This window comes from Ricinus communis, chromosome 8, assembly GCF_019578655.1.
Source record: "Ricinus communis isolate WT05 ecotype wild-type chromosome 8, ASM1957865v1, whole genome shotgun sequence".
NCBI lineage: Eukaryota > Viridiplantae > Streptophyta > Magnoliopsida > Malpighiales > Euphorbiaceae > Ricinus > Ricinus communis.
Window position 1 is genome coordinate 15,178,094 of NC_063263.1, and position 115,259 is coordinate 15,293,352.

At 30.9% G+C, this 115,259-nt stretch overlaps 17 protein-coding genes and 1 non-coding gene across 25 annotated transcripts; 10 read left to right on the plus strand and 8 right to left on the minus strand.

Annotated features, from left to right (window-relative positions):
* The first annotated feature begins 210 nt into the window (after positions 1-210).
* Positions 211-15,895, plus strand: LOC8275266 (syndetin). Of its 2 annotated transcripts, XM_015722098.3 has the most exons (25): positions 211-892; positions 2,127-2,294; positions 3,617-3,691; positions 4,156-4,234; positions 4,985-5,049; positions 5,250-5,339; positions 5,528-5,617; positions 5,758-5,844; positions 6,093-6,176; positions 7,981-8,100; positions 8,357-8,385; positions 8,478-8,610; positions 9,160-9,726; positions 10,068-10,600; positions 10,708-10,771; positions 10,891-10,987; positions 11,081-11,250; positions 12,537-12,662; positions 12,972-13,042; positions 13,506-13,568; positions 14,090-14,162; positions 14,785-14,904; positions 15,013-15,090; positions 15,283-15,333; positions 15,428-15,895. In XM_015722098.3, the coding sequence occupies exons 1-25, from the start codon at positions 662-664 to the stop codon at positions 15,527-15,529; spliced, it is 3,366 nt and encodes a 1,121-aa protein (XP_015577584.1). In that variant the 5' UTR covers positions 211-661; the 3' UTR covers positions 15,530-15,895. The 2 variants fall into 2 exon arrangements, with proteins under 2 accessions (XP_015577584.1, XP_015577585.1); XM_015722099.3 differs by lacking the exons at positions 211-892; positions 2,127-2,294 and having other exon boundaries at positions 3,629-3,691; positions 4,990-5,049.
* A 1,417-nt stretch (positions 15,896-17,312) lies between these two features.
* LOC8275265 (serine carboxypeptidase-like 51) lies at positions 17,313-21,887 on the minus strand. Its single transcript, XM_002523700.4, has 13 exons — positions 21,176-21,887; positions 20,966-21,060; positions 20,647-20,754; positions 20,303-20,531; positions 20,177-20,220; positions 20,009-20,076; positions 19,808-19,913; positions 19,262-19,479; positions 19,085-19,154; positions 18,942-18,992; positions 18,722-18,774; positions 18,494-18,626; positions 17,313-17,596 (listed from the first exon to the last, which is right to left on the minus strand). The coding sequence occupies exons 1-13, from the start codon at positions 21,306-21,308 to the stop codon at positions 17,525-17,527; spliced, it is 1,380 nt and encodes a 459-aa protein (XP_002523746.2). The 5' UTR covers positions 21,309-21,887; the 3' UTR covers positions 17,313-17,524.
* Positions 21,888-23,110: 1,223 nt separating this feature from the next.
* LOC8275264 (serine carboxypeptidase-like 51) lies at positions 23,111-30,524 on the minus strand. The gene is made up of 13 exons (XM_048378487.1): positions 29,931-30,524; positions 29,678-29,772; positions 29,489-29,596; positions 29,144-29,384; positions 29,011-29,054; positions 28,837-28,904; positions 28,641-28,746; positions 28,342-28,544; positions 28,181-28,250; positions 27,149-27,199; positions 26,850-26,902; positions 25,287-25,419; positions 23,111-23,505 (listed from the first exon to the last, which is right to left on the minus strand). The coding sequence occupies exons 1-13, from the start codon at positions 30,058-30,060 to the stop codon at positions 23,419-23,421; spliced, it is 1,389 nt and encodes a 462-aa protein (XP_048234444.1). The 5' UTR covers positions 30,061-30,524; the 3' UTR covers positions 23,111-23,418.
* Positions 30,525-34,722: 4,198 nt separating this feature from the next.
* LOC8275263 (protein RGF1 INDUCIBLE TRANSCRIPTION FACTOR 1) lies at positions 34,723-36,941 on the plus strand. Of its 2 annotated transcripts, XM_002523698.4 has the most exons (4): positions 34,723-35,113; positions 35,193-35,372; positions 35,481-35,705; positions 36,162-36,941. In XM_002523698.4, exons 1-4 carry the CDS (start codon positions 35,111-35,113, stop codon positions 36,405-36,407), a joined length of 654 nt encoding a protein of 217 aa, XP_002523744.2. In that variant the 5' UTR covers positions 34,723-35,110; the 3' UTR covers positions 36,408-36,941. The 2 variants fall into 2 exon arrangements, with proteins under 2 accessions (XP_002523744.2, XP_048234445.1); XM_048378488.1 differs by having other exon boundaries at positions 34,723-35,372.
* Positions 36,942-42,928: 5,987 nt separating this feature from the next.
* Positions 42,929-43,589, plus strand: LOC8275262 (cyclin-dependent protein kinase inhibitor SMR2). The gene has a single exon (XM_002523697.3). It carries the CDS (start codon positions 43,089-43,091, stop codon positions 43,497-43,499), a length of 411 nt encoding a protein of 136 aa, XP_002523743.2. The 5' UTR covers positions 42,929-43,088; the 3' UTR covers positions 43,500-43,589.
* Positions 43,590-50,803: 7,214 nt separating this feature from the next.
* On the plus strand, positions 50,804-51,772 carry LOC125370842 (histone H2B 7). Its single transcript, XM_048377714.1, has one exon. It carries the CDS (start codon positions 50,853-50,855, stop codon positions 51,585-51,587), a length of 735 nt encoding a protein of 244 aa, XP_048233671.1. The 5' UTR covers positions 50,804-50,852; the 3' UTR covers positions 51,588-51,772.
* A 923-nt stretch (positions 51,773-52,695) lies between these two features.
* Positions 52,696-61,468, minus strand: LOC8261552. 3 transcript variants are annotated; one of them, XR_007216933.1, is made up of 9 exons: positions 61,315-61,465; positions 59,563-60,605; positions 59,051-59,169; positions 57,744-58,604; positions 57,350-57,659; positions 56,802-56,967; positions 56,222-56,327; positions 55,867-56,088; positions 52,696-52,955 (listed from the first exon to the last, which is right to left on the minus strand). XR_007216933.1 is itself a non-coding variant. In XM_048377713.1 (9 exons), exons 3-9 carry the CDS (start codon positions 60,355-60,357, stop codon positions 55,971-55,973), a joined length of 2,475 nt encoding a protein of 824 aa, XP_048233670.1. In that variant the 5' UTR covers positions 60,358-60,605; positions 60,836-60,955; positions 61,315-61,468; the 3' UTR covers positions 55,550-55,970. The 3 variants fall into 3 exon arrangements, 2 of the variants coding, with proteins under 2 accessions (XP_048233670.1, XP_048233669.1); XM_048377713.1 differs by lacking the exon at positions 52,696-52,955 and adding an exon at positions 60,836-60,955 and having other exon boundaries at positions 55,550-56,088; positions 61,315-61,468; XM_048377712.1 differs by lacking the exon at positions 52,696-52,955 and having other exon boundaries at positions 55,550-56,088.
* LOC8275260 (RING-H2 finger protein ATL57) lies at positions 53,139-54,418 on the plus strand. The gene has a single exon (XM_002523695.4). It carries the CDS (start codon positions 53,594-53,596, stop codon positions 54,356-54,358), a length of 765 nt encoding a protein of 254 aa, XP_002523741.3. The 5' UTR covers positions 53,139-53,593; the 3' UTR covers positions 54,359-54,418.
* A 6,531-nt stretch (positions 61,469-67,999) lies between the features above and the next one.
* Positions 68,000-68,892, minus strand: LOC8275258 (uncharacterized protein At1g08160). The gene has a single exon (XM_002523693.4). It carries the CDS (start codon positions 68,872-68,874, stop codon positions 68,263-68,265), a length of 612 nt encoding a protein of 203 aa, XP_002523739.1. The 5' UTR covers positions 68,875-68,892; the 3' UTR covers positions 68,000-68,262.
* A 6,203-nt stretch (positions 68,893-75,095) lies between these two features.
* Positions 75,096-82,702, plus strand: LOC8275257. Its single transcript, XM_015722110.3, has 18 exons — positions 75,096-76,641; positions 76,771-76,857; positions 76,961-77,165; positions 77,262-77,370; positions 78,101-78,193; positions 78,353-78,434; positions 78,517-78,576; positions 78,655-78,707; positions 78,959-79,125; positions 79,842-80,052; positions 80,427-80,481; positions 80,579-80,635; positions 80,727-80,978; positions 81,256-81,332; positions 81,484-81,540; positions 81,619-81,712; positions 81,818-81,958; positions 82,189-82,702. Exons 1-18 carry the CDS (start codon positions 75,460-75,462, stop codon positions 82,294-82,296), a joined length of 3,090 nt encoding a protein of 1,029 aa, XP_015577596.2. The 5' UTR covers positions 75,096-75,459; the 3' UTR covers positions 82,297-82,702.
* A 579-nt stretch (positions 82,703-83,281) lies between these two features.
* On the plus strand, positions 83,282-84,886 carry LOC8275256 (cyclin-dependent kinases regulatory subunit 1). Its single transcript, XM_002523691.4, has 4 exons — positions 83,282-83,418; positions 83,549-83,679; positions 83,801-83,861; positions 84,289-84,886. The coding sequence occupies exons 2-4, from the start codon at positions 83,627-83,629 to the stop codon at positions 84,439-84,441; spliced, it is 267 nt and encodes an 88-aa protein (XP_002523737.1). The 5' UTR covers positions 83,282-83,418; positions 83,549-83,626; the 3' UTR covers positions 84,442-84,886.
* A 963-nt stretch (positions 84,887-85,849) lies between these two features.
* LOC8275255 lies at positions 85,850-88,358 on the plus strand. Of its 3 annotated transcripts, none has more exons than XM_015722087.3 (4): positions 85,850-86,063; positions 86,149-86,231; positions 86,323-86,483; positions 87,639-88,358. In XM_015722087.3, the coding sequence occupies exons 2-3, from the start codon at positions 86,149-86,151 to the stop codon at positions 86,450-86,452; spliced, it is 213 nt and encodes a 70-aa protein (XP_015577573.1). In that variant the 5' UTR covers positions 85,850-86,063; the 3' UTR covers positions 86,453-86,483; positions 87,639-88,358. The 3 variants fall into 3 exon arrangements, with proteins under 3 accessions (XP_015577573.1, XP_015577574.1, XP_002523736.1); XM_015722088.3 differs by having other exon boundaries at positions 87,960-88,358; XM_002523690.4 differs by having other exon boundaries at positions 85,855-86,063; positions 87,624-88,358.
* Positions 88,359-89,180: 822 nt separating this feature from the next.
* On the plus strand, positions 89,181-94,119 carry LOC8275254 (pheophorbide a oxygenase, chloroplastic). The gene is made up of 7 exons (XM_002523689.4): positions 89,181-89,749; positions 90,115-90,350; positions 90,455-90,581; positions 91,497-91,633; positions 92,090-92,249; positions 93,362-93,637; positions 93,745-94,119. The coding sequence occupies exons 1-7, from the start codon at positions 89,345-89,347 to the stop codon at positions 93,997-93,999; spliced, it is 1,596 nt and encodes a 531-aa protein (XP_002523735.2). The 5' UTR covers positions 89,181-89,344; the 3' UTR covers positions 94,000-94,119.
* Positions 94,120-94,375: 256 nt separating this feature from the next.
* Positions 94,376-95,082, minus strand: LOC8275253 (histone H2B). The gene has a single exon (XM_002523688.3). The coding sequence runs from the start codon at positions 94,991-94,993 to the stop codon at positions 94,568-94,570; it is 426 nt and encodes a 141-aa protein (XP_002523734.1). The 5' UTR covers positions 94,994-95,082; the 3' UTR covers positions 94,376-94,567.
* A 3,933-nt stretch (positions 95,083-99,015) lies between these two features.
* LOC8275251 (protein SENSITIVE TO PROTON RHIZOTOXICITY 2) lies at positions 99,016-101,000 on the minus strand. Its single transcript, XM_002523686.4, has 2 exons — positions 99,642-101,000; positions 99,016-99,312 (listed from the first exon to the last, which is right to left on the minus strand). The coding sequence occupies exons 1-2, from the start codon at positions 100,889-100,891 to the stop codon at positions 99,306-99,308; spliced, it is 1,257 nt and encodes a 418-aa protein (XP_002523732.3). The 5' UTR covers positions 100,892-101,000; the 3' UTR covers positions 99,016-99,305.
* A 2,896-nt stretch (positions 101,001-103,896) lies between these two features.
* Positions 103,897-106,443, minus strand: LOC8275250 (transcription factor GTE10). Its single transcript, XM_002523685.3, has one exon. It carries the CDS (start codon positions 105,774-105,776, stop codon positions 104,175-104,177), a length of 1,602 nt encoding a protein of 533 aa, XP_002523731.3. The 5' UTR covers positions 105,777-106,443; the 3' UTR covers positions 103,897-104,174.
* Positions 106,444-108,050: 1,607 nt separating this feature from the next.
* On the plus strand, positions 108,051-111,362 carry LOC8270347 (50S ribosomal protein L9, chloroplastic). Of its 2 annotated transcripts, none has more exons than XM_048378654.1 (7): positions 108,051-108,275; positions 108,449-108,576; positions 109,459-109,504; positions 109,606-109,703; positions 109,790-109,837; positions 110,700-110,882; positions 111,142-111,362. In XM_048378654.1, exons 1-6 carry the CDS (start codon positions 108,123-108,125, stop codon positions 110,818-110,820), a joined length of 594 nt encoding a protein of 197 aa, XP_048234611.1. In that variant the 5' UTR covers positions 108,051-108,122; the 3' UTR covers positions 110,821-110,882; positions 111,142-111,362. The 2 variants fall into 2 exon arrangements, with proteins under 2 accessions (XP_048234611.1, XP_048234612.1); XM_048378655.1 differs by having other exon boundaries at positions 110,739-110,882.
* A 284-nt stretch (positions 111,363-111,646) lies between these two features.
* On the minus strand, positions 111,647-111,719 carry TRNAV-UAC. The gene has a single exon. It is a non-coding gene; the product is annotated as a tRNA-Val (tRNA).
* Positions 111,720-115,259: the final 3,540 nt, after the last annotated feature.

A 115,259-nucleotide genomic window follows, 5' to 3' on the forward strand; every position in this document is an offset into this window, starting at 1 on the left:
TAAATAATAATATAATCATATTCGGGTAAATGGTGCTTGTATATTTAATTATGAATAATAAAATGATTTGATTTGACTTTTAAGCAAAAGGAATGTGGGTTAACTGAACTAACTAAATTGTTTTATTTACTAGTAAGAAATGTTTAAGAAATATTACATTGATTTAATTTTGTTCAATATTCTATTTGCTCCGGTTTGATTTAGCCAAAATGTCTTCATTTTCTTTAAATTTGTCAAAATTAGCTTATTACAAATTAGCATATGGGCCAGGCTAAGCTAAAGCATAAGAAAAAGAATAAAAAAAAGAAACACAAAATCAAGTTACACAAATTAAAGAAAAGCCCTGTAATCTAAGAACTTTTACGCTTACAAGTCTCCCCATACAAATTTCTGCTAACAAAATTCATTATTTAATCTCTCTCTTTTATTTTTATTTTTAATCTTTTTGGAAAAATACAGTCAAGTCAGTGACAGCTCCAAGTAAATTATTCCACCAAACGCGTCTCTATCACCAAAACAGTTTTGTTTCACTCTCCGATCTCACACACGCCGAAAAAAAGAAAGAAAAGAATACACTTATCATCATCATCAAATCAGATCTCAAAAAAATCGCAAATGGAGGTGTTAATCGCGGTACTTGATCTCATAAGCTTAAGTTGAAATGCAGCAGCCTAATAATCTATTCCCATCCGGCACCCTTTTTGGAAATCCTTTTCTGTTAAATGGTGAATTAAGTGGTGGATTTGAAAGCTCTAGGGTTTTCTTCTTGGTACCTTTTTTATTATTCCAAGGAGGTGATATGGATTTATCAAAAGTTGGTGAAAAGATTTTGAACTCTGTTCGTTCCGCTAAATCGATTGGTCTCTTGCCTTCTGCTTCTGATCGTCCCGAGGTAAAAAAGAAAAAGAAAAAAAAAGTTTAGCTACTTTACTTTAAATGGGGTTAAATTTTTCAGTTATTAGCTCTATATGTTTTAAAAACACTTATTGATCCATGTTTAGTACTTCATTAAGTAAAGAATGTGTTATAGTTGGTTTTATTTTTATTTTAAAATATTTTGGAAATGGCGTGGTGTAGTAGGTTAGTGCTCTTGTATTTAATAGAAGTCTCAATAGAGGTAAAATTTAAATGGAAATAATTAATTAATTAGGAATGTATGCAAGGCATCGTTTGGGACAATTAAGTGGAGAGTTCAATTGAATTGAGTTCTCACGAAATGATTTCACTTTTGGCATGAATTTGATTTTCCCTTGTTTGGAAAGTCTAAAAATACAGATTTGAATTGAATAATCAATTCTCATGTACAGAAAGTTTATAGTTACTGGAATCCGAATCTCTCAACTTCAAAAGGGCAAGGCAGTTTGAAAGAAGTCAAGTGATTTTGCAATAATTCAATTGAAAATGATTTATTTCAAACAAGGTCTTCAATTCTCTTAAAATGTTTTTTTTTTTTTTTTTTTTTATAAAGTTGAAAGAATTGAACTTCAGCAACTATTTGGCTTCTGAACATGAAAATTGATTAAAAGGATTCAACTGAATTGAATTCATGCGTTTTTAGAGTTTCCGAACAAATGTGTTAAAAGGGTAATTTATTTGGTAGAATATAGGAAATTAACTGTTAACAGTATAAAAATAAGAGATGAGTGGAGACATTTTTCTTTTCTTTTAAATTTGGAGTATGCTCAAGGAAGGAAGTTAGGGTTTTGTTTTGAAACTAGCAAGTTCTGCACTTTGTCTGGTGAAGTTGGTATCAGTTTAATGTATATGATGTTTTATTATCAAACCATTTCAAGTCAAAAACTCTTTTTTGCTGGGACTATTTTATACATGTAAAATTCATAAAATTTGTGAGTATTCATTTCTCATGCTTTCTGTGCAACTTTTGCTAACTAGGTTGTGAGTTTAGTTTTCTTCCTCTTCCATTAGTTGGAGGTTGGAGATGCTAAACAATAGCATTTAATTTGTTAATTTGAAGAAATAGATTCAGAAAAAAATGCTGCTGTGGTTGGTTTTAATAAATGAAATGGTGACATTTTAATTGTGGCTGCTTGTCGTATACTACTAATTAGCAGAAAGATGGTGGCTCTCAGCATTATAGTATTGATTTTCTTTTTTACCTTTTGTAGGTTCCAGCTCGAGCTGCAGCAGCTGCTGCTGTTGCGCGTGTTATTGCTGGACTGCCTCCGCATCAGCAATTTAGTCTACCATCAAGTTCTGAAGAATTACGCTCAATATATGGAAGCACACCACAAGGTCGAGTGGCGGAGGAACTAGAAGAGGGTTACTATGAAGAGGTTTTTACTTGATTTATCAATTTATATATTCCTGATATTTTTCCTTGTATCATTTTCTTTTTGACTTTTTAGAAGTTGAATTATCTAGTTTGCTAATCTCATTGACAAGGTTATTAGTAGAAAAGTTATTGTAGGTTTTATCTATTATAAGAATCATTGAAGGTATCTTTATTTTTCTTTGTCTCTATGTAATACAAAAGAGTAAGTTTCTTGCAAGGTCTCGGTCTTCTGAATCTTTAAGAAGAGGAGATTATTTATGACATCATAACTTTACAGTTCTATGTTGTAAGTCCTGGTGACCGAAAGAAAATAAAGAACTTGATGAATTTCGTTGACATATAGATAGTCCATAATCATAAACTTAATGAACTAGAATAAAGTTGGATGAAGTTGAAGTTTAAAGGAAAAACTTTCTAAATATGAATACAAAAACCATTTTAGAAAGAAAGTAAGAACATATTAAAGATGCCCATATCATTATGGAATCTAAAACGTAAAAATTCAACTCAAATTGATATCTCAACTGCAATATCAGTATCGCAGTAGAGATAGATAATTGGCCCTTCAAAAACTACAATGACTTTGCTCGTGATACTGCTGGATCAAGTTTTAAGGCTATGAATATATCTGTGGCACATGTGGACTATTGCTTAGAATATCCAAGTCTTATCGTAAATCCAACCATGTTAGTGCATAAAGTTTACTAGGCCTAATGAATTATTAGGCCTTTACAGTAGGCCTAATGGTCAAGTAGATTCAATCCATGCGATTTTTGATAAATTTGGCAAACCTTTTAGTTTTGGAAAAAATGGATGAATTGCAAAATTATTTGCAATTTTGGGCAATTCCGAATTTTTGTTAAAATCGGGCAAGTTCATCGGTGAGGTGGCCTATTTATGTCATGCCACATCACCCTAGTTTGACCAAAATTAAGGATTGGCTAAAATTGTTGATAATTTTGCAATTATGTCCATTTTTGCCAAGATTAAAAGGAATGTCAAAATCGCCAATAATCATTGAGGTCTGGATTTTTGTTAACTATTAGGCCTTTATAATAATAATAATAAAGATAATAATAATAATAATAATAATAATAATAATAGTAATAGTTTTCTCTTAATTATATTAACACATTCAGACACACACAAATTCTACCCTTTCTGTTTCACTGCCTTTCTTTTCCCACGGTTGTTAAATAGGTGGCTATATAACTGTTGCACATTAGTTTTGTGTCTGCTTCAATTAGAATATTGGTAGCTGCCTCTGCCATGAGGATTCTGTGGTGTTTGATTACTAAAATAATTTCCTATGTCTTTTTGCAGGATTTTGATCCAATTAGACACATATTAGAGCATATTCCATCTGAAGAAAATGAGTTGGAATATTTTGAGAAACAGGTTCTCCTTGCTTCTGATGAGCACAGTTCGTAGTTTTACATATTTTTGGCATGCATTTGTTTTGATTATCAGGTGGATATTTGAATTTTTCATTGATATCTGCTGTGTGTTTTACATTAATTAGAAAAGTATTCTCTGGCTGTGCATGTGTGTGTGTGGGTGCATGCAAGGGAGATTATGGGCACATCCAGTTGGCATGAAATACTGTTACCATCTCATGCTTATTCTTCATTGTTGGTTTTTGAAGTCCTGTCTTCAGAATATAATGTGTTTAGTTTAAACCCTAAATCAAAAGTCATAAATTCTTTCTTTATTCCCCTTTTTCTTAATGATAAGAAAAGAAGTTTTTTTGAGAAATAAAGGAGAGAGATTGTAATGTGGAGAATAAAGAACAGTTAACCATTCCTGCCTTTAAGAGTGTTGCAATTATTGACTTCAGTGGACATGGATTCTTCTATTTGTAGGCTGCTCTTAGGTTGGCACAGTTGGATAGAGTAGCAGAACGTTTATCTCACCAAGTCATGGAGCATCATGAAGTGATGGGTAGGCTTGGCTAATCTGAAATTATGTGATTTTTAATTAACTAATTTCTTTTTACATTGATTGAGTTTTTACACATGATATCATCTATGATTATGACAAATCATTCTGTTAACTAATGCCCTTGTGGATTAGTTACATTCATTTCCCACTCTATAGACTTGTGAATCATTAAGAACTTGTCCATGGTTATATAGATCACTTGTGCATTGGTTTTTTGGTGGTTAACTCCTTTTCCCACGGTGGATTGTACCTATATGAATTTGTTGATATGATGTTACTGTATGTTTTTATTGTGCCTTTTTTATATTACTTATCATTACATTTGCTTAGGAATAACTTCATTTGCCTATTAAAGTGATGTTAGATAAGTAGGTGATATGTGATTGTATACATAAGATATATTGACATTTTCACTCTCTTACGGGCATATTTCATGTGGAAATACTTAGGGCAGCAGTTGCTCCACCTTTGTATTTGAGTGGTGTCGCTTTGCAATTCTTAACATCCTTTTTCCAGGCTTTTAGAATATCTTACTTGTAACTAAAAGTCTACTTCTCATCTCTCTCTCTCTCTCTCTCTCTCTCTCTCTCTCTCTCTTTTATGTTGTTGGCAAGAAGTGCGGTTTCAAGTCTTAAACTGATGCTAGACTTTTATGGTTTTGAATAAGATGTTTTTCCAGTATTCAATAAGTTCAGAGTATTATATGTAGCCTTACTTTTCAACGTGATGTTTATACTTCCTTTTCGCCAGTGAAGGGGATGAATTTGGTCAGGGAATTAGAGAAAGACTTAAAGATTGCAAATGTCATCTGCATGGTAAGCTTTTGAATGTTGTCTCTATTAAATGTTAAAGATTTTGTTGTAAAGAGAATATTTGTAAGAAAATCATCTCTTTTGCATTTCCTTTTATAGTTTTTGCCTCTTCAATTTTTTATAATGCCTTTGTTAATATCATCTTCACCGTGATTTCTACTTTCTTTGCTGGATCTAGTTGTCATTGTTACTGTGGTTTGCAGAACGGAAGAAGGCACTTGACCTCATCTAGGAACGAGGTTTCAAGGGATCTCATTGTAAATTCTCATTCCAAAAAGAAACAAGCTCTCCTGGTATGTTCTTTTTTGTAGGACAATGTGTGAACACAAATGTAAAACTTGGCATTTCTTTCACTTTTTGGGGAAAACTAGTGGAGGCTTTTGTTGAATATTGTAATCTTTAGAAAGAAGAAACTTTCCTCATCTCTTTTCCGGACCATATTCTCAATTTAATAGACTTGAGTCATCATTTCTGATTGCAGGACATGCTTCCAATATTATCTGATCTTCATCATGCATGGGAGATGCAAACCGCACTTGAATCCTTGGTTGAAGATGGAAATTACTGCAAGGTGGCTAATGTGTTTGTCCTTTTTATATATGATGGTCTCTAACCATGCTCGTTCTTTGATTGTAGAGTTCCTTCTCCCCTGATAAGTCGTTCTTTGTTTCCTTCCTGAAGAATTCTATTAAAATTCTTGTTTCTCTTCAGGCATTCCAAGTCCTATCCGAGTATTTGCAGTTATTAGATAGTTTTTCGGATCTTTCGGCCATTCAAGAGATGAGTCGAGGAGTTGAGGTGAATATTCCACTGATATTATTATTCCAGTCACATTAATCACTTTTGCTTTCTAGTTTTGATTGTAATGAAGCTTTTACCAGTAAATATAAACTTAATTTCTGCATACTTATTTTCCGTTATGCTTCATTCTTCGATGATATATGTTTTCTGCTTTTGTTGCTTACTCATTGTTTATATGGGTCACGGAAAGTTTCAGTTGGAACTGTTTTCTTTCTTTTCTTTTATTTCCTGCAATATTATTACAGGTTTGGTTGGGAAGCACCCTTCAAAAACTGGATTCACTGCTGTTAGGAGTGTGCCAGGAGTTCAAGGAGGAAAATTATATAACTGTCAGTATATCAGTTCCTTCTTGTGAAATTAATGAATTTTTTTTTCTTGCTTTCCATGTTTAAGTAGACATTATGTTCTCAAAATTACTGTGCTCAAAACTTTTTCTTTTCTTTTTTATTACATTAAGTTGTTATGTTTTGCGGGATGCTGTATGTCTCTTCTTGGTCTTTATTGCACTTTAATATGCGGATGATGTGATTATTCTTACAAGGATCTCTCAGTAACCTTATTAATTGTAGGTGAATTTAGTGGCACAATTAATAATTCCTAAAGTCTCTTTGCAATCTAGCAGAGACCTGGGATTAGATCCTGCTGCTGCCAGGACAGGTTTTCCAAGAGTAGAATAGGTTGGTAACTCGGTACCCTCTGGGCCCAGAAAATAAATAATTATATTGCATCAGACACTTAGCATACAAATCACTTCTAGAGAGTTCTAAAGCATATTCATTCTTCCTCTTTTGGCGGCTCACCATTGGACTCCACCAGTCAGATCATTTTAATTCTTGTCATTATCTCTGTTCTCTCTTCATTTCTCTTTTTGTTTTCCTCTCCTCTCTTATTGAACCTAAAGCTCATCATTCAATTGTGATGGGTGCTTCTTTTGATGCAATGACTCTCCTCACTCTCACGAAGTAAATTCTATCATAAAGAAATTGCCTAACAAATCCCCTCTTGTTTTTTTACCTGAAATCTCCGGAACTCATCTCCATCTGTATATGATTCCTTTGATTTGATGGCCCGTTTGGAAAGTAATTTGCTTTATATTTTGATCTGGTTGACACTAACTGTTTATGTAAATCATTATAGATCTAATAGTCACATGCTTTCTATGTTTGATGACCAATACTGGATCTCCATCTGCATTCTGTTTTGTTGTGCCCTGTGGTTTTTATAACTTTCGTTCAGTTAGCCTTGGAGGAATTGAATTTGGGGCTGTACAAATGGCGTTTTTGTTGTCAAATGAAACTTGGCCAGTGTGTGTCTACTGGTTGGTTTGGTGAGTAGTGGTTTATTGGGGAGACTGGTTGTAATGTTCATTTTAGCAGCATGGTTTCTTTGTACTGTCAAGGTTGGGTCTTGCTAATTTCTTGTCATTTCATTGAATCTCTTTCACTTTTCCATGAAACCACTGAAGAAGAAAGTATGCTAAGATGCTATGCCTTTCATTTTATGCTTGTGCAATTGGTGTTAATCTATGATATGCGAGTCTCAGAAAATGTATTGTTAAGAGGAATTATTTAGCTTGAATTTGGATGTTGTAGGAGAATTAAAGAGTTTATTGATTAGGGATTGATTTCAGCAAAAAAAAAAAGAAAAAGGAAAATCAAACAAAGAATAACCAGGGGCTGGGGCAGGTTGGGAGTTCTAATTTCCTTGGTCATGGAATGGAGAGGAGAATTTTGTGTTCTGGCAGATTTTTACTATCAGTGACGGTAAGAATTGGCTAGCCACCATACAACCCTCCTCCCACTCTGACCTATCCCTTTCTTGGTACAATTCTTGCTACTTCCTGCTGCATCCATGGAATTTTATGTATCACTTTGATTAATACTTGCATTAGAAAAAAGCAAAACTTGCATCAGTATCTTGGACTGATTAGTAAAGTTTGATGAACTTCTGATTCTTTTTTTTTTTGAGATTAGGATTATGTTTAACCGTCTTTTCTTCAGATTCACTGCATTTTCTATCAATTGTCACATTATTGTCTTGGTTAATTGATTTAACGAGTTAAATAATATTATCTTCTTTTAGTGGCTGTGCAAATTCTTGACTAAAATGATAGATTGCTGTGATGCTTGACAGGTGGTTGATGCTTATGCATTAATTGGAGATATCTCAGGTCTTGCTGAAAAGATACAAAGCTTCTTCATGCAGGAAGTTCTGTCAGAAACGCACTCTGTATTGAAGAATATTGTGCAAGAGGTATGTTGGTATAATTTAGATTTACAAGTATGCGAACTTAACTCTGGAGAAACAGAATATTAGTAGTTTCAAATTCAAAATCTCTTCCTTTCTTTCCATTTTCCTCTTTCTGATCATGACATCCATGCATTGAGGTTATTTGAAGTTATCTCTTGTTCATGGGCCATTTCCCTTCAATGCTTTAAAATTCTGTGAAATTCATTCTATTCTCTTGTTGAAGAACATGTTTAAGTAGATTATTAGTTGACTTTTGCAGGACCAGGAAACACAAATGCAGAATAGCAGGTATTTTCTTCTCAATCTACTATTCCTTCTGTAGAATATCTAGCAGACTCTCGACCTTTGATGTGTTCATGACATGTTTCTATTCATTTCAGACTTACCTACAGTGATTTGTGTCTTCAGATCCCTGAATCTAAGTTCAGGCAGTGTTTGTTGAGAACACTAGCTGTCTTATTCAGGTTGATGTGTTCCTATCATGAAATCATGATATTTCATATTGAGAACAAGGTAAGCTTCTATTCTTCTAATGCTCTGTTTTGCTGCATGTTATTGTTGCATCTATTCTTAAGTCTTACATTACTATCTCAAGGTGCTGCCTCTAACATGTAAACTATTTTTATTAAATTATTTTCATTCTTTTGCATTTTGACTAGCTATATATTTTAAGCCTATTGTTTGTTGTCTATTAAATTATTTATTAAAGCATAGATATCTTGGACAACCTAAAGTTAACATCAAATTAATTTGAGCAACCTGACCAAGTTTACCTGAAATCTATCCATCCAGAGCCTCTTAGAGCCAGAAGTTGAAGTCCTTTTGGTCAATTGAGTTGGCGGATAGTAGTAGAATGTAAATTTAGAACTCAAACTTTAACATAAATAGATGGTTCCTGTGTTAAATCTATTTTCTATAAGAAGATAATTACATGTATGCCTGTTATAGCTGTAGTATTTATCATGGGTTTAATAATGTTGTGGATTGATGGGTGTACTATTGAGTATTGCATGCATTTGTTTCTCAATTTTCATACATGAACTTGTTTCTTATCTGCTGCAGGATTGGCCGTCCCAAACATTGAATATGAAGCTAAGGGACAGTGACAACTCTTCAGATTCTGGAGAGAACCAGCAAAGTGATCCAGTCACAAGAATTTCTTCTGATCCCGAAAGAAATAATGGCTCTCTGTCTCAATCCATGGGCAAAATGCCTACTCAAGAAGCTATCACCAGTATGTCTTCGACGGACCATATGGGAGCTACAGATTCGAATTATTCAGATTCTCATTATCAAGTTGATGAGGATAGGAATGATGGTACTGGAGCATCAAGCAGTGGATCGCCTTGGTATCAGCTGCGGAAAGATGCTACAGTATTTGTGGCGCAGACCCTTCAAAGGGGAAGGAAGAATCTTTGGCAGCTTACGACAAGTCGAGTATCAGTATTACTTTCTTCTTCTGCAATTGGTTCAATGAGCATTCATCAATTTTTAAAAAATTATGAAGATCTGAATGTATTCATCTTGGCTGGTGAAGCCTTCTGTGGTGTTGAAGCAGTTGAGTTCAGGCAGAAGTTGAAGGCTGTCTCTGAGAATTATTTTGCAGCATTTCATCGGCAAAATGTTTATGTAAGTCATTACCAGGGTTAACATATTTTTAAGTTTTTATCATGCAGATGAAATTTCACACCTCTTTTTTGGCACATTCATTGTTGGTTTCTCATTGATTAATTGTTAGAAGTGTGCCCTAGTTGAAGGTTTTCTGACTGCTCTCTCTTTCTTTCACTGCAATTTTTATTTTATTGTTTTTTGGATGTACAGTTTTTTGTACAATATACTGGTCGACATGTTTTTTTGCACTAAATTAATCTTTTTTTCTTTTTACTTTTTTTTAATTCTGTATTTAAGTTATTATACGTACTTGAGTTGTTCAAGAACTATGAAAGGATAATAGTTCTTTTCTTTTTCAGGCACTTAAAATGGTTTTGGAAAAGGAAAATTGGCTGAAATTGCCACCAGATACAGTACAAGTAATTAGCTTTGCAGGGCTTGTTGGGGATGGGGCACCCTTGATTGTTCCTTCTGATGGTAACTCTAAAAATGTCAGATTGCATCATTCTGATAAGTCATTGAACTCAGTTGATGCTACTTTGAAGAAGAATGGTTTTACAAGTTGGCTCCAAAATGGAAACCCATTTTCACTAAAGGTAGTGCACACTTCCAAAGAAGGCCATAGTTCCCCACATAATGGGGGTCCTTCAGGTGACTATGATGGACAAATGAATGATGGCAATCTGGTCTCTCCTCAAAGTACTGATGTCAGTCATATGAACGGAACCCCTGTTTCGGAAGATGAAAATGAAGATCTACTTGCAGACTTCATCGATGAGGATAGTCAACTCCCAAGTAGAATTTCAAAGCCAAATCATTCAAGAATTAACTCTGCACATTGGAAAAATGATGAGATTACTGCTCAAACAGGATCATCTGTTTGTCTTTTGAGGTGAATGTTCTTCAGCTTTAAGTGATCATTATTTATGTTTAGACTTTTTAACCTCGGTTGTTTGTGAATAAATATTTTATGTGACCTTATTTACCTATGCATATTAGATCGATGGATAAATATGCAAGACTCATGCAGAAACTAGAAATAGTAAATGTTGAGTTTTTTAAGGTATGCTCATATTTGTTGGCTAAATTTCTAGCTTCTCTTTATTTATTGAGTTTCAATGTCTCAGTGATACTTTTATTTTTTCTCTAAATTGTTTTCCCTGATTCAGTATTCTATTGCAGGGGATATGCCAGTTGTTTGAGATTTTTTTCTACTTTGTATTTGAAACATTTGGTCAGCAAAACCCGAATTCAAAAGGTTTATCTGACTCTGTCAATTGTAAGTGTTTGTTATCATCTTAATCCACAGGAGAAAGTGCTCCAAGTTTGATGCAATATGGACTCATAATGCATGTTTTATAATGTTCTTCAGATCGACTGAAGACAGCCTTGTCCAGAATATCACAGGATTGTGACCAGTGGATAAAATCCCATTCAACATCGTTTTTGCCTTCACCCGCATCTTTGACTACATATATGCATGCAGATTTAACACCTACTAGTCCTCAGAATCACTTATCAGCTACATCTTTTGGTCTTAAGGTATTTGTGGAAAATTTTGATTGTTAGTTATTTTCATCTGATTATACTACTAGATCAATTATTTATATTCCAGTCCTGTTTTTTGTATGCAAGAGTTCCTGGATTAAGTAATCTTTTCCCATTGTTCTAATTAAGTATTGTCTTCAAACAAGTAGTCAGATAACCCACATCCATCCACCCCTTCCTTTTGTTCTACAATGCAACTGTTTGTACTGGCATGTATTAGGCACGCAGGATATGTTATTCTCTTTTTTCCATTCGTTTATACTTACATGAAAAGGGCCATTAGTTGTTTTACCAAAATGGTGTCTGCGATAAATGATTTCCAGTGGGTAGCAGATAGGCGTGGAGGTTTCCCAGTTTTGTGCTAGTGATAATCCACATCTTGCCTTCTCTGTGATATAATTACGTAGAAATATTACTTTTTCTCTGTGCTTTGAATTCCCAATGCCCATCCCAAGAAAAGTTGAGCCTATCTATGTCCTTTAAGAGGTTAGCTCTTTATTGTTATGTTGTAGTTTACTACTTAATTGGATTTTGGTATCAACTGGTCATGCCCATGAGTTTTATTGACATTATAGTCAGGGGTTGTATTTATCTTCTCATTAATCATGGGAGCCTTGCATAACAGTTGTGCCTAAACATTACATTTCTCCAACAAGAAAGACATCAAAATACAGATGCTATCCTGCATGCAGTTTCACGAGTCATGCATGATACTGTCATCTGATGCTTCACCCAGTTTTTGTTAAGCTAAATATGAGAATGGGTCAATGAGTTTCTTATAATGCTCAAAATCTTTCTTGTTTTCTTATTCTTTTTCTTGCTATTCTTGTTTAAAACTTTTAAGTCTTGAACATAGTTTGCACCATTCTCATGATGACTGAAAACTGGGTATGTTGTATTTGGGTGTTTTGGGAGAAAACAAAAGGGAGTAGGAGTAGTCCAAGTGGTCAAGTAGTGGGAAGAGTGTGTTCACACCCACAAAATGAGCATTTTCTCATGTTCATGCATTCATTATGGCATTACTGTAATTACACATGTCAGATCAGAATACTCGGAGATAGATGCAACACTTTGATGCTTAGTGCATAAGTATACAAAATTTATAGAAAATAGGCAAGTCTATATCCATGACCAGAACTAGAATTCAAGTAAACTAGAGTGTAACAAGTGTATGATGCTTTCTTGATTTGGCAAACTATCAGTTGCTATTTATGATTTTGGCTGTTTGAATAAGGATAAAGCTAGTAATGCCAATTACTAATATGACCAATACGTTGCAGGAACGATGCACAGCTGCAGATAATATATCTCTTGTTGCTCAAATAATGCACAGATCCAAAGCCCATCTTCAGTCAATGCTTCTCCAAAATAATCCAACTATAGTGGAGGATTTTTATGCGCACCTGGTACATTCTAAATACTGTCTCTTGGGGTTTTAAGTATCAGCTGTAGTAGTTAGTTGGGATGTTGCAAAAATTGGTGTGGAGACTTATTGTAGAACAGGGAATTCAATGAGAATTTCACAGGTCAGTTCAGCAGATTAATAGTTGATAGATACTGCTAAGAATTACATCGTGAATGGGATGGATTAATTATGACATCTTAGAAACATAATGCTCTAGTTTTTCTCCTTAAGAACCAGAAGAAAAGAATCCAATAACAGATGTTTGGGTAATGCTTTTCTTTTTGTGGTTAACAGTTTTATGTTTTAACAGGTAAATTCTGTGCCAGATCTTAAAGAGCACATACATAGGACAACTGCAAGATTACTTTTACATATTAACGGGTAAGACCACAAATAGTTTGTTTCGTTTAGTCTTAGGCCAACTAAAGGCTCTATTTGGCCGGTTTCATACAGTTCTCAAAACTTTATTTATTTTTTCTTTTTTCATGTTTATTTGTAAATATACCGGTGGTAGGAGATGAATTATTTTTATTTCTTTTCACCACTTCTGCTTATGAAACAAACTGATTTTTAAAGCAAGTCAAGTCAGATCTGCACTTTCAAGTCCAAGTGCAGCTCACACTGCACTGACAAAAATACTCTTTTATGTGGAGGCTGAGCATAAACTGAATAATGGAAATCAAGCCCCTCGATAGGGGCTTTTCTACGACGACCTTTCTCATCTAGTGCACTGTGTTTGTATGATGAAAGTGCAATTGCATTGTGTATGTGCAGAGATATTTTTTGGTTATATTGTTATCGAGGTTATTTTTAACTGACCTTGACACGGAGGCTTATTTTGCAGATATGTTGACCGGATTGCTAATGCTAAATGGGAAGTAAGAGAGCTTGGACTGGAGCATAATGGGTTTGTTTTAGAATTACATTGATTTTATCTTAGAAGTTGTGATTTTTATTTTAACATTGATCTTGTTAAGACTCGAATGTTTGCTGATAGATGATTTCATATATTTGCTTGCTTTTACATTTATGTTTAATGAGCAACAGGATCCAGCTATTAGATGAAATGTTGAACCACATATATTTGCTTCAATCTGTGCCCCACAAGTTCAGGATTTGATGTTTGGTTTTGTTTGTTTATTTTGCTTTACCTGGGGCCAACCTTTTTACGTGATTGTTGATGAGACCTTTACATAATCCTCTGCAACAAAAAACCTGCTTGCACTACATCTACTGAGTGCTGTTATGGTTTATATTATTATGTTAATGATCTTTCCATGCTAGACAGCATTTGATATTTGATATATGTGGACTATTTTTCTTTATTAAATTTCCCAAGTTTCTTCAAGCTGCAAGCAAGTTAGCAAATCAGTACTACGGATATAAATCTACTACTACCATTTGACAAAATTCTGATTATATTGGCAGGTATGTTGATTTGTTGTTGGGAGAATTTAAGCACTATAAAACCAGGCTTGCTCATGGGGGAATTCAAAAGGAGGTAATGGTTTGGTCCTGCAACTTATCAGGCACTATCCTTGAAAATTTTGAATACAGAATTCATCGTCATTTTCGTTATATTAACATCCATTGGATTATGCATTCCTCTCTTCATTAGATGGAGGAATGGGGCAGTGGATATATGGATGCACTTGCACATAAATATGATAAATAGATGGGCGACTCATGAGCTGGCTGATTTGCTAGCTGGAATTGCATTAGTTTCAATCTCCATGATAGTTATCTGTGAGACTTTTCTTGATCCATTGGCATGCTTATGCTGTTCTGTCATTCTGGTCTATGGGAAGCCGATATTGCCAATTGCCCTAAGAAAATGATATTTATAATTTTGCATGATATGTTGATTAGCTTCAGGGATAAAGAACACCGAAATATTTGATTTATGCATGCAAGGGGATCTGTTCTTCAAAATGCCTGTTCAGCTATTCCTGTTCATGGGTTAAGAAAACATCGGAGAATAATATCCTAATAACTCATTTAACTTGAGATCTGCCTTAGTGTTAATATTCATTTTCAAGTTGTGGACACAAGGAAGAAAACCTTTTTCACTTTATTAATATGCAAATGACTAAACTCTTTGAGCTATGTTACTCTCTTCCTAGGTTCAAGACCTCCTTTTAGAGTATGGCATTGAAATTGTGGTTGAAACTCTCACTGAAGGTCTATCACGGGTCAAGAGGTGTACTGATGAAGGCCGAGCTCTCATGTCATTGGATCTTCAGGTTTTCATTTATTCATTTTTCCCTCCTGAGTGACGGGTGTCTCATGATTTCTATATTTTTTTCCATTTGGTCACTTTTCAGCTTGTGAAAATTCTCTTTTTGTTTCAGGTGTTAATCAATGGCCTACAACATTTTGTCCCTGTAAATGTGAAGCCAAAGTTACAAATAGTTGAAACTTTCATTAAGGTAAACATTGAGCATAATTAAGCTTAAATGACCTTGAAAAGTATTTCATGTTATTCTCACACATATAAAATATATAGATGAGATGTGTATATACATGAAATGATGATGGAATTGAATTAAGAGATCTAATTAAAATTTGATGTACTATCGTGGTTATTGATTAGAGTTTTCGTTCTTCCTCCACTCAAACAGGCTTACTACCTTCCAGAAACTGAGTATGTGCATTGGGCCCGTGCTCATCCGGTAAGACAGCTTTGCGCTGTATAAATTGCATGCGTAATATAATATGATCAGTAAGCTTGTATTTCTGAATTTGACAATTCCATTTTCCTTGCAGGAATACACTAAAAATCAAATTGTTGGATTGATCAACCTTGTTGCTACAATGAAAGGTTGGAAGAGGAAAACCAGGTTGGAAGTATTAGAAAAGATTGAATGAGCTGATATATGTAGCTTCGGACAGCGGGATTAGGTTTCAGGTATATAAATCCTGCACTTAATTGTTTTTTTATTTTCTTTTTGAGATTTTTGGTTGATTGAATGAGTTTGTGGAGATTGGATAGAATGTTCATCTCCCTTAATTATGTAGGGTGTATAGTTTGTAATATATATATATATACAGGGGGTTTTCCCTGCGTGGGGAAATATCAAATGTAATTTTGGATCACATCTTATTATGTGAAATAATGAGTTCATAGGAAAATCAACTCTCAATTACTACGGCTTCAATTGTATGATTAAAGTGCAGTCTTCTTCTGTAACTGGAATAATAAGTATACAAATCAAAACTTTTGTTGGTTTCTTATTTATTTGTTTTGTGATGAATATTTCATGATCTTGATTGTTAATTACACTCGAGATTCTCCGAAATTGTCCCATTAAGAACGGAGTTTAAGAGCTTGTTTGATTAAGCTAAGCTAGTAGCCTAATTGCAGATTTAATGTATTTAAATTTTTTAATTTTTATAAATCGTTCTTCTCATATCTATCTTTTAAAAAAGCATTGTAAAAGAAATATTCAAAATTTTAAAATAATATAAAATAAAAATTGAAAATATAAAGTATGCTATTATTATTAGTTGCTGATTTAAACCAAAATTTTATTTAATGTATATAATATGATATTATAATTTTAATGAGACATTAATTATATATTAGATATAATCAATTTTTATTTATTTATACTATAAATGGTTTTTGTATTAATAAAAGATATTTTATTTTGATTGGTTAAAAGTCTTAAATTAGCATTTTAAAGTAATATAATAAATAAAATTAAAAATATTAATTTAAGCATAGAGTTGTTATGGGCTCATAACAGCGACTAACCCTTAATATTAAAAGATAATTACACTTTTGGTAACTAACTATTAAGTTTGTCAACTGTAAGAATTACAAAGGAATGTTCTTAGTACGGATTTTTAAAAAAAAATTCTTGCAAGTAAATATATTTATTAATAAATTTTATTTTACATATAATTTTGAAATCTCTTTTCTTCAACTCTTTTTATTTGACCTTTATTTTCTTCATTTCTCATTTCGTTTTCTCTATTTCTCTAGAAAAAAAAATTATGAGAGTGACGGTGATTTTTGCTTGTGTTATAAGGATTATATAGAAAAAACGTCAAATAGAAATTCAGTAATCCTAATTCTTAATTTCTAATCATGAATTTTAATATCTTATTGCACTATAAGATTCTAATAACTTGATAAAAATATATTTATATTTAATGGTCATTTCGTTATTTTTGCAGGCACATTATTATCAAGTTTCTTATTATTCATCTCATTTGGCTTAAAAATTTTATGGGTATTTATAAAGCTAAAAATATTATTTTATTATTTTTTGACAGATTGCTACATTTAATTATTAATTTTAAAAGTTCAAGTTGAATTATTATTTTTTGATAAATTTAATCTCAAAAAACATAATTATTCCGTTAATTAAACATCCTCTAATAAATTTTAGTCTGTTATCCATTTTATTAATCATGATACTTAGATGGTTCAAGCAATAAATTTAAACTCTTGGAATGTAAATGAAATTGAGGTGAGTAATTGAGTTTAGCATCGTCCACTTTATTATTAACATATGAAAGAGTTGGCGCATGTGTTTGTTACTGGTAAACACTTTGCCTTTACTCTCAAATTATATATCTATTTAAATACTATTCTGATCCGATAGAAGACATAAATTTATTATTAAAAATATTACTTTTATCATCACTAGAAATATGTATTATTTATTTATCTATTTATTGAATGTATATACTTGGAATTTGGAGAAAATTGAGATCATGAACTGAATATTAACAAAGACAATTTTCAAAGAACCTAAAGATGAGTAATTGAAGAAGGAGGGCATTTTATATATTTTCTTTGAAACAGGATATATTCCCTTCTGCATTTGTGGATACTGTGGTCATCATTTCTAGCTAAGTGCTTGCTGGTGATTGTGTTATGGCACCCACCATCTTTAATGAAATACAGGGCTGATCTACTGGTACCTGCAATCAAACACCAACAATGAGTCTTCCTTTGGAAATACACGATCCATCAGAATCTGCAAATCCCAGTTGAAGAAAAATCTCAACAACAGTCCTTTTTCTTTCTACTGATACTCTGACACACAATGACTGGTATTTTCACCATTAACTGATATATCAACTGTTCTAACTTTTATTCCCTTACGTAATTGCTTATACACAGTTTGCATGAACATCTAGCGTGTACATCAGAATCGAAAATGCCATTGACAATATCCTACTGTTTTTCCTTGCTGATTTTCCTGCCTTTCCCTTTTCAATGCGCACACTCAATTATGGTGGTGCTATTCAGACATCGCCATCAGTGTATATGATCAGGATGCTATTCCTAATAGCAAGCAAAAGGGTACTCGCCCAATGCATACCATGCCCATGATAATGCACATCCAGTGAATTCTACACGTTGATTTTATCCATCTATTTTCTTTTTCTTTTTTACTAATAATAGTAACTCTAATCGGGGATGACCTATACGGACTCTTCCGCACTACAAAATAGTTGTAGAGACGTATGTAGCTTGAGACCGAAGTCAAGTCATCATCCTGGAGTCAAGCGGAGGAGACCCATCCAAAATGTAACATTTTGTGATCATATAAATATGAAAAGAAATAATGTATATAAAGACAGATAAATCTCCTGTCTCCCATATAGAAATTCTAAATTTTGGTGGTTGGATTGGACAGCTGTTTAATTTGCATGTTAAAGATGGAGATGTTTAGGCTGTCGCATTTAAATTTGTGATTATAATAATAATATTTTGGGGGGTGGAAATATGGGTGGCCTTCCACATGTATATTATAGATTATGGAGGTTGGTAATATGATAAGACTAAAGTTTTGTTTCTTTTCTGTAACTTACAAAGTGGCCAGCCCCAAGAATCCAATAGAAGTGCAGATTCTGATATGACTTGGTAAACCCTTTTGTATGTTTATCTTGACTACAATACAATGGAGTTCTGTCTTTGCTCAAAAAATTAGATACCCCTTTCCACCTGAAATAATTGAGTCATAATAAACATAAGAGAGTATTAAATTACATTCACATAATTTTGAAAAAAACCAATATTTATTGTGTATGTATTCTTACTTGAGTTTCTCAACCCATGCTTCTGCCCCCTTCGTTGAACAAATAAGATCAAGCTACAATAACCCAAAAGAAAAAAGAATGTGATTAGTAATAATTGCAATAATCATTTGATCAAATATTAATTACATAATAAACTGTCCAATAATATCTTAGTAAGAGAATTCAACATCATTCACCAATTTTGGATTCTGAAAAGGCTGAGAAATGTTTCATTTCTTACCTGCCCATTATATACAGTCACATTCACCCCTTTAGAAAGAAGTTCATCAACCTGGGAAAGGTTCAAATATACATAGAAAAATTTCAGTGCATGAGACTTTCTATTGTACTAATGTTTTAAGTAATCTTTCAGGCAAAAATTACCTCATTAATCCTTGGTTTCATAAAATCACCTGACATTGCTTCAAAAACTTTATCTGCCTGCGCTCCCCATCTGGAAACCAACAGAATTGTACTTCAAGGCACTTTTTTCTTTTAATGATATGCAACACTAAGATCTAGATGAAAATTAAATTAATTACTTGAGGAAGAAGAAATTACAAGATACTATTAGGGATAATCTTGAGCTTCTTTCTAATTATAACATCCATGAAATTATCCTTCTCACCATCACCACCAGGAATAGACCTCAAAGAATTTAGATAACTAGAATATCTTTTCATTGCAGTTCTGTTTTTAGTTATAAATGTTGCTGTTTTTGAATTTGTCAAGGAGGACGCAGAATCCATTCCTGAGTCCAAAAGAAAATTATAGAAATCCTGCAACCAAGGAAACAAAATCTCTCAAAATATGAACTTTTTCTGGGAAACTTAGATTAAAGCAATAGAGAGAGAATTGTTAAGGGATATATACATTAGACTAAAAGCTCTTAATATCCTTTCAGTATGAGAATTGAGAGATCTCGAATTCGAGTTTCTTCGTTCACTATTCACTAATTAGTAAGACTTATCCTATTAATGAAACTAAATATGATATATTTGTAAGAGAATGACTATCGTCTATTTTATAGCCGGTTTTTCATTAGCATCTAATCAATAGAAAAAGATATTTAAAAAGAGAAGGAAAAATGCAAAAAAAATAAAATACCACATTGCTGCTTCTAATGGAAATAACATCTTCAAGTACACTCCAAGAAGTTGTTGCATTGATATAGAGACCAGCTCTACTTTGCTGCTTAATCTTCTGAGCTATACTGTTAATTGATGTAGATTTATTAGATGCCAAAAACATATAAACCCTAATTACTCTCAACAATTTTTATGAAGAAAAGTTAAGAGAAATGTGGACCTGTTTGCAATTTTTAGACCATTAGTATCAAGCCGTGACACATCCTTCAGAAGAGGACCCCATGACAGCTAAACAAGATTGAGGTTTAACATATAGTGGTTTATTTAATTAAACTATTCCTGAAACATAAAACAATTCAAAGAAAGCAATTTAAATAAGATTACTTGCCACAAAATCTTCAGGGGAGATCCAACTATCACCCAATGCCACTCCTGAATGTCCAGAAATTCATTATGAAATTAAGTTAAGGTCACAACAATAATTCTTGAACAAAGACTGTTTACAGGAAATTACCTCCAAGTTTAAGCTTCAATTTTCCTGCTTCAATAGCTTTTAGAATTGATAATGCAAGAGTGACAGCAAATTTCCCTCCATAAGACTCTGCTACTATGTACAAAGGGCTCTTATTTCCATTAAAAATCTTCTGCAACAATGTAGTTAAATCAGTAGCTGCCTCCTCATCAGTTTTCACCAACAGATTTATGTCCTCCACAAAACTGTATCCTGTTCCAACTGGATTGTCCTACAATTTTTATGAAAAAGAAGATTGAAATAAAATCCCAATTGTTCTTAATGTTAAGTAACTCATCAATGCTACAAATAAAATCAAGATATTAATTAATAACAGAGTTACTTACCACAAACAAAAGATCAGCTACTTGAAGCCATGTTGAATTTCTTGGCTCCAAATCACTATCCAGTGGACCAATCTCCTCAAAATTTCCTATCCCAACACCTGATCCACCCTACATTGCAAAACCAAATTGTTTATTTCTTTTAAGGAAAAAAAAAAAAAAAAAGAATCCAATTCAGTTCACATGATGAATTATAAAGAAAACTAATATCTGAGTTTTCATCAAAGAAGCAATTCAATTCATGTTAGAAACTATATAGTAACATTTTCTTTGTTTATCACATCTAATCTGCCACTGCATATCAAATGAAATTAATACTTACAGGTCCTCCTTGTAGCCAAAGAATGGTAGGCCATGGTTTGGAGTGATTCTCTACTCTGTTAGGACTTCTATAAAGCCACCAGAACATATGTGCTTCTGTTTTTAACAAAATCAAGAAAGAAAGAAACAATCCAAGATTACTACATCTCCATAACAATTGAGTATCAAAAGAATAGAAAATTTCCACAAAGTCGGAAATTATTTTGCTTACTGGGTCTGACTGGAACATATCCCCATTCCTCTAATCCATCCTTTGATTTTGTTGCTACAGCTGTTCCTCCATGAAATAAAGGAAGAGCCAAGAAAAGAAGAGAGAGAACAAAGAGAAGGACAAACTTTTCCATTCAAACAGAGGAGAGAAGTTCTGATAATACTCACTCCACAAGCTTGAAGAGAATCATGCAAACTAAAGTAGAAAAATGTGTCACACAAATACACACAAAATGATATGATTAAAGAAACTTTCTTTTTTTCTTTTAAAGTATCTATATCTGACAGAATTTAACAAAAGAAGAGTCAAATGTCTGCTGATAAACTTGAAGGTAATGATCTAATATATGCATAGAAAGGTCCAGAATCCAAAAAAAAAGGGCATTGCAGGAAAAGAAAGAAAGGTAAAGAAAAGAGAGGGAATGAATCTTGGTTGTAAATTTTCCTAAAGTTGACAGAGTGCATATGTAACAGCCACCAAAACAGAAGGCTAACTTAACCTATAAAGATATGTGTTTTTAAAACTCCCAAAGAATCTTTGGCATTTACTATATGATTAGCATCAACAACTCAGAACATTAGAATCGGTTTTGCAATCTTCTTTTAGTTACTTGTGTGTACAGATTTTCTTCTTTTTAAGCGCAAAATCGGAGTGAGTTAGTTTTACTTATATCTGTTGAACAGATTTTCTTCTTGTAAACGCATAATCAGTATTAGTTATTTTTACGCCTATCCTTCTTTTTACTCTTGACAGGAGCATATTTAATAGATAAATGAGAATTTAAATTTGCAAACACATGATGTGAAATGAACATGACAAACCATCAAATGTACAAAAGTTTTGGTTGCACATGGCGGGTCTTTTCTGCTGCAGAAGGATAAGGGTATGCTTTCATACAAATGAGAAGGAAAAATTAAATGAAAAATATATAGCCTTTGTATACAGCAAAGCAAAAGACATTTGGTTAGGTGGAGATATTTTTTATGTCAATGAAATGGGATTTGCCAATCTAATCGAAGATTTAATTGATAAAACTTAATAAAATATTTTTATTAAATTAAATTAAATTAATTAATTTTTTTTAAAATTTAGCTTAATTTGATCCTAATATCTATCAAATATATTTATATCAAAATAATCTTTATTTTGTCTCTTTAGAATAAAAATTTAGATATTTCTTATTAATTTCATACTAGTTTTTTCTTATTTTAAAATATTTAATATATTTTATCTATTATGATTAAAAATATGAGAAATAATAATTATGAATTTAAAGTCCTTGTTCATTTCTATTAATTGTTATATATTTTGATTCTTTTAGCAAGAAAAATTATTTAAAATGGTCAAAATATTTGGATTTATTTGAAATTAAACTAATATTGATATCAAATTATTTAATGACTAATATTCTTAAACAGTCTTATTAAACGTTACTAAAATAAAAAAAATTATAATATGTTAAAAATAGTAATTAATACTTTTTGTTAATCAAACTAAAAATTACATTGTACTAATTCTAGTTTAATGAAAAAGTTAGCTTTTCTTGAGTTTAAGAAGAAGATTAAGAAATATAATATATAAATATGGTGGAATGTTAGAAAAGAACTGCATGAAAAAATTTAAGAAAAGATAAAAGAAAAAAAAGAGACATTTATTTTATTTTATTTTTTAAGTGCAGATTTTATTTGTAAAAATAGAAACTCTATCAAAGACTTCTATCATTAGCTGATGCCTTTCCATTTAAGTGTCTAATTTGGTGGTCGGTGTATATTTCAATTCGAGCAAATTTATAAATATAAGTGGTTTTTCTCCTATTTGTAATTTAAAAAGAAAACAGTATTTATTAAATAAATCCCAGAATTTCTTATACAAAGCAGTGGGATGAGTAAAAAAAAGAAAAAAGCATTGGAGTATTTGGAAGGATAAAATTAAAAATGGTTAAATCACTTCTAAATAAATCAAATAAAAATAGTCTTTCATAAAATTCTTTTTGTAAAATATATATATATATATATATATATATACTAATTGAAAGAAAATTTAATTTCCTGTATCACAATAAATTAAGTGCCAAGCTCTTGAGGCAGCAGCAGTACTCTTATCCTTTGGCTTCTCTATTTCTCCATCTCTACTAATTTTGCTTCTTGATTCAGCTTAGCTTTGTGTCTCCCACCGACCCTTTTCTTTGTTTCATGTTTTGCTTATTATTTTGTAAAATCAACTCTCCCCTCTAACCCTTTTTCCTATGCAGGAGAAGCTGCTGCTGCTGCTGGTGACTGTGTGATTGCCCCCACCATGTTTAATGCTATGCAGGGTTGGTCTACTGGTACCTGCACCAAAAGAAAAAAAAAAGTTGAAAGCAGAAAAATAGGCAAACATAATTTCAATCACTGTCCACTCCTTGTTAAATGATCACATAGATTTTCCATGTCAGGATTTTTCAGAAAATGTTCATTAGTTACTTGGCTTTGCACTGGATTGGTAAAATGGCAAACTCTCCATCTATCCTTCTATCTGTGTATACCTCACTCCTTCACTACTGTTAGCACTTTCACTATTAATGCATAGTTATATATATATGTATATTTATCAAAGTGTATATATAGTCAATATCATTAATAACTCTCCAAGCAAGTGGGGTATGTGTTTGAATTTTTATTTTTTCACACATATCATACCATATGAAATTATTATTAATCTTGATTTCACATCTTTTTCCCAGCTACAAAGGGCCCTATTTCATGAACTAATTTTCATGCCTGGTCTGTTACTTTTGACTTTCTGATATTAGTTTCCTTTTCTTTATACATCATGATGATGATGATGTTGTTAAATTTTATATTTAAAACCCACACAATCCTTCCTCTTTTAATAGATTTTAAAAGGAGAGTTGAATTTTCATGTGTTTGAGTGCTAATGTCACATGCTGTTCTCACACATGGGAATAGAGACACTGTTTTTCAAAGTTTTCTATTCTTCAAGTGGAGTGGTATTATATTATTAGGCAACTTTGCATTCAGAGTTTATGGGATACTATAAGTTATTGTATCTATGCATATATTCAGTTTAGTCATTGTTCATTGAGCTTTTTAACAGTGTTTCCATTACTATTAATTAGAGTATAAGTACTAAACAACTACTTCCCAGATCACTAAAAGTTTTACCAGATTTCCATAGATAATGTTACTTGCATGCAATGGGATTAGAATATAAAGTAAAGTTTACTGGGCCATTTTACCACTAACACCATGGCTCTAGCAAGTATTACTGCAACATCACATCATTGTGTTGTACCTTTATTCTATGTAAAAGGTATTCAAATATCTTGGATAATCATGATACCAAATAATTGCAGTTCTTTTCTGTTTATAATATGAGATAATAGTGTGGAAGAGAAGCAATGAATTGCTATAAAATTGGATGGTTGATTATTAATTAATATTTTTAGATCATGCCTAATAGAAATTTCATGTGACCATATGCCTCTCCCAATATGTCTTGATTAAAGAGATAATGATTCTTGATTGTTGTGGATTAGCCCTACCTAATAATTAACATAAACCTTATGATAAAATAAATAATATTCAGCACAAGTTGTAGGCTTTCTTACTCTATGTTTGGATTAAAAAGAAATAAAGGAGGATGAGAATTAAGAGGAAAAGAATTGCCTTGTTTGGAAATAATATAATAATAATTACTGTATTACCATTTTTAGTATCAAGATATTATTTTGTATTTCTTGTAATAAATGAAGGATAAATAATAAATATGTAAATTTATAATTTTTGTATTTTAGAATTTTCAAAAATAAATGTTTTTATTTTCTAATTTTTTCTTTCATCCAAATATGAGAAAAAAAAAATAAAGAAAAGGGTTAGTGCAGAATTTGACAGCCACGTTGAATAGTTTTTTTTTTTTTTTTCTTACTAACATTTAAAGTTTGTGTAATAATAATGTAATCATGATAATAATGATGGTAATTAGTGACTAATGAAGACACCTCATATGACAGCAAAACTATGACTGAAATTGAAAGGTGCAAACATAATTTTCTTTTATTCATAAAAAATGAAACATTTTCATGATGTGAAGTTAGAATTTTCTGACTTACAAAATGGCCAGCTTTAAGTATCCAATAAAAATGTAGGTTTTTGTATGACTTGGTGAATCCTCTTGTCAGACTATCAGCACCACAGTACAGAGGTGTTCTCTCCAGGTTCAAGAAATTAGGAAGCCCTTCCCACCTGAACATAAAGCCATTAAAGACAAATTTAGCACCTTCAAGATTATTAGGGTTAATTATTATGAAGTCACTAAAATTAAGGTTTAATTCTGATTCTTTTGATAAAAACTTTAAGAGTAATTACCTAATTCTAATTATAAAAAAAAACTGTAATTATATATATATATATTTCTAACACTTTGATATATATGTTTAATTCTTAACACATGATATTTTTATTTTGACATCTATATTTACTTTTGACACATAGAATTTAAATTTACGTGTAATTTTATAGTTTTATTATTAATTTATTAATTCATAAATTATATTTCTAATTAAACACTGACTCTAATTCTAAAAAATAGCATGTTAATTATATTTTAATATTATATTAATTAATAAATAACTTTTAAATCAAATAATGATACTAATCTATATATATATTAATTTCTGAAATTTAAATTTTTTTAACATTTGTCCCCTTTCTTATATATAAAATTTTTATTTTGATATTTATATTTATTTTTGACACATGAGATTTAAGCTTATTTGTAATCTTATAAAATATTTTCTATTAATTTATTGATTAATAAATTAAATGCTAATTCTAATCTTAAAAGAATACTATATTAATAATAATTTAGTTTTCTAATTAGATAACGATTATCTTATAAAATAATATATATATTTTATTTTATTATTATATTAAATAGATAATAATTATAATTCTAGACAATAATATTTTAAATATTATATTTACTAATAAATTAAATTTTTAATTATATAAAAATTTATGATTCTAAAAATAGTAATAATTATATTGATAGTATTAATTTATATAATATCATAATCAATTAATAAATAATTTTATATTAGTACATTAATAAAATTTTAAAATTTTAAAAAATTAAGAAGAACAATTAAAAATATTTAATTTGTTATTATTTTTAAAATATGATGAATAAATATATTTAATATTAAAAATTAAAATTTTATTTATAAACTTGATTTTATAATCATATAATAATAAAGATCATGCAATGCACGATAAACGAGTAGTTATAATTTGGTTTATGAGACTTCATAATATTTAATATAATAAGTTATTATATATTGAATTAATATTATTGGAGGTGAATTTTAAGAAAAGAAAAAGAAAAAAAGTCAAATTAGCCTAGTAATATATTAAGTTTACTCAAGGACGAATCCCACGGAAAAGAAATTATAATTGATTAATCTGAAATCTTGAATTGGAATAAATGTTGCTCCAAGTTTAAAAAGATTATAAATTGAATTATAAATTTAATGCCTAAAAATTCCCTGATTTTTTGCTTGATTTAAATATTCTAAAGATTTATTTCATAAATAAGAAATTGTTACCAAAATAGATTAAAAAGGGAGAGAAATGAAAATAAGGAATGGGAAATAAAAATGCAAAGAGACTCTTACTTTAGTTTTCCAACCCATGCTTCAGTCCCCTTGGTTGCACAAATGACATCAAGCTACAATAATTTTCATAAATTTAAAAGAAAAAAATTAGTGATTAACAATTATAATTATTTATCATATTAATCTACTAATTGAAAACTATAAAATCATAAAATAAAAAATAAAAATAAAAATCAAAGAGACAAATTGTTGTTGCACATGGGTGGTCCTGAAGAACTCCAACCCACCCTTAAAGGCTTATATTTAGGTAGCTTAAAGAAACATATTGAAAAGGGACTGATAGAGAAAAGAAACCATACTTGCCCATTGTATACAGTCACATTGACTCCTTTAGCTAGAAGCTCATCCACCTAACAAAGGATACGTTTGTGACTTGATCAATTAAATGAAATCTGATCTTAATTTCAATATAATAGGAACCTGATGTATTAGAATCTGATGAAAAAAAAAAAATGATTCAATCTTATTGTAATCCTACTATGCATTATCCATTAGTATGTAAAATTTAAAAATGGTGCAACCTAGCCAATATACTATAAGAAATAGAAAAATGACAGGTGTTTGATATTTTAGTATTAGATGATTGATATATATTCTATTATTTGAAATTAATAAATATGTACCAATCATTTACTATTTTATGTATAGATAGAGATATACATTAAACCGAGACAAAAATTCTCCGTGCAACAAAATGAATATATATGGCTTGGATAGTATGCATGAGATATGCATGGTTGTTAAATTAATAGACCTTATATTAAAAATGAGCTGGCAATATCCTCCATCCATTTAAATAAGGAAAAGCAACCTATTCTTATCCGATAATTTTTTTTTAAATATTTTAAAATAAATAAAAATATCACTTTTACTATGTAAATTCTTCCTTTTTTTAAAAGTATTTTTTTTTCTAATTTTTTTACGGTGTAGTTTGTTTTTCGGTTGCTTTCGGTTATTTTTTAATTATTTTATTCAAAAACAACAAAAGCTGTAATTTAAAAAAATTAAAAAACTGTATTTTTGATATTTTAACATAATAAAAATAATAAAAAAAATAACTTAAATTTGATAAAAAGTAAAAAAAGAAGAAGGTATTTTTGATATTTTTTCTTCTTATCTCAATAAGCAGCAAAAAAACCCTATTGTATTTTTCTATGTTGTTTTTTCCAATTTGTGAAAGAAAAAAAAAGTGGAAATAAATTGCATTTTTCTAACTCATAAAAGGATAAGGGTCTGTTTTTCTAGTCCTTCACCTACCCAATTATTTGTAATATATTCAACCAAAAAAGAAAAAAGAAGAAAGAAAAATTGTAATGTAGTAAACTAAATACCTCATTAATCCTTGGTCTCATGAAATCACCTTCAAGACTGCTGAAGACAGAATCTGACTGTCCTCCCCATCTGTCATTAAACACCAAAATTATTCCCTTAAATGATGGATTAGAGTACGTATAATTAAGCAAACAGTTACTTGAAGGAGAAGAAATCATACGAGACATTAGCAGGGATTATCTTGAGCTTTTCTTTAATGGCACCATTCATTAAACTATCAATATCTCCATCATTAGCACCTGGAGATGACTTCAAGGAACTGAGGTATCTCATGTATCTCTTCATTGCTATTCCTTGTGACAATTCTGCTGCTGTTAAAGATACTGGGTCCATTCCAGAATCTAAAAGAAAATTATAAAAATCCTGACAATGCAACCATAGTTCCATTATTTGAACACTAAGTTAGACTAAAAGAATTGCTTTGTTTTTATCTGATGAGGAAAATAAGTTAAGAAGTACCACTGAGTTGCTGCTAGTGCTTATTACTCCCTCAAGATCAGCCCATGAATTTGTTGCATCAACATACTGGCCGTCGCTGATTTGCTGCTTAATCTTCTCTGCTAGACTGCTCACATGTGTTCTTAGATTGATTAATTATCATACCCTCCAGAACCGAGTTTGAATCCCAGAAAAGAGAAAAGGACTAAAGATTTACCTGTTTGCTTTTTCTAGACCATTTTTGTCTATTCTTGAGACATCTTTGAGAAGAGGACCCCAAGAAAGCTGGAAAGTTCAGATTGAAATCTCAGCAAAAGAAAAATTCAGAATTTTTAAGCATATACATTCAATAATTGAAAATGACTGAAAATAAGAATGTACACATACTTACCACAAAATCTTCTGGGGAGATCCAAGTATCACCCAATACAACTCCTAGACATAGAAGAGTAATGATTTAGCAACATCAAATCATAATTCTTGATAGAAATAAATGATTAATTCAAGAAGCATGCTGTTTATACCTCCAAGTTTAAGCTTCAACTTCCCTGCTCCAATAGCTTTAAGAGCTGATAATCCAAGAGTTACTGCAAATTTGCCACCATAAGACTCTGCTACTATATACAAAGGACTTTTTTGCAGGCTTGAATTTCTGTTAAATATTTCTTCTAACAATGTAGTTAAATCAGTTGCTGCCTCTTCATCAGTTTTCACAAATAAATTTGGATCATCTACATAACTGAATCCTGTACCAACTGGATTATCCTGCATCATTTATATCCAAAAACCAAAATAAAACATAAATTAAATACTATGACTGTCAGTCAAAGAAAATAAAAGCCTAAGAAATGACAGAATAAATTAATTACCACAAATAAGAGATCAGCCATTCTTAGCCATGTTGAGTTTCTTGGCTTCAGATTAACATCAAGTGGCCCAATCTCTTCAAAATTTCCTAAACCAACACCTGATGCTCCCTATATTTTTATCAAGAAAGTAAATATATTTTATTTTGGATAGAATACAAGCAAAGACCAAAAGAAAAATTCGATACTTACAGGTCCACCCTGCAACCAAAGAATGATCGGCCATGGCTTTGAGGGATTTTCAACTCTATAAGGACTTCTATACAGCCACCAAAACATATGTGCTTCTGTTTTAACAGAGTCCAATAATACCAACATTCTTCATTAAAATACAAATATACATTCATATAATCCTGTTTGAAAGCATGAAACAAGAAAAGAAAAGTAGAGTAAAGATGAACAACAGAAATTAAGTATAGAATCGTGAACCCGTTATATTGCTTACTGGGTCTGACTTCAACATAACCCCAATCCTCTGATCCGCCCTGGATTCTTGAAGCTACAGCTATCTGTCCATGAACAAGCAGAGAGACCAACAACAGAACAGACACAACAAGAACATACAAGTTTCTCATTGAAAAAAAGGAAAGACTAGACAATACCAGCTTCAAAGATTCAACAGAAACATGTAGAAAGGGAATAATATATATATATACAAAAAAGATGGTTCGAAGAAGCTTTCTTTGTTTCTATATGTAACAGCAATAACCAATAAAATGGAAACTTCTAACAGACAATAAGAAACGGCCTTATACTGTGGCTATATACAGAGTACAAATGAACCACAATTAGAAAGAAATGTAAAAAAAAGTCTTTAAAAAATGAACATGTTTCTGTGAAGGCAAGTTGTTTAAAGATTGTACGTTACAATCTGAAACAAGAAAAATAAAAGGGTCTCTTTTGTTTATTGTTCTGAATTTATAATCTTGATTATATATAATGTATATGAAGAGAAAAGAGTGTAATTTAAAAAGAAAGAGAGAAAAGGATAGGGCTCTTTTTTCCTTTCCTTTTCTTTTTCTTTCAAGTGGTGTATGTATGGTGTGAGGTGGGAGAGATTGCGTGCAGTATGGAATTTGTTTTTGTTTTTGTCAGTGGAGAAGGGGACTCCAACAGGAGAACATATTTTTGGGCAAGTGATCACAGTTCGGTTAATTGAATTGTGGGTCAAAAAAAAATATCAATTGAATTAATTAAAAATATTAATTATTTTTTATTAATTTAAAATTTATAAAAATAATAGAATTTAATTAGACTGTTAACTAATATTTGAAAACCGATTAATTGGTTAAAGAAAAATTAAAATCTAAACTCAAGCTATTAGTTGGATTAATTGTAAAATTCTACTAAATATGACCGATTTTATTTTACGTATCAATTTAGTTTTTTTTAATTGTAATAAGTTGATATGTAATTTAAATATCGAAATATTATCTATTAATTTAATATATAAATAAAAATATATTTTTAAAATATGTAAATATATTTTTATTTTATTTTATTGTTATAACTATTATTATCGAATCTGTCCAGTAGACTTTTTTGAGTTTCTTATTCAAGATCCAATAAAAAAGGAATTTATATACATTTTCTTATTACCTCTCCAGAAGGGAAAAAGAAAATAAATCTGAGATATGGATGCTAATAAGGTCGAAAAACTATTCTACCCAACTTTATGGTCTTCATAATTAGCTGTAAGTTCTATTCAGGTTATTAACAAATAATTATGTTTAGATAATTTTAATTATTAAATTCATAGTTAATAATTTATCATTTTATATATAAAAATAATTAATTTTAAAATTTAAATTTAAATTTTTAATAAAATTTTAACCATTCAATTTTAAATGTCATTAATGCTAATAATAAAAATGTCAATGCTTCTATTAGAGTCATGGCATGTGAAGAAGATTAAAGAGTTGATTGATGGAAAAGTGAGTGATGCAGATAGCCACTTACTAATAACTATTTTGAATTCTTTTCAATATTATATTTTTTATTCTAAATCAGGTTTTTTTTTTTATATAATTAATCTTTATAGTTTGTTATAAAGAAATATCATTTAGAATTATAATTAATATTTGATCAGTTGTAATATTGCATTTTTAATATTAAGAAAGAAAAAATATAATTACTAATATTTAGTTAAGTTTACAATAAAATTAATTATAATATCCTTAAATAGTTTATTCATATAATTTATTTTGGTAAGATTTGAAGGCTGCAGGGTCACAATATATATAGCTGTAACATGTGGGGATGATTTGACAGCAAATCATATTATGTTTTTTCTTTTCCTTTCTTTTTTTTTTAGATCTCCAAACAACAAATTGTGGGTTGTTGTCATTTGTTACACATCCAAAAGATGCCAAAACACACACATAGAAACCACATTGTTGGTTGAGGGAAAAAAAGGAAAAATAATAAGAATATCCATATTTTTTTTATATTAAAAATAATGTGTTTTCATTTTTATTATGCAAAAATAAAAAATATAGTTTTTTAATTTTTTTAATAAAACAATAAAAAGAATCATAAAATTTAACCGAAAAACAATTCCACTGTATATTTTAAAAAATTAAAAGATAATATTTTTTAAAAATTACACAGTAAATATGATTTTTTTTAAAATTTTAAAGTATTTCTGAAAGATTCTTAAAAAAATTCTAGTTTTAGTATGGATTGAAAAAATTTATAGTTCTTTAATTAGTTTGAGAAAATAAAATATCATTCCAATGTACTATTATTGTGATATAATATCATATATGACAATTAAGGGGGTGAAAGGTGGAGCCTTGGCCCTCCCAAACCTTCCAACATGTTTTTCATATTTATTAGTCTCTCTAGTATCAGTACATCTCTTAGCTTTCTAATTCTTGCTAAATTTTATGTACCAAGGCTGCTAGTATACTATTAAAAACTATCATATCTTGGCTATATATTACCTTTTAAAACTATTTAAAAAAAAAAAAGGAAGTGTTCAATTTTAATTTCTCATCAATAATTTCTTGTTTATTTGTTACCCCATCAAACAACGGAAGGATTGTTCAAAAGAAAAAGGAAAAACAATGGAAGGATATGCAGTAGAATTGTCTGTTGATAAATGGGTTTGCCCTAAAGCTAAGCCCAAACCTTCCATAAGAATGCTGTGCCAATCCCATGAGCTTCCACCGAATGAACCCAACATCTCAATCTGGGCTGCATTACCTGTTTTCTCCATTTGCAATTAGGCCCTTGAATCTCTCCCCTCTCTCTGCTGGCCACCCATTTTAACCTATAAAACATGTTTAATTTGATTTTTATCAAATAATCTTCTTGAATATATAAACACAACATAAATGTATTTTTAAATTCGTAAAGGAAAAAAAGCCTAGAGTTGCCATTTAAATTAAAATTACAAATATACATATGTAATTAATTAAAGAATAGAAAATTAAGCTTTTTTATTTTCTCTCTATCTGGACTTGGCTGTCTCGCATAGAGAGTTTGTCAGCATTAGCTGGCCAGGGAAAAGCAAATACATGCATGCTTATAACTTCACTTTCCAAATATAATTTGTTAAAATTGTTAGGTCCATCTGGGTTTTTCCCTTTCAATTGTTTTTCCTTCTCTGTCAATTCTTTGAAGAATGTATACAGAATGAATTATAATGTAACGTTCTGCTGAATATATATAGGCTTTGATGTTTGTATGCGGCCGACTGAAATGGAATTTGCACTAACTATGGCAAAATCAAATTGACAGTTAATGGGGTTTATAGCAACGCCAGTTATAACAATTGGTGACGAATGTAATCGCGGCTAGAAACTTTATGATCGTCGATGCAATATGGTGTATAATTTCTTTACAGTCGCATGTTCGTCGTTATTTATGTGACCAAACACTGACGCTGTATGACTTGCGTTGCTAAATTTATAAACTAGAAGATGACTAATAGAATGAGTCCTTTTATGAATAATGTTATAATGACTAATTAAATATTAATAAAATAAAAATAAAAATGAGTGATATCATGAATCACAGAATAATAATTACTTAATTAATCACTATATAAATATTCATATAATGCAATTACATTTGTCGTTGTATAAATAAATTTTTCAAATAATGATCCGTTAAATCATTTAATAACTAAAAAACGCTTGCGTTTAGTCTTATAAAAGTGGTAACATTTATAGAGAAGAAACTTACATGTGAAAATATCTTCTTCTTTATTTATGCTCTTTTTCAGCAGCCATAATTTTCTTTACTAATTTGTATGCTGTGTTGAGTTGGCATTGTTAGTTATGTCTTTTTTTTTAATATCTATAGGCATTCTTTCCTTTTGAATTATTTTTATTAAATTTTTCTATTTAAAATAGTTCAATCATTCTCTAGACGGCAACAAATTTATTCGAATAAATTATTATAACTAATTTATTAGATGAATAGAGTCAAAATTTCATTCTATATGTCGATATCCAGAAAATAGATTTATAGCAAATCACGAATTTCAAAAATTACGATAATTTAAATTTTTTTATTTATGAAATAATTTCGTTCGATTATCTAAAATTTTATATTTTATCTGTCTTTTCGTTGACCGCTTAGTTATCAGTAAATACTAAATCATATATATACTAAAACTAATTTTGTGAAATTCAATAATTGTTTAGCTCTTTCCATCTTTTGTTTCTTTTATCTTATTTTTTATGTTTCGAATTTCTTGCTCAAAAGGGGAGAAGTAGGCTTGCAGTCTGCAGTGTAAACCATAATCTTGCTCATGAAATAAATAGCAAGATCACTCCAATCTTTTTAATCATTGAACCTTTTTCAGAGGAATTATAATCTCTTTTTCTTTCATTTTTCTATATGGATAGAACTACACCATACAAGTGATCATGGAAATTATTACAAATTATATTAAATAAATTATCAGATTAATTATAATTAGTTAAACTATTTTTTTATTAATCGACATTGACATAGATGAAGTTTTAGTCCTCACAGTACTAAAAACGACTCTAATATTAAAGATTTAAATTCTTTTTTGCTCATTTTATATATTATACATCATTATATTCACTTAAATAATATTTTAAAAAATAAACTATTTATGTCTAAATTATATAAATATTAATTCTAATCCTGAGAATTGTAGCTATATAATATATAAATTTCATCCAAAAAAAAAAAAAAGGATTTCAGATTAATTCTTTTTTTGCCCGAAAAGATTTATGATTTCTGATTAACCCGCCCATAAAGTAATCTGACATTTAAATATTCCGATCTTTTTGTACCTTACAGAATAAACAAAAAAAGAAGAACCCAAACTTTTGCGTAAGTTCCAAACACTCCTTCACTTTTTATTTTTCCTTTTCTTTCCCTTTAATAATCCAACGATTCAAAACCCACTTTAACCTACCATCCCTTGATCTGAACCGTTATAAACATAATGTTTTTTATTTTTATTTTTATTTTATTTATCACATTTCTTTTATATGCCTTCTTGTCTTCTTTATGCTCATTCTTTTTCTTGATTGATGTATCTTACGTTTTCACATTCCACAACCTCCCTCCCTCCCTCCCTCCTCTTCTCTTCCACCCTATCCTCTCTCGAGCCGCCATTGTTGCTCTTTCTTGCTAATGGTAATGTGATATCAATTTCTACTGTTAGTGTTATAATTTTATGTAAAATTACTAGATAATGTTATTGAATGCCACACAGGAAGAAATGTTGATACCACCATGGCTAGAATCATTACTCTCGACTTCATTCTTCACCATTTGCCCTAGACATCAGGATTCAGCACGTAGCGAATGTAATATGTTTTGCCTTGATTGCAAGAACGGTGCCTTTTGCTTCTGTTGTCGATCATCCAAACATAAAGAACATTCAGTTCTTCAAGTATATGCGCTAATTATTCTTTGATATATTTACATAGTTCCTTTCTTGTTCTTCTTGATCAATATTATCTGTTCATTTCTTGTACTGTTTTATGGGTTTGTTGTGCAGATCAGGAGATCATCATACCATGATGTTGTTAGGGTTGCTGAGATTCAGAATGTTTTGGATATAAGCGGAGTTCAGACTTACGTTATAAACAGTGCCAGAATTCTTTTTCTAAATGAAAGACCACAGCCTAAGACTAGTACAAGCAAAGGAGTTTCTTCTCATTTATGTGAAATTTGTGGAAGAAGTCTTTTAGATCCATTTCGTTTCTGTTCTCTTGGTTGTAAGGTCAGTTTTTTTTTTTTTCCTTTAAATTATGTTTCTTCTCTCTCATTTTCTCTACTGTATAGTAATTAATTTTCAACTCTTTACAATCAATCTAAACCACATATTCACATTGTATCACATTGTTAGCTTTCTCAAAGCCGATGCTCGCTATTTTTAATCTTATTGTATACAATATGCGTTATGTTTTACATTCTAAAAGTATTGCCTTATTTTATTTAATTTTCTTAGAATCAAGACTGTCGTATTTATTTTATATGATATATTTTAGTGCTTTTTCCAGTATATATATAGGAATATATCTTATTATTGTAATATCATAAATGAAGTTACCTAATTAAAGTGATTGTGGGCATAATTCATATTGATGTTATACTTGGTATGTACATTATTCATTTCTTGCTGTTTTGCTTGGACAATGGTGGAACCTAACTAAAGTTATCTTGGTATGTAATTCAGATAGTAGGAATAAAGAAAAATAGGGATGCCCACTTTAACTTGAGCACAAAGAAGGAAGAAATAGAGCAAAGAAGGGAAGGAATTATGGGAAGAAGATTGGCATCAAAGGAAGAAGAAGAAGAAGAAGAATTGCGTGTAGGAAGCCAACAAGAAATGTATAGAAGCACTCCTCTTCCTCCACCACCTCATAATTCCAATTCAAGAAGAAGAAAAGGCATCCCTCATAGAGCACCCTTAGGGTCCTAATTATTAGTTAATTAAATACTAATTCAATGATTAAGCTCCCCCCCTTTAAAACTTTGTATATCCAGCTCATTCCTCACAAGCTATCACATGGGGAGCGAGAGGGGATGATGTGCTAAACAAAGAGTGTAATTAAGGCTGTGTGTTAAAAGGGTTTTAAACAAAATTAAGAAGGAAATATAGGAGTAGGTTACATTAATTTATTTAATTTGTATAATACAATTCAGGGATCGGGGAGATTAAAAATTAATAATGATAGCATTTATGTTTGGAGACATATGGAAAGGTGAAATTGTTATCTATATATACATATGAACGGTTCCTATATAAAGAAAGCAACAGCTCAGCTTTTTTAATTGCTTAGGTTTCATGAAATGTGCAATTACAGATTATATTAGATGCAATTATGTAGATGCCACATGGAAAGAAAATTGTTTTCCTTAACAATTATGTCATGATTTCCTACAAAAAAGTAATCTTTGTTTTGGCCTTTGGTTGCTCCTCTCTGCCACAGAGAATGATGGGTCTTTGTTTTACGATAATGTTTGTATTATCCGATTATGTAAAAGCTTAAATTGTATTCGGACAAACATGGTTGGTTGATACAAATTAGGAAGGAATCAGATTTGTACTCTCAACTTTAAGTATTTCAGATATTTGGACTGGTAAAATGCTAAACGTTTCATCTATTTTATTTCAATTTTTGCCCACTTGATATAACATATCATCTTTGTTTTTTTTTTTTAAATTGCTCCTTAATATTTTGAAGTTAAGATATATTTTATATCATATATCAGATGGGTAAGAATTGGGACAAACATAGATGAGTGTCGTAGCATTATTTTTTCAAGTAGGAATAAATATATTTAAATTTTTATGTTATTTCAGATCTAATTGATTATAACTAAATAATTGATTTATTGTAATTGGGTTTAGATTTCATTTAAAATTATTTTCAGATATTTAACTATAATCATTTTATGTTGCTCCTATAAAAAGAACAAAAGAAGACATTTCTGTTAGAATTAGAAACGTATGATTTGATACTCATAATGTGAATATGAATAGAGATATTTTTTTTATTAATAATAACCACTTTTAGCTGATTCTGAATTATTTTGATGTGAGAGATATAATAAATTCCAGAGACGAATAACATTATTATTTCCTTTAATTTTGTGAAGTCATTGTAGAACTCCCCTTTCTCTCTCTATATGTTTGTTCATATGACACATTCCAACAAAAGTTAGTGCATTTTCTTGTTCCTGTCTGAGGAGTATTATGCAACCCTTGGCCCCTTGGAGAGAAAATGAAATGCTAGGACTTAACTAGAGAAAAATAGCTCTTCGAAACGCTATTCTTTTGTATTTTAACTTGAAGGAAAAAGGAATCTACTTTTCATAAATTCCTTGAGTATATAAAACTAAAGAGAAAAGCTATTTAATACATGAACTGAAAGTCGAATGGCGTACAACTTAGGTATTTTATGAATGGATTGAAAAATATAAATATGGTAATAATTATTTTTTTGATATATTCCTTGAAAATAATTTAACTGCTCAGAGTTGCACTTAATTATTAAATAAATAATGTAAATTTTATAATAAATATGAGAAATTCTAAGTACCATATATAAATATATAAAGTGCGATAAATATTGAATAATCACTTTTTTTTTTTTTTATGGAATTGCAAATGCACTAAAGGCCCAAAGGCACGTTTGGATAAATATTGGTTGCAAGCCTGCGTAGCTCAGTAAAATGGGTTGAATTGTAATTAAAATTTGAGCTCAACTCGGCCCATATATTTCCTAAGTTACTTTCACCACGTGTCTATATATACGAGTCCTAGTTCTTTGATGTTTCGCTCTCAGAAAAAGAACAAAAGCAACTAGACTGCAATATTCCAAAATTAAGCACAAAGAAAGAAAAGAAAGGTTTTCCATCTTGGATTTATTTTGATAAAAAAGAAAAAAAAAAAAACAGTCTTGGTTATTAGCCTTATCATTATTAAAATATTTTAAATAATCAATCACGGAAGTCTTATTTATTAATAAATAAAAGTACATTCCGACTGATTATTAAAATAAAAATAAGCACAATAAAGATTTTAATAAAAAAAAGAAAATATCATTTAGTAGTGGCAACTGTGTTCATTTTCTTTAATTACATATCCAAGAGTTCTTCTCTTTTATAGTTTATCAAGTTTTATTTATTAGAGGTCTTAAGGCCTTTTAATAAGCTATTGGATATGAAAACTTTCTGTTTTGCTTATTAAGTAATGAATCGTTTACACATTATGTTGGTGATTGATTGGTTTGTCCTTTGGGCAGAAGGTATTTGACACCATCATTTCTCCTCCCAAAAGAATTCCTGATTCCATTCATAATTTCTACTCAAACCAAACTTCATGATTCTGCAAATTCTGGGCTTCGATTGCCTCTTTCATCGACTGTCTATACCTTCCATTTATGTATCTTTATAAATACTAATGCATAATTATAATCTAATGTTGTTTGTTTTGAGTTATGCTTATTTGTATTTCGGATTTAAGTTTATTTGAAGTAATATGCTTGCGGTTCAAAAATTAAAAAGAAAAAATTATATCTATTTCTCGAGAGTAAAATTATGAAATTTACCACTCGAAAATAATTTTTTTTATTAGAAAAAAAAAAGAAATTTCTATTCTAGTTGTTATAGTCTTAATATAAATTAATAAGAATCCTTAGATTAGTTAGAGTTTTGAAAATGAGACTCACTAAATCTTCATGTTAATCCGTGTAAGATTTAGTAATTAATAGGAGTAATAATAGAGTATATTGACTAATTATCAATAGATAAATAGCTAAATATTCATTTAATATATGTCTCATAATTTAAGACATGACTCTTAACATTTCTGTACCTTTCCTTCCTAACAAAAAATAAGAGTGCTAAGAACAAATATGTAGCAAATTATCATTGATGGAACAACATACTAAATATTTAACCTACTAATGATGTCGAAGTTAGAGCAAGTCAACAATTAACAGAAACAATTAATTAATAAAGACTTTAGTTAAATTTTGTTGACATGTATATTAAATTTTTGACATATAAAATTTTTGTTTTGATATGTGTACTATTTTTAACACATGATATTTAAGTTTATATGTATTATAGTTTTTTTTTATTAATTTATTGATTAATAGATTATATTCCTAATTAAACACTAACTCTAATTCTAAAAAATAAGATATTAAATATATTTTTAATATTATATTAACTAATAAATAATTTTTTAATTAGATAATGATATTGGTTCTATCCTAATAAATAACATATTAATTATATCAATAATATTATATTAATTAATATCTTAGCTTTTTACTATTATATTCAATAATAAATTTATTTTTTAATTATATAATAAATTTTTAATTTTAAGAAATAGTAATATCAATTATATTAACAGTATTAATATATATAGTACTAAAATTAATTAATAAATATTTCTAAAATAATTTCTATATTATTTTACTAATAAAATTTTAGAATATTAGGAGGGATATTTAAATATAGTTAGTTTATTATTATTATCTTTTAAAATATTATAAATTAATATTAAATATTAAAAATTTATTAAATTATATTTATCAATTTAATTTTATAATTAAAATAATAATAATAGTCGTACAATACATTATTACATGATTAGTTTATATTAATTATGATTGAAAGTCAACAATTAACAAAAATAATTAATTAGTAAAGACTTTAGTTATAGTTAGCTCCTAACTAGAGTACAAAACTGATTACACATGTATAGTTCCGAGATTAGATGGTATTTATTGCAGCTGGAAACTTAATCTAATAGGAGATGGATATCTCAATTCGAGCTAAATCTCAATTTCGATTCTAATCTCTTCACTTGTAATTTAAAAATAAATAAAAAAATAAATGATATTGTTAATGCATTGGAATAGTACTTCCATTTCATCAAGTACTCCATAAATATTAAATTATATAAACTCAGACTTGTAATCTTTTTGTTCTGAGTTAAATCAATTAGAATATAATACATCATTAATAAGAGTATTATGTGCACTTTTCATGTCTAAACTCTAATCAAAATCTAATAAAGATTTATTTTATTTACACATTAAACTAGCAATATAATTGTATTATTCCATGATTATTTTATTTTTTTTGAAAGAGTAATTCTTTTACATTTATATCTTATCTTAATTTATAATTATATTAATTTATCACTAATTTATTATTTTTATTTACATTTATATTAGCCTTCTTAAAATTATATAATGCATTTTTATAAATTTTTAATAGTATTATATGCTAATGTAAATAAATATAAAAAGTATATATATCTTTCATAATTTTTAATTTTTTAAAATAAACTTAGAGGAAATATCGCCTAATTATTAATTATTATTATATTTAGTGATTTTTACACACACATATATATAGAAAAATATTTAGTTTTTTTATTTATTCTATTAGACTAATAAGTTCTCCAACCTATCAGAAATTTTTTCTTTAACTATCTCTATGATCTAAATTATTAACATTCTTATTCTTTTATCATCATTTTTATTTTTGCATATATATACAAACATATATTTTATTGAAATGGTAATAAGATTTATTATTGTTGTATAGTAACTACAAGTTATAATAATCTGTTTTTCTTTTTAAGAAACTAACAATCATGTTTTCAAAGAAATTATAATTTTTACCATATTCATTATTAACATTTAAAATCATATTTTGATTCTTCTATAAGCATTTATAATTAAATCATATGAGCATGCACATCAAAACTACATGTTATCTTTTTCATTGCAAAACTCTATAACATGGTTTTGTAAAACACCATTAGGTGGAATTTCATGTATAGATTATAGATTTCAGGGCATTTGTTCCATAACTAAATTGTTACGAGAACTGCAAGTCCTGAATTCTTGTATTACAAACTAGACATTCAATAACTGAACCACTGACTGAATAGAATAATGTGGTGACCAGCACTACTTATTTCTCTGGAGTGTTCATGCAAAGGTATTAAAATGCTAAAACGTAGCAGGACAGCCCAAATTCCAGGGGGCAAAACCCTGAAATACAGCAGTACTGAAGGTACCCTATTTTTGGTTAACTGTAGACGTGAACAAACTGTAAAATAGACACAAAAAGAAGGCAACTGCTAGATGCCTCTGCCCTCTGCCTCTCTCCATTGCATCTTTGATCTTAGTGCAAAAGATACAGGCACCGCCCTTATTCATTTTGGTTCACATTTTAACAAAACTTCAAAGCAATATATACATATGTTATACCCCATAAGTTTCAGACTCTAAGAATACCAAAATACCCATAGCACAACTGAGCTGGCAACATGCAAATGGAGATTACAAGGGAAATAAGAATGGTGCCATGTGCAGCTGATTTGCACAATGGGAATTCTAGGTCACCTTCAAATGTCAAATAATAATGCAAGTCCAAAAGGGTATCCAATGCCAGTAGTATAAATACAGACAAGCGAGGAAGAGGGTCTGATATGACAGGTGAAGAGAGAGTGTGAAAGAGAAGATAAGGAGAGAAGAGGCACTTCACACTTCACTACAGTTTCATGGGATACTCAAGAGGCAGGATTCAGCCCCCAAAATTTTTTAAAAAATAATAATTAATTTGGGTTATATGGACTTTATGGTTATCTATCAAAAGACATGAGCACATGGTTTGAATAACATAACAAATTATACATGAGCATTTTTTTTTCTTTGAATTTGTTCCTGAATTTAGGATGCTTTAACATCATTGTCTTTTTCATATCATTTTTGAAAAAAATTAAAATCTATCAGTCTTTCTTTTTATTCATTTAAGACCCAACGAGGGCGAACCATACAACACGAATAATTATCTAAATAAAAATTAATTTCACTGTTCGGATCTTTACAATCAGTATTTCAAAAAAAAAAAAATCATCAAAAGTTTTTGTGTGTACATTTTTGGTTATAACCAATTTTGTCTTTGTACGATCCATAGGTAAATGCCCTGATGGCTTGATGTATAGCTCCTGTATATATTTGGGTGAAAGTTAAATGGCCTTTCGTTCTCAAGACAACGTAGCCTACAGGAGAGGGAAAACTAGGGTGAAAATTAAAGTGACAGCATCTGTTTTTTTTACATATCACCATCAACGCTAATTCATAGCCATATAAATATAAATATAGTCTGATTAATTAAAAATAAATACTTCTTACTAATATTATAGGAATGGTTTAATAATTGTTATGTTGCAAATAAAAATAAAAATAGAAATCAAGATTTGTACAATACAAAATATAAACGAATAAAAAGTTTGAAAATTTGAATTCTTCTTGGATTAAAAAAATAAATAAAGTCTTTCATATTCTCTCCCCGAAAATGAGATATATTTACTAGAGTAACAGGACTGTCATTGATATGCTTTTTTAGAACTATATGACAAAGAATTGATATACATAAAGAATATATAAAAAAGATTACAATGTGTAAACTGTGAGAGATATATTTTTCAAAAAGATGAGAAAGAAAGAAATCCTTAGTAGCAGAGAATACAAAATTGTCAAAACTCTCTCTCTCTCTCTCTCTCTCACTGACCAAACTTCTCCCATATTTGCAAGTTTTCATATACCTATAAACCTATTCCATGTCTGAGGATCGGCAACAAAACCAACAGATTCTACCAAAACTTCAAGAATTAGCATCACGACAAGAACAAGAAAAAGAACAGGAACAGGAAGATGGGGATGATGATCATGAGCTTCAAGTTCATGAAGTACCATCAGAAGATCATCATCAACATCAACATCATCATCAAGAAGAAGAAGAAGAGTGCAAGACACCGACTTCAAGTGATCACAAGATACCAAGTATTCAGACCTGCCCACCAACACCAAGAAAGAAAGCCCACAAATCATTCTTGCATAAGAGAAAATTGCCTGAGTTAGAGTTCTTTGAAGCTAGTAATAAAGATGAGGTAGACTCTTTCTTTCGATCAAACTTTGAGATGTCTAGGGTTGAATCTCGTTCTATTAAGAGGAGATGTAAAAGTTATTAACATTATTTAATAATTAATTACAATTCATGATCTCTCCATATGTGTAAATATGTAATATTTACATATTTATTATTATTTTTCTTCTTTTTACTTTTTCATGTTTGAAAATATCATCATAAGTCCAGCTTAGCTAACACTACCTGCTATCTATTCTTTCGATGATCTTTCTTGAGTTATAAATTAACTGTTCATGGTATTAGCTAGGTCTATTGTGAAGAATCAAAATATGGAATTATGATTATCATCCTTGTTCAAAAGAGTATATAATTAATAATTCAAGATTCTTAACTAGTTTTTATATTCTTTTCTTCTCAACAAATTAAAGTCCTTTACAAAAATATATGCTATAGTGATAGTACAGTATTCTTTTCTGTTTCTTGCCCTTTTCTATTTATATGAACTTATTTGTTTTGTTCCTTCTTTTACATGTATGGAGAGAGAGAGAGCCAAAAAAAGAAAAATGGTTTGGGTAATCTTATGAAAGATTTGGTTGCTGTTGGTCCAATTCATAAAGATCAACAGTTCCCTAGTTTGTTAAAGTAAACTGGGCAAATGGAAGTGAAGTGAGTGAGTGCTATACCATAATCCCTAATTTGAAAATTCTAATTAAGTCATCAAATGTAAGAGTTTTTGGGCATATAAAATCTTCTCAATGTACCAAATTTTGGAGTTTGTATATATTTCTGCGGTATCTGCATTGGCTACTTGGCCGACCTTCAGGTAAAAGACCCACCAGTGCTACTAGCCCCTCTATGTACTTTTTCTTTAGAGATTCAACGCTTGACAGGAAATCTTTGTCCTGACAAGCTTTGCGAGTTTGTTAGGTGGAATATTTAGACCATTACACGCCAATTTCATCCCAATTTTGAGAAATATTTTTTTATGTTATAATTTAATATATACTATATGATAAAACTTGTTTTATTTTTAATATGTAGTTATTGATTTATTCTTTAATTTATATCAACATTATGCTTAATGATGCATAAATACTCCTTTACCTGGTGATTAACTGATAACTTATGTTTATTCATTTTTATAAGTTCTAATTCATAGAAAATTTTCGATTAACTGATAACTTACCTTTATTATAGAAAATTCTTTTATAAGCTTAGTGTATGTTTCTATCTATACACTAAGCCGATAGATGATTGATATATATTCATTAATTTTAAAAAACATGGTATGTGTCAATCATCTAATATCAAAATATAAAATATTCATAATACGTGTCATTCTCTTATTTATTACAATGTACAAATCAATGCTAGATAAATATTTTTCCAATTTATATGCTAATAAGTTGAATAGCAATAAACTAAGATCCCACTACCCATTAATCCAATTCGAATAATTTAAGTTATATAGCATTAAATAAAACTAACATTAAATGAGAATCTCTACAATCAATTAGAAAGCATGATATGAGGTAAAAGTAATTTCGGACTAGTTTTTGAAGTCTTAAAATCAGCCGAAACCAAATTTGTTTTGGATGAATGGCACTATTTATTTGGATATCAAAGTGGACATAACATATCGAGTTGGATTAAGGTTAGAAAAAAGGACATCCCAATTCCCATGGGACTATTATTTGGAACCAAACTAGGAGATGGAGGCGTCCCCACGGTGTCAGGGAAGTATCCTAAATTCCTAACCACACTTGTGGGGATCCAACTTCTTTAGGTCTTGGTTTTTAAATCTATGCAGACCGGTAAGAGGTGGTTTCTACTGTTTGACATATATTATGAGTAGTGATGTAATCTACTCCAACCAATTCATTGATTCCTTGGAATTAATTTATCTTCATTCGAAGAGTTTGAGTAGGATTTTAAGCTTTAAATTTTTGAATCGAGTAAAAATTGAGATTAATAATATTGTGACTCGATTCAGCTTGATTACATCTTTAAATGAAGCATAAATATATCAGAGTGCTTCTGTTCTTATTTTGCATCATATAATTAAATCAAAATAAAATAAATTTAAATTGATTACTTATTTAAATAGTGAATAATTTTATTCAGATCGAGAAGAGACGTAAGAGATTGAATGTTAAGAGATGAATCAATCCATTTTATTTAATTGAGTTTATCTCGTTATGGGTTAAACAATGTAAAATATATGGCAAAATCTCTTGTCAATAATCTTATATATTATATTGAAACTTGCTTATCATATTTCTGTTAAAATATTTGGTTAGTTTTGTACAAACGTACTACAAAATACGACCGATTTGTATTTAAACTCGTAATACCAATGAAGTGAGTTTCCTTTAAGTAACCAAGATATCTCTCTTCTGTATATTTGTTTTACACTTTGTCTGATATCCAATTAGCAACAAAATACAATACAAAAATAAATAAATTGGCAGGATTCTTTTTTTCTTTTCTCACATGTTTAGCTTCACTTAGTTACTATATATATATATATATATATATATATATACTATACATATATAATTATGATATCAAGTAGTACAATTGTTCTTACCATTAATCTTTATTATTAAATGAACTGCCAACTGAGTTTTAAACTCTGAAAATAGGAAAATCAAAACAAAACGATACAAAATATTTAGAAAACGTGCGTTTTCTTTTTTTAATTATAACATCATATGATTTAAAAGACATGAGAGAGCATACATCATATGACTTTACTTTTACATAAGACTCAGGCAGCAGTTAGCTAGAAGTATAATATAATACCCTAACATGTAAAATACATTAAAAAAAAAACATTATCTAAGAGTGTATAAATGAAATGAGAAAAGTATTTTCTAGCTTAACTAATGTTTCACATTCGAGTTTTGGTATGCGGCTACGTTAGAACTCTTGAGGTAAGAGTTTTGTTCAATATGTTCTAGATTAATCAGACTTATTCTAAATATTAGATTATTAAAGGGAAAATTTTAAAAAAAAAAGACAGAAAGAGTTAAAAGTAGGAGTTTGTTTTCAACCCTTAGCAGCACTGTTATTATCGGACAAGGTAGGAACTGGAAATGTGAAGAAATGTCTGTAAGCTTAAAGGAAAAGGAGGGGAAGGAACATAGGTTTGTTTGAATTCGAAAATGGAGCTTTGGATACCATATAAAAATGTGCAATTAAATGGCAAAAAGATATAGTTGAATATTTGGACAGGGAGAGAGAGAGAACGGGACATGTACAGTATACATTTACTCAGTTTCTTGATTTGGATTTTTTATATTATGAAAAGATTTTCTTATTTTGTCCCCTCCCTATACAATGCACTTAGACATCGTACAGAATTTTCTACAGTCTCACTGTCATCTATATATAATATTACTGTAAAAATTCATTACAGCATGTCACCAAGCTACAGAGTTACTGTGCACACAAACACCATTATTACTGGATTATTTTTGTTTTTTTTTGTCTTTTATGTTACAAATTTTAGGAGGCCTTCTCTTGTCATATTAGGGCTTTTTGAGCAAAATACTATATTAAATTAAAAATTATCATATGATTTAACAGTCGGAGGGACGTAAATGTTAGACCAGTTCAGTTAATGGTTCATAAACCTGTAGTTTCCCAAATTGATAAGGGAAAACCATGTTCAGGTTCCTAAACTTTTCGGTTTTGGACATTGGATTCTTAAAGTACGTCCCGTGGCAAGTGCTTGTGCTATTATTTCCCTCAACACATTAAGGACATTTGCCTAATATTAAACATGCTGCCTGCAATATATATATATATATATATATATATATATATATATATATATGCTAAAAAATCCGAGGGAGGAAACAAGAAGTATTGTTTTCCCAATGCCAACCACTATTAAAGAAAAGATCATTGTTTTCTACTAAAAAAATATTGAGGAAAATGTTTTGCCTCCAAGAATTTTGGACTCAGTGAATCAAAAATTTAAAGAAAAAAAGGAAAAAGGAATTTGAAACTCAAATATCTTAAGATTATTTGAAATAACGATTTAAGAGAAAGTTTTGTGATCTATAATAAAAACAATATACAGCTATTATGAGAAAATGAAATCGAAATAGGATCGTTATTGCTGATTATAGAGATTAAACTCGTAAAATTTCTTTTTAAAAAAAAGGAGTATTGTATTTGTTTTTCTATTGGGTCAAATTCTGTGGAAGGTGTACGAAAATGTATCAAGTTTGCTTGAATAATAAATGTCTAATGCTATACTTAGGTGAAATCCATAAAAGAATTTATTTTATTTGAGAAAAAGACATGAAAATGAAAGTAAAATTAAAATAATAAAATTAAAATAGATATTTTGATGATATGGAATACATTGACTTGCTAACTCATTTAGAAATTCTATTTATTTTACTAGAATTGAATTTAGCTATATTTATACACAAATTTAATTACGTAAAATTTTAAATTAATTTTTACTTCATTCAAAGTATATAAATTTTAAATTTATAAATAAATTCTATAAATTTCAACCAAATATAATATAAATCTAATCTAGCTTGCTTGAATATGTTCAGTTCTATAATTCAACCGTTCATTGACTTTTTCTGGATCAATCTTGGTAATATATAATTTTATTTTGAGATAGAGTTCGATCAATATTTATGTTTTTTAAATGATATCTTAAATTATCTCTATTTGAAAAAATAATTTAAAAAATAATTTTAATTTTAATATTTTATATTATAAAGAAGACACTATTCTAATTTAAGATACAATTCAAATAGCCACCTTTATATTACGGAAGATTTTATTTTTATAATGAATATAAAAAATGACCTATTAAATTTTTCATGAGTTAAAATATATATATATATATATATATATATATATATATATATATTCTACTAACTGATTAGCTTAGAATAGCTATCATGTTAGAATTCTGATAATTTTCTTTATTTATATTGAATCAAGAAAGGGGTAAATAAAAAAAAAAAAAAAAAGATTAATTGATGAATAGATATAATCTTATAGCCTCAGACATTCTTGGAAAGAGGCCTTCGTAGGTGGGCCTGCATTGATATTGCTAAATTCCTAAGTGCTTTAACAAAAATCAATTAATACACAAGTATACTGCTCTGCTCTCACAAGATATTGGAGTTCTACATTAAAGCTTCAAACTTTTCTATCCAATAGGATCATTTGTAAACAAACAAAAAAACCCACTAATTTCACATATCTGTTAAAACTAGTGACATTTTTTTTTTTTTGTATTAATAATTTCTCATTGTTTGCATTTCTTCTTTCTTTCTTTTTCCCAAGAAAATAGCATTCATTGAGATCGAAACATATTACACAAGCAAAGCCATGCACGTTGGCTATCTGAATGCAAGGAAAAAAGTAGCACAGTATAGGGCTTTTATGGGCAGTACGTCAGCCGTTCAGTTACCCGATCTAAGGATAAACAAAGAAATCACAAGAAAAGAAACAACCCTGGAAGACAAACAATCACCGACGACAGTGTCTAGTTCCTGAGATATTGTAGAATCATTAGATTACATGGAAACGGAAAAGAAATATCCGATACGACAGACACTGTTTCTATTCGAAGTTTCTAAAAGACTAGAAAACTATATATATATTTATATTTTAAGAATATTAATATTAATAAATTTAATATCAAATTTTTATTAAAACAAAATACGATATCTAATAGATTAAATATTTATTAGTTATGCCAACATTCTTATATAAAATCTAACAAGCAATAGTTATTCACAAAAAATTAATTGTATATATCCAGTATTTAGAGTTAAAGATTTTATATTAATTTTAAATCAAACTCTTTTTCATTTAGCTAACAAAGAGCTTAAAATTGGAGAGTTGGGTACGTGATTTGATTGTCTAATAAACTTTAATTGATATTTTGCAAGTAAAAGTTCCTTAAAACTTTTCTTCTTGTGAAATGTTTAAAATATATCCGAATATTTTCGATGAATTTCAATCTGACAGGAAAATGTAAGCTTATTTTGAAGTTTGCTTGCATCCTGGAGCACCACGTCCAGTACTTATTTTGAGTCACTTTCAAACAAGACAGGGGCGAAGCCCTTCTATCATTAGCAAGCTGAATAGCTCCTCTTGAACTCGAGGATTCGAACGTCTTCACAATTATGAACCAAACTGGAACAACACCAGCAAACTGAGCTATTGCCATGGCCTTTCCCATCGAAGTCCAGTATTAAGAACCTTCCACATAAAGATTTGATAATTTATAAATCAGTGAGTTCCAAGGCTCCGTGGATTGAACCTTAACATTTGAATTAGAGAATGCCAAGCAAGATTAACCCTCGGCTCCAGTGATGCTAATCGGAATATATGCTTAGAAGAATATGGTTGGCATCCTATGGTGATTTTATGTAAAACAATTTTTTTTTTTTTTTTAAATCAGTCTTATTTAAAATATAAATTGCTTTTTCGGGTTAGTTTGGTATTTTTTTGTTTTTGATTTATAAAAACTAAGTAAAAATTGCTTTTTAGTTATAACTTTTAGACATTATGTAAAAAATTTAAGAGAGAATAAAACAATTTTGATAAAATATTATTTTATTTTCTATTTAAGAAATAAATAAATAACATGAAAAAGAAAACACCCTTTAATGTTTTAGTTTCAATAATTCAGATTTTATATTTTTCTGTTATTATTTTAATTTCATATTTGATGTTTCTGTATTGAAATCCTTTCTTTTCCAAGTGTTTTTTTTTCTTGGAAAGACTTTAACGATGAATACTTCAATTATCTTTGATTGGACCGACTAAAGAGACCAAAAAAAGTATGACGAGATGGCATAATCACATATAATATTATTCTTCTTTGTCCATCTTCATTAGTGCAAAGACATACCTCAATTTTATCCAGTCATGTCCCCGTTTTATGAGGCAGAAAATATATGATTTACACACTTTCCTTCTTAAAGAGATTCATATTATAGTTTATTTTTAATACCAATTAATTCAATAAATTGTTCCCAATTCTTCTATCGATTAATACAGATAATTATAATACAAAAAATAATATTACATATATAAATTCTTTGTATCTAAAATAAATAATTAATAATAATATTTAATTATTTATAATTAATAAATATATCCCATATCGTTAGTAAAACTAGTGGGAGAAATGCTTCTTTGTGGAGGAATGCACAATTCGAATCTCTTGCCAGTAATTTAACACTTGAAATTGCTTTATAATCCCTTTGGATTGGAACATTAGAAGAGTGAGCATGCCCTACTTTTACCACACGTAGCCATATATTTCTCAACTGTATTTGACACCTGTCGTACCACTCGTCCACCTCTGGTAACTTCCTCCATTGTTATATATATCCTCCAACTTCTTCTGTCAATTCTTAGTTCATTTCAAATCATTGTAGTTGCACAAAAGAGAAGAATGGCTCCAAAGCGTGCAGGGAAGAAGAAGGGGAAGATTATAGGGTCAGTTGTGAGGTCGACAAAGAGAGTTGTTAAAGAGACTGTGAAAGTTGCTCTTATTGAAGGAGACACTCAGGAATCAACACAAGACGATCAAAATGCAGAAACTGAAGAGATTCCTCAGAATGTTCCTGTTAAAGAAACTGTCACTAAGACCATTCCTGTTCAAGAAGTTGTACAAGAAGAAGTAACAACAGAAGAAGAAGAAGAAGAAGAAGAAGAAATTCCTGTCCAAGATCCTGATCAAGAAAAGCAAGTACCATCAAAGCCAAAGGAAGATGTTCGAGAAGAAGAAAAGCAAGTACCAAAAGAAGAAAAGACTGGAATAAAAGAGAAAACCCAAGAAGGGAAAGGGCAAGAAAAGAAGAGGAAGAGGAGAAGGGGAATAGATAAAAAAGGTGAAAGTTATAAAAGGTATGTGTTTAGGGTACTGAAGCAAGTTCATCCAGACCTAAGGATATCAGCCATGGCAATGAGTATTATTAACAGTTTGATGAATGATATATTTGAGAGAATTGCTGATGAGGCAGCAAAACTTTCACAGTATACTCATAGAAGTACACTCTCTTCTAGGGAGATTCAAGATGCTGTGAAGCTGACTTTGCCTGGTGACCTTGGAAGACACGCCATTGCTGAAGGGTCTAAAGCTATTAGTAATTTTATGTCTTTTGATGGAAAAAAGTCCAAGGTTTAGTTAATTGTTTATCCTTAGTCACTTATGTTAGGATTTTTCTTTTGTAGTGTTAGATCAATGCAAATATTGTTGTAGGTTAGCAATATTTCTGTGTTGATTTTGGTTTTAGGTTGGTAAGATTCTGAATGTGACATGTGTTGGTTAATCAATTCCCTTCTCTAATCAGTAATCTTAATTTTTTTCAATGGCTTGTCATTGTTTTTACTTTAATTAGCGAGTGTTTGTATGCCAATATGGGTTTATAAAATAGACATACAAATATTTTTAATAAGAAATAGTATATATATATATATAATATATAAATACTTATTAAGAATTTTATATATGCATGGGATGTGACAAAAAGACAGAAACCTCGACCTCCATTTTGAGCAAATATGATATACAAGAATTATGGAGGCCAAAATTTCTCTTGGCATGGCCATGGTTTTGTGTGCTTCGAACAAACATATACAGAAAATAGCTCAAAAGAAAGGATACTATATAAACTAAAGCCTGTGCCTCTCCTAGATTATGATGTAGAGTGAATGACAAGATAGTGGAAATTTAAGCTATCAATTCAAAATGACAGCCTGACAGAGTTTGAAATTAAGATTACTGTAAGATCAAATACCCATAATCAGAAATTGCTGCTTACCTAAAAACTGGTTTTATTTATGATTTTCGATGAAAAGGAAAAACAGACGCAAGTCTATCATCAGCAATCTAAGTTAGACAGGTAAGTCATGCATAGATTTTGATGAAGCCTGATTGAATTGGGTGGGGCTGTCCAGGAATTAATTTACGAGCTAATAAATTGGGTTGGTTTTTGGTTTTTAAGATATTGAAATAAACAAATTTTTTATAAAGTTAGGTTACACTGATTGATTAGACTGAATATATATTTTGAACTTGCAAGTAATAACCTAATTTCCATATTTTTCTTACTTCATTGACTAAAAGCATATCACATGCATCACCCTTGTCAGGGATTCACAGATGTTATGTTTGATCCTTGAAATTTAGATCTGCAACAGAACCCTTGTCTGAAAATCAGAAGACCTTATTTTAATGATAAACTTGAAACTAATTAAAATTGAGACCAATTAATGACAAATTTAAATCAAAATTTGATATTACAAAATCTAAAGATTTTAAAACTGAATATTAGCTATGTCTCTTGTGAATCTAACAATAGCAGTCTCATTCACTACAAAGCAAGGAATTACTTTAATGAACCAACTGTTTAAATTAAGAATAATATTGTATGCGTGGCGTAATCTATAGAGTTCTCTAGATGTCTCTTAACAGACACGAGTTTGTCCTCTGCAGAGCCCAGTTTGTCCTTTTATTGAATTCCATGGGCGAGCAGCCACCACCACCCTAACCCTAATCATTATTAAGATGTTCCAATTAGTCTAATGAAACATAATACTGGTATCATATAATTATAATATATAAAAAGATTCCAAGTATTCCATTAAATCATAATTATGCTAAACAACTTTCATGAAATAGAACTATATATTATATATGTATACACGCACACAGAGAGAGAGCATCAATCCTTATCAGCTCTGCTCTGAGCCAGTGAAACCTCAAAAACCGAGGCCAATTTTGGATCCTAAGACACTGCAGGTAAAATTTATCCAAATCAACAAGAAATACCATTTGTAAGTTTCTCTAATTTAACAAAAAACAAAATAAAAAGCCTGCACGTTTTAGCCATATATATTACTTCTGCATCATTTTTTTTTTTTGTATTTTTATACATGCATTGGACCTTATCTCTGGTGGCGCATCCCCCTCACCACCTCCTTTGCCAGACACCACCCACCCCCCTTATCCCCTATTTCCTCCACCTTCAGAGACCCCCCACTCCTAATATTATAATTCTGTCGTTCCAAAAATTTAATTTACTTCTTTTCATTACTTCCAAGTTTCAATAGATACATATTATATATATGAAGAACGTTCTTGTTTCTCTTTCCCCGTAACCTATCAGATATCCATACTGTCTTTCTTCAATGAAGAAGTGCGGCCGCAAACTTCAAGTACAACCACCATACACCGATGTGTCGTTCCAACCCATTAACACCCTTCACAACATGTCGTCACCACCACCACAATCAGTCTTAAAACCGCCATACCCTAACCCTCCTTTTGACTCTTCTATGGCCTTAACTGTTCTTGTTCTTTTATCAGCTCTTTTCTTTATGGGATTCTTCTCTATCTACATCCGTAGGTTCTCTACTGAACCAGCATCTGAGTTCACTTCTCATCACCCTGGTCCAGGGACACCGTCTAATCAACGTCCGTCGAGGGTAGTCGGTGGTTCACGTAAAGGGCTAGACCCAGAAGTTATCAAATCGTTGCCGGTGTATTCTTATTACCATGGGGAAGCAAAGTACCAGATTGAGTGTGCAGTTTGCTTAGGTGAGTTTGAAGAGAAAGAGACAGTTAAGAGTATACCATACTGTAAGCACATGTTCCATTTGGAGTGTATCGAGACGTGGCTTAAATTGCATGTGACTTGTCCTGTCTGTAGAGGGACCCAGTTTTTGGAGGTCAAGAGCAGGGACGGTGATGGTGGTGATGGTGGTGGTGGTTCGGATAAGGTGGTGAGAATTAGAGTTGATGACGGCGGTAATAGTAGCCAACAAGATCAGGGAAGATCAATGGTGGGGGATGCCGATACAGGTATTGAGTTGGGGACATTGGGCACAGGGAGAACTGGTAATTGTTCAAGTTTGGGAGAGAGGATCCTCCTGTCAGAAACATCTAGTTTGTGATGCAAGTTTATTTGTAGATATGTTACATAAATAATAGACCTTTTCTATATTTCTAATCAATGTACAACGGACAGTTATACATTCGCCTGCAGATTAAACCCGTCATTCTTGACCAATTTTCATTAGGAGCGGCTGATGATATCCAGGTGCTTGCAGATGAATCCTGAACCACTTTAATGTTTTTCTATTAAATGAAAAAACTTAATTGTTATTGGGTTTAATTTGGCAAATATACCCCTCCTCTGTCTTTTAGATTGTAGTTCTGGGTGCCATTTGATGACATTTCAATCTTTTTAAGGTCGAAATTGGATGGATGTATAAGTAAGCTCCAAAACTCCAACATCACTTTTCCACTCATAAAATTTGGATGCTATGAAAAGGACAGCTCAACTGCAAAACAGGTGTTGTCCAATGTTTACACTTACACCCATGGTTCTATAATCCCTTACTAGTTTTCTGCAGCTTGATGGTTGTTAGAAGCACCTACTAGAGGGGCAGATTTAAAACTAAACTCTTTATTATGGGCACTAGCTTACCTCATCAACCTGATCCACTCAGCAGGGTTTATGGTGATCTGTAACACCATTACCAGCTACAGTGTAGACTATAAAAGGCCTGTACTGAATAGAAATTGTCATTTAATGGAGTATATTTTGTGGCACAAAATGGCGTATGAAGAAGAGGACTAAGGAGGAAACAAGCAGCATCCAAAATCGAGTTAATTGTTGAAATAGCTTTCTGAGTTCAAGTTCCCAATTAAAGCCTAGATAAAGGGATATTGTTAGAGAATCCCTACCCATTTGGAACTACATTTGCCAAATCTGCCTTTCCAAAAACAAATATCTTTTGAGTTCTAAGAACTGCTTTTTGAAAGAGACAGATAAGTTGATGCTATTTTCGAAAAACTTGATAAAAATAATTTAAAAAAGAATCAATGAGCTAAATTGAAAAAAAAAAATTCCATATTTACTCTTTTAACATCCAATGGCAATTCTAACAGGACCTTAGTAATAGCCCCACCAACCAATCTTGCGTTTCCATCGCACTATCTGTCAATGTAACATGTTCTCTGATGGTGAAACAAAGATATAAAAGTTTTCCATCTCAATCAAAAGTATAAAAGTTTTCCATCTCAATCTCGTTTCCAATTATTGAGATATCAAGAGGGGGGAAAAAGGTACACTTTCGAAGGATACAAGACATTATAAGAATCAACAAATGTAGCAATTTGTACAAAAGATCCTCCTTTACAGGGGCGTTCAAAAGTGCATGATATATGCCCCACTTGAATTAAGGGGTTTTTTGGAATCAGAAATGAGTTAAGTCATATACTTTGTACAGCATCTAAGAGAAAAGTTGCCTTCAAAAACTTTCTCACACTAATACTAATAATATGATTTTTCCACTCGATATCTTTTATTCACATCAAGATGATGAATCTAAGAAGCCAAATGTTTAGTCCATCATACAATCAATATCATCAAATCATGGCATGAAGAAATAAATACCTGGCAGGATCCAGGGGCAAGAACTGACAATCCTGATATTGTTAATCCAAATTGCTTTTGTATCGTTTTGGTGTTCCTCCATCTATTTCTTAATAAACATCATATTATAAGATGGAGTAAGCACGGATCACCTCAATTACAGGTGCCTTGCACATTGGACACTTTTCTCCTTTTTGGACCAACTCATTTGCACATTTTGAACATGTGCACATGTGCCCACATCTGTAATGAGAAATATCAAAAGAAAAAGGAATTAATGCAACATTAGATGAATAAGCAAGAAAGCATTCTTGTCTGGCTCATGAATGCTTGAAATCAAATATTAGATCAAATACATAAGTCTGTTCAGATTTACCTGTACAGCAAAGAATCTATATTGCTATCAGAACATATACAGCAAATCCCTTTTCTCACATGATCCCATTTGGATGTATCCTCTGGCAAACCGTTTTCAGAAATCTCTGCCATAAAACAATTTACCAGATAAATTGACAAACGGAGGCATCAAATGTTGCAACAAAGTGTAGGGAAGGAAATATCATCACCACAGAACTTAATAGTCCATTGCTATGACTTGCAATAACAAATATCCAATGATAAAATGTTTTTGGATGCAGCATGCAAGTATGCATATTCTAAAAGATGAAAATCAAGATCTAGAAGCAAAGCATGTCCAAGTAAGCTTTTCCTGCGGGAAAAAGTAACAACATGAAGAGCACTCCCAGCGCTAGCTCAAACAAAGGATATAATGATCAATGTGGTCCTATCTTCAAGAAAAAATACACACTGATGCAAAGAAAAATATCCATTGAGATGGAAAAATATCAAAGAAACTATTTGCCCAGACAATCTATCTCAAAACATATAAAATTTTAACCAAAAGAAAAAAGGATTTTTAAAAAATTGAGAAATTGCACCAAAATTATACTACACACCTGCTGAACCGGATGACCTAATAAGGGCAGCCGAAACCTCTTGTCTTATTGACCTTTGCAACTCAAGTTGCATATCCATACAGGCTTCCAGCATCCTCTGCATGTTAGTCATCCTTTGCTGTAGTCTAGCCATGTCAATTCTCAGATCATTAATGATGTCCCAGTCCTGCAAAACACAAAGACATGTTTCAATTGAAAACCTTAACATAAATTTCAACTGCAAGTTACAACACTTGGGAGAAAAGAAGAAAAGGAAAAATAATCTATTTTGCTATGAGACAAAGAATCAATTAAGAGCCGGCAACTAATTGCAAATTTTCTGCCAAAATGCATGACTATTGATATATCTATGAAAGCATAAAACTTCAAGCAGAGCCTCTCAAGTCTTTTCATCATTTTGGCAGTATCTACAAGCTAAACATGGAAAGTTTAGTAAATATCCAATTTCATACATCGAGAGTACCATTTTAAGAAGAGCATCTAGCATCCAAGATTATAGTAAGAAAAGAGTGTAACTTCCAACAATTGCTGAGGAAAAATGAACTCACGATTCCAAAGCGCTGATGCATGTCATGCTGTGGCCAAATAAAATGCTGCGACTCCTGATCCCACAGCTGCTGAACTGGGGGAATTGGGGGGGAAGGTAGAGCCAATGGAGTACTCTGAACAGAATCTTCCTGGCCTTCATTCTGATCCCTACTCTGCTGCTCCGGTTCTTGTTCTGCCGACACAGGAGTGGCAGATGTTCCTTCCAGCTCCCAATCAAGAGGAGCATGACCTTGCCTTTCCACATATGATCGTATCAATTGGTCAAGGCTCTCACGAAAACCACTACGAAGAAGAGTAGAAACACTCCTCCTACATCAGAAACAAAAGTTCAATTACATATCTCAGTAACTTAAACTAGCTAATCAGTATGCCCTTTAATTATGAAATTCTCACCTACTTAGGAGCTCCCTGAGTTCCGTACTGTACACATTATCATCATCAGGAAAATAAAAGGGATCCATCCTTCCAACAGGAACAGCTTCTCCTTCAGAAGGCTCTTCTAACCAACCATCTTCATGCCACACTTCAGACACTTCTTCTCTGTCATCATGTTCCAACCATCCATTGGCATTGGTTTCATGATGATGTCCATCTATGTTGTCTTGATCGCTTTCTCTCCATTCATCAGATCCAAGATTATCTCCAAACAAGCCTCTACCTTCATTTCTCAAAACTTGACTCTGCCACTGTTCTACTTGCGCAGCAGAATCATGCTGATTTAAATCTTCAACCACATTGCTTTCCAAATCATCCATTTGATTGGATAAGGTATGTGCGGAACTTTCTTCCCCATCAGCCTCAAACTGTTGAGACAATGCTTCACTGGTTGACAGCAGAAAGATATGCTCTTCAGCTTCAATTACATTGGTATCTTCTCCCCGGTTTTCATTCACCTCTTCTCCAGTTCCATCTCCCCTTTCAAAAAATTCTGAATTCATGGACTGTAGCCGGCCTCTTATTCCATTCTCTGATACTTGTCTTGACCCCTCTTCAGAATAAGAAGTAGGATCCTGCGAACTTCTATCTTCAATAATGCTACTTCCTATATCAGTTCTATCACCTGATAACTCATAGTTATCACTTTCATCAATATTTGACTCAGTTTCTTCATGAAAATCATCTACATCCTGTTTTGAATTATTTGCTTGGGTCTGTTCACTTCCGTTACCATTAATGTCAGTGTTGGATGAGGTATCAGAGGTGCTGCTGCTTGCTTGACCAACAGAGTGGTCCAATCTGGAGAAAAACCCTTCCCTTCATGGAAGAAACAATTTGCATAATATCATTAAAAGATGAAGAAAATTACAACATTAAATACGAAAAAAATGAAGATCCAATAATTTATTAGGGCAGTCGGTCTAATAACTAATTCAGTCTAGTATGGGGCCATATCTCCTAATTTTAGCAAAAAAGCGATAACATACTAAAACAGATTCACAAAAATAGATACCTTAAAGAAAGAAGAAGAAGAAGAAGAAAAATTGAAAAGCATTCCCAGTTTATGGCAGTTTCTGTAATTTCCCAAACACCCCTACTGGGAGCAACATTCTTCAACGAAACAAAACAAATATAGATTTCCCCAGAAAATATAAAGAGTAAACAGATGTTATGGATCTAGAAATGCAATAGCGGAAAGGAAAGAGGCATGGAAACATATATAAGGATAATATCAATCAGATGTATACGTAAAACCCAAATACCTCAAATCTGATACTGTATGTCTTTGTCTCAGTAAACCCAATTCACTTGCAGCTGTGGATGCAGGTCTCTGAACTTCAACTATTCTGTCATTTCGCAAGAACCTACCTCTAAGTAATGCCTGCAGACCAATAAGAAAGTATCAGTGACCATATTAAGAGAAGTGCAAGAAATGTAAAGAAACATGAGCGAAAAATTTCAACAGCAAAATGCCAGAATATATACCTGAAAAGTAATAGAGCACCTAAATATGCAAATAATAAAACAATGCAACAGGATGCAAACTTAACTTTATCGAGAAACTAGATCATATTTGCAATACTATGGAATTACTGGACCATGCTAGTGCCTCAAAAGTTTATACCTTGAGTCTAACCGCCCAAAAATAATACTCATACCATTAAAAAAACTTGGGTATTTTACTTTGAAAAACATAAAAGTATTAAAAGCATACACATTAAGAGAAGCAAGCTAAGTGAGCCAAGCAAGAAAAGCAACCAAGAAAGAAGCTAACCTGAATGCGGTTGCGATGAGCAAATAGTGATACAGCCCGATGCTCCAACAGACCTTGCAGCTCTTGCCGCCTCTCTATCTCAGCCTTCTTAAGCATATCAACCAGAGCCTGTCTGCCACATAACCGACGAATGCCTCTCCTAGTAAGCTCATTTTGGCCTTCGTTATGGTTAACAACTGATCCATCAAGGACCTGCTCAATTTGACCCACGACTTCAGCACCATGATCTTCTCTACGATGAACACAAGAGCCTCTTTGCCGACTGTTCATTTGTACCCACTCCCTTATAATTCTTACCCTCTCCTGCTCAGTTTCACCAAGCCATTCTGCTCTAGAAGTATTGATCCTCCGGGAATTATTAGATGTGCGTTCTCTTGCAGCACAATTCATCCAGTCCCGAAAAATCTGCCTGACCCTTTCCCTTTCAATCTCCCCAAGATCAGAAGAATCTTCTGATCCAATTGGACCTGGGGACCATTGTCCATAGTCATTTTCACTCATACTCGCATCCTCCGAAGTGCCACTATGCTCACTACCATGGCTGTCAGACAAGTCCACCCTTGAAAGGTCAGAACTCAATCCATCACTTCTAAGTTGGAGCACTCTTCCACCAATCCTCCCTCGGGGATGACTCACCACATGCTCATCCTCAAGCTCCCGCCACATTCGCAGGATTGATGACGGCCGGGTGCTAGCCCTCCCATCATCACCCCGTCTTGTAGCAGCTTCTGACTGAGATTCCCTAAGAAATGAAGAATCAAGTACAGAAACATTGTGTAGACCAGCGATAGCCATTTGTCCAAAAATTTCAAACTACCAACCATTAACCCATCTGCTTAAAATGCATATAAATTCGCATTTATTTAAAAAAAAAAAAAGTTAATTCGCAGATGACTCTTCACAAGTTAGATTGCCACATAAATTAGATTATTATCACGCGAGATCAACAGCCTTCAAAATCATCCTCATCATCACTGTCACCTTCAGTATCAATCTTCAGTCACAGTGTGAAGCGTAACATGTATATCAAAGGAAATCACTACCTGCATCAAATACAAAGCGTATGTATAAAAATTCCACTCTGTTCTCAACAGGAACATCAAGTAATATCAAATACAACTTCTCCAATTTCAATGGTCAGTACCTCAATATTTTTTTTAATAAAACAGCTAGCTAAACCCAATCCCTCAATAACAATAAGCAACAAACTCTTTTATTTCCTAAATACTCTGTTTGGTTTCCAAGAAACAGTAAGAATATAAAAGAAATTGACCTCAAATCAGAGTCTCTCCATCACATGGTATGAAGATAAAGTTGCTTCCTCCACTCAGCTAAGTCCAAACTCCAAAAACAAAAATAATTGAATCTATTGAATTCCCCAAATCTCTTGTCTCTGTTTTGTCACCGAGAAAATGCAGGAAACATAAGACATTTTTATATAATACCTCACGTTTTCCATTATTCTCAAACCAACACATAACAACATATAATTCACTTCACTTCCAAAAATCCAGCATAATTTATTACTATTCTCCATTATTTCCCTCACCTTTCTCAGCAACCAAACAAACCGTAAGCAATAGCAGAGAACAATAACAACCATTGCTCAAACAACAACATTACCAAATGCTAAACCTAAAGACACCAAATCAAATCATCACAAAAACCAATATGAACACAAATCACCTAAAAACAACCGGAGTAAGATTAGAAAATGCACCGGTTAAATACACCTAAAAAGGAGAAACTTACCAGTGAAGGTCGCTCTTGAAGATTTCAAGTAAAGAAAAAGAAACCCTAGCGATTTAGAGAGAGAATTTGTGAAGAGAGAGAAACAGAGTCTTCTTGAGAGAGAGAGAGAGAGGGAAGAGATTTTATTTTAGAGCATTAAATTTGGAAGGTAGACACGTCAACGTTTTTGTGTATACAGGCTTAATAGCATTTTCCTTTTTTTTCAATAATGTCTTAAAACTTAAATTAAGTCAAAAAGAAAATGGGACGTAAGGATCTGACACGTGGCGAATGTCTCTTTCTTTGTGGAAATTTCTTAAAATCTTAAACGCAACGGGAAGTGAACAAGAAGCTGAAAGTAAGAGTACTAACTAAACGACACCGGATTAGCTGTCTCTCTTTTCACCTACCCTACTATACGGCGCCGTTGGGTCCGTGCTTCTCGCATCTTGACGGAGGGGATAGTAATGGAAGTTTCATGATTTGAGTTTGACGTCGAGGGTGGCTGGGGTAACGGCGATTTTAACCGTTAAGAGTGGGAAATAACGGCAATTTAAAAAGAGTGGCCCCCTTTGTTTCTATCTGTAATAATAATATAATATAATTAATAAGGATAGATTAGAGCTTCTTCCAGGAAAGTTGAAGATGAGGCTTACTATTTTGTCTTGATTTGGACAATTTTAGTTAACATTATGAAAAAGATTTTCAAAAGCAATAATTATTGTTGGCTCAAAAATGAGGTAATTAACTTACTAACATTGTATGATTAGGCCATGTGTTTTTGTGCAATTATCATGAGTTTTAAGTATTGCGATTAGCAAATCATACTAGTACCTCATAAAAATTCATGAACCCAAAATAAAAAATTATTTTAATTCAGATATAATTATTAGAATGATTTAAATTAATTTTTTACATTTTATAACAACAGTGATTATTAATAATTAAAAAAAATATTTTATAAATACACGTAATAATCAATAGATTATCCAACTCTAGTTTTTTTTTTCTGAAAGGCGAATCCTAATTTTTTATGTTCAGACTTTATCGATTTTTAATTAAATAGTTTATATTTTTCTATAATACCTTATTTAGCCGATCTTATACAAAATCAGAAAATAATTAGGTGGAATTGAAAAACTATATCATTGAGAATTTCTTAATCACTATTGGAGTTAAAAATGAGAAGTAATTTATTTATTCTTTTCATGCATTGATGCATGCTGGAGTTACTTCTTGATTCAATAATGAACATTGAATTCACAAGGGCAAATGTAGAATATGTTTAAAAAGTAGATTTACAATTTTTTTTAAATAAATATAAAAAAATAAATTAAAATTTGGCCTCTGCTTTATTTAAAATTCTAAAATAATAAATATATATATGTATATATATATATATATGCTAAACATAAAGCTGCAAAGAAAGGTAACCCCAAAAATTTCCATACCCTCCTCCCCCATCATTTCTGGGGCTATTAATAACAAGAAAAAGCTGCATGCCTCATATCATCACAAGTACACTTAAGCCTTTTGGGGACCAAAAATGGCTTTTGCTATTTTATATATTTGTATATATAGTTATATACTTGGAGTCTTCTTAATCCCACAGCAACCCACCAACAATTGTTGTTGGTTTAAAGATTGCAACTCATAACTACCCAGCTTGAATTGCCAGTATAAAGTTCTTCTTTTTTCTTTTTATTTGTTCTTTTTTACTTTCTACTTATGAGAGAATTATTTTATTTTTATGCATAAGTACATAAAATACTAATCATATATTATTTACTCAGACCTAACTTTTGTATATCTCAACTACACCTTATTGTTTATTTTTGCTAATTATGTTCATGGCATTAGATAAAAACAATATTTTGAGAACTTTTTAAAAATAATATATATAAATCTGTTAAAGCTGTAATTAAAAGTTATCACCTAACAGTTTTATATTTATGGTCTAACTTTTAAAATCTACTTTTATGAAGTGCAAATTTACTATAAAGAAAAAAGAAAAAGAAGGGAAGAAATAAAGCCCCATAAGTGTGAGATTGAAGCATGAGAAAAACAGGGGAGAACACAATTTTTTTCATTGTGGAATTTTGGTTGTGATATCTTCATCCAAATCTACCATCCAAGATGCAAATCTAAGGATAATGATTAATTACCAATTATGATTAAGCAAAGCCCACCTACATTTTCCTTAACACTGCTAGTGACTGAGCAATTACACAATTAATTATAAAGGGTAAAATCTTTCCTTTACTCCAAAACCTTTTATATATATATATGATATAATTCTGAGTGCAAGCAAAGTAAATATTTCATATAATAAAGACTAAAACATAATTATTGATTAGACCACCTTCATTTTTGTAATTATTAAAGAAATTAAAGGCATGTTTGGTTCAGAGTTTTGATACAGTTGATAGTTATTTCTCACTAAACAACTATATTAAAGTGCTTAATGAAGATTTAAAAAATAGCAGCTAATATTCGGTTTAGTCTCAATCAGTTGTTAATTGTATCGGCTCTATTTTAGAATTTTTTCTTATGAGCTGATAGTTGATTTTTATTTATTTATTTATTTATACATTATTATTTTTATTAAAAATTATTAATAATATCTTATTTTAAGTTGATTACATATAATTAAATTCTAATATTTTACAATAAATAATTATAATCTTAAAATTATTTTTAATAATTAAATAATTGTAATATTTATAATTACGATATTTGAAATTAGAAATTTTTATTAGTAAAGTTTATATTTAAATTTTTATTTTTAAAATAATTTTAATAATAAATACAATTGAATTAGAAAAATTAATTATAATATTTTTAATTATTATAAGTTACTTTTTTATTAGTTTGTATCATTGAATATAATATAATAAAATAAAATATATTTAACGATAAATTATATCATCAATGATTATTTAACAGATTAAAATTAATTACTAATAATATTTTTTAAAATAATTTAATTTATCAGCCGTCAGATATTAAGCATAATCATAATCAGGCCTAAATGCAAATTATGTCAAATAAATCCTGTCATGCTGCCGGTCATCAAGCAGACGTACAAGGATTTTAATTTTACATGCAAATTAAGATTTGGATACATGCATTGACTTAATGTCTGTCGGTGGTAGTGCCTCCTTAATTGTTTGTTATTGTTAACAAAGAAAAAAAAAATGTTAATTAAGATTCAATTCTTTCAACTAGATGATAATTGCATTATTGAAAGACTATAACAATGGAACACCACTTCATGGGTAACATGAATCTGTCTTTGCTGTACGGACCATTATAATAATAGAATGAGAGAAAAAAGAAAGGGACAATAAATAAACCAACATGCCTACATGCAAGGGTAATATTTTTATTTTTATTTTCTTTAATAATTGTTCAAATGAATATTCATGGATAGCTATTTGAAATTTAAAAGTGAAATTACATGTAAGAATATAATTGATATTTACCCAAATTAATGTTATAAATATATAAATCAAATGTGAGAATGTTCTAAGCTATTGAAATTAGAAAGTAAAAAAAATAAAAATAAAAAGTCAAATGAAGGTCAATTGGACACACTGGTCCGATTTAATTTAAAACAAAAAGGACCACAAAGTTTAATTATGGCCAGGAATGAAAGGAAAATACATGTTGTAGAAAATGCATACGTATGTATGGAGTAGTATAAATTGGGTCCCTTGAGCATTTTCGTATGGCTAAACTTCATATCCCTATCAATTTTATTCGATTCTTACCCATTTAATATTAAATATTATTATACTTTTATAAAAACTGTCTTTTTAATTTAAGACATTAAAAGCAGTTTAGTAAATATATTACATTGCAAAAATTAGAATAGATAAAGGTGACCTTTTGCCCTTTATTTTTCTTAATCTTTCTCTTTATCCTTTTTGGTGGGTGTTTTAATGAATTTATACTTGTATTAATGGGGCAAATGCATGTTACAAAATACAATTTGGAAGCATGGGATCTCTGGGTCCCTATGATTTGAAAGTTGATCATCATGGTTTTGATCATCTCACAAAAACTTATTTGGCAGTTCATGAATTCAGTCCTGTGATCAGTAGTCACATGTAAAATAGTTAAGGGTTTATATTTATTGACTTGTTTGGCAGTTTAATTTTATTTTCATCATCGGATACCAACTTTTTGCACACTTGATCAATGGGCCTCTTGGCAGAATCTCATTGATTATAAATTCTACAAAATTATGTTTAGTGCAAAGTAATCACTTGCAGGGAGAGACAAGAGCTGAGTTTCATCTTAAACAGAAAAAATAAAAAAAGTAAAAATAATTCCTAACTTAATTTCAAATTTCAAATTTAAATATTAGAGATATAATTACGTCCGCAAAAATTATATCCAATACACTCTAAATTATTCTCTACAGATTCATACTAAAAGAAAATGCTACAAACAAAGAACTAGTTACCAAAACATATAAACATTATGCAATACTAGGTATTCTGTTTTCATGTAAAAACAAAACAGAACACATCAAATGGATATGAAAGCAAGAGGCAGCCAGAAGCTCAAGCATAGGCACAAATATTATTACATTATTGAAGGTATTGATGGGGCTTAATTGAAAAAGGTCATGTCCATTAGCAAAGAGACATTTAGCAAAGGGATAGAAAGGAAGGTGTTGAATGAGTTAGGTTACATGTCTTTCATTTCATGCCTCTGTCCATGAACATTGCCTTATTACTCTCCTTCACACCATTCTAGATTATCTCACATCTTCCTTTTCCTTTTGTTTTTTGTTTTTTCTTTCCTTTTTTGCTGGTTTGGAATAAACTTTGAATGATATATGTGATTGAGTTGTTAAAAAACAAGTAGTGATTACTTGGGTGATATTTAAACACTTTAAATAATAACAATAGAAACTTCAACTTATAATTTTCATGTGATTTTATTTAATATATCAACATATATTAAGTATTAGGTGTTCAAATATTATAAAAGAATAAAAAGTTCGAATGTCTTTAAAACTAAATTGAAATTTTTTAAAACTTATAAATACAGAATTTAAGTATTTATTAGATTGCAATAACTAAAAATTTAGGCATCTAAGCCATTAATTAGTATTCATTATATAAACCAATGGGACTGAGATATAAGCTCAATTATTATTGGAGTGAGACTAAAGGCTTCCATGATCTTCTCTATGGCCAGCAAGTGGCAATACTCTTATGTACAGTGATGAGACTGGACTAGGGAGGGGTCTAAAACAGTAGAATTTGCTATCCTGAAATAATGGCTTTTGAGGGGCACAATTGTATATCTTTTTTGTACATAATTTTATAGTGGGGGATTGGACCCATAATATTTAGGGCCACAGAGACATGGGTTATAGGCTTAGATCGATCATGTTAAACTTATGCCTAAAGAAATATCTTGCATCTCCTTTTAGGGATGGATCAAGCATACCTTGTTTCTTGCAGAAAAGGGTTTTCTCAAAAGAGGGGCATACTATGATTATTATTATCTGGCGTTGATATTTTTAACATTCAGCTACTGTTTACACTGGAAATATCTCTCTGGATATCAACTGGGAACCATGACATGGTACTACGTAAGAGGAACAAGTAGGAATTTTCAGGAGTTAGATCAATTCGAACTCCTCCATCCGCTTGAAGTCAAATCTAAACCAATCCAATTTTATAAATAAATAATGACCTGACACTTCTAAAAAGTAAAAGTGTCTATCTTATATTTTTTTTTAATACATATGTATACGTTGATATGTCTTTGACTAAATAATAGCTAATACAAATGTTACACACCTAATAAATATCATACATATCAATGTATAATTAATTTTGTCTACGGAAACAGGCTTTTTATAACATATTTCTCTACTATTTATAACCACAACATCTCCACCAAAGTGCTGTGATTCCCCCAACATCGCCATTTGCTTATTCTTCCATCTTTAGAGCTTAAGAGAGCTGTAATTGCACCTATTTCTCCTTTTTTCCTAACAAAGTCTTTGTGTTCCTCATTGATTGTATTAGGTGCAAGTGTATATCAATTACAATGTATAAGCGACACACTAAATGTAGAAATTAGATAATGATGTCTTCATGAATACCCAATTTTTAAAACTATTTGGTGTGTCATGATCAGTTTCAGTCTTGCTAGCCGGATGCAAAAAATATTGTTTCACTTGGCGTAGAAGTTAAACAACCTTCAGGATAACTTACATTCTCTATATGGTTTCAGGATAACTTACAGTTTTTTATAATATGGTCAGTCAATGTCATCTGACCTTTGCTTTAATAAGTATTTCTCTCTCTCTCTTTTCTTTAAAAAAAAAAAAAAAAGAAAGAAAGAAAGAAGAAAATTAATTTAACAATTTTTCAATTAACTTTCTGGTCTGCAACTGCAAGTAACCTAAACAAAACCATAGCCCATCTAAGCTTTTCTCAAGATAGGCCTTATGAATTTGTTACTGCACTCACATAGCAGAAAACAATCTGCAATTTTCACAGTAGCTGGCCCCTTGGGCCTATTAAGAATTTGTGTTCAATAATCTGTGAGAAAAAACCCATTGGAACAGTAATCTGACAACAGTGGAGTTTCTGTTTCCTAGTCTAGAATTTTGGACAACTCCATTTCCAAGTTCCTAGTATAATTTATCAGGAATAGTCGACAATTCCAAAAGAAACAGCAAGAAGATTGTAAATTTAAAAAGAATAGAAATCATGATACACACGTTCAAATACATTTTGAATACGTAATAAACACCCCTTACAGTACAAAAACAATAATTAGAAAAAGAAAGATATGGCGTCAACGATTCTTAACTACAGAATCAATTTCGTCAGTGAAAAAAAAAAAACAAATCAAGCAGAAAAATAAAACCCACAATTAGAAAAAGAAATTTGTAAAAGAAAAAAAATACTTATGTTCTGTAGAGTATCTGAGCTAGTATTCTATGTCGCAGTAACTCCTCTGTGCAATCTTGGAAGAAGAGAAGTGCACCATCACAGCAGGACATATAACACTTAAATGTCGATGCTTAAACTTCATTACACCAACCTTGAACCTGATTCTTGCCTTAAGCCTGAGGTCTAACTGGAGCTGTCCTGATGCTTTTTCAATCCTCATATCTTTAGACAGTGCCTGTGACAGTGCTGCATCTCTAGCCTCGATCTTCGCTTCTAGCCGAGTCACATTTCGACGAGGTTGATGGAATGGCTCAAGGGTGTTGAAGGCAAGGGTCTGATCATCATAAGATAATGAAACATCAATGTAATCATAGTATATAGATATTCTGGTATTAGGATTATATGCCCTGATAACAAAATCGAACGAGGCGTTGAGGTGGTTGTTGTTGCTGTTGAGGTTAAGGTTATGCACAGAACCATTCTCAATAGAATACTCCATTGATTTTGGTCTGATTATCAGCCAGGTGATTAGCACAACTAGACCCACAATGACTATTAGGGTTAGTATGAGTACAGCAATAACTCGAAATAGCTTCGAGTGGGCTGGCCGAGGAGGCTGCTGAGTGGTGGTGGCGGTGCTATTGGCCATCGTGTGAAGGATTGTGCGTGCTGAGATCAAATGATCTGGTCATAGTTCTTATACAGGAGATGTTAAAAGTTGAAACTAAAATCAAAATGTTCCGTTTGCTTTTTAGCTTTAACATTTCTTGCAAGAAACTCAAGAAATCTTAGGATTCAGGTTCTGTTGTTCTTTACTTCAGACTGAATGTTTCAAGATTCATTACTGCAACTATTATAATTAATTCAAAATTCTATTTAGTCGGCTACATGTACATATTCATATAATTACATAGTCTAGTTAGTCAGGATATGCTATATTAATATAATTTCTGATCAAAATGCATGAAAGAAGAATATCCTACCAGACAGAAACTTTATACCTTGTGTGAGTCTTAATCAACTCAAAACACTTCCATTATTACTGACAGGAAAGGTTTTTATTGTTAAGTAGACTGCTGAAGATGCTGGTTTCTTATTCGGAGAATTTGCATGCAAGAGAGTTCCTTTCTCTTGAAATGAAATCTTGGAAAAATAGACAAAAACAATGTGACAATTCAAGATCTTTGTGAAAAAAAAGTTCTGTGGTGTAGATTTACAGAGTTCGGACAGGAATTAAGGCTTTATATACACAAATTTATAACTATTGAATTACTATTTGGCTCTAAAGAAGGATTAAACAGAACAAAGCCAAATAGTATTCTTCTTGTTCTGTGAAATGGAAAATGCTAAAGAAATCTAAGGATTCTTCAACCCATAAACTTCATCCATCTTCACTATTCAATTCCCCTTTCATATAATTAGAATAGAACTGACTCAAGTATGACGATATTGATGGAAATAAAGAGCAACCCGCCATAATTAGTCCATTTATTTCCATATTCCTTCTTCACGGCCACAGATTACCTACAAGCCAAGTAAATAGATAAGGGAAGCTAAGGCAGGGGAAAAGAGTGTGGAATCTTAGGATAAATCAAGCTATTAAAACTTCTACCAGCACAAGAACAGTTCTAAAGTAACAAAAAACAAAAAGAATATATAAATAATAACCAGTGGTTTAATCACAGAATTAGTGGAGACAAAGAGGAAAGCAATTGCAGGAACTTGAAGCTGCAAAGTGAAGCATTAGACCAATCTCACATCACCATCACGCGCTAGACTTGCTTCACATTTTGCGCTCTCTAGAACCCGAGTCTTGTGTGTTGTCTTGTTGTGCTTGCCATGTTAGGCCAACCGAAAGGAGCGTGTGGCGCGTGAAGTTTATAAAACAAACAATATTAGAGTATTATACCTTAGTAAGGTATGGAGAGAAAAAAATTATAATAAAAATAGTGAACGAAAGGTGCATGTGGTCATCAAATGTGAAGCAATGAAGGTGGTCGCCGCATATCCCTTGGAAGATGCGGCCAATGCTAACCCTTTTGGAGAAGAAACCGACATTTTTAAATCACTTTGCTTTCTTCTTTATAAACCTATTATATCATCGCCTCTCTCCATCTCTGCCTTAGTTCTTATCTGTAGCTATATAACAAGGTAATGATGATGATGAGTAGTCTTTTCTCTTAGCATTAGTGCCACCTCCACCATGCTAAACTCGTATCAGATAACACCACCCACCGTGGCTGTAATGCCTTAGCGGTGGGTTGGTTAATTGGTGGCGGTGCAGCGGGTGACTGGTGGGAGGTGGCTGAGATTATTAAGTGCAAGGCTATGATTTATCAGAAATTTTGGGAGAGAAAGGTCTCCCACAGGGCAACCTTAATCCTTTGGCATGGTCACCTTCTTAGGTGATATTTTTGGCAACCTAATAACGCAAAATTCAAATGGTTCTTTAGGGTATCTTCTTCCTTGCTTCAAGGCATGATTTGGTAGCTCAAGATTTGATGAAGCTATATTAATGATCAGATCATCATGACATGCAGCAAGATATAGCTAGTTTGTTTCTTCAGATTTCTTCTGCTTGTTTCTGTTGCTCTAAATGTGTAATGGATAAAGGCTTCATCTCTTTCCTGGTTGTTATGCAAATCTTGATACTGAGTGTAGATTTTCTTCTTTTCTTTTCCATGCTTTTATTTGGGTAATACTATTGCAAAATAATCAAAACCCAGATTAGTTTTTGTGGTGGTTTTGACTGGTGTGAAAATTTCTATATTTCTCCTCTCATGGAGGCCTGATTGTGAGTAATATATGCAACAGATTAATTAATTATCACAAAGTTGGAGGGCTACTTGAGGATGAAATACTTGAAGATCTCGCAACAACGTACTGAATTGCTCAATAGATATAGTTTTTAAATAAAAATTTCTTCAATAAAAACATAATTCTTGATAATTTTCACCAATCAAATCGTATAAAGTAATAATAACTTCATAATTTCATAATTCTTGAATAGAAAAAAGAGACAAGATATTAGATTTTCTTATTATTCTCAATTTTTTCTATGATATATGAAGTATAATTATGAAAATATTTTCGACTTCTTGTGCTTCGTTATTATTATAATTTTTTTATATTATGTTAACATATTGATTTGGATTATAAACAACAAAATAAAAATAAATTTCTTTTTTTAAGAATTATATAGATAAATTTTATATTATGAACACATTAATTAACATACCAACATAATAAAATTAAATAATTTTACCCTTTTAATTTTAGTTTCTAGTTTTCATACCTTCTGTTGTTTTTAGCTTTTGGAATAATTTTTTTTATTATTATTTTGACTTTTACATATATGTAAATAGAGCAATTATTTATAGAATTAGGAATGTGTTACATTAAGTTAATTATTTATGAAATTAAAATTAAAATTACAACTAGAATTATTTATATTATTTTTTATTTTAAGTTTCACTATTGAAGATCATAAATTCTCCGCGATTAATTACTGATATTTAAAATATTATAATAAATTTAAATATTTTTAGATTCTATTTTTTATTGATACACATTGTGGGGTAGATTTTAAATCGAAAAATAGAAGTAAAAATTGGGAATTTTATTATATAAAGCCAAATAAAAATCCTTGAATTTACCAGAATAAATATTAGATTAATTCAACGGCTATACAAATCAAAATCCACGTGGCACTCCATTAAAATTTCCCGCTACCACCAAAATTTTCAACTTTATAATGAACCTAATTATAATTCGCACACAACACAAACAACCGAAAACTAATGGACAAAGTGCCAATTTTGCCCCTCTAACTTTGTATCAAGAAACCAAATAGCCTCCAAATTAACTTTTCTTGTCACATTTACACTGAATTTCTATTTTTTAGTCCAATTGAACCAAATCTTGATGAGTCTTGTCTTTACCGATCCTCCTCCTTCAAATTGATTAAATAAGATATAATTTAAATATATTAATTTTATTAATAGAAAAGGCATTTGGCTTTTCCTATCATTTTGTTTCTTTGAAATTATGCAGTTATTATGTTTTTTTTTCTTTTATCTATCACTTAACTCAGAATTATTTCTAAAATTAAAATTTATTGTTAAAAATAATAATTATTTTTTTCTTCTTCCATAGAATTGCTGTTAAAGAATAATAATAGTAATAGAAAAGTATTGGAATTAATAAAAATTCTTTTTGCAACTAATACAAATCCATTAAAAATTATTTTATTTTATAAAAAGTTATAGAACATTTCGTTTGTTTGTGTTTTATAGATGAAATTTTCATCCAAATCTAGAGGAGATGTTTGGCTATAATCTCCTGCAAAGCTTCAAATCAAAACCAACCGCAATTATATTAATAATTAAACTCATTAATTTAAATAAATCTAATTCAACCATTTTAAAATTAATAATCTTAATTGTTTCTTTCTTACTCTTGTCTTCCATAAATTAAGATGAGAAAAAATAATATTGTAGTAAAGATCAAAAAAGAAAAATAAGACGAGAGAGAAAAGAATAAAAAAGGAAATGATAGAATAAGGTAAAAAATAAGATAAAAAGAAAAAAAAATAATAGTTTAATTTAACTTAATGTTAAATATCTTTTTTTTTATCATAATTTTTGCTCTCCTAATGGTTTATTTAATATTTATATAAAATTATTATTTGAATTTAAAAATATTAAAGAATAATTTATAAAATTATTAGATGCTATACTGGTTAGATAAAAAGTGAAATAAAAAATATAGCATTACATTTAATTAATTAAATTTTTTTTTTAAATATCATAACAAGAGAGAAAATCTGAATAGATAAAACAAATTTACTATTTTTTTTAATATAATATCTTTCTCGAGGTTGCAAAGACTTTATCAAAATATGTATTTAATTGGAGTAAGAACAAAGTCCTCAATGCCGATCTCCCAAAAAAAATTTATTTTGGGCTTATTTGCTCTCCTAAAACAAGTATGAGGGGCCAATTGACCATTTGTCCAATAGTAAATTTAGTAGCCTTCGAGGGTTGGGTAATGGCTTGCTGCGGTAATTAATTGGCATTATTAATAATAAGAAAATGTAAAGAAAATAAATTATGGTAGAGGTATACTTGTGCACATTTTGGTAGACAATTGTACCCCTAAGAATTAAAATTTTGCCCCCTATTTCCTACCTTACCTACTCTTGACTTTATGGTGTTTATATTTTCTCGGTCTTGCCTTTTAGATTCATATACTTTTTATGAGTTTGCATTCATGCCCATATGCTCTCGTTTGTCAAAAGAAAATTTATTATTTATTTTGTTTTATGTCATTTTTCTTTTAATTTTACATTAAGTTGTCTTGTTTTTTCTTCTTGCCTTTTCTGTTTTTGATTCTTGGTATTTTTTTCAAACAGATAATAATGAAAATATAATTACTAATTAAGAATTAAATACATCTAATAGCACAAATTCTTTTTAATATGAAAAACAACAGAAGCCCAACTAAAATTACATAAAAAATAATTAATTTTAGAAAGCCAATCAATAACTCTAATACAACGTCTTAAAATTATATAAAATATATTTAAAATATAAAAAAAACCTCTAGTTAGAATAATGATTAGATGTAGATTGATTCACTTTGCATTATTTGTTTGTGAAAAAAATTATTGAAACATTATCATGGGTTGTACATTTGTGCCAATATAAAAATAATAGTTAAATTATGTAGTTTACTATAGATGGTATTTAATAGTTTTTACGTAACTAATAAAAATGTAGATAAAAATCTTTTCAATGTCTCATTTGCATTATAAGCATATTTCATTCCTGATGTCAATAATATTTTTTTATATCATTAGTAATTTTAATATATTATTTCAATATATAAGATAATAACATTATATATTACTACATTTAAAATTGAAATATATTTTCGTTGTCCATTTTAAATGAATGAATTATTTAAATAGATATATTTACTTAAAATTGTTCATTTATTTACCCTCTTGATTAACGTATAATATTGATAATATTTTGGAAAACAATCCTAATTATTTAATTTAAAATTTAAAATATCTTAAATAATCGTATTTAGAATATAAATTATTTTTAAATGTATATTAAATAATTTTAAAAACTTTTATTAAAACTATTTTTAACATGTCAATCATTTTCAAGAAAAGTATCTTTCCATGGTTAAATGCATGTCAAGACAATTTAATTGAGATGTAAAACATGGTGATTTTTATTTGATTAGAGTGGGCATTGACTTTCTAACACATAACATAATTAAAAAATTAAAGTTAAAAATTCTAAATATGTCAATTTTTAAAAATGAATATCAAGTTTTTAAAATATATATAGAAAATTTGAACTGAAAATATAAACTTTTTTTAGACATGTCAATTAATGCGTATTTACTTTTTGAGGCATACAAAAAATTTCAAATATTTTATTTTTAAAATATCTATCAACTTTCTCACATTTTATTTACAATTTTAAATTAAGTCTATAAATTATATTTATATGATTATTTCTTTAGAATTATAACTATTCTAAATGTGTTATGTTTTTCAAGAGTATATAAATCTATTGACATATATATTCATAAAAAATAAAACCATTGTTTTAACATCCTTAAAATAAGTCCATCACTTCGTACAAAATCTGTAAATTCTTATTTCAGAAAGAAAAAAAGAGTTTTGAGAATATTTTGTAATTTATTTGACTAAAAACCCAAATAATCCAAAAACCAAAGCACAAGGACTTCTTCAGCAAAAATCCACAATTTCATGGAGGAGGGGTAGTTTTGTAATTTGAATAGCCCAGCTAAGGTGGCATCCTCTTCCCTTTCTCTCTCTATTAACCCTACCTTCTGGTCTCCTCCTCACTCTCTCTCTCTCTCTCTACAATCCCCTGTTTTTCCTTTCTTCAAAGAACGAAACTCACCAATACCCTTCTCATCTCTATCCCCTCTCTTTTTCTCTTAACTTAGCCCTAACCTTTTTCTTTTTTCTTTATCGCTTTTTTGGTTTTCCAGTTAGTAAACAATCAATTCCAGATTCTTTTCTATTCAATTCGTACCCATCTAAAGAAACCACGCAGAGACACAACAATAAATATATAACAATATGCAATATGATTCAAATCCCCAATCAAAGACTTATCCATTAGTCTAAAACAAGAGAAGAACAAAACTCAGAAAGCTTTCCTTCAATCTGATCCCTATATATATGGCAAACGGAAAAGATAACAACAAGGATATGCTTGTGGCGGAAGTCCGGCCAGGTCTAAAACGGGAGTTTGCTTTTGCGTTTAAGGCCCTCTCCGAAATTTCCCGGTCATTGGGTCGGACCCGAGCTAGCCGAACTCGGAGTGGTGGGGGCTGCGTCTCTCCTGCCAGTAATAATAAGAAGAAGAGATTGAAGGGTAAGAAAGACCAAAAGGCGAGGGATTTGGAGGAGAAAGAGGAAGAGAATGTTAGCGATGTGGTGGAATTGGGGAGTGGAGATGAGGAGGCAACGATTGGTGGTTTGATTGAATCAGTTTCTGTTTCGGATACAGAAATCAATGGTGGAAATAATGGAGAGATTGTGGAAGTGAAGGAGAATGGAGCGGGTTCAATGTGTTTAGAGGAGACAGAAAAGAGAAATGAACATGAGGAGGTATTAAAGAATGATCAATGTGAAGAAAGGAGAAGTAGGTCGTTGCCTTATTCTATGAAAGTTGAGGATGAGAGCAAGAATGAGAGTGATAGGACATGTGAGGAAATAGTTAGTGGCTCGGTACCAATTTTAATGGAGGAGGATTCAAGGAAATTGGAAGACGTGACAATCAAAGAGGAGATACCTAAGAGAAATGAACCTGAAGAGGTTTTAGGGAATGATGATTTGAAGAGATATGCTGATGGAAATGATCAATGTGAAGAAAGGATTAGTGGATCATCGCCTAATTCTATGAATATTGATAATTTTGAAAACCAGAATGGTGAGCATTCAAAGAATGAAATGGAGAAAGTTACAGCAATGAATGAGCTTTTAGAAAGCAAGAGTGATATGAATAATGTAAACGAAGAGGGTACTAGCATGTCTTCTGTAATACTTATGAATAGTGAAGGAGGTGCGATTGATTCGTTGCCAATCAATGACAGTACTAAGGTGGAGAAGGAGAAGCCTATGAGGAGGTTTACTAGGTCATTGTTGAAGCCAAAGATGGAGATAGGGCAAGAATATGCTGTTAAAGATAGTTCAAGTGCTGCTGATGATGCAGGTAGTCCATCTGCTGCTTCTAATTCCGGTACAATGTTGAAAGTATGGAAGAATGATACATTAAAGAAGTTCCCAACAAAGCTGAAGGATCTTCTTGATTCGGGTATACTAGAGGGACAACAAGTGAAATATATGCGAGGCTCCAAGGTATGACTTAAGGTTGCTGTAATCATTAACATTAATTACACGTAGCTATGTATTAATATTGGACATCAATTACACGTAGCTATGTATTAATATTGGCCCAACACTTAGCTAGGATTGTTTCAATTGTAGGCAAGAGGGGCTGGAGAGACAGTATTGCAGGGGGTTATCAGTGGATCAGCGATTCTGTGTTTTTGTCGCAGTTGCAGAGGAAATGAAGTGAGTAATCTGTTTAATTGTGAACTGGTATCTTCTTTCTCTAATTGATCAAGTATTTTTGTTTGAATGACTAAGTGCATTTTTTCCTTGATTACAAATACAGGTTGTTACACCTAGTATATTTGAGGTGCATGCTGGCAGTGCAAATAAACGTCCACCAGAGTATATTTACCTAGAGAATGGGAATACACTTCGTGATGTGATGAATGCTTGCAAGAATGCATCATTGGAGACTTTGGATGAAGCTTTGTGGCTTTCTACTGGTTGTTCATCATTGAAGAATTCTACATTCTGTCTGAAATGCAGAGGTTTCATTACATAATGTTTGAGGCTTATTCTTTTTCAAATAAATGGGTAAGTTTGCAGAGAATAAATTTTTTGGGCATATTTATGATGGTTTATAGGGAAACTTGCTGAGGCCAGCACTGGAAGATCAATGACATTATGCAGTCAATGCATGGAGCTAAAAGATTCTCAAGCTAGCATACCAGCAACAACAGATACGGACAAAGGGTATGCTGAGTCAGATGTTTGTGCTTACAGAATTGTCCTGTATAGAAAATTTAGAATAACTATTTCTTTAGAAAAAATGATATGCTTATTACGCTATAATCATGTAATGGATGTTAAGTGATTGTCTATGTTGCTCACACATGGAATGGGAATGGGACCATGGGTACTTGACATTCATATAATCAACTCTTTTCACATTATTTTCTTCTCTTATATGATTGATTATATATAAATGTCTTAGTTATTTCTATTATAATTTGTAATCTTTGATGGTTGTTTAAGCTGATTAGAGATGAAAACAAAGTCCCTGTTTCTGCTATATATATACCATATGCTGCTGTGGCTTCAAAACTTCCAGCTCATTAATCCTCCCCCTCCCACCCTCTCCGTAACTCTCTCTCTCTCTCTCTCTCTCTATATATATATATATATATATATAGATATACCATTTTGTTTTCTTGTTATTTGCTGACGATAAATGGTGTAAAATTTGTTCATCTTCTGTTTGGACATGTCTTCTGCTGAAATTTTTGTGAAATTAGATTTGGGTAGGATTTGTTTTGTAGCTATACAAACAATTATGCATATGCAAGCAAAACTAGCTAGTAGCTAGATAATATACAAGCAGATTTTTTTGGTGCAAGATAAATTTACACTGGAGCTTCTTTTCTAGTTTATATCTTGTGTAATGCTAATAGACATTGATGTTCTTTTTCTTCTCTTGTTTCAGGACACCAAAATCACATCCTGTTTCAAAGTCATCTGATAGTGTGTTAAAGTGTAGCACTTCACGGAGCAAGAGTCAGGGGAGACTTACAGTAAAGTTAGTATTCTTCTTTTTCTTCTCTCTTTTCCGTGATTTAGATTTATTTTTTATTCTTATATCAACTACTTTTGTTTTAATGTTTATGTAGCCTGTTCTGAAATTTTCTGTTTTCTAATTTTTCTGCTCAAAGGCCTTACATTGTTGGTAATTCTATAGGGATTTGCGGATGCATAAGTTGGTTTTTGAAGAGGATGTCTTGCCGGATGGAACTGAAGTTGCTTATTATTCTCGAGGACAGGTTGTTACTGCAATGATTGTAGATCCTTTTTTAACATTTGATTCGAAATTGTTGTTTCTGAGTTGTAGTGTGTTGTTGGCAGAAATTGTTGGTTGGATACAAAAAGGGCTTTGGCATATTTTGCTCATGCTGCAATACTGAGGTAATCTTTCTTCTATTAAATTTGTTACCCTTTTCGGTACTGTGTTAAAGATATGAAAATTTTGACATTTATGAGCAGGTCAGCCCCTCACAGTTTGAAGCTCATGCTGGCTGGGCATCCCGTCGAAAACCGTAAGTATAAATGTTCAGAATCTTTAGGTGATCTTGGGTCCAAAGTGCTGGTGTGTTGATTCCTTGGTTATACTAATCAGTGACTCAAAGTTAGTAATTTTCTTCTGCATGGCATGATATAAATTGCAAGACCTATGTTCTCTGCATGCTCCAAGACTGCCTACTTTTTTGCTGGAAGATGTGTTTTTTCATTTATATTACCTTTTAATTTTTCTTTAAGTTGTTTCTGACTTGTGATTTTGTTTGAGCAGCTATCTGCACATTTACACATCTAATGGGGTGTCTCTTCATGAGTTGGCAATATCACTATCCAAAAGTCGGAAGTTCTCTACGCATCAAAATGACGACCTCTGCCAGATTTGTAGAGATGGTGGGGATCTGTTGTGTTGTGATGTGTGCCCAAGGGCTTATCACAAAGGTGAATATGCATATCTTTGATGATGTGTGTTATTTGTAACTGGTTTCTATTCATTTGGATATGACAATATGGGTTTGCCCTGGAAAACATGATCAGCTGTTGACAGTTCATGGTAAACAGAAAATATAGTATGAAAATGAAACTGTATCTGTCTGTTGATACTATCAACAAAGCGCTTTTGAATAAAGTAAACAAGCATATTCAAAAGCCATTTGATATTTTTAGCTTTTCTGTTGCATTTTATGTATACATCTCCAATCTCTAATATACTATTTATGTTTATTGTTCTTTTTATTTTTCTTCCCGTCTTTCTTTGGTTTTTTCCTAAGTCCATAGAGGGGAGCAATTAGATGAACTTAGGTCCAATTAGTTGTGTTTTGTACAACCAGATATCATGTAAGCACCACTAAACACCATGGTTCTTATGGTACATAATAGGTTCCAAATATTAGTTGCCATTGACGTAATTGTCACTTATGATTAACGATATATGGTGACTTAATGAGGTTCTGAGTCACAGTTTATTTCAAACCTGTGGTCCAATTTCAATGCATTACATTTTAGGCCTATATAGGTAATTAGTTTTTTTTTTTTCATAAGGCTAGGTTTACATTGCAGTTTCTTTACGTGTCTATTATCCTGCTATTTTTGGAAAGTTCTGGTTATTACCATCATCTGATTTTCTTACTTTGATTTTCAATATATTTCAATTGCAGACTGTCTTGCTCTCCCAGAAATTCCAACTGGTAGATGGTATTGCAAATTTTGCCTGAATAACTTTCAGAAAGAAAAGTTTGTGGAACATAATGCCAATGCAATAGCAGCAGGCAGAGTTGCCGGGGTTGATCCTATAGACCAGATAACAAGGAGATGCATTCGTATTGTCAAAACGATGGATGCTGACTTTGGTGGATGTGTTTTTTGCAGGTAGAGTCTTGCTATATTAAATACGATGTGGTCCTTTTTTCTTCTGCTTTTGGTGTGCTCTTTCTGTGAACATAAAAAATCTCAGTTTCCTACAGATAAGGTCATATTGCACTTGCACCTGGTGTTACAGTGCAATGTTAAAGGCGTAGGTAGATTTAGTTAGTACTTTGAGATGTAACTTCTTTAATGTTGGATATGAACTTGGTGCTATGAGTTGCTGCTATTATGTTCTCTTATGTTAGTTCTGGTGATGTTTGAATGCTATGTTTAGGCTTGAGATTTGATTTCTTGCACTCTTTTTGATACTTTCTGTCTTCTATTCTTACTTGTCAGTTTTTTATTTTTCTTAATAAACATTTTCTTGAATTTTGCAGAGGCCATGATTTTGACAAGATATTTGGTCCTCGTACTGTTTTACTCTGCGATCAGGTACTCTTTGTTAAGATCATTATATGCTAGTGAAAATTTATTTATTAATTGTACTTTTATCCATGTTTTTCCTCTAATTTGCATTGAATTTTCCTAGTGTGAGAAGGAGTTCCATGTCGGCTGTTTAAAGGATCACAACATGGAGGATCTAAAGGTACTATGTTGTTGTGTTCTTACCATATAAAAGGTTTTCTTTTGTCGAGTTATTATTTTATCTAGAAATGTTCACTCAATTTGTGCTGCAGGAGTTGCCCAAAGGGAATTGGTTCTGTTGCTCAGACTGCTGTAGAATTCATTCTGCTTTGGAGAAATTGGTTCTTCGTGGAGAAGAGCGGCTTCTAGATTCTTCTCTAAATCTTATAAACAAGAAAGTTCAGGAAAAATGTGCAGGGATTGATTGTAGCAATATTGATGTGAGATGGAGGCTTCTGAATGATAAAATAAACCCTGCTGGTGACACTGCAGCATTACTATCTGAAGCCCTTGCTATTTTACATGTGAGTAACTGCTCTTATTATGTTAAAAATATTTTTGTTTGTCCATAATAGAAAGTAAAAACTGTGGAGTTGGTTTTTGATAAAAATGTTATTATTGCTGAAGTTTTGTGTGTACTACTGCTTGAGGAAGTTTTTCATATGTACTTGCTGTTTGGTTCTGTGCACTCTTTTATATTTTCCTTTCAGTAGGTTATGGTCCATTTTTTCTGCCACGTATTACTATTACTTTATTTATTTATTTAATTTCTAATTATATTTCTTCCCTTTATGGGCTTAGGAACAATTCAATCCTATACTTGTAGCTGGAACTTCTAGCAAAGCTGACCGTGATCTCATCACATCAATGGTTTTTGGGTAAGCAATGAGATGTACTTGCATTTGCAAATAGTATCTTAGACTACTTGTGATTGTTTTAAACATTGTACTATTTCTTTTTCTCCTTGTGATTAATATTGTTCTCCATATAACATTGGCTGGTGATTGATCACACTCATTGTTTCTGTAGAGATAACCTCAAAGGACAGGAGTTTGGCGGCATGTATTGTGCTGTATTAATGATCAAGTAAGAATTATTAATGAATTTATTCGTTCATTATCATATTTCACGACAGGTGCTTTATACTAATTACTTGTTATGCAGCCAAGCGGTAGTGTCGTGTGCAATCATTCGTTTTTTTGGGCTGGAGTTGGCAGAACTTCCTCTAGTTGCAACCAGTAGTAAAGCACAGGGAAAGGTGATTTAATTATGCTGCAGTTGTGACACTTTATTTTGCTTTGCCACTGTTTCTGTTTCAGAGGATATATCATTGCTGACTAAAGTAGTTATATTACATATATAGGGTTACTTCCAGGCCTTGTTTACTTGTATCGAGAAGCTACTTGGGTTTCTCAATATAAAGAATCTTGTACTTCCAGCAGCTGAAGAAGCTGAATCCATCTGGATAAACAAATTTGGCTTCAGAAAATTAACCCATGAAGAGGTGCGTGCTTTTGTTCGATGGAGACTGTTGAGTCTTGCTTTGCACTTTTAAATGCCTTACTTCCGCGAGTCTTTTAAGTTAAACACTAGAGTGATATATTTTTCAATTCTAAAGGTTTTAAAACATCAGATATTAGACTTATTTAGTAAACACTCTTTACTAGTGTTTAATACATCAGATCGCTTCATTCTCACATTGTGTTTTAACATATGCATTCTGTTGCATTGCAGTTTTTGAAATTTAGGAAGGCTTATCAAATGATGGTCTTTCAAGGAACATCAATGCTTCATAAGCCAGTCCCCAAGATTCGGATTGTTGGTCGATCAGAAGGCGGATGAAATATTGGATGGATGGATGCTAACATTTATTTTTTCTTTTGTTTTTTCTTTTTCTCTTTCTGGATTTTGTGGAAGTGGGGAAAGCAAATTTTTGGGAGGTGTTTTCCTTCATGTACAGCAGCATCTGCTTTCTTTGGTTGGAATTTAGTGTACAGGATATTTGTAGATGATGTTAATAGTTGAAGGTCATAGGCAAAACTTGAAATTCTTTTTGTAGAAGGAAATCAGAGAAGGATCATAGACAGTTGATAGGTATATATGCAAGAGTAGTAACTTGCAAAGTTTTGAAATAGCTGAAAACTAGTATATGGAAAATGCCATTTGTGAGTGGAATTGCTTAAAGAAATATCAATGTTACTTGAACAATTGAGACACAGTTTCTGAATGAATCAATGGGAATTGTATATCTCCTGGTTTTGTTATGAAATTACATTAGTATTATTCTGTAATATTATTATTATTATTAGTTTTACAATAATAATATTTTCCGTAAATATTCCATTTCTTTTAAGTATGGATTATACTTTATTAAAATAATGCCACTCCCTCTATTCTCATTGGTCAGAGACATCTATTAGTATTATTTCAACCTTATCAGATTGGAAAATTACTAATACTATAGGAAATTTATTATTTATATAATGAAATATATATCTATTAATATTAGTGGAAAATTATTAATACTGGAAATTGATTATTTATATGATCAAATGTATTAAAATAATGTATATTCCAGTATCATGCTTCTATGTATTACTTAATTCCTTGGGATAATTATAATATTTTTTATTAATTAATTTATTAATAGAGAAAGATAATTATTTAAAAAGGAAGGGAGAAAGAAAAAGAAAGTTCTAGTCATCTAAAAATTAAGACGTTGAGATTATTAAAAATTATGATTAGGCTGTTAAAAAAGCGGGAGGATTTCAAAATTCAAAATTCAAAATCAAATAAAATAAAATAAACAAACTCCCATATTTAGATCTTGATTTACTATTCACTGCCTTTAAATATCATCTATTTACATTTTTATCCCTTTCTTTTATATCAAAAGCTCGTTATATTCTTCTTCTCCACAGTTTTCATCACAGTCTCGCTCTCTTCATTTCCTCTTCAATTAAGGTACACCAGTGTTTTTTTTTTTTTTTTCTTTTTAAATTCCTTCTTCTTTGAATTCTTTGTTCTCTATAATCAATCCATCTTCACTGTATTCTACTGATTTTCTTTTCTAATTTGTTTCACTTGTCCACAGAAATAATTCAAACTTTGAAAAGAAAAATTTGGGATTTTTTTCAAACACTAAAAAGCCAAACTAACACAGCTATAGCAAATGGGTCAGATCCAATACTCTGAGAAATACTACGATGACACTTATGAGTACAGGTCTTAATTTTACTAATTAATCAGTTAATTATCTCTTTCTTACGAATTCTGCTCTCTGATCTTCTTTATCTAATTATTTATTTGTGCGATTGAATTATTTATTTGAATGGTGTCCGTATAGGCATGTAGTGCTTCCTCCTGAAGTAGCCAAACTGCTCCCTAAGAATCGCCTTCTCTCTGAAGTGAGTTTTACTTCTTTTAATTCATAATTATTTTTGTTGCATGTGTATTTTTTTTATTCGACCAGGAAATTTCTTTTTTTTTTTGTTGTATTATTAGAGATTTTCTTATTAATAATCTGACTCACTTAGGGTTGTTTTTCTTCCATTTTGTAATAATGTTATTAGACAAATTATCCAATTTAGGGTTTTACATGGCTTTGGTGTTCATTTATTTATCATAATCCTTGTTAAGTTTTGTTTTTTAGGTACATAAAAACTTTAGTGGGTGAATTCAAGATGATTGATTCATTTAGTTTTGTATGATTTTATTTTTTTGGGTTACAGTTCAGTTTTGGTATGATACTAGTTATATAAGGTGTTTATAAGTGGTTTAATTAATCTGTCTTGACGTGATACCGATTCTGGTTTGTGATTTGGGTATTGTTAGAATGAATGGCGTGCCATCGGAGTTCAGCAGAGCCGCGGTTGGGTTCACTATGCGATTCATCGCCCTGAGCCCCATATCATGCTCTTCAGGAGGCCACTGAACTATCAGCAGCAGCAGGAGAATCAAGCTCAGCAGAATATCCTTGCTAAGTGATCTTTTTTTAACCACCCGATATCCTGAAAATGTTGAATACAGAACAAGAAAACAATACTACTTTGGTTTATGCTCTGCGTAAACACGCTTCTGCTTAGTTTCGGATTTCCTAGCTGTTTGTTATGTTGTAATTCTCTTCTCTAGAGAATTTCTTGTCAGTCGATTCGCATCTTCTGCTTATCAACCATGGCTTTCTAATGATACTTGGTTACTGGGTATTACTTGATTAGGATGTATGATGACGGTTTTACTTTCTAGTGTACTTTTGGTTGGATGGTATTGATCCAAAAGTAATGGTGGATTTTGATGGATAGTGTTTAATTATTATGGTGTGTTATTTTGTGGTTGTAGTTGTTGTTACTTGAAATCACAGGATTTTAGATATTGTGTATGTGGGTGTGCGTTTACTATGGAAGCAAGAAACTTTTATCTTATTAATTCTGAATCATTTGTCCATGGATATGATATTAACTTCAATTTTTTATTGATACTGTTGGCTCCTCATTTTCTTTTCTTAGCGGTCCATTTTTTAAAATGATTTCAGTTTATCACTGGACTAGAAGAATGAAGAATTAGAAAGCAGATCAGAAATTGGATTTCTTGTTATAGTTGGTTAATGCTTAATTTGATCATTCAATTCTAAAATTTGAATTAAAAAATTGTGTTCCTTAATTTAAAATAAAACCCTGTTAACAAGCTGTTCAAATCATGGAGGCATTTTTGATATTCCGTTCAAAAGTTTGACAAGCTCTTCCTTCTTTTGTACTGTTATATGTCTTTAGAGTTCTCGATACTAAAGATGAGAGGAACGAATTTACCAGTATATTGGTTTTGGAAGCTAAAACATTCTTTCCAACGGTAGTAAAATACTGTCACCAATGCTTTTAAAAAAACAATTTAAAAATTAATTATATATTGAATAATTAATAATATATATATATATATATATATTTATATATATATATATATTTTTAAAAAAATAAATAAATATGTATTAATTATTTATTAGTTTGGTGTATATAAATGACATATACTAATATTTGTTATTTTCTAAAAGAAGCTGAATAAATAGGATTTTTTTTTTATTTTTCCAGTAATGCCCTCAATTCTATCTCAAAATGAATAAAAAATTTCTTTTCTAGCAAATTGTAGTAAACAATTAAATTAGCTCTCTATAAAGAAAACATGCTTCCTTATCTGTCAATTTTTTAATGGAAAATTCTTGCTTTTTGCTATAATTAAATGTATTAAATTTTTAAATAATTGATGTATATTTATTAATTTTAAATAATAAAATATATATCAATCACTTAATTTTAAAGTATAAAATATTAATAAGAAATTTTTTATTTTATAGATTTTTTGTTTTTAAAGTGTAAATCTATTTAAGCAATAATGGGCTTATTGAGAGTTTCATGAAAAGCCTAACAATAAGCCCAGTTTGAAGACATCTTTCTTTTTCTTCTTCTTCGTCAGCAATAACTCAATTCTGTATGCTAAACTTTTGTTTATAACTGCAAAATTTAACGATTTCTATCCTCTTTCAAAGCCCCTCAACTTGCTGAGTCCACTCTTTCTTAACTCGACCACTCGGAATCTCAGTTAGCATCAATAGTGATCAGGTAATTCTTGTTAGGGTTTTCTTTAGCTATCAATTGCAATTAATAATTTTGTTTTCAATCTTGATCATATATATATTTGTATCAGATGACACGTAGTCGCAATGCAATTGTTGCAGCTGGATTAGTAGCTTTTGCTGCTGCAGGCTTAGCATTTCCATTTTACATGGCGTAGGTCAATTTAAATTAATAATACTGAGATTTCTTTTTATTTTAGTACCTCTAACTAATCTGGATACTGTGTTTTTCTTTTTCTATGTAGCTCATCTAGGAGTAGTCCAGTGATAGATTCATCGAAACCTTTGCCACCGCAAGCAACATTTCGAGGTCCCTATATAAACACCGGTTCGCGTGACATTGGACCTGACCATCAGTCTTACTCCAAGAAATGATCTACTTTTGATAACATAAACATTACAAATTGTAAGTGATCTACAAGTCTTAATACTCTGCGAATTTAGCTATTGTTTTTTTTTTTTTTAATTTCTTTCTTTAATGTTATCTAACTTCTTTTAGGTCTTTTATATAATTTATATGATGCGCATCTTTGTGGTGTCCATAACAAGACTTCTTCTCATGCATGCTCAATTGACCGCAACTAATATCTGAGTGATAAGTAGTAATTTATACTTGAAGATTGAATAATTGGGTCATTGATCGGGTTGGTGTATAATGGGGACATTATATATACCTAGAGTAGTTACGTAATTTTATAGCTTGAGAATACACCCTTGTGCTAGTGAATAAATCTCAGAAATGAGAATCTTCTTGTGAGTAATTATATAGAATTGAACCCAAAACAGATAGAAAACTTTTTTCAACAAAAATTGCTTATTTGCCAGAAAATTGATATCAAGTTTCAATTTTAAGGGACTCCCTCTATTTCCAGATTACAGAAAAGGAAAAATTGATTTAGTCCAAAGATTAAGATCTTTGTAATATTCTGAAATCTTCATGAACATCATGATAATAGGAGCTGTGCAGCGGCCATAAAATAAGAGTTTGATAAAATATAGAACATAGATATACATATGAGAACCAATCCCAAAAATAAGGCAGAATAAATTGGGTTGATATTTGAAGAGTTGATGTATATAAAGTCAAAATGCTAAGATATACATAACTCAATCTCTTTACTGTGTGGTTATTAGCAGAACTTAAGCGTCAGCAAGAAAGGAAAAGATGATTGAAACTGTGATGGATTTCAACTGTGTTATTCTAAACAAGCAGGGACCTATTTTGGTGTTAATCTATACAGGCCTAAAATCTATATCTTTAAAAACTTTTTTAAGATTATTAGTAAAGTAGACACCCGTGCACAACAGTAAGTCATTGGGCTGATTGCCACAAAACTCTCACAAAGATGTTTGAACATGCCAATGGTCATAGACTCATAGCTCAGAATATTACAAGCTGCTCGGGGCACCAAATTCTGTTTTTATACTGCAATATTGTTTTATATAAGTATATTTGTTTATTTATTGAATTATTTACTGGAAATGCATGCACATATGTTTTTGGTTTTGTGTTGCAAGTATGATAGATATTAGTGGCGTGATGCAGGCTTTTTATCTATAGGTTCTTGAAGAGTCTTCCAGTTGTTTCAGTAAGGAAGGTGCAGTGATTAGGTTTTGCATCCATTTTTCTCATATTTTATCATTTACTCGATTGGTCAAATGTATCTATTATTTCAAGAGGAATTTTCTTATTACTTATATATTTGGATTCAAAAATAGTTGAGTAGAAACTTGAAAAATGAGGATAAGATTGTGCAATATATGTGAAAGACTAAACAAGAATGATGTATTTGGTGAATTGTCTAGCAAGCTACTGACTTGAGCAATGCAATTGCTTGCTTCTACTCTCTTGTTGATGTCTGGATGTCTGTTGTCTGCCTAGCGATTCATTATCTTAATCCTATGCATGGAAGCAATGAAGTGTTAAAATCATATCTGCAAGTGAGCTGCCCCCCCTTCTGCTAAGCTCGTACTCAGAGGAGGCCTCAGATGTGCTTGAGTCTATTGTGAGCCATGGGATGGTTGGAAATAACATATGCAATTCAAGCACATTCTCATTCAAACAGTGTCCTGTTAAAAAGCAGAATCCTGAGTTGCCCTGATTGCAAAATGCAGGAAATTCGACAATAATTGTCACAACATTATTTGCACAACTTGCTGGAAAATTCTTGATTCTTTTGTTGTATGTTAGGGTGAAAAGGTTTTTGTAGTGACTTTCTTGTCCAGCAGCTTTGGTGCGCTCTTTTTTTTAATCCTTTTACATTCTTGTATTAGACTATTAGTTTGTTGCCCCTCCCAGCTTATGTTATTCTAGGAGTATTTATAATGCATTAATTAAATAAATAATAAAATTAGGTTATCTAGAGGTGCTCTAAATTCTCGAATAAATGAGCTTTTAATTTTGACAAATGAAAATATCAATTGAATCATGTTTAACCGAGAGGTGAATCAACATTTTAATTTGAGAGAAAAATATTCCATGGGATGTGAATTTTCCAGGAAAAACATTTCTTTTTTTCCCAATTAAACTTGCATCAACTCATCTATTTTTTTCCTTGAGAGAATACATAACATGTTAGTCATTTATAGAAACTGTATTTTTAAGCTCTTAAATTTTTATAATTTTATTTTATTTTATTGGATTTTTATAATAAAATATAAGAGATCAATATAATTAATAAATAATTATATATATAAAATATTAATTTAAATAAAAATAAGAACATACCAGCTTAATAAAATTAAATAAAGATTTAGGAGCTGAACAGAATAATGTGTTTTGCCGCATAATCCAAAAGTTGAGGTTGCAAGGCCATCCATGCTCTGCATGGCAGATCTCATTTCAGGTCAGCATCATCTAAGGACTTCAAGGTGACACGTTAGTTCTTCATATGTCATGCCCGCAATTTCGGCTAATAATAGTGGCTTAAATACGTACTTGTTAAAATCTTATAGGTTGTAGTCCATCACCAGCAATAAGGTCGAACACATAATAACAAGAAGAAATCAACTGACTGTTAAAAACTTTCTACCTTTCACATTACAGAGCTTTCGCTTTCACTTCCATGTCTAGAAACTAAAAGAGTGATACTTCCACAACAACAACAATAGGAATCTTGCACGCAAACACTTCTCTCACTTTCTCTCTCTACATTTTCACATTTCTCTCTCTCTAGAATATTCCCAAATTAAAACTGCATAAAGAAACCCAAGTTGTCAATAAACTAATCCAAGAAGAGAGAAAAAGAACATTAAAACAACTTAAACATGGCTCTACTTATTTCTGCTTCTTGCATGCCCAAATCTTCACTATCCCTGACGCAAACCCACTTCAAAGATTCTATCTTTTTGTTTAACAGAACATTTAGTTGCCAAAAGCTGCCAACAAGAACCTACAAACTCTCTCCTCTACATGTGGCAGCACCTCCATCACCGTCTGTAGAGAAAGAAGAAGAGTATAGGGTTGATGATGAGAGTGGACAAGAGAGTGTTGATTCAAAGTTCTCTTGGAGGGATCATTGGTATCCTGTTTCTTTGGTTGAGGATTTGGATCCTGGCTTGCCAACCCCGTTTCAGCTTCTGGGTAGAGACTTAGTTCTTTGGTTTGATACGACTAATCAAGAATGGGTTGCTCTTGATGATAAGTGTCCCCATAGGCTTGCTCCTTTATCTGTAAGTTGGTGAATCTGTGTTTCCTTCATTAGTTTCAGTATTAAAAGTTGTTTCTTTGTTTGGTTGATTCATGGAGAGAGTTTTGAAACTACTCTTTCTGTTGGTTATTTTGGTTGAAGGAATTAAATTGAAGTTATAATATTGGTCTATTGTACATGTATATATTCTCTGTGATTTACTAGAATTTCAGTTCACCAAATGTTTCAGGTGTTTAAGCCTTGATATAAGTTTACAAAGCCAATTGTGCCTTATTTTCTTCAATTGGATGCTAAACAAAGTTTAATTTCCCATGCTGTCTTTGTCTACAAAAGTAGTAGCTAGTTTGTTGAAGTTTGATGTCTTGATAGGTTCCCTTGGCTTTGTAGGAAGGCAGAATTGATGAAAATGGACATTTGCAATGTTCATATCATGGCTGGTCATTTGATGGATGTGGATCCTGCACAAGGATTCCCCAGGCCATGCCAGAAGGTCCTGAAGCTCGTGCAGTTAAGTCTCCTAGAGCTTGTGCTACTAGATTTCCTACAATGGTGTCCCAAGGTCTTCTCTTTGTTTGGCCAGATGAGAATGGTTGGGAAAGAGCTCGGGCCTCCAAGCCTCCAATGTGACCTATCCTCCCCATTTCTCTGTCATATTTATTTTTATATATGATCGAATGTGAAGACACGATGCTTATTAACTCATGTATGTTTTCATTTAATTGTTTAGGTTACCTGATGACTTTGATAAACCTGAGTTCTCAACAGTTACAATTCAGCGTGATTTGTTCTATGGTTATGATACACTCATGGAGAATGTCTCTGATCCTTCCCACATTGATTTTGCTCATCACAAGGTATAAATATGATTCTTCTATGCATTATAACTGAGGATTTGTGAATTCAATGGTCAAAATTCTTATGGCTTGCATGGAGTTTGAGGAAGTTAATACATGGTTTAAGTAGTGATGAGCTTCAACATTTTCTGAGTTCTGCAACAATGGTTGCATTTATTGTCACATATTGGAGTCAGTTATGAAACATCCACTGGGTTGTCGGCTTAAAAAAAAAAAAACTTGCTACAGTTGTGATTTGCCAATGTACAAAGAAATGGAAAGGGTTGTAGGCTGTCATTTTAAAGAACATGTTTGTGTGAAATACATTAAAGAAAAAAGTTTAGCAAGCTAAAAATAGTGTCGTCAATTATCTATTTATCTCTTGAATATCATTGACAATTTGTCTAAGTAAGTCCAAGGAATTGACATAAAATAAGATGATTCCTAATTCATATGCCATGCATTACTCATGGGCATTGCTACCATTTCTTATATTTCAAAACACTGAAACAGCCATAAGCGAATTTGTCTGGGGTCATAAAAGTGATTGTAAAGAAGGCTCTGTGCTTTTCTGCTTAAACATTATTTCTTTCTTGATATTTTTTCTCCATCAGGACAAAATTACTTGTCTGTGCTTTCAATCCATTCTCTGAGTAATCTCTTGCACACATTCTAATGAAAATCTTTCAGATTAAAATATATGCTCATTTGTCGGAAAGTTTTCTTTTGGTACTTGACCATCTGATTTTCATTAATTCTTTTGGTAACACCATTTTGAAGGATTTATTGCATATTCTGTTATTTTACTTTGAAAACTGTTGCATATTCTGTTATTTTACTTTCTTAGAAATGTCTCTAATGTGGAAAGTATCATTGACGGAAGATGTTTGAATTTTAGAAATTATTGACTTATTTTGTAATTGTGTGAATCTTCAGGTTACTGGAAGGAGAGATAGAGCCAAACCCTTGCCATTTAAGTTGGAGGGTAGTGGTCCTTGGGGCTTTGCCGGGGCCAATGAAGGGAATCCACGGATCAGCGCTAAGTTTGTTGCACCTTGTTACTACATAAATAAGTAGGTATTACCTTGATGTTTCGAAGTAAAAATTTAATTCATTCTGCTTGCACTTCTATTAAATCTTTGATTTTGAAAAATTGTCACTTCTATGATTTATTTGTTGCTATGAAACTTTGTTAGTTCTTTGTTTAAGGCTTGAGTTCTCAATGAGATTAATAGTTTTTGGCTTAAATTTAGATCTTTTAGTGTATGCACCTCTACCTGTTAAGTTCTTGGCTTGAGTTTTCGATGAGATTAATAGTTTTATGTGAAAGAGTGAGGTTGATTTTGGTACAATAGGATTTTCTTGAGTATTCCAGATCTCTCAGAAAGACTAGGTTATTTTGACACCTCTTGTAGTTCAAGGGCAGAATGACCTACACTTCCTTGTTCTTTGGATATTCTTGCATTCATCTAATGTTTTACTCTCTTTGAGGCATTTTGAACTCTAATGCCATACTTTTATTTTTCCAGAATAGAGATAGACACAAAACTTCCTATAGTTGGTGATCAGAAATGGGTTATATGGATTTGTTCCTTCAATGTGCCAATGGCACCTGGCAAAACCCGTTCGATTGTCTGTAGTGCTCGAAACTTCCTCCAGTTCACAATGCCAGGGCCTGCCTGGTGGCAGGTGTGTTGCTATAAGCTGTGCTTCTTTCTTTCTCTCTTTCTTTTGTTTCTTTTCCTTTATGTTTCTCTCTTAGCAATTTCGCAAGTGCTTTGCAGTTCTAGTTCATTGATGATGGGATAATCCACTGCTCGATTTCTTTTGTCATTCAATTTTTATTTCATCTTTTAAAGTTTAATTTTTTAATCTTGTTAAGGATTCTAAATCATCTTCATGCGGTGGAATAATCTCCTAATTCACTAGATTGCTGACCTGTGTATTCACAAACTACTGTTGTAAAGATTCTTAACCATGTCCCATACTGCTGGATGTTTTCTCTTCATTTTAACTTGTTGGATGGTACAATATCCAATATTTTCTCATCCTGAAGCAGTTTCAGGAATTTCTTTTGGGTATATCGGAAAGGGTTTTAAGTTATAAGAAGTGATGCAGACTAGAGAGAAGACGCTGACTAATGTCAAGTCTGCTTTTTGGCTTGAGAGCAAGTGGTCTTGTCTTAGGACGTCACTTGCTATTTGCTCTTCATCTTAGAAGGGGGCAGTATTCTGCCTCTTAACTGAAATGTGAAGAGATGGAAAATTCACTTGAATAGGCATAATTTATTTTTATGGTTAGGGATCTTAAGTACTGCTGGATCTTATATGATATCTCCCCCATCTCATAAAGCTTCTGATTAGCCTTTGTGGATCTGATGATCAGCTGAGACCCAATTCTGAGTGGTGAAGTATGGATGCGTATGGTCAGTCATGATTTGCAGAATAGCAAGGAGGCATTTTCTTAATTTTCTTTGGTGCATGTTTCTTCCAACTGTAGGCTTTACTAATAAGATAGCAAGTTTCAGCATTATTGTCACATCTATAGGGAAACAGGCAGTTCATCTTTAGCAAAGTTTAGGTTCATCCATTTCTTTCTGGTCTTTCCTCTTTGATATCACACTTGCTATTCTACCTTCTATCTGTTCCTGATAATTTCCTAGTGTGAGGTGTTATTTCTCAATTTAAGACACTGACTTCTTTTGGGGGAAAAAGCTGATACTGAGTTTGATTGATATCATATTCTGAAGTATTCCATAAGTTGCTGTAGCCCTCATGAATTCTCAACTCTGGTTGAATTAGGTGGTTCCTAGATGGCACGAGCACTGGACGTCAAATAAGGTATACGACGGAGACATGATTGTTCTTCAAGGTCAAGAGAAAATCTTTCTTTCTGAATCAAAGGAAGGTTCTAATGTGAATGAGCAATACACAAAACTCACATTCACACCAACTCAAGCAGACCGCTTTGTCTTAGCATTTCGTAATTGGCTGAGGCGACATGGCAACAGCCAACCTGAGTGGTTTAGCTTTGATGGTCAACAACCTTTGCCATCAACAATCCTATCAAAACGTCAGGTACAAAGAACCAAATCACCTTCAATGTTAGTTATAAACTGTCAGCTTTCTCTATTCAATCTCATCGCTGATACTTTAAACTTTCATATTCTTGTTTTGTGCTGCAGATGTTAGATAGATTCGAACAACATACCAATAAGTGTTCCTCATGTAGAAAGGCATATACAGCATTCCGAACATTGCAGAAACTTCTAATTGGTGCAACTGTTGCTTTCTCTGCAACAGCTGGAATTCCCTCGGATTTGAATTTAAGGATTATCTTGGCTGGTCTTGCAATTCTAAGTGCTGTTTCAGCCTATATCTTGAATCAATTAGAAAATAACTTTGTACATGTCGATTATGTACACGCAGAAATTGATTAAAAAGGGAAGGAAGCAAACACATGGCTAGATACATCAATTTTGTAAAGTATATATACACAAATCTTATTTGTAAGTGTCAAAAGAGTAGTTTATATGATATAATTCATGCTTCTCCTTCAATCTTGTAGGCAAACAATACCATTTATATATCCCCAAAACTTCAGAGCTAACATCAAGAGACTAATTAAATATGATGGTATATGAAAATACGCTGTAATTACCAAAACCCAAAAAGCACCCAGATAAACAATTAAAACAAACTAGCCTTTTTATACCCATAAACATTAAAATTCAAAGAAAAATCAAGAAACACAATGTGAAGCAGAAAATCAAAATCAAAATCAAAATCAAGAAACAACTGAATCAGAAACGAATATTCAAGAAACTACTAAGATATGATAGATTCATTACCAGTAAAGTCCACTTTCATACATTAGTTACAAAAAGTAGCAGCAATCCAAAAAGAACCTAAACACAAGAAACCCTAAACATAAACGGACCAATCTTTAGCCTTTTACATTAACAAAGACCAAAATTAGTAACCCACAAAAAGAAAAAAACCAATAACCTAGGAACTAGTAAACTTAGTTACTGCTTTAGTACCCTCAGAGACAGCATGCTTAGCAAGTTCACCAGGCAACACCAATCTAACAGCAGTTTGAATCTCCCTTGAAGTAATAGTGGGTTTCTTGTTATACCTAGCAAGTCTTGCTGCTTCTTGCGCCAGTTTCTCAAATATATCATTTATAAAACTGTTCATGATTCCCATTGCTTTGCTTGATATCCCAATATCAGGGTGCACTTGCTTCAACACCTTGAATATGTAAATCTTGTAAGTCTCAATGCTCTTCTTTGCACGCTTCTTTTTCTTGTCTGCGCCGGCGCCAGGGCCTTCTTTCGGCAGCTTCTTTTCCGCTCTTGGCTTCTTCTCGGCCGGAGCTTTCTCCGCCACCGGTTTCTTCTCTGCTGGCTTTTTCTCTTGTTTTGGTGCCATTTGGTGTTGAGAATAGACTGAAAGTTTTGATCTTTAGCAAAGTAAGAGAGCAAAATCTGAAATTGATTTTGAGATATAAAGATTATGAATTTGGATTTGTGTCTATATAGAAAAAGAAGGATGTAATTGGATTGGTTCAAAGTACGGTGGCAAGGATTGATGACGTGGTAAATACGGAACGTTGGATCTTACGCGGGTAGATATGATGAGGCACGGATCGGTAACGTGGATAGTGGATACGAAGGGAGATAAAATGGACGGAGATGATTGAATTTGGAGGTTTTTAACGGAAATTTGAGTTTCGCGGTTTGCGTTTTTAAACGCGGGCTAAACTGGAAATTCAGTTTGTTTGTAATTGTTTTCTTTTTATGTTTTTTATTTATTTTCTAGATAAAAAATAAAATGTATTTATTAAAATTATTTTTATTATATTTTAGAATTTTTATATAATATTCAATGAATAAATTTATTTTTAATAAATCAATAAGCATTGTATTTATTTTCTTTTTATTTTTTTATATTTATGTTTATATTTATTTTTATTTTTTTCTCTCCACAACTTATTTCATTCTTATTTTCTTTTTCATTACATTTTTATGTAAAATTAAATAAAAGATATTTTTAGAAAAATAACTAAAAAGCATTAAAAAAATTTTTAGTTATTTATAAATAAAAAATAAAATCAAAAATTAATACCAAACGAACCTTTAGGGTGTTTGTTATTATTTATAATTCATAATTTTTTATTTTCTTAAATAAAAATTAAATATATTTATTAAATTATCTTTATTTTATTTTCAAAAATTTATATAGTATTTGAAAATAATATTTGTTTCAATCAATCAATAAATATTATTTTATAATTTTTATTTTTTATTTTTTATGTTTTTCCACATTTCTTTTTTCACAATTTATTTTTTCCTTATTATATTTTATATAAAATAAAATAAAAAAACTAGAAAATTCACAGCTAAAAAGCATTAAATATTTTTTAGTTCATTATAAATAAAAACTAAAAAACAGAAAATGATACCAAACTAATCCTCAATTTTTGGTTTATGAAATATATTTGGCTGAGATTTGGGAAAGAAATGGATACTATTACTGTACTAATTGAGATTAATATAAGGTTTTATAAACCTAAAATCTTTTATAACCACGGTTAATTTTTATGAATAAATTCGTAATTAGCTACTTATGATATAAATGAAAATTATGAAATTTAACATAATCTTTTTATTATTAAATTTAGAAATAACATTAAGAAACTCATAAATATTGCATAGTGGAATTAGAAATAAAAACAGTAAATCATTTTAGGAAAAACACTGATATATGTTGAGAATACAATTTAAATAAATGACTTTTCTTAATGAAGTTCCTTTCTTTTCATTAATATTTCTTAAAATGTAAGTAAATTGAGGAATACCAATTCAATTGATATTAATACAATAATAAAAATGCTCTATGAAAAATAAAATATGCTTTTTTTAAATGGGATATAATATTGCTGGAAAAGCAAAGAGAGAACCATATATATATATATATATATATATATATATATATATATATATATATATATATATAAATAAAATGCCAAATATTTTTAATATTCTATAAAGTTATATTATATAAAGGGTTTCAATAAAAATATATATGGTTTTGATGTGATTATATAATAATCTACTATAATATTAAATATTTGATCAAATAAAAATGATGACAATAAATGCATTATAATAATAAATACCAATCAAGTAAGAAAATATTATTGAAAATTTATTAAAATAAACTAATAGTTAAATATAATAAAAAAATTAGTGATTATATAATGCCACTAATTTACTATATATTTATTATATTTTTTTATTTTTATAATCATCAAATTTTAGAGTTATTAAATAAAATAATAGCTAAATACAATTATTTTTTATAATATAATATATTTAAAATAAAATTAAGATATTTAAAATTAAAAATTTATATTAAAAGATTATCAATAATTATGTATTAGCACAAGCAAATTGCTAGTCTTTATTAATAGTAAGAGAGGCATGAGATTGAAAATAAGAAATTATCACAATATAAATAATATAACTATAATGAAATATAAGTTGATTTACTGATTACTAATATAAATTTTTAGATAAATACTTTTTTTATTATAATTTTTTTGACAAAACTAATGTACATGTTTAGGGGAATTTTTTTTATTATTATAATTTGAAATAGCTTGATTCCTTTTTTTTTTTTTTTGAATTTTAGAGTAATATTTTTCTATGTATACCTTCATTTCTAAATTTTTTTTTCAATTTTAGCTTGAATATATATAAAAGTAAAATTGATTAAAAAAAAAAACCATAATTCTTGAATTTGAAAACTAGTGGAAAAAATATAAATTAATAATTCATTCTAAGTGTCAAATTTCTAAATATTTATAAACTCTCCTTTATAATAATAATTAAATACGAATGTATATATTTCTTTTTTTATACGATGCTCATATTATTTTATCAAATTGAGTAATTTAAATTTACTGTTCTCGAAACTAATTCTATAATAATTGAATATAATTATTTTATTTGTAAATTTAAAATTGCTAAATATTATTATTGATGTAATGTATCTATTGTTATTTGTTACATGTTTTCTATAATGATTTGTTAAATACTGGAACAATTCGAAGTAGAAATTGTTATTTATTAAGATATATATACTTTTTCTCTTTTAACTTTCTAATAAAAAAATTGAAACATTTATTTTTGAGAATATAATAAATTGAAATTTATTTTTCAATATTTACTTTATTCGCATATTGAAGGATACGTATTAGCTTTGTTTATTTAACTTTATCGTACAACCAATATAAAATCTGCATTAAATAATATATTTAATCACCTCAGATTAATTTCTTAATCCAAATCCTATACTGAGTTGAAAATCCTAATAAAACTTAGGGTTTAAACTCTACCGACTCTCTCTCTCTATATATAGACAACAATCCTTTCAACTCTATTTCATTCATGCACAGAAAGATATCTAATTACTTGCTCTCTTAAAAGTTAAGAAAGATGACTCTTATTAGGCATCAAGAAGAAGAAGGGAAGGACGAGTTAGAGCAACAACAAGAAGATCTAATGGAGAAAGAGGAGCAGGAAAAGATGGCCAATTATTCTGAGGAGGAACAACAACTAATTTCAGGGCAAGAACAAATTGCCAATTATTCTGACGAGGAACAGCAACTAATTTCAGGGCAAGAACAAGAAGATGATCATATTCAACAAGAACAAGAAGATGATCATATTCAACAAGAACAAGTAGAACTACAAACTGATGTTTCGGTTTCCTATAATGAATTCGATGAGGAATTGCTTACACTAATTCAAGAACATTTCAAAGCATATCAGTTATTTTTGTTGCAAGATTCTTGTAATGACTGTCAATGCATGCCAGACTATTCCCAACTCACAACATTCTTGACTCCTGATAGTTCATTCTTAACACCTTGGAGTTGGAATCCTGACGCTGAAGCAAATTCTGAACACCAAAAAGAAGAGAGGAAGCTGATCACTGGACCCGGTTCTTTCTTTAGTTATGATGTGAATTCTCCTTTAGATTTCCTAGCTATTTGACGTCTGATAAAATTTTAGAACGATCACCAAACCCTAAAGTACCGTCTAGGAAAAGACTATTTCTTTTTTTTTTCTCTTATCTGGTGAATAAATTTTAAATTAAGAATTTTGCATGGTTAATTACTGATCCAGTTGTGTTAAACTCTCTCATTATTGGATATTTGTTGAGTGCATAGTCGCTATTACTCTTCTCAAAAATCAAAACCTTTTGTTACAGAAGGCATTTAATTATTAGAGGCCAAATTTGATTTTATATAATTAAAGTTTTTTTTTTTTTTTTTTGTAAATATGCATCGGTACGAAGAAAAGAAAATTCCTGAGTATAGGGTCCTGCGGAGAGTTACCTGGTGAAAAGTTTACAAGAAAAAGCAACCATAAATTATATATATATAAAAAAAACCATTATATATATATATATATATCGCTGGCTCAATGGCATTAGTAGCTGATTAAACATCAAAAAGTATATAATATACATGAAGTGTGTAAAAACAAGAATCCACATACATTCTTCAAAATTAAAAACATCATTTGCCTATGGAAATTGCATAAACTATGAGGTATCCTCGTTCAGTAGCGTACCACTGCTATTTGAGTAAGACCAGCCATGCATTCTGATCCATGAGATCTGCATAGTACACAGAAAGAGCGGACTCTCCTTGCATTTGCAGTGGCTAGCTTCAACCCCTATAACATATAATGGGTAACATGTAGATATCTCCCATTAGTACTTATATGATCAAAATTGTAAAGGGAAAGTTTTAGAAACACTGTAAGGAAAATGAAATGAAAATATTTTTAACTTTTGGATGGGTAATTATACCAATAATCATTCAATTTCTCACTTAATTTTAATTATTCAATTTTAATTATCTATAATTTAGTCATTCTTGCTTAATAATTGAGAAAATAAAATGTAATGTGATCATTTATTATTGTAAATAGTTAAGAGTAAGAAAAGGAAAGAAAAAGCATCTCTATTATGATAAGCAATTATGTAGCCATGTAAGAGTTACCTATCATCAAGTTGCATTTGGTGGCTCTCCACTTTTGCAGGATTGTTGAAAGAAGTAATTGCAGGAGTATGTCCGACAAACAAAGCAACATGACCCATAAGCTTGTCTTTTCTAGAAAATGTAGTTCCACAACAACACAGCCATTTAAGATCTCCACAATGTTTTTCATGAGTTCTGAGATCAGACAACACAGAGAATTGCTTCCTGTTGCACCTCTTGCAAACATACATCTTAGGACAGTGACTTCTCTTGTAATGATTCTTTACGCAAATCATTGATTTCAGTGGCTGGAATTTTGCATGTTTCTGATTCCACCTGCACCCTTCTTGCGGACATGAATATTTTCTCGGCAATTTCATTACAGAATCCTCACTACTATCTCCAATTGCACTTGTGTTAATATTCTTCATTGGATTGCTCAAAGCAGCACTAGTCTTATATTCATCGCCATGAGCTCTCATATGCATCCTCAAATTTGCATCTCGCTTAAACCCTTTTCCACAAACTTGACAATAATGAGTATATTTGGCTAACAAATATGATGCATCCAATTCAATTATGTCATAACTCTTGATTGATTTATTATTCCCTTCTTGCAGTACTTCAGAAAAATTTTCAGACAGCTCTTTCCTTTCAACCTTATTAGTGTTTATACTGATAACATTATGCATACCTGAAGCAGTTTGATTGTTTTCAGTACCATTACAACTGTTATTGCTATAGTTGTTATTATCGTACCAATCAAAGTTTTCGCTAGCGAAGAAGCTTTGCCCTCTTTGATGATCTTGGCTGTTTGGCGGTAATAACACATTCTCTTGAGGTGCAGCAACCTTGGGCTGTGGTGGAGCAGGCTGGTGCAATTCACTGGCGTTGTTGTTAATTGAATTACTCGAACCGATCGCCATCTGTTGGCAAGTGAACATCATTGAAGATGCAGTGACAATGATTTCTTGAATAATGGTGCCGAGGTTAGCTATTGAATTTGGCTCAGGATTTTGCTGCTGGTAGCTTTGATGATGATGATCTGGTGAGGTAAGGATGCTAACTAGTGATTGCACTTGATTAACTTTGTCTTTAACAACTGAGAGACTATAAAGAAGAGAATTCGCGTGTCCTATTTCTGAACTTGAACTTGCTTCAAGAGAAGTTGAAACAATATCATCACTTGCAGCAGGATAAACTTGCAATACATGATGATGCTGCTGCTGATGATGATTAGAGAAATTACGAGAAGACAACCCTGCAATCATTTCCAAAAACCCTATTTCTAGATTGGAATTTGGATATCTTTCGTAAAAGAGTTGTTAATATACAGTTGAAGATTGATTATATAGAGACTCTTATTATGGTACTAACGTGCAATAACAAAGATAAAGAGAGATATTGGAAGTCAACTTGGAGCTTGAACTCATCCCCAATTAAAGCCTCCCTCGAATGTTACCAGTCCAGCATCCTGACAAGGTCTCAAAGAATTTGGCATATTATATGTATTAGAATAATAAACAAAGCTTCTTATTTCAATGGATTAATTGTCAATTATTATTTTATTATACATTTTATATAATTATCTCTCATTGTCTACTAGTTAATAACTTTTTTTTACTATTTCTAATATGTTACACTTTTCTATTAGACGAACAATACTTAAATAAAATATTATAAAATTTTAAAAAAAGTTTCATTCTCTTCCTATCTAAATATAGAACACTCGTCTAATTACTGGTTGCAATATATATATATATATATACATAAATATAATAATAGCTTAACACTTCTTCTTATGTTTACTTTCACACCTTAGGTTATGTTGCACCATTATCTTTCTCTTATATTTATATTAATTGTTTGCAAAACTTGGAGGAAGGAGGAAACAGTGTCACTTCTGGCGTCAAACTTCACGCAGGAGTTGGAATTTTCAAATGAAGGTGACGCTATATGTATATATATATATATATATATATTATATATATATATATCAGCTATCTACTTAGATGTTCATGTTCACATACATCTTATTTATGTTTATCGAGTTATAAAAGTGATTGACTAATTCTTTCAATTAACTGAGAAATTAGAAATTTAACATTTTGTTTGGTTGAATTATATAAAATTTATATATTTTAAATAAAATAAAAATTTATATAATCGAATTTATATAAAATTAATTATAGCTAAACGAGAATTCCACATAAATTTCATATTAATAACTCAATATATTTTATAACATTAAAATATCTTTTTTAATTTAATTATTTCTATTTTACCTTAGAAACATTGATATGATTTTATTATTATTATCACTGGGAAATCTTTAGAGAAAAAGGGTCTCAGGAAATTGTATATATTATATTCCTACAACTTCTGTGCTAAGAATGTATAGGCATCCCCAATCTGATATTAGTCCAATAATGGGCAAAATGGAATGGTTTATAAGACAATTATAATCATCTCATTATTATTGTTTCTGTATGAATTCGGTATTTTGAAATTTAATTCTTATGCTAGCAGCAGAAATAATATAAAAAAAAATTAAGATTTCTAAAACCACATGCTTACAGTAATACCAAACTTGCCGTAATGGCAGCTGACCAGCAGGTGAGCAAAGGATTATTTTCCAGGTAAGTTTCATGCTTTAATCTGTTTGGAAAGAAGCCTGCTCCATATTTGTTATTCATCTGTTCTGACACATGTGGTGTCAGCAAGTAACTACACTTACGTTTGAATGTGTGTCACCTCATGCTCATCTAAATTAAATGTAATGCAATATGACTCTAAATTCAAAAAGGAAAAAAAATCAAACATATTGACCGTCATTATATTGTATAATTTCAATTTATAATTAAATAATTATTGAATCTTAATTTTAATAATATTGATAAATTTTTTCGATAAATACGAGAGTAATTATACGAACAGTCCCCGGATTTTATTTTTTTATAATAAAAGGTATTACAATTTTAATTTTAAAAGATACATGAAGAATATTTCTTTTATATTAAATCAAAGGTTTGGTATCTTTTATTACAAAATGTAATATAATTTATTCTTTATATATGTTAAAAAAATCGATCAGTTTTGTTAAAATTAAAGTTTTAGTAACTATTCAGCTATAAATTAAATAATATTTTTCTAATAAAATATAAATTTTAATAACTGCTAATGTAATTTATTCACAGCTAACATCAATAAATATATATATATATATATATATATATATATATATATATATATATATATTATGGTAAAATATGTTAGGTGAATTAAAGTTGTTGAATCGAGTTGCTAAAAAATAATTAAATTTTGTAACTCATTAATTTCTAAAGGAGTCGGATAGTTTATTTGACTGAATTTAGCAGAGACTTTTAAATAGGATGTCATATACTTCAATTTCCTAGTTTTCTTTTCTTTTTGCTGGCGGCTTTATAATTTATACTTCTATGAAATAATTTACCCCACTAGATAATATATATATATATATATAACGGTAAATAAATTAGGTAGTTAAAACTTTGATAATCTTCTTACAATAAAGTACTAACCATTCAAAAGATACCTTTCAACAGCTTGCCTTGTTTATATCAGAACTAATTTTTTTTTTTTATCAATTAAAAGGAAGCTATAGCAGAACTTGAAACATTCAAAGTTAGACCCTTTCTGATGATATTGGTAGAGTGAAAATTTTATATTTTATTAGTTTTTAATTGGCTTTGCATAGTAAGTCAGAATAAAATCTAATTAATCTACGGCGGATTCTTATTTAAGTTTGGTATATATTACACAATTAATAACAGAATGATACGTAGATATAAGTATTTTATATTTTGATATTTGATGATTAACATATATTTTATAATTTAAAACTATAAAATATGTGTTAATTATTTTTCGATTTAGTATATAAGTAGAGACATATATGAAGCATAAACAAAAGTTTACCTTAATCTGCACATTCTTTAATTTTTAGTAATTAAAATTATGTTTTTAAAATATTAAAATTATAATATAGATATATATATATATATATATATATATATATTAAAATTACGTATTGACTCTTTTATTTAAATTTTTAAATTTAAATATTAAGTTATGAATATAATAATTACAAAATATATTTTATTAAACATTATTTTAATTTTATACATTACAGATTTGCATCAATTTCCCATCAATATAATCTTTATATATTCTCAAACAAAAAAGAAATTGTTACAAATTCAAATTCACAAGATCCCAAAGAAAACATAATAGATTAGAGTTACAAAGTTGACGAATGAATCTGTCAATTAATGTCTTTGTTTTTTGTGGCATATACAATGACTAAACAGAGAGGAAAAAGAAAGTGAAGAATTCAACTAATTCATATTATCCCATAACTAACTAATTACGTGCATTTACAAACAGAGAAATGTCTTTTTTGCCTCACTGCCAATGCCAAGATCGATTACCAGACAGATAAAATGAAAACAAAGATATGATCTTTCTTTTTAACTATCCAGAGGGCAAACATTCATGGAATTATTTCTCCTTCCTCTACATCCCATTTAATATCTCATCGTCATCCACAATATCATCCTTCAAAATCAGACCCAGCCGCTCCAGTAAGCTACAGGAATGAGCTCCTTCTGGTCCTCTCCTGCCGAAGCTGTAATTATAGGGCAGGGAACACCCACTAAGCTTCTCAAGTTCTTTAATAATCTCTGTGTTCTGCTCGATCTCAGCAGTTTCTTCCATTTTCTGCAAGGCAACTCGGGCAGCTTCTCTTTCTTTCTCCCGTTGTCTTTTAAATTCAATTCCTTCCCTCTTTCGTGAGGCAGCTTCAGCAGCTCTGATTTGGGCTTCAATCCGAGCCTTTTCTTCAAGCTGCCTCTTTTCCAATCTTTCCTTCTCCTGCTGCAGCTTCACTGGATCAGCCTTGTCCCCATGATGTAGAAGTTTCTTAAGCTGTGCTTTAAATATAGTGTCTGCGAAGCGACGCTTTATCACAGCAGCACGGAGCGTTTTTGTAGGAGACAGTTGCACATCAAAAATAGAAATATATTTTGCAGGTGTCATAAGCTGAGAATTAGGACATATATTTTCCTCAGCCAGAGCACTTACAGCTCCATCAGAATCGCGATCCGACTTGCTCATCTGCGGCATTGACATGCATTTTCCCTGAACATCCATTTTCGAAGTACCAGTGCTGCATGCATGATGATCTCTACCCGATGACCTCTCAGAAGAAATACCTGAAGAAGCTTGGGCTGAATCGCCGGGAAGTATGCACTGACAGGCTTTTCTGCCGAATGTACCACATTTGCTAACAGCAGAAACCGAAGATGGTTTGACATTGACAGATCCACAAGCATTTCTACCACCATCGTCTGTGCGTTCGTAAGAATTTTGGCGCAACTCCTTGCTATTGGAAAGCTTAACTTTTGCAGCCCTTACATCTGAAGAACACCTTAGCAGCTTAACTTCAGATGGCTTCGACCTCTTAAGCAATACGGCATTGCGCGAAGGATGTGTTTCGGGACAAATTTGTCCTGTGTCACCAACTTCTTTGGCCCTTGCATTAAATGGCTTCCCATTACCATCTTTTGCATTCCATTTTTCCTCTAGGGCGTTCCACCTTGTCTCAAAAATCCTCTTCAGTTTCTCTGCCATTTTATGAACACAATTTGGGGGAGGATTACATAACAGGGCATTTGAGAACGTCAATCTGACATCAGCAGCAAACTCTTCAATTCTAAAATACCGATCGTTCTCCAATTTCGATTTTACTGTCCCTAAATCCATGGGATTAGTAATAATAATCTTAAGTTTATCTGGATTCACCGGTTCCTTGAAAACCCAACCACATGGATGATCCATAAGTGATTTCACAAGGGAAGCACACTGATGTATCACACTCCGGTCCATCTTCCGCTTCTTATTTTGTTGACCCTCCACCATCTCCGATGGGCCACGCTTAATAGCACTGCGCTCTCTAGGGTTCTGCTTCATATTCTCTCTGTCACAAGCCCGAGAATGATAATTCTTCTCCACATTATGCGCAAAGTCACAAGCTTTTCTCCCAGAAACGGTATCTATCTTACGGGAAGAGAACTTAATCTTCAATTTCTCTGCTACTACAGGCACGGCAACCATCATTCTGAAGGTCTACAAGAGCACAAAAGGAGCAGCAGCTAGATTCCCGAGTTTTTCAGACACAATTAAAATTGACCTCCCTTAAAAGGCAATAATGCAACAGTGAAGCAATGCCCTATCAAAACAAAATCAACATGCAAATAAGTACACAAGCAATTAGACAGTAGAAACAATGGATAGGTCGATTAAAAGCAGACGCGAGACAGCGAGAGAGAGAGAGAGAAACGAAAGGGTCTTGGTTTTGGAGTAGAGAGAGTGAGCTCTGTTAGGGTTTTTGGACCTCTCTCTGGCTGTCTAAACAACGAACTAAGAAAGAAAGAACAAATTGGAAAGAAAATAGGAAAAGACTTTTATATGCGAAAGAACAGTGAAGCTTTCTTCTCCCATTAGGATTGTGAAACACAATGCCACCTGGCATCTCCGAATCCGAAACGTTTTTAACGGGACTGCACTTCTGATTGGCCCAAACCTGAATCACTAAAAGAGTTCTAAATGGAACAAAATAGGCTTTCTCACCTCCTGATGATACATTACAGCAACAAAATAAAATCAAGAATCCCATTTCAAATTCCTCTGTGATTTCATATTTTTGAGAGCTGTTAATGTTATATTGAGTCTTGGATAGATTAACAAGTATTATATATATAATAATAATTTTATTTAATTCTTTTAAATTTATTATGCACACGTTTTCCTTTCAAACTCATTTAATTAATTTCCTATATTAAAAATTAAAAATAAACAAAATAAAGAACAAATAATGCTATTTAATCTAATATTTTTATTCAAACTTTATAGCTATCCTTTCTGTAATTAAACAATACAATTAGGAAAACTATGATAATTAAAATAAGTTGGCAATAATAATAAAAAGGAATATTTAGCATTACTTTTCATCTTTATTTAATTTTTATTTAAATTAAGAATTAATTAGTGTTTATTAATTTAAGAAGTATCTTGAAGTCAGTCTATAGATTCAAAATTTATTGTTTAATGGTACTGAAAGAAGTCAAAATGTAGCACTATTCAAATTAAATCTAATGATTTTTAATTATTTTAGATTAAGTTTCCATAAAACAAGATTTTAATATTGGAAACATCCAAACTCATGCTACCAAATTGTGAAATGATTTAATATTATATATTATTAATATATTATTTTTTAGGATTAGAAGGAGTGTTTAATTAGGAATGTAACTTATTAGTTGATAAATTAATAAAAAATTACAGAATTACACATAACCTTAATTTTATATGTTAAAAATAATACACATGTTAAAATAAAGATTTTATATGCAAAAGTTAAGCACATGTGTCAAAAAGAATTCTGATTTTAAAAATTAATATATACTAGTCATTTACTCATGCATTACAAAATTATTATTATTATTTTAATTATAAAATCAAGTATATAAATATAATTTAATAAAATTATATGATATTTTAAAAATAATAATAAATTAACTATTTTCAAATATTTTATATTTTTTAAAAATTTTATTAGTGAATATAATAATTAAAAATATTATCTTTTATAATTAGAATCATTATTTAATTAAAAACTAATTTATTAGTTTATATAATATTAAAATATAATTAGTATGATATTTTTAAAATAATAATTATTTAATTAGAAAACTAATTATTATCTACTTAAAAACTAATCATTATCTAATTAGAAAAATAATTTATTATTAATATATTATTTTTTAAAATTATAATGAATGTTTAATTAGAAATATAATTTATTGTTCAATAAATTAATAGAAAAATATAAAATTATACATAGCTTGGATTTTATGTATCAAAAATAGTACGCATGTCAAAATAAAAATCTTATGTGTCAAAAATTAAGTACACATGTCAAAAAATTAAATTTTAAAAATTAATATATATATATATATATATATATATTAACTTCTTGTTTAAAGATTGAATGTTAAATTAAATGATTTTTTAAAAAAATTATATATTAAATTCATTTTAACTTCATTTGAGGATCAAATATTAAATTTAATTTTTAATAAGGAAAATTATTTAAATTGACAAAGTGAATCACATAGTATTAAAATAGACCTAGTAATACTCCAATTACTTATTTTCTAAAATTATTTCATTTTTGTAATAAAAGAAAAACTCCTTTTTCTTCCTTAAGAAGAAAAGGAGAAAGGGCATGAATGCAATCAAAATACTAAAACCAGGATTTTAATGAACTTTATAAAATTTGCAAACTGGCCCTTCGTGTCAACTGTGTAAAGCACAATACAACACAAAAATCCAAGCTTCATAAGGATAAGACCAGTGATAAAAATAGAAAAAGAAGGGGCTTCCGAGTGTGGCAAACTAACAATGGCTTCACCATCAACAGCAGCAACAATTTCGTGGAGTTCTTCATCCTGGCTTCACAACTTTGTTGGACCCACAAATAAAATCTCCAAATTGCCAGACAAAAGAATGACTATGGTTGTTTGGGCTCAAAAGAAAGCCAAGAAAACAAAAAAAGTATGCAAATTGTTGCATGACCCGATATGAGTTTTGTCAATTGTTGTTTTTTCTCATCTGGGTTTGTTCATTTTTCACTTTTGCAATGTGTTTAGTGGCTAAAAGGTTCAATTTATGCTGTTTAAGGATTGCTTCTTTAATGGGAAAGTTTTCTTTTTTGGTGTTTTGTTTAGATTATATTGAAGGAGGATGTATCTGATTTGGGGAAAAAGGGGCAGTTGCTTGATGTGAAGGCTGGGTTTTACAGGAATTATCTTCTGCCTATGGGCAAGGCGCAGATTGTCACTCCTACTCTCCTCAAGTATGCAACTTTATCTCTGCTTCTATCTGCTAGTATTTAATTTTCTGATAATTTATCTGTATGTTGTTTCGAGAATGGAGTTAAAGTTGTTTCGGAAGTATTTGTATTAGATGTAGACCATAGCACGTTTATTTGTGAAATATACGAAGTGGAAGTAATCATATATGAGCGAGCATAATATTGGTGGAAGAAGGAAACAATGTGATAATACAGTAGTTACAATTTCAAGGATTTCCTTTTTGCGTAAGAAGGTTTTCTCACTTTCACAGGGGAAATTAGATGGTTAAAAGGATGTGCATATATTTGGGAAAGCCGTCCAATGAACTTGTAACACTTTACATCGATTAGGCATATGACAAATACTTGGAGCAATTCAAAATTCAAGAAATGTTTTATACTTCAATATGCCTCTGAAATTTGGTGGACCTATCTTCTGTAGGAGGGGTGGACTATCATATATCTTCTCTTCTAGACATGCTAGGGGGAAAGAGGAAATCTGGGGGGTGCTTTTCTAAATGACTTTGGTTGAGCCTCATTTCTATTGTACTATCAAAATCCATCAGTATTTACTGGAGAGCTCTGCTGTTTTTGTCTGGATTTGGTTTTTCACCATGGTGAATTCTGGAACTCCATCTTTTGGAGAGGCAATTCTGATATTTGTAACAGGAAATTCTGCTTTTATAGTGGATGTTTGCCATGATTTGTGCTAATGTCTTACAACAATTCAGTTTTAGTGTGTGAATATTATTCACTTCTCCTGGTTTTATGCCTCTAATTTATTTGGTTTAGTGTGTGGCTAATGAACGTTTTTGACGGCAAATATATGTTGTGATTTCCTAATCCAAAAGTAAATGGCTTTTTTCTCTCATTGCTTATTTTCAGGGAAATGAAGGTCGAACAAGAAAGAATTGAGGCTGAGAAAAAACGGGTAATTGATTATTGCATGTATTATCAGTATTAGTTTTCTGTCATGTGCACCTTTTCATTTAAACACCATCATCTTGTTTGAAAATCTTATCTTTTTTAAAGGTAAAAGAAGAAGCACAACAGCTTGCTCTTATTTTTGAAACTGTTGGAGCCTTCAAGGTGAAGCGCAAAGGTGGAAAGAACAAACAAATTTTTGGAAGGCAAGTTGAAGAAGTGCAACTTGAATCTGTTATTTATTAATAAATTTTTCGTTGTACGTCATCTCTAACTTGCATAATTTTGGCAGTGTAACTGCTCAAGATCTTGTTGACATCATCAAGGCACAGCTCCAAAGGTACCTTACTGTCTTCCCATACATGTAGTTTGACCATGCAGACACCTTTTATTGCCATGGGTATTTGAAGCAACCTCAGTAACTTATTCTGAACTCCAGAAATTTACCATTATTTCCCATCTCGAAATGCTTTTCCATGGTAATTATTTAGTATGAGTTTTATATACTGATTCTAAGTCTAGTTTGCTTAGTATAATAGTACTCTGCTAGTGTTCATGCATTAGAGTGCCAAAAAATGCACCTCTATTCCTTGGGCCTAGACTCTGCTATCTGTGGTCCTAGGTTGCATCTATACCATTTTGAGATGTCCCCAGTAGGCAACTTTTGTAAACATGGATGGAGCATGCCTGACCACATGGTTAGATAACGTTGTTGGTAAAACCTACTTAGGTGCCATATACTGGACCACCTTTGCCTATTTTTTGGTGGGATTGGGATATTACTTGCACGTGTGTTTATGCATCACTCTATGTAAATACCAGCTTACTTCATCTAGCAGTAGCATATAGATTAAAAAGGGGAAGCTTTTATCAAACATACTTTTTGTGGTTGAGGCAATGCTATAACTTGTGAGCTGTCATGCCATACAAATCGTACTTTAGCAGATCAGAAGACAAATATGCGCCACCTTTTGGACTTAATAAGGAACTTCTTTAAAAGGACAATTTTCAGTGATATAGGCAGACAGATACAGAGACACACCTGTTCATTCACATATTTTGTCTTCCATGCATAAACTTATCTCTTTTGCACACTTTTCCATTAATTCAAAAGGACACAGACAGGCACATTGTGCACACATATTCAGTTTTCATGCCTGTGCTTATCTAGTTGTTTGGTTTCCGCTGTTCATTAATGCTAGGGATGTGGATAAGCGAATTGTTTCTCTTCCCGAAATCAGGGAAACAGGAGAATATATTGCTGAGCTTAAGCTTCATCCTGAAGTTACTGCCCGAGTGAGGGTGAATGTTTTTGCCAACTAAAGCATCTTTTGGGAGCCCACTTTCCAATGGACAATTTGTGCGAGCAACTTGTTTCATCCAAGGTATGTGAGTTAATTGAGGTCATCTCAAGATGTGTTATCTTATCTCGGGATTTCCTCATAATTGGCATGAACAAATGTGCATTTCCCACAATTCCAATTTTCTCCTAAAATAACTGGTTTTCTTCTATCAAATAAAGAAAACATGAATGTGTACTGAAAAAACTTTATAGTAGTACAAGGTTATCCAGCAAATTTTCTTCCTTATATCTGTCTCTGAGATTTGTCAGTCTCCTGATGCTAAGTTTCAATATTATTGCAGGACATTCGTTCTCACCCCATATCAAATAGATAACAATGCCTTTTGGCTGATGACAAAGTGTAATTTCTATGCAGCATGGAGTTGTACAAATGTTTTTTTTCTTTGCAACTGTGATTTTACTGTTGCTTGTTGTACCTTCATCTAGTGTAGAATGCAGAATGTAATGTTCTTTTGGGCAGTTTATTATTGCTACATATAGCTCTTTTACTGTTTTTGGGAAATTCTGCTGTTTTCACTTAGCCCTTCCGCTTTAAAATTTGGTACTCTGAAACGGGTAATTCTTCAGGAGACTATAACTGAATAATACTGGCAATCAATCTATTTCTCCAGGCATTTTGTATGCAGGCAACTGTATCATGTTTGTTTATTTATTTTCCTCCTTTGGTCAATCAACCAAAAAGCACTTTTTATTGCTTAAAACAGATAAAAAAATACAATACAAAAACACCATCACATCACACACCAATACAACTGCTGAGACTAAAAAAATGCGAGGGAAAAAAGATGTTGCTGCCCAGGATCGAACTGGGGACCTTTAGTGTGTAAGACTAACGTGATAACCACTACACCACAGCAACTTGATGACAAGTTTAAAGATATTCGCTATATCAACTTTTATTATCGACTGCAATTAAGCAGCAGATAGGGACATGGTATCCATATCACATTGAAGCAGAGAAAACCAGAAAATAGTAATTTTCAAATATATCCATCCATCCCATTTGACCATACAAGTGATTTAAGTACCACCACATGTTCTAGCATCTTTGGTAATGGTGGCAAAAGGGACTCACTTGTATCCCATGTTTGAAGAACATGTGTTTATTCATTGAACCATTTTAATTGATGAACTGCTTAGAGCTTAGCAAACTACTTTTGCATATGTACATTTTAGCAGAACTAACTTCTAAAATTCACTAAAACCCATTCCATATACTCTTTTTTTTCTTCTTTTGCTAATCTTTCTTACTTTTTTGTAAACATTTTCTATCTAAACTTCAAACTTTTCTAGAAGTAGGGTGAGAAAAATAAATTAGAAAAAAAAAAAAAACAAACTGAACTGAAAACTTAGCTAATCTAACAGTAATCATTGGTAGCTAGCAGCCAAAGAGGGTTTTATTACTAATGATATGATGATTGGTATGCTCTTGCCCAGTTGCCCTATTCTTGGACTCTGTAACCTCTTGGGCTATTGAAGCCAGTATTATTATAAAATCTTTAAGTAATAATTATAATTTCCCATCTGAAAACCAAGCATATTTTAAAATTCAAAATATGGCAAAATCAAACTAAAATTCTAATAAAATAATGGTCACCCTTTTCATTGTGCAACTGCCATTATAAGTAAAGACCTAACTCCACTCTGTAAGCCATGTTATAATTTATATATAGGTACCCGATATCTAACCAGAATTTCTTTTAGAAAAAAATAAAGAACATAATCAAGAGATGTATGAACCTAATTACTCCATATATGTATATAAATGGGTGTCATGTGAAAACCAAAACCTAATTAGTTAAATCATTTAGAGAGAATGGAGTGATACAAAAAAAAAGACAAAGAAGAAAAGGGAGGCAATGCCAAATGGAGTCATTAGGCAAAAGATAGGACAAGTCACAAGCTGCATAAAATCATAAAGACTTTGTCTCTTTTCACATAACAATAAAAGCTGCCAAGTTATGCAAGTAAAGCAAATGGGTATGTAACATTTTTAGTGATAAAAGGGGTGGGGTTTTTCTTTTTTTTTTTTTTTTTTTTTTAATTTTATTTTGTGGGGGGGCAAATTTAATTTCCTATGCAATTGGAAGGGTTTTGAGGTTTCCATGGCCATCCAGCTGTGATAGTTGGAGAGAACGCCACTTCAAGATAATATATGAACTGTCAACATGTCACATACTGGACAATTCAATTAGATTTATACAACTTTAACAATATTGATTCTAACTCTCTTTTTGTAACCCCAATTTCAAGAATTCAACTCTTGATTCTTATAGTTTATTTCACTCAATCTCATTCCTCTTCAAAAAAAAAAAAAAAAAATGAAAAAATTTGAAGAAACATTCAAATTCAATAGGCTTTTCAACATGAGAATAGTTTTTTAGAAGTAGACACTTTGACCATCTTAATTAGATTAATTAACTTGATAAGTTTATGTTTCTATACTTTAGATTTCAAATTAGTGAATGCTTAGATATAAAAAAAGATTTAGACTTTAAAATGATCATATCCTGTTAAATTGGTATGGATTAGTGCAAATTGGAGGCCTTTGAGTAGTATTAGTTAGTTAAGTAACACAATATCCTTTGACTTTTAGTAGGCATGGGAAGGACGTGAATGCCTAAGCAAAGTATTTCCGGCCAAAGTTATACATAATACCAAATTGTTCTTGCACCCTTTTTCTTTTACTTATTTATAGAACTATTATGTTTTATTTTTTATTGTGATATAGTACATTTAAGTATTTTTCTGACAACTTATTAAAGATAAACTGTTCACATTTTAAAAAAATAACTCTGTGTTTAATGAATGAATAATTTAATAATCAAATATTTATCTCATAACACAAAGAATTAAAAGATTCTAATCCTTGAATTATTTGTACAAGTGAATCAAATTCATAATCATCTCCTTTCCAATTAAACTATGTACTAATTTGGTATAATTCAATTAAAACAGGAGGCATTAGCTATGACAGTCGGAGCTAATTAATTATAAAAAGAAAAAAGAAGGATTAATTCTATATAAAAGAAGAACCTCAATGATTGGCCGTAAAGGTAGAGGCTAATGAACAAACAAATCCAGCTAACCAAAATTCTAATCATGTTTAACTATGAAAAGGGTCTCTAATAAGAACAAGTATCGTTAAGTATGGCTTTTTTGAGGAAAAAAAGAAGAAGAAAAGAAAAAGAATATACTGTGGAGGCGAATATTAGGGAATGTAAATGACAAGATGAGTTCCCCACTACATGTGCCAATGTTTATGATTAATATTAATATCATTATTATTATTATTTGATGATCATCACTTTGTATTCAGACATCTCACGCCATCTGCCCAGCGATGCTTTGCTCACCAGAACGTGCACATAACAAACTCTTTATTCAGTTTACTGACTAAACTCACTCACTCATTTCTTGTTTAGACTTAATCCACTGTATCATCACCATTTACGGATATCTAAATTCCCCAATTTCACATACTAAATTTAACTTAATCCACTGTGCCAAATGGTCCAGGTGATTTACGGTGAAGGTTAAATTGGTTTGTCGTTTTGGATGTGTCAACCGAGTTTGAGCACATATTGACAAGAATGAAGGATATATATATCGTGGGTGGCATTAATATATGCTCTATGGACGTTGTGCTGAAGGATATCCATATGTTCTGTGGCACAAAAAAGTTAGCTGTATCTTTCTTGGGAACATCGCAAGCAATATAGTTGGGACCCCACAGGATTAATTAATATATACATATACATATACATCTCAATTCACTTAAAAATTATAAAGTGACTTGCAAAGTAAGATCGGATGACCCAGTTGGTTAATTAGGTGTGACAAAACTTAATTAGCTAGCTAATTACTAACAACTAAAAAGTAGTATAAGATTAAGTTGGACCATTATTGTTAATATTATGTCAGACACAAGATATAAATTAATAAACAAATAGAAGATACAGAGTGGATACATATGGCATGGACAGTTATTAATTCAGCTTTGCTATCCATTTATTCTTGTCATTTAATGGGCAATTTCAACACCTCATGAGATGATAATTTTTTTTATAATTTAATTAAGATTTTAAATTTAAATTAATTGTATTAAAATTTTTGAGAAAGTATTTTATTATCAGAAATAATATATGTATAAATAAAGTGACTGAGTTAAGGCTCCTCTTCCTCTTTTAAGCTTTATTGTAACCAACAAAGAAAATAATAACAGAAAAACAAATAAAAAAGAAAACACCACCTAGAGAGAACCTAATCCACGACTTCTGGTTGTGGTGGTGGTGATGCCAAACCCTAAGCCATGTCATAGCTCTCTTTCTTCAGTGTCACAGACATCTAATTCTCACTCATAATTTATTATTATTATTTATTTTAGTTAAATATGTTA

Bases quoted from the DNA above. Each gene is read 5' to 3' on its own strand.
- LOC8275266 (XM_015722098.3), top strand. From the start codon at position 662: ATGCAGCAGCCTAATAATCTATTCCCATCCGGCACCCTTTTTGGAAAT. The intron at 6,177-7,980 runs GTCAGTATATCA...GATGCTTGACAG, and splicing joins AGGAGGAAAATTATATAACT to GTGGTTGATGCTTATGCATT. The intron at 8,386-8,477 runs GTATTTTCTTCT...TATTCATTTCAG, and splicing joins ACACAAATGCAGAATAGCAG to ACTTACCTACAGTGATTTGT.
- LOC8275265 (XM_002523700.4), bottom strand. From the start codon at position 21,308: ATGGAAAAGTTTGTCCTTCTCTTTGTTCTCTCTCTTCTTTTCTTGGCT. The intron at 19,155-19,261 runs GTAATTTCTTCT...GTTGGTTTCCAG, and splicing joins ATTATCCCTAATAGTATCTT to ATGGGGAGCGCAGGCAGATA. The intron at 18,627-18,721 runs GTAAGAATACAT...CAATTATTTCAG, and splicing joins GCATGGGTTGAGAAACTCAA to GTGGAAAGGGGTATCTAATT.
- LOC8275264 (XM_048378487.1), bottom strand. From the start codon at position 30,060: ATGAGAAACTTGTATGTTCTTGTTGTGTCTGTTCTGTTGTTGGTCTCT. The intron at 29,773-29,930 runs GTAAGCAATATA...CTGTTAAAACAG, and splicing joins TTATGTTGAAGTCAGACCCA to AAGCACATATGTTTTGGTGG. The intron at 27,200-28,180 runs GTATTTAGTTTA...ATCCTTTGTTAG, and splicing joins TGAGACCAAGGATTAATGAG to GTGGATGAGCTTCTAGCTAA.
- LOC8275263 (XM_048378488.1), top strand. From the start codon at position 35,172: ATGTTATTGAATGCCACACAGGAAGAAATGTTGATACCACCATGGCTA. The intron at 35,373-35,480 runs GTATATGCGCTA...TTTGTTGTGCAG, and splicing joins AAGAACATTCAGTTCTTCAA to ATCAGGAGATCATCATACCA. The intron at 35,706-36,161 runs GTCAGTTTTTTT...TATGTAATTCAG, and splicing joins TCTGTTCTCTTGGTTGTAAG to ATAGTAGGAATAAAGAAAAA.
- LOC8275262 (XM_002523697.3), top strand. From the start codon at position 43,089: ATGTCTGAGGATCGGCAACAAAACCAACAGATTCTACCAAAACTTCAA.
- LOC125370842 (XM_048377714.1), top strand. From the start codon at position 50,853: ATGGCTCCAAAGCGTGCAGGGAAGAAGAAGGGGAAGATTATAGGGTCA.
- LOC8275260 (XM_002523695.4), top strand. From the start codon at position 53,594: ATGAAGAAGTGCGGCCGCAAACTTCAAGTACAACCACCATACACCGAT.
- LOC8261552 (XM_048377713.1), bottom strand. From the start codon at position 60,357: ATGGCTATCGCTGGTCTACACAATGTTTCTGTACTTGATTCTTCATTT. The intron at 59,170-59,562 runs GTTAGCTTCTTT...ATTGGTCTGCAG, and splicing joins CTCATCGCAACCGCATTCAG to GCATTACTTAGAGGTAGGTT. The intron at 56,328-56,801 runs GTGTGTAGTATA...GTTTTATGGCAG, and splicing joins TAGGTCATCCGGTTCAGCAG to AGATTTCTGAAAACGGTTTG.
- LOC8275258 (XM_002523693.4), bottom strand. From the start codon at position 68,874: ATGGCCAATAGCACCGCCACCACCACTCAGCAGCCTCCTCGGCCAGCC.
- LOC8275257 (XM_015722110.3), top strand. From the start codon at position 75,460: ATGGCAAACGGAAAAGATAACAACAAGGATATGCTTGTGGCGGAAGTC. The intron at 78,708-78,958 runs GTAAGTATAAAT...TTGTTTGAGCAG, and splicing joins TGGGCATCCCGTCGAAAACC to CTATCTGCACATTTACACAT. The intron at 80,636-80,726 runs GTACTATGTTGT...TTTGTGCTGCAG, and splicing joins ACAACATGGAGGATCTAAAG to GAGTTGCCCAAAGGGAATTG.
- LOC8275256 (XM_002523691.4), top strand. From the start codon at position 83,627: ATGGGTCAGATCCAATACTCTGAGAAATACTACGATGACACTTATGAG. The intron at 83,680-83,800 runs GTCTTAATTTTA...GTGTCCGTATAG, and splicing joins GATGACACTTATGAGTACAG to GCATGTAGTGCTTCCTCCTG. The intron at 83,862-84,288 runs GTGAGTTTTACT...GGGTATTGTTAG, and splicing joins AGAATCGCCTTCTCTCTGAA to AATGAATGGCGTGCCATCGG.
- LOC8275255 (XM_015722087.3), top strand. From the start codon at position 86,149: ATGACACGTAGTCGCAATGCAATTGTTGCAGCTGGATTAGTAGCTTTT. The intron at 86,232-86,322 runs GTAGGTCAATTT...TTTTCTATGTAG, and splicing joins GCATTTCCATTTTACATGGC to CTCATCTAGGAGTAGTCCAG.
- LOC8275254 (XM_002523689.4), top strand. From the start codon at position 89,345: ATGGCTCTACTTATTTCTGCTTCTTGCATGCCCAAATCTTCACTATCC. The intron at 90,351-90,454 runs GTGACCTATCCT...TTAATTGTTTAG, and splicing joins CGGGCCTCCAAGCCTCCAAT to GTTACCTGATGACTTTGATA. The intron at 91,634-92,089 runs GTAGGTATTACC...TTATTTTTCCAG, and splicing joins CCTTGTTACTACATAAATAA to AATAGAGATAGACACAAAAC.
- LOC8275253 (XM_002523688.3), bottom strand. From the start codon at position 94,993: ATGGCACCAAAACAAGAGAAAAAGCCAGCAGAGAAGAAACCGGTGGCG.
- LOC8275251 (XM_002523686.4), bottom strand. From the start codon at position 100,891: ATGATTGCAGGGTTGTCTTCTCGTAATTTCTCTAATCATCATCAGCAG.
- LOC8275250 (XM_002523685.3), bottom strand. From the start codon at position 105,776: ATGATGGTTGCCGTGCCTGTAGTAGCAGAGAAATTGAAGATTAAGTTC.
- LOC8270347 (XM_048378654.1), top strand. From the start codon at position 108,123: ATGGCTTCACCATCAACAGCAGCAACAATTTCGTGGAGTTCTTCATCC. The intron at 108,577-109,458 runs GTATGCAACTTT...GCTTATTTTCAG, and splicing joins GTCACTCCTACTCTCCTCAA to GGAAATGAAGGTCGAACAAG. The intron at 109,704-109,789 runs GCAAGTTGAAGA...TAATTTTGGCAG, and splicing joins AACAAACAAATTTTTGGAAG to TGTAACTGCTCAAGATCTTG.